Here is a 144179-nt window from a genome sequence, read left to right as displayed (position 1 = left end):
CTTTCATTCACTGTCAAATTTTGTGTGTGTAGGTGGCAAGCTCAAACAGCACCTGCCAAGTACTTACTGGTTATGGGCTTAGGATAGAGCTGTTAGTCTTGTCCTTCATTTACCTTTAGTTCTGAGGTGTCCACTTTGTGTATTATTTTGTATCTGCTTCCAGAATTGTATGAAAAATGATGAAATTTAGGGTTCAACAAAATACACAGTCACAAAGCAGAAGTTCTAATTTAAATTTACTTTGTAATCAACAAAGAAACATTGCATCTGAAATCAGTTACCAATGCACAGCTCAGTAGCAAAACTATATTTAAAAGATGGATTGCATCAGCCATTGAATGTACAGGAGAATCTAAAGAATCATATTAATATTTTTCAGACTGACCTCTAAAACAAGAGTGTCTGGATTGGACCCACAAGATGTTTGTTGAGACCTGCTGTTTGTGTTCTGAACTCTCATCAGAACGTACAGTCCCATATGCTTCAAGCAGGATAAACACACAAGCGTACTATTATTATATGTTGTATGTGATCTTGTTTGAGAGTGTGTAAAAAGGACCCTGCTATCTGGTAAAATACATTGTCCTTGTTCTTGCAACTTCTGGTATCGCATGCAAAGTCAGTTTGTAATTCTATATAGCTTTATTTACACGAGTTCTGACCAATGGGTCCCTCTCTTTAGCCCTTTTTTAGTCATCTGTATTTTGCAGTCACCTATTGCAAAGTCATTGTGGTCCCCAGCTTGGTTTTGAACATTGTCTGTCATCTCCATCAAGTGCCCGCAATGACCTGTCTACTTTCTTCTTACTGATGTGTTTGTATAAAGGATATTTGAGCAATGATATGTCTTGGGAGGTTGGTTTCAATATATGCAAGTAATGCAACTCCTCCTTTCCTGCCTGAGAAGGCATTTACTTTGTGTGAATGGGTTTGTTTACGGTCAAGGTGGTGGCAAGCTTTGCTGAACTTTCCATGTGTGAATCTGCATTTTCAAAACATCTTTACGAATAATGATCAAAACTGTCACAGACAGAGTTTCTACACCAGGGAACATTTTAAGGTGTTCTCCTCTTTAAATCAAGTATCAGATTTGGGAGTTATTGGAAAGATCCATTTAAAGTAAAAATGGAGGATTGCAGGAAATCCTTTATGCCACATTAAAGAACCTTTTCTGGAAAGCCTCTTCCAAAAGAAGAGGCTTGCCACACAAATTGGTTCCCAGCTCTGGGAGCTGCATGAATTGTCCCGAGGCTTAGGTTGATTTGAACTAGCTGAAAATCACCTTGGAGCCAAGCCAGGGTGAGAGGTAGCTGTGAGGCTGGCCCACTATCATTTCATTTCTCTGCATTCATCTCCAAGGGTAATTCATTCCTTATACTTCATGTACTGATATGACAGATTTTCAACTGCCCCCTTCACAAAGGATTGGTGAAATCACCCGGGAGGTGTACTGGTTCACTCGGTGCCAAGTGGCCAATTTGGGATGGAGGGGTTGCCAAGACCCTGCGGTGTGCTCCTGCCCTGAGCTGCATGGGCTTGTCTGCAGGCCGGGGGCAATGGAGGAGAAGAGTCTCCCCAACAGCACGTTGTATCCAGGATCTCCCTGGCACAAGGCAGTGTAGATGGGAAGAGGTTTGAGACGAGAAGTTTGACTGGAACCAGGCAGATGCCATATGCCCTTCTTCATTTCTGTGCTTTCATTAACTGTGCCCAAATAGTTGGTTTGCCAGAGCAAAGGCCCAGGTTCTGCCAGAGCAGCTCTGAATTAGGGAGAGAAGGTTGATAGCCGTATCTCCTTGCTGATGCTCTCTTGCTGCCTGGTAACTCGTCTTCTAGCAGCTCACTTCTACGCTGCCAGATATCTTCCTCTCACAGAAGTCTTTTCATTTTTAATTCTGTATGGGTAACAGCCTTGTCTGTGATGGTTTTGAAGGAGCCTTGTCATGTCACAAGGTGCTGTTCTGGTTTTTGAACCAAAGCCTAATGCTCCAAGTACATACGCACACGTACCATTTTACATGTGTGAACAGCATTGCGCTTGTTAAATGTGAGTATTTCCAGGACTGTTGCCCAGTTATGCAGATACAGTGTTCTAAGATTATCCACTTGCTCTCTTTCCATCAAATGAATTCATTGCAGGAACAGATAGATTTCTTTTTACTATCTGCCAACCATGGAAACTCTGAAAGCCGAACTGTATTCTTTCTGGCTTATGAATCATCACCCCTAACCTTGACTCAGCGATCACAGGGGAGCACTTAGGCCATGGTTAACATATATTCTTCTGATCAAAATGATTTTGTAGCATGGTGTTACGTTACTCATTATTTCTTCAATAATGCCTATATAGAATCCCACTCATGATCTTTCAGTTGTTAGTTTAATGGAGCTAAGGGAATAAAACAGTGGAAAATTATTTTCAGCCCTTTGAGACAGATAGATCTGACATTAAGTATGTTATGAATGCAGAAGAGATATCACTTTTCTGGCTATAGTTAACTGAAATTCAAAATAAAATATTGCTTCAAGGGGGCAGCTTTTAGGTACTCTGAGATATAATGCTTAGGCTAGAGGAGAAAATGTAAACGAGCGTGTGCTGAGTGTGAGAAGAATACTCCAGGAGATGGTATTCTTCATTATTAATATAGCTTTTGGATATACTGGGATTATTTATAACTATAAGAAAAGTGTTCTGCATCAAAGGCAATTATGCCAGTTAACAGCATGTTCAGGCTAAGATAATTGACTGAACAATCTTTTAATACTTTGCCCCTTTCAAACCTGTTGCTTGGATACCACTTTCTCTGAACTATTATGTACCTTGCTGAAAATTAAATAGTAAAGAAAAGGGTGTAGGAGCTCTTTCCTTTGTCTTTTCCATAAACTCTATACTTAAAAAATAATTTCAGAAGTGGAGTCAAATAATTATGGCAGCAAAATACTGACAGGAACAGCTGGAAAATGCATCTCATGCACAATCTGAATTCAAGCCTTTGTTTTCTAGATATATGTTTGTTTTTTTCTTGCTCGTAAGCTTTTCCTTCCTTTTGCAAGGGAATTTGTCTTTGAGATTCAACGAACAGATTCTCAAATTGTAGACATCCTGAAGTAACTGGATAATGCATCCAGGTAAGTCTTTTATTAGTGAGAATGGTTTGTTCCCTGCTCAGTTTTACTTACTCAGTAAAACGTGCAATCTGAAAGTGTGAGGTGGTGTTTGTGATTTGAGGATTTTCTATAATGAAATGCTTTTTGGTGTCCATCTAAATGCCAGGTATTCTATTGAATTATATCATGCCATAAACTGCTGCGGTTTCTTGAAGCTATGAGCTGCTACTTTATCTATACACAAAAGACATTCAGAAACACCGGAGGTGCCTTAATATGAGGGTTCAGATTAGCCTCCAGGACTCATTTCACAAATTTACTGTTGCAGCAGGTTTGGGAAAGCTCTGGGTTTATCTACTTTGCTTCAGTTCACTCTGATATAAGTGAGAGGAAGGGCTGGGGATGAATGGTCTGGGTGGCTCAGCAGGCAATGTCTTTAGGTTCACTTTTTTCTGGGATCATCTTACCAAATAAGCCCAGGGCTTAAGTTATGTGACATTGCTACCTGAAAACTGAAGGCTTTCCAGTGACGGTGCAACCTCTGACCAGGGAAGTCACATGTTTACAGGGAAGATGGTGACTCCAACCCAGGCATAATATTTTGACCTAGATGAGGTAAAGAGATATTTATTAGAGATTTGTCCCAATGACGGTGACTTTTGCTGGTGGAAGGCAAGGAGAATCTCCTGCCTGCTCCCTGTGACACCTGTGCCTGAGGAGGGTTGTCCTGCCCCAGGCCGTAGACACCATGCTCCTGCCCTTGAGGCACAAGGATGACTGCCAAGGGCTTTGCTGAAGGTTATGCTAAGAGAGCAGAGCCAGGCAGAGAAAGAAAGCCTCATTCAAAGCAGACACACATGCTCTTCATGAGGGCAGAGCAGAAGCTCTTGTGCCGTGGCGTGGACGGCATCAGTCCTAGCAGGAATATGCTTGTGGGGTTTGGAGGGGTCAACCAGGGGTTTCCTCAGCACTCTTAACTACCCGGTCATGTGCTAGTGATGCAAATTTCATCTCTTCCCTTCTATGCTTAACTGCACGTAGGGCCTGTGCCATGTAAAGGGACAACTTTGGTTTGGTGAAAATGCAGACAACAGATTTCACAGCATGATACTGACTCAATCAGACTCTTTGTAAACCACAGGCTGTATTTTGGGAAGCAGCACGTACTGCAGTAAGTGAAAAGTCAGGATTTTGGTGTAGCTCATTGCTTCAGTGAGTGATGGGGCAGAGCTGCAAAAATAGTTGTGGTCCACTTGTCTCAGCTTTCAGCTCCTCTCTACTTCCTATCGTCATGAAAATGAGCATGGATATCTGGATACAGAGTTGGACCACAGACATCTTTTAATCTGGATTTGGGGATTTTCCCATGATCTCTAATGCAAAGGGAATGTTTTGTCATTTTATGTTCGTAGCCGCGCCAGTCAGCAGCACTGTCAAAGTGACTCACAGAAGTGCTGAGATTGTGACTCACTGCTGTGTCCTTTCTGGAAAGACACTAATCCTCCTTTCCTGCTGCTTGGGCTGATTTGGGAACCACAACGTTAAGCTCTGAAAGGCACATTTATTAACTGACACATGCCAGGACTGGGTTTTGTTTGTAACAGCGAGGAAGTACTTTGTGGCCTCTCTGCTGTTGACTAGATGCTGACACATCTGGCACCCAGGCACCAGAGGATGGAGAGATTCGGGCATTTGTTTCACTGGTTAGATCTGGGTGTCAAGCCTATTTCAGTCAGTGGGTCTTTGAGCTGGATTCAAGAGTTTTTCTTAACTGCCAGCATCTGTCAGAGGGCAACTCCCTGAACCCACCCTTCCTGGGCATGCTATTTTAAGGCACTTACATTTTAAATAATAATAATAATAACAAAACCCTTCAAGATTTTTCTCTGAGTAATTTGTCCTCAAGGGACTTGGAAGTCCTCAGGTTTCTTCCTGACCAGTGACAGGATGTGGTGTATCCACCAGGAGTCATCCAACCCATTGCCACACAGGCAGTCTGGTCAAAAGCCTTTGGGATTACTTGTGGAGCAGAAGAAGCTGTGCCCTATGAATGTACTAAGTAGTCTGGTAACTCCACCTCAGTTGATTATTGGTGTAGCTCCTGCCTTAAAGCGCGACATTTCTGTTTTAAACCAACAGTTGATTTGCTGTGGTCTCTTGGGGCCTTTAGCTAGGGCGGGAATCATCTTGCATGTTCTTTATGTCTTCAGACATTTGCAGAAGATATCTTTATCTGAGCTAATCTCGCTGGGCTCCAATTACAGTCAGTGGAGAGAAACAGGTATGGCAGGGTGTGATTGATCTGACACGCTTTAGTTCTTTGCGTTAGGAGGAGAGAAGTTGTACCCTAGAGGTGCCTGTTTCTCTCAGTGCATCATAAAGTATTCATGGGCAATAGCATAAATGGAAAATTCTATACTGAGCCAGGTGTGCAACACCCACAGCATTTGTTTAATGAATATACATTCAAGATAAAATTTGTCCATGCAAATGTCAGCTAACTCAGTTTCCGCAACTATGTCTCAAGGCTTGGTCTTTGCATATTTTTTTTTAACTAATTATGGGTATGATTTTTCTTTTTTTTTTTTTTTTAACCATCTGAGTTATGTATGTGTGGTTTCTTCCTTCTTGAGGGAGGTAGGTACGTTTGTACAACTGTCCAGCACTGGGGTGGTTGCATGGATTCACTGTGACTGTGCCAGTGTTTCTAACTCTAACTGTTAAAAAGTCATAAAAGGTTTTCAAGCAACAAACTTTTAATTCATTTTCCCATAGTAATAACATAGGGGGAAGCCTTCAGGCTGTGTGGCAGCTGTGAAGAGGCATTCACTTGCACGCATTCAGAAAAAGGAACCCTTCTCCCTGTCTCTCTGTAGGCAACGTAGTGTTTCCTTCATTATCCTCAGAGCTCCTTTGACTCAGTGCTTTTACTGCCCCGTATGTTTCCCCCCTTGCCTTCCTTTCTAATTTTTTGTCTTCCGCCTTTAATTCTGCATCCTGTCCCTTTTGCCAGCGTTGAAAGTGCCAGCAGGGCTTCTGGAAGCCTCTGTCTCCAACAAGACCCGTATGTGGAAGTATGGCTGCGTATTTCACATCCTTTTACTGTAGGTATCTACACACCCTAACCAGTTCACCCACTTTAGCTGGAGGAATGACCTCTCTCTTAAGCCTCATTAGGGCATCAGAACGTGCAAGTTTCAACAACTTCTGTTCCTAAAATATGAAAGGATGTGAGGCAGAGGCCTTTCTAATGAGGACAATGGGTTTGTAATGTTTTCTTTGTATGTTAAAAAGTGTATCCAGAAAAATTCCAGGTGGAATCACTTGTGGCTTGTAACTGTTATGCTTATACTTGACGTTTCAGAGCTACGTTGTATTCCTGTCACCTTTTCTACCTAAGATTTAGGTTTTTGGAGATAAGTAGGAGTCTTGGAAGAAAAATTGTTGCAAATGTGATATAAATTTTTCAGGGTGAGAGGGATCTTCTGTTTCTGCCTGTTGTTGGAGTTTTTGACTATTGTTAGCACAGCGAACACTGATGAAATTCAAAACAGCTCATTTTTGTCTTAACAAATATCTGTCTTTTATAAAACAGAGATACCCAAGCGGTGGTAAAGCAAAATAAGTCTCAGCAACAGTCTCATTAGCTAAGCTTTCTACTGTTAAAGGAAAAAGTGTAAAATAGGAATCAATATTAATTTTTAAAAAATATGATCACCCTAAAATATTAAATCATGATCTAGTCTAAAAGCAGGAAAAGTACAAAATTCCATTATGTTGTTAGGTTGGTATTTTCATAGAATCATTAGAGTTGGAAGGGACCTTAAAAAACATCTAGTTCCAACCCCCCTGCCATGGGCAGGGACACCTCGCACCAGACCAGGTTACTCAAAACCCCATCCAACCTGACCTTGAACACTTCCAGGGATGGGGCATCCACAGCTTCTCTGGGCAACCTGTTCCAGTGCCTCACCACGTTCACAGTAAAGAATTTCTTCCTAATATCTAATCCAAATCTCCCCTCTTTCTGTTTAAAACCGTTACCCCTCATCCTATCGCTACACTCCCTGATAAGGAGTCCCTCCCCATCTGTCCTGTAGGCCCCCTTCAGGTACTGGAAGGCCGCTATAAGATCTCTCTGGAGCCTTCTCTTCTTCAGGCTGAACAACCCCAACTCTCTCAGCCTGTCTTCAGAGGAGAGGTGCTCCAGCCCTCTGATCATTTTTGTGCCTCTCTTCTGGACTTGCTCCAACAGGTCCATGTCTTTCCTGTGCTGAGGGCCCCAGAGCTGGATGCAGTACTGCAGGTGGGGTCTCACCAGAGCAGAGTAGAGGGGGAAAATCACCTCCCTTGCCCTACTGACCATGCTGCTTTTGATGCACCCCAGGATGCGGTTGGCTTTCTGGGCTGCAAGCGCACATTGACAGGTCATGTTGAGCTTCTCATTCACCAACACCTCCAAGTCCTTCTCCTCAGAGTTGCTCTCAATCTGTTCTCTGCCCAGCCTGTATTTGTGCTTGGGATTGTCCTGACCCATGTGCAGGACCTTGCACTTGGCTTGGTTGAACTTCATGAGGTTCGCATGGGCCCACCTCTCAAGCCTGTCAAGGTCTCTCTGGATGACTTGCCTTCCCTCCAGCGTGTCAACTGCGCCACACACCTTGGTGTCATCAGCAAATGTGCTGAGGGTGCACTCAATCCCACTGTCCATGTCTCCAACAAAGATGTCAGTTGCTCTTCCCTCGTCCACTAGTGCTATCATCTCTTCCCTATCCACCACCATTTTACTGAAGAACAATGCCTCCCTAATTCATTTGATAGGTGAAATGGGACACTGGGCATGGCGCCAGGCAGAGATGGTCAGGGTGTCCAGTCAGCCTGAGTAGAGCTCACGAGGCTGTGCTTCCTACCAGGGTTTCATATGGAGTATGTTTTCACATGAAAGTGCGTAAAGGTGGTGCAACATGTTGGACTTCTAGTCATTAACAATTTTCACCTTTGATGGCATGAGTCTGTTTTATCCCGCAGAAACACATGTGTTCACTTGAATTCCCATGCTGCTCATATGCCTACATTTCAGTTTGTTACCTTGCTAACTGGTGGAGTATACTCACTATAATAGTAGCGATGACCTAGTATTTAACTGCACCTTACGCAGCCAAAGCCCAAGGTCTTAAATCTGCAAAACTCATCTGCCCCTAACTCAGGAACTCCCATAAAATATGAAGGTTCAAAGGATTCTTATGTTAAGTTTTGCAAGTGCGTACTTTTTGCATTGGGGAAATTAGAATTTCACTGGAAATTGCAAGACAAGATGTTCCGCTGTCTACCACCTTTTTTTTTTTGGTGCTCAGTTTGATGGGGCATCATGAGTTCATGGCTAGTGGCTGCTTTTGCTCAAGTTGATCACTCAATACTCAAAGCACTCCTGTAGGTGCTAGAAATTTTAGGTCCAGTTTCTTTCTCTGAAGTTTATTAGTATTGCCTATCTAATCTGCAAGTCCATTTTGTGAGAAAGGTGCCCATATTGAGTCTTAACTTTAAAAGGAAGAATTCAGATCTGTGACTCCCAACAGTGGGAGATGTTTCCTTGCAGATGAAGATAACGTATCGTTCAAAGCCCAGGTCTAAATGATTGGGTTAATTTGCTCTGCCTCAGATATGTGTATCACTACCAATTTAAAAAGTAAGATCTTTTTAGGACTGCGGGGAAACCCTTCCTTCCCTTTTAGAGGCAGCTACAAATTTGGAATTGTCAGTATGTCCTCTAGTGGAAGATGTTTTTCTTCTGAAACAATAACTAATGTCTATAATAAATGTCTAGGGTTGGAAGATGTCTCTGCTGCTGGAGCTGCCACTTTTGTAAGCAGTGTGAACTGTGAGCTTTTAAATATGCTGAGAATTATAAAAAAAATTGCTATGCTGTCATTATAATCCATTACGTTTCCCCCCCTTCAAAAATCTCCCTATTGTCAACAAAGGAGCAACAAAATTCATAACTGTTGAGTTTCTTCTCTGATTTGGTTTTCATATGGGACATTTCTCATGTGCCTGTAAGTGACCCTTCTGTGCAGAAAGGCGCTATGATCTGGTAGCTCCGGTGTTGGTTTGGAACCAAGAAAACCTGGGTTCTCTTCCAGCAGGTTTCCCAGTTACTGCATCGAAGAAATGGCAGTAACAAAACAAAAAAGTGATGACCTTTAATGCAGAAAAAAATCAGGATATAAATGAATTTGCTCATCTTTTATACTAAGTTTTCCTTCAATGCCTACCCTAATGCCTTTGTTACAGGGAGGGGTGCACACGTCGTGCTTGTAGCAAGGCTATGTCAAGGGAGAGCTTTGGTCTTTAAGAGCAGTTTTAATCTGTTTTGGAAGCTTGTTTCTTGCCACACAGAAATCTAATCATGCTGTTCTCTGCATGAGTGGTTTAGCTAATTCCTCTGTATCTTTTCGCGTGGAAATGCTCCTTGTATTTACATTGCCTAGCAGTGGTGTAGGTAGCATGGTGGAAAATGTAGCAGGAGGAGCAGCCTCCTTTTACCTGCCATCCATTCCTGCTAAACTCCATTATTTTCCTCTTCTCCATGTTTAAAACTTGTTTTTCAGTGGTTTGCAGATGCTTCTCTTGCTTCCCACATAAATTCCAACAGTATGACCAGATGTCTAGTTCATTTCTCTCGACACTTTACAGCCCTAATCTGAAATGTTAACACCAGCCACAAAAGAATCATACGCTTGTTGTGTAAATTAGTACAATCAGATAGCCAAAACATTATCTCATGCTGGCCTAGATGTTATAATGCTTGCAGCTAAAATGCTCCCTTAGGATCCAGGGCAGAGGTCTCTGGGCTTTCCGACTGTGCTCTGAGATGGGCAAAGACAAATCTCTGTGAGTAAGAGTGTGCCTGTGTACGCAGTCTAGACAGATGGCATACTCTGAACCAGTTACTAAAGGCCCATGAAAACTTGTTCCCTTAACGGAAAAGGCAAGAAATCAAGTGAATCTTCTGAGTTTCTACCAGTTCAAACCACTGTCGTTTCCCCATGTAGGAAATCTGTGGTTGGAGCACAGGCTAATATAAGACCAAAAGTATATGTATTGATTGCATCCTCACAGAGAGGGATGAAGATGTCAGCCGTACAAGATGTTCCTAAAGAGGAAGAGATCATATAACTGGCTTTTAGGAGGGAGAAGGTGATCATGTTAGTATCTGCCTGGCGGAACAAAGTTGCTGTATTGGAAAATCCTGCTGGCTTCAGTGGCTGTTCTGCCTGTTGGCAGTGTGAGCAGAACAGTCCAGGGGTCACAGGCAGCGACTGACTACGAAGAAGAGCAAAAGGTTTATCCCCTGAGAATCTGTATCTAAAACTCACTTTAATAAATTCTTGAAGGTTGGGTGCTGGGCCGTGGCTAGGAAACCTGGATTATATACCTGTCACTGGCCTGCTAGTCTTCCTTATTTTTTATTTTTTTGTGTCTGCTTCTGTATTTGTAAGAGAGGACCTCCTTTATTAAACTTTCTAAGATTCACAGATGGAAAATGCTGTGTAAAACCGGAGTTGTTCATTTCACTACTTGATTTAACTTTTTCCCAAGGCCTGGTGAGAATAGAAGTTTGAGTTTGTGTGCAGAAGTTGTAGTTTTGTTTTGTTTTGTTTTCCTAACCACTTCCACATGCAATCAAGTTTTACTGCCAGCTGCTCTCCATGGTTGGTCTCCTGGGAACCTAGGCTCCCGTTTGTTGTTAAACTCATAACAGTTGGTTAGTTTAATTTTTTGCAAATGTTAATTTATCAGGTTTGGATTTCCACCAGTTTTCTTTACCCAGCCAGAAGCGGGCAATGGAGTAAGCACTGATGTGTAAGAAGGGCTCGTCAGAACCTCAAATTCCTGTAGTGGGAGAAATGGCCAAGTTTATGTATTGAAATTAAATATCTTGGAATTTTTCACTTCCCACAGAGCAGGAATATGAAATTTCATTTAATTAACGGAAGAAAGATTTTATTTCAAAATTTTAAATAGGAAAGGACAGGGCTCCCCATGATGATCGCAGCAGGGAGCCCACAAGCCCAGACATGCTGCTCACCAGGGAGGCCAGCAAGCTAGCAGGAAACCAGCCAGGTTTCCCTAGGAAGTGTGTCTGGTCGCTGTTAGAAGATTTGATTCAATCAATCTGTTCCTGCAGAATATATATGCATATTTTTCAGGTATTGGCATTTTCCTATGGAAAAACCTTTTACTGAGTTAAAATTGGAGATTAGTGAGCGTGCTTTCCAGTCAATCCTGGCTGCATTGGTGAGAAAGCCACATGTACTTTGTAGATATATGTAAATATATGGCAATCTAGCATACAGTTAGGCAACCACACCAGACCTCTAAAATGGGGCTTATGGATGACCAAGAAGACTTTTGCATGATTATCTGTCAACCTAAAGCTAGCACTGGCATGAGCAGACCATCAGGATACTTCCCTACTTTTCAGGGGAATATTGTGTGGAAACAGGCCCTCAGACGAAGCAGAAGCCGGCTATGGTGAGAACATCTGTACTCTCTTCATCTTTTCATAGTCTCAGCAAACTAGTGTGATAACTGTGAGTCCTGTGTGTTTCCCTGTGGAATTTATTCTTTTAAAACAGCCTTCTGATTGTATGCTTGATACTGTGGTACCTATAGCTGGAAGACTTGAGGAACTGGGTATATGCACTGGAATTAAGAGTCTGTTACTGGTACCAGGTCACAGAGTCCTGAGCACTGACTGCACTTTCTGCAGCCTGTGGGCGATGGTTTTTTGGCGACCACCCAGAGACCTGACAGTTTCAGAGGCTAGTGGACAAGCTGCTGTGGTGCTGGCATGGACAGCCTATGCTGGTGATGGACTGGTGCCCACCACAGGAGGGACAGAGTGGTGGTGAAAAGACGGAGGGTCTGTGGCTGAGGGGGGCAGCGTGGCCCATGGCCATCCCCACCGAATCTCCCACTGGGTATTAGAGGTGAGCACATGGGAGGGTTTAGGTGAAATCAGGGCAGAAACAGAGTGTCTGACCCCAGGCACCAGAAAACAGCTGAAGCAATTTCTTCTGTGGTGTCCTGACACGTATAATGGACAAAGGCCTGTGGGGCTGGTGTACTGTTCAGTGTTTGGGAATCCAAACTCCAACAAAAAAAAAAAGTATTTTTCACATGTGCTATTAAACAGAGATGAACTCTTGCAGGAGTTTGTAGATGGAGACCTTTCTAACCTGTACTTCATCAGGAGACTCTCTGTGAGAACAAAAATGTATGGTAAGGCAGGAAAGTGTTTAACTATTGAATGGGCTGTGGAGACTCTGTAGTATTTCCTAGTGTTACCCTCACACCAGATCATGCACCGGTACAGTGGCCATAGGCTCTCCTAGAAGGAAACTGGGTTTACGTGGTGGTGCCTTCCTCTGCACCTGAATGCCATTAGTTAGAGCCATGCATCCAGTGCTTCACGCTCCATTTTTCAGGAAGGAAAGAGGAGCTGTGGTGGAGTATATGGCCTATATACGTCTCTGCTTAGTCAGGCAAATGTGGGCGGGAGCAGTAAGACTAGAGGTCTAATTCTCTGTGTGCAAATGTGGTGAGGAGACTGATCCCCTAGGAAGACAGAGCAGTGCCACTGCTTTGTTGTGAAGGCTTTATTTTTTGTGATTGGATGAGATAATCTAGTTTCTCTGCAGGCAGGATATAAATGACTCTTTGACTTTCTGAATTTTCACACGCAGAAAGCTGTTGTGCTCACTGTCCCGGCTGGCAAGAACTGTGGTTAGCCCTCAACTGGATCTTAGTATTTTAGTGGAAGCAGGGCTCTTTTTGAAATACCGTGTCCCACAGCGCTGAGTCCCACCAGTGACTCGGTGCTGACTCAGAAGAGAGAGTGCCATTTACTGAATCAGCCACAAAGCTGTGGTACAAGCCAATGTTTCCCTTGGCCGTCTCCGTGAAAATAGTGATCAGACATGTAGATCTGCGCAGCTTGCTAGGTGAGATGAGATCACAGCTAAAGAGGCTAAAGTCACATCAGGGCGTATTTGCAATGAGAAAAAAAGCCCTATTTTCATAGACTCGGTTGTTTGTACAGGATGTAGAAGGAGATATGATGCAGGGCACCCAGATTTGGAGCTCTCTGGATGCTTCTTTTAGATTTTTCCAAAGGGAAATCATCATTCACGCTTCAGAAATGAGAATACACAGGTACAATTTTGGGTCTTTTCATTGAAGTATTATGCTAATATTCTGTCTGACTTTGATTCTGTTGTTTTCCCTGCATGAGTCTCCTTCACAACGGTAGTTTTTTGGGGTTTGTGGATTTGTTTATTTTTTAAAGTTACCATCATGTCAGCAGCAGTGCTTGTCATAGGGAGTAGTGGAAGCTACTAGAAGTTATTTCATGACTATGTAAGAGTCAGTATATTACTCACCTTTCTACTGTAAAAATCATATGCTGAATTACAAGGAACGCACAATATGGAAATATCACGTTGAAAGAAAGGAATGGTACTGAGAAAGGTAATTTTAAGTTGAACTTCAAAGCAATTTTGTCACATCTGTTATTCTGCAAAGTATTTCTCTGGAAAGGTGACTGAGAGAAGATCCTTAACACAGCGTTTGACTGTACCAGCATGGAGTGTGCTCCTTCAGGAACAGTGCAAGTAACCATGTCCCTCTCACTGCTGGTGTCTGTGACCACAGCAAAAAGAGTTGAATATTTGCTCCCTATGTATTTAATGCTGTGATAAATTTACACGGGGACACTGCTGACCCTGTCATCCATCCGTTTTTGGTACTGGGCTGCCACATAGTGGCCTCCTTCATAAGCCTGGAGAATGGGAGGAGGGAAGGAGGATATCAAGTTGATAACAAGAATGAGCAAATACAAACCTCATGACTCAGTTTACGGTATCTGTTAAGTCCTTACTAGATGAGGAAGCAGAATTTAATTTTGTACAATCCAAAACACAAGAAAAAACCATGAGAACACAATAAAAAAAGGCTTTCTTTTCTTTGCTCCCTCCTTTTTTTCTCACTAGATACAGACAGACAACTAAGATTTGAAGTTTCTTCCTTTTAAATGAGCTCAGGTTAGGAGGAAAAGTCACAAATGGGTGTACGTGATGGGAATTAATGTTTCCTCACCTCCGGCTCAAGCTTGATGTTCAGGGTGGTTGTTTGGTTCTGTACCAGCGGCTAATGGGAGAGCAGCCCCTCCGTTGTGCTGCCCCCCATGTGCCCAGCTGCACCCCGTGCTCGTGCATGTCCTGACTCCCCACTCAGCAGCACAGGGCATTGTCCAGACCCACACCGGGATGGCTGCTGAGGCATTTTCCCAATTTACCGGGGCACATGGGCCCTTCTCGTCTAGCTGTCCCATGCTCTACAGCCTGCTGCTTAGAGATGACTTGCCTGAATAGCCTTCCCCTTCTTCCTCTCTGGATCTGCCAGGGAAGATGGGCTTCTCCCTTCATAGTGGTGTTCCTGTAGTGAAAAGAAGTCTGATTTTCCAGCTTGAGGAGCTGTCTTGTGCAGAATCATTTTTGACCTTTTGTGAGGCAGTGGAGAAATCCTGTTTTGATCCAGACCTGGAACCTGTGCAATTCTAAATTTCAGCTAAAACGTTCCTTTGTGCAGGGTCTGCCTTTGTAAAATATCCGGGAGGGAGGTGGGAATGGGGCCTCTTTCATGCCCTAGGATCTTGCCTGGATCAGTACTTTGTAACTACGACAAAACACGTAGTTTTTTGCTGGCCTGTAGGTTGAGATTTTGATGCCCTTCGCTCCTCTATGCCTGCCGCATTCCTGTAAGCGTGTAATCCATTGCAGATGGTCAGCCTCAGGGACTGCAGCTTTGGTTCAGTTTGTACATAGCTGCTCATGACAGACTTCTGTGAGACGTGATCTGTGATGACGGAAGATCTTTTAGGTCTTCAGTCTGACAGTGTGCGGCAGCCTGCTTTTTCTGACACACTAAATATGCACTTTAGACCATCGGGTTCCCTTATGTGAAAGATGGTATTTAGGCAGTCTGGACTTCAGTAAGGGTATGCCAGGCTCCTGCTGGTGGTTATGGTACTTTGGTCATGAATTAATGCCAAGTCAGGAAGCAGAGAGGTAGGAAAATTACCTCTGTCCATAAGAAAAGGGTGTTTTAAATCTTAAAAGTAGTTTAATGTGAATAAATGGTGAGCTTAGATCTATTATTTTATTTAATCATCTGTGATAGAAATTTTCAGTACCTGTTTGTTCTAATGCATCCTGTGCCTTTTGATTTGTCATGGTGTAAAAAGTCTGATGTTGTTTACAGTAGGTGGATGTGAAATATATTTCTGTAGAAGCTCTAGGATCTTCAGTTTAACACATGCACATTAGTGCTGTTAGTGGGGTGGTGAGTGTTTACTTGTGAAATTATGAGTTGTTTTGTTGTTGTGCTTATAAGGCTGGGTTTATTTTGTCATAAATTCAAAAGCAGGCAGAGAATTGTAAGTGACTGAGGCAGTTGTTGCAGTCAAATCGGTCTCTGCTTGGGGAATTTTTACTTAATCTAATTTATTGCCAATTAACACAAACTTCTGATCACTTGGGTGTTTAGAAAAAAGGAGGACAAACCCAGTCAAATAAACACTTCAGTAAACAACTTCCCTCCCCCTTCCCCAGGCTCAGCAGAAACCAAACACCCATCGTCCTTCCTTTCCAGTCTCACCTCCCTGTGTTACACCCGACCCACCCTAGCCCCCACAGCAAGGCGCCGGGCATTGCGGGAGGGCTGGGGCCATGTGTGGGGCCATTTCTTTTGGCTGCTCTTTGCTTCCGCGGGATTTCCTGCTGCTCTCCTTCTTAGTGTCCCCATGGGCTGCAGTTCCTCAGGGGTGACCCCGCTAAAGGTAAGGAGAAAGTAAGGTAAATAGCTCTTACTGATCAGCATTCACGGAAACAAATGCCTGGATATAACGAAGGAGAGACGGAGGAATGAAACTGTCGTAAAGGGACTTGGTGGGGCACCTACTTTCCTGGATGTGTATTTTCAATAAAAGCAACCACTTTCTGCAACCTAATATAGGTCTCTTAATGGTTTATTTATCTGAGAAATGAAAAACAGATTAATTTAAAAAGGAAAAGTCCATACTGGGCAAGTATATATGCTGAAGATCCCTGAAGGAAGTATACAGAGGAAACCAAATTCCATATTCAATTCAGTGAGGTTTTTAGGGGCCCTCCTCATGAAAATCCCAATGCGATTAGCTGGAAAAGAGTTTGTCAGAAAAATCTGATGAAATTTCTATGTGGAAATTTGACTGCATAGCATCTTTTAAAGAAATTTCACAAAGAATTTTAAAAACATATTTCCATTTCAGAAAATGTTTCAAAAAAATAAAAAGGTGCAAAGAGAAATTACACATCTTGCTTGAAATTTGATTTCATCTTTTATATATGTTCTTTTAGTAAAAATGTGATGAAACTTTCAACACAGAGAAAGAAGTTTTAAGTAGAAAGGAGAGTAAAACCTTCGGTGTGCATTGAATTGCTACTGTCATTAATGATTGTCAAAACTGAATATAAAATTAAATGCTTTATGAATTAATGTGAATTATTGTCGGTTCCTGGCATATCAAGAAATAATATAAGAACAGTACATACGATTTAAGCAATGCAGAATTTATAAACAATGCTTGAAAATTCCTGGTTATTCTCTTTTAAAGTAAAAATTTCAGTTTTTATTCCATGGGAAAACTTGGAAATCCTCTTTTTGGAATTAAATTTAATTTAAAAATATGGGATTTCCCATGAAATAAATGCTAAATTTTGAGAAACTTCAGCTCAGAGTTTGAAGGAAAGCCACCAAAGAGTTTAGTTTCCTGCTGGAAAACAGGAGTTGAGTTCTGAAATCTCTGGGCACTAGTAAGAGAATTCTCACCTGGCTGAAAAAGAAAGGAGAAAAGTGCCACCATTGAGAATGGAACATCTCTGAAGGTATCTCTGAATGTCCCTTCTGAAACGCTCATCCCATCGATTGGATGGGATTGGTTTGGAGCCCAGAAATTTTGGTTGTGTGTTTGGGCAAATGGGGGCTGTGATACCCATGTCAACGTCCTACCGGCTTAAGAGAGAGGGTGCTTGCATGGGAACACTGCTATCCCAGCTGGTTTAGGTCCCTCTCAGCTGCTCCTGCTGAGCCATCGCCTTCATGGGAGTCTTAAGAAGGTTTGGCAAACATCTGCCAGATGTGCTCTGAGTGTGTGAGATCCTTCCTTGGTGGAGAGAGGTGACACAAGATGGCCGGTGGATGCCCCCCCAGCATTTCTACGACTTTATTACACGTACGTGGGTGGCATGGCGAGCAGACGATCTGTGGCCTCTCAATGGCATGTTGTTCTGTGGTGCCTGTTACTGCGTCTGAGTTTGACTGGATGACCCTGGGGCCCCCTGCCAGTCCTGTATTGCTGTGTTTTTGTTGGAAACTCGTTCCTTCAGACTGTCTCTTTATCAGGACGCTGGGACGTTGTGTCCAGTCCTGCTCACGTCTTCTCCCCGGGGAGTTTTCCCCCAGGTAAGCCCTCCCCAGATGCAGAGGTTTCTCATGCACGCCCGGTCTCTGGCAGCATCTCCTGTTAGTGGTTTCCGTTCTTTCAACAGCCTGCCGCCTGGAGCTGGGGTATGAGACTGACTAGGAAACAAACCACAAAACAAACAACCTGCGGGTTAAGCGGAACACAAAGCTAAAGTAGCGGTAGCCGTAAGTGTGCTGTTAAATCCATATGGCGGGTTAGAACAACAGCGGGAGCAGTGCCATTTAAAATAGCGTTAGCCTACCTGGCGTGGGGGAAGGTCGGTGGCTACTTGCGTGCTCCTGGGGAAAGAGTGGAGTTACACAGAAGCTCAGATGGTTTCCCTTGTATCTCGTGTAATTTAGGTAAATGCTAACTGAAACTATTTTACTGTCAGATGACCACTGGTATTCCCAGCTGAAAAGGCTGTGAAACAGCCGCTGTCAGCCCCACCGAGATGCGCTGGTTGCAGTGTGGGTACAGTCCTGATCTTCAGCAGATAAAAAGAACCAATTTTATTTGCGTTGTAGCAAAGCAGGAATCGTCATGCAATCGATTGCTGCCTCTCACCTGAGGCACAGCAACTTCTAGCTGAGGAAGAGTGGCATTTGAAACCTCTGCGGCAGTGTCAGGACAGACAGCCTGGCTGTGCCCTGACTTCTGCAGTTCAGCTGTCAGTGAATAACATGGTAAACGAGTACTACAAATTCTGACTCTGCGGTGCTGGCCTTCCTCACAATCTGCCTTTCAGGTACTCCTAGGCAGTAATTTGTGCAAGTTGGAGGAGGTTTCTTGCTTTTCTAAGCAATATATTTTTCTTGCACTTCTTATCATTCCTATAGTGGCTTTTTATGATGCCCAGCTTCTTTGTTCAACTGGAAATGGGGCTATTATTCTAGGTGTAATTTTGAGAAATACAACTTAAAAAATTTTAACTGACACCACAATATTCTATGCATTCAGTGTCAGCAGTATTTGGTATGTCACAAAATGTTCCTTCGGTGAATTTTACTCAGTCTAATTAATGTCCGTGTTGCTGTCCCAACCCCTTTGCCATCAGTCACAGTGATTTAATCAATTTAGAAAGCAGGGGAGTACTGGAGGAGTCAAACCAAGCAAAAGTAAAAGTGGAGCTCCAAACTAGATATAACATCTATAAAGATCTCCTACATCACAGCTAATAGCTTTTCATGATCCTTGTGAATTCAGAGATATCATCAGGCGAGTTTTAGCTTGTTCAAATTTAAGAAACAATGTCACCTAATTTATTTAGTTTGAGACATTTCTGAAAGAAAGAACGTAAGTATTAGCTAATGGTCTTGGATTATTTTGTTTATATGGAGAGCATCCTGTTGCCACACTTTATAATACTACCCTTTGTAATACTGCTTTTCATAATACCAGTATTTTTCACAGAGTGTTGCTGTTATTCCCATGTTCCCCTCTTTTTCACCAAGAAGCCCATGCCTGATTTAATACAGAGGATGGCTCCAGAGAAATGCAATTTAGGGGATCTCAGGAGTGGGCTTTTCGCACTGGAAAAATGTAGCTGACAACAATGTTTTGTCTAGAGATAAATGTGTGAGGGCAAGACCCGTTTCAAATGGCTGGATGTCATTACGGATGCAGACATCCAAAGGGTCCCAACGGAATTAAGTAAATCACCTCACCACATCTCTTGATTTAAAGCCTTAATGATCATCATCCCTAGATTGTTCTTCACCCACCACCTCCTCTAAGGACTGCAGAGCAAAGATGACCCTGCCAGCAATGATGGCAATCCATGGCTCGTTCTGGGACAGGTCTTCTGACCTTGGGGAATTGTATGCAATTGGGAAAATGTTTCCTAGTATCTGTAACTAAAAAGGAAGTTGTCTTTTTTTTTTTTGCTAGAGCATGTATTTGTTTGAATTAGTCAAATCTCTTCTGTTTTGCTGCAAATTATTATTGCTACTTGTTACGTGCTTTGGAGTGTAATCCAGCAATTTGAGTAGTTTAGGGAATAGAAGTGTGATTTATATGCCATAATGAAAGTGAAACTCTCTTTAAAAGCCAGTATAGGGAGTCTTCAAGTGGGACTTCTGCTTGACTCCCTGCAAAGATGATCCTGCCCCAGGGAGAAAACATAGATGAATATGAGTACGCAAGTAAGCGATTTCCACCTTTGGTCACCAGCTTATCATAAAATGCTGAAAAACTTATAAAAAGGAATGGTAAGAGTGCTTTTAGGACTGAAATTTTAGAGTTGGTGAGAACCACATTGCCTTGCCATCCTGGCAAAGCACAATGCAACTTTATTTTTTTTCTTCCTTGACCAAGGAACTCTACCTTGTTCGATAGCCCACAGGCTGAATGAGTTTGCCTTACATGAGGAAAAGGCAACCATGTGTAGGGGTGGGGATGTTTCTGTTCAATTTGTGTAAGGTTAAAAGCAGGTGTTTTGGAACTTATTTGCTGTCATTTAGAAGGTGTTACAGCAAGCTCTTGAACAAGAAAAGGAGAAAAAGAAGGTTGTACTGCTTTGATTTATTCCCATAGGAAAGTAAATTATGCGTGTTAGTATGTATAAAAGAAAAGGAGAAGGAGAAGAGCCATGTGGCAGTGAAAATGTGAGATGTCTCTGTAAAAGGCTATTTTTTAATTTTGTACAAATATGGCACAGTGTTGACAGCTCTCATGGCTTCACATGATATATATGATGTCAGGGACTTGGTGTCATGTGGTTAAGTACTTTAGCTTCCATTTATACAAGGAAAAGATAAACACTCAGGTTTTCTCCAACATATGAAACATAAGGGCTCAGAATAAAATAGCAAATAAAAATCGCCCACGTTCCCCTCCAAATTGTCTTGCTTTGCAGTCCATGCTCCAGTCTAGGGGAAGCTCGTCTCCACCTCCCAGCCTGGGGAAGCAGTTGTAGGTGCCATGGGAGGGATGCTCTTCTGTCTGTTTTGCGCTGAGGCAATTCCTCTGGTTTTAACGATGTTTCTCCTTCTGACCGGTGAGATCAGAACGGGGACCCCAGTATCCAGTTGCAGAAGGGTGACATACTGCGGAAGTTGGAGCCTGATTGCTTGTAGTTAATCAATACAGTAATTCTGTATCTTATACGTTTATCTCTTCTGCAGTACTGACTGGTGTAGGAATGGTGGGGGGGAGAAAAAGCACTCCTCTGGTAAGATAGTGGAGTTTCACATTTCACACTGTGTCTGAAGAGCTTCCTGGTGCTCTGCTGGCAACAGAAAGATAATTTGCTACTCTGCTACTTCTAAATGTAAGGCTAAAAATACCATTAATGGTGAGCTGTTACATTAATTAGTTAATTATTTAATTGTTTGTAATGGCTCCTTCTACTGGTATAAGGTAAAGTGATTTAGATCCAGCTATGCGTATTTATTCATACATCTGGAAGAGAGGAGGGTTTCCACCTGGATGCAAGCTTCTAATTGGATGGATTTTTCTAAAAACCTGATTTACAGAGAAAAGATGATGATGACAGACTTCTTTAAGCTTTTTCTTTTTGGGAACACAAAATCACTAATTACTTTTCAATCCTGCCTGTTGGTTGCTTTATTTCTGTTGACCTTTTTTTGAAGAGAACATAAAATAACTCAAGTACCCGGTGCTTTAGTGTTTCTAACTGATTATGCTTCTGCACTTAAGTCATGAGAAATTAGGGTAAATAGCTCTTACCGATCAGCATTCATTTAAACAAATTCCTGGAAATAATGGAGGCCAGATGAGGGAGAGAGAGAAAATTGAAACTATCTGAAAAGTAGCTTGCTGGGGCAGCTGCTTTCCCAGAAGCACGTATTCAGTAAAAGCAGCCCGATATATGCCTCTTGCAGGTTATTTATTTGGGAAGAAGAAAGTAGGTCAGTTTTAAAAGGAAAAGCCTGTACCAAGGAAGTTAAATTCTGCTCTTACATCCCTATTGTGTGTCACAACCTCACCTTTCGGTCTTCAAAATTTGGCTGATCTTGCAACGTGTTTTGCAAATAGGTGGCTTGAACGTGGGGGGGTGGGGGAATTCCTGCAGAGTTCAGGTGGTGGCAGAGCATGGTGTGAATCCTGCACGAGGGGATACAGGGTAGCTGTATGCTGAAGAAGCACAGAAAAGTATGTGTGTAGCTAAGAAGTTTTACAGATTGCAGGTAGAGGAATAATGTTAGGTTTTTAAAAATATTGAAGGTAGCTCAGGTACCTCAGTTCATTATGTGGTGCTAAACACTTGTATAGCATCACAGCATGTGATGCTATGTATATGGTACAAGAAAAAAATACCAGTACCAAAGCGTACTACTACCTTCCTTTAGAGTTTTAAATTTCACCATTGTTTTTTTTTATAAGGTTCTATTGAACTGAGCTGTGTCTTTGAACAGCACAGCTAATTAAATTATCCCTGAAGTATTCTGGCTCCGGATACATGTTACATTCAATAAGTCCACAGTGCATTCTTGAAATAAATGAGGTAAGATTTCTAGAGTTTCTAGAGTCTACCTGCTGAAAAACTGCATTATGCGTTGCCAGCTAGCTCTACCAGTCGGATTTATGGCACTCATATACTACTTTGTTTGTCTTGCTGTGCTCCTATTGTTTTACAAAGTAAATTGCAGATGTTTGAAGTTTAAAAACCTCCCAAATGCACGTTGATATGCAAGTAAATTTAGGAGAGAAACCAACACCAGTGGGCATTTTAGGAACTCACTGCTGTTATATCATTGAATAAAACCCATTTGATGCCTTTAATGAAATGAGACAGTCTGAAGGCAGAGAATAGCTTGTGTGTTTACACTGCAGGAGCATTGGAGAAGCTGTCTGTTCTAAAATTCAAGGTACAAATTGTTTTGCAGCTAAGAGTCAAGAAGAAAATACCCTCTTTTTCCTCTCTCCATATCCTGCAGGATGCTATAAAACAATTAAGTTCATGGAGGGGTAGGGGGGTATTAATCCTCTTACGGAAACATCTGGAATTGGTAAATATCTGAGGCAGGAGACCCTCTTAGAACAGAGTATGAGGGATTTCCACAGTGGAACAAACCAGCTTTTATTCTTGCCTTTCTCTTTCTCTTTGTTAAGTGAAAGATTTTAAGACCTGAAACACAGAAAAAGTGTGTCTGTGCTTAAGGGGGAGATTTGAAATAAGAACATCAGCCAAAATGAATATTATAGACCAGACAAAGGATTTGTTTGTTCAGAGTGGGATGAAAGAAGAAAATACATATCAAGGGTCATAAGACCATTTGATCTTCAAGATACTTGGGAGTAACATTAGTCATGTCAAAACAGAGTGGAAGTTTCTTCTAGAGAGTAGAAAAGCAGGGGAAGGAGGGAAGGGGTTGGTGTGTCTCAGAAGGATGTTTCCCCAAACACAAGTTAAAAATGATGAATGAAAGAGAGATACTTGCTCTTCACTTGGAATGAGCACTTCTTTTTGTCTTTATTTCTCTGTAATGGATTTCAAAATGCGTGTAACAGATATGTGTTCAAAAGTGTTAATTTTTTATAGAACCTCATATTTCCTGCCTGAGACGTTATTTTAGAGCAGAAAAAAGGAAACTTCTAAAGTCTCAAGCAAATTAGACTCTCATATGAGAAACTCCTCCAGTATGGTAATTTTACATGGATTATTTGGGTTGCGCGTATTATGATTTCTGCATGCTTTTCTGATGAGCCCAAACAGAAGAGGCTGATTCTGTGGTAGCGCTCTCTTCCAGTAGAGAGTAATCAGTCTTTGTAGAGATATACCAATATGATAATTTTCCTGCAGGGAAATGGTTTGTCTTGATGTTTTTTCATCAAGGCTAAGCGGGAGGAAGCAAACTGAGTCCGTCTCAGCTGACTGAAACCTGCATACCAGACTTAAGGAATTTATTAAATGCAACTTGTGTGGTATATACTATACTTTTAAGCTTCCTGCCTATCTCCTGCCAAAAGCAATTTCAGTTGGAATACTTCATTTCAAAGATTTGCCCCCTCCCCCCTTCTCTTTAACGTATCTGTATTTGACAGGGGTATTATTTTGTAAATACATGTATGTGTTTAGCAAAAACTAAGTTAGAACTGGCTGTGCTGGAGAAGCTAGAGTTCTCTTTATACATCTATTAAAATTGGTTTTTTCCCCCAAGAAGTTATGAATGTGTTTTCTGCTGAAACTCACCATATGTGTCTTCAGCGGTAAATTGACTTGATTTGCTTTAGATTTATTAAATAACACTTTATTTCTGTTGAAATTGTAATATTGGATGCAACCTGATTCTTTCTGTGAATACCCTGTTCTCAAACTTCTATCAGCATGTTTATTATAAGTTACTATTATCGAATTAAGCAGTTACGATTTTAAAATGTCAAAAAAGTTTTTTCTTTCATATGTAAAGTAAATACTGTGACAGCTGTCTTACCCCAGCCGTCTTTGTAATCCTTCTTGTGGGTTTTCATGTTAGTGAGATTTTTCTGCCTATAGTCTTGATTTCATGGGTGTAGGCCTGCCTGGGTGTCTGACTGCTGCCGACTGCCCGGGCTTATTACTATTAGCTTAAGCACAACACCAGCCTGTAAATGTGCCACCTCTGTGTGGGAGCTGACTAGGGCCAGGACAAGAAAGTTGGTGCCTGTCTTCAAAAGACCATGAGGACATAAACACAATCTTCTCAAGAACATCTGGACCATTAGAGCGTCTGCTCTGAGACTCTGTATAATGCCATGCCACGCCACACAGCTTCAGCTGCACCCTTTGCTCTGGGTTCAGGGATTTCTGCTTGACTATTGACATGGCTCTTGTGAGCCACTTCGGCCAAATTTCCAGCGAGCACGTTTGTCTGCTTGAGATATGGATGTAAGACTTGAGTGATATCAAGTCACTTAAGACTACGGTCTGTCTCTTTCTCCTAGAAGCTTTACTTAAAGCATTTCAGGAAAGAAAAATAATTCTCTAAAGGGTTATCTGATCCTCCAAAGACCAACTGGTGTGATATCAAGAAAGGACAGTTATCTGTCATTACTCCTTACCAGTTCAGGAGAGGGTGAAGTCAAATCTCTGTTTATTAATCACTTTCAATATTGCAGTGAAGTGTGTTCCTATTTCGATGCCTGTGAGAAGTGCTATAGAAATTGGAGAGGATTTTATGTTCTCAGAGATATTGCAAGTCTCCATACACATGTATAGAAACAATTTGTCTGTTTCCAGGTGTGATCCCATTAGACATGATGGAAATGTATATACACCCTTGTACGAAAACTGGTCATTTCAAAACTACTGGAGAAAGTGGAAAGGAGTTCAGAATAAAGCAAATAAAACAAACAAAAGAATACAGCAGCTATTTCAAAACTGCAGCTGAAAGTAAATTCCTGTTCTGACAGAGGTATCCAACCTAGTTGGTCTCAATCTGTGGGGCAAGGAAGGACGCTGAGAACTGAAACCTACAGCGGGTGAAAACCAGAAATAGCTAATAAAGTGCAGTTATTGACTGTGGTTTGTTATAATGCTTTAACACAAAAAAAAGGCTGACCTGACAAGCTAAAATTCCTTTAGAAACCATCTATAATCTTTTTACATTACCACTAACACTTTGCAGCACTTAGATAATAATTAGGAATTCCTCTGGTTTTCACTGTCACTGTATGAATTATTTGGTTTAAATATGGATACCTTAAGTAGGTCTGAATGATTCTGCTGGAATCAGCAAATTAACTAGACCGTTTAATCTTCTGAGCCACGTTTACATGGCTATAGGAACCGTGGCACAGACATTTTGAACGTTAATTGGAGACTTGTAAAAATGAAAGTTCCTCTTACTTTTGTAAAGGTCAGCAGAATGAATGGTACAATTCATATCAGCTGAAAAAATGAAAATAATTTTACAAAGTGTCAGACGTGGAACAATAGTATTGAAACGAACAAACATGTGAAGGAATTGGGTGAAACGGCTACAGAATTTGTTCTGAGACTAGGGATGAACAACTAGTGGGATCAATTGAAGGAAATCTATTGAAAATGGGGAGATAAACCTGGGCTGGGAAAGCTGATTCTAAATAGGCAATTGCTCTGTAATGTGTCTCCCTTCCACACGTCCACCCCTCCGCACCCCCCCATTTATTGCATTATGTAGTCGTTGGTCAACCAGCATTTTTAATGAGTATATATTACACACTTTAAAGGCACAAATAAAGAAAACCCTATGACTGTACTCTAAAGGTAGAATACATTACACTCATAACTACTAAGTGTTGCAAATCCCACCACTTCTCCATTGGTAATAAAATAGATGGGCTTGGCAACTGCACAAAACAATTAAATGTAGGATATATGGAATTATTATTTAAGTAGCTATTATGAAGTAGTTACTATTCTTCCACCTAATAGGAAGAAGAACTTTCTCTGCTTATTTTCTGACAGGTCCCTTTGAATGTTGCGTTTCCCACCATGTCCCTGTTTTAATGTTTTTTTAAACTTCTTGCTTGAAATGTTAGTTTCTGTTTTCCTCTTTTTAGCTTTCTCTCCGTGCAACTGCTTTGGTGCCACTTTTCCTCCATCCCTGGCCCCCAGACTCAGCAGCATCCGTAGGTCAGCTGTGCTTTGTGCGGACTAGTAAGGAATCACTGTAGGGAGCAGAGTTGGCTGCTATGTGGGGAAGGAAATGCTGCCACCACTTTATGGAAGCGGCTTACATTTCTCACCTGAGGGGCTACCAGTGGTTAAATCAGTTCTGTCGAGCTGCCTGTGGATTCAGAGTCCTGCATTTAGTCAAAGTGCTCTTAACCAGAACCAGCGTTTAACTTTCTGGCTTATTTGATGTCTAAGACTTTGAGGCCATCTGCTCTAAATGAGTTCTCAGCTATCGTTATTAAAATATCAGCAAGGGATATCACTCAAGACTGGAGTGCCCTTGCTCTAGTTTCTGTGAAAACACGGGCAAGGAAATATTCCCTGCCCCAAAGAATGAAATGGGCAAGACAAAGCAAACAGAAGCACCTGGAAGGGAAGGAACTTGGTTGTAGTCACACAGCGAATCAATCCTTGGCAGACCTTGAGGTTTCTTGATTTTTGTGTGGTTGATTTTTTTATTTCTTATTTTTAAACTAAATGCAACAGTGATTTGAAATGGTATCTACAATGTCAGAAATCCCCTTTTTATTTCTGGTTACTGGCCCGTAGCTGGAAATATCCTTTCTGCTGTATCAAGGGATCTCACTGACCTGCTGCAGTCCGTAATCCCTATCACCTGCCCCTCTTCCTTCATCTACCCTGTGATCTAGGCAAGGCGTGAAATAGAGGGTTTGTTACCTTGCATCAATGGCCATTTATCACAGACAAATGAACTCCAAAGTGGGCAAAAAGTGAGATACCTTACAGTGGTCTAATTTGTAGAGACTGTAACTCCTTTGCAGACCAGGAATTTGGTCAATTTTCTTTAATAATGAACAGATCCAACTATAAATCCATTTACCTAGTGTCACAGATAGGTAAGAGGAATAGAAATGGTGGAGACCACAGACATGCTGTGTTTTTATACTGCTTTTTCATCTGGTTTCCAGTTGCCTTTTTTGCATATTTGTTTCCTCACCCATCTTCCTGTCTCGCATGGTGGTATTTTGAAGCGCTACTCTACACCTTTATGTAGGAGGTCTCCACCGAGGCGGGTGAGTGGAGCTGCAGAAGCAGTACTACCCAATCTGCCTCCTGGTGGAACGCGCAGATCCTGCTGCCTTCAGCCCGGCTGCATTCCCTTGTCTTTCATACTTGGCACCTTCTCTCCTATAATTATGTGGAAAAATAATTATTAGCACTGTCAGGAATATTTTATTTTTTTAAGATTTGGGCCAAGATTTGCAAATGTAAACTTAGGATTTAAAAGCAATTTGCTTTATAGTGATTAGGTCCCTGTTTCAAAAGACACTCTGTGGTCTTGCTTATGCAGAAAGTCGTGGGAAAGCCACCACAGCCTGAAGCAACAGCAGCCACTGGCAAAGCTCACGCAGTAGTGCAAGTTCAGGGACCGAATACGTGCCCATACACCATGCCACTAGTCCAGCAGCACAGAGAGGGAGTTGCTCCCTGGATGCAGGATCAGCCAGCCACTGCCCCGGGGCTCTCGGCAGGGCTGATGAGACTAGGGCCAGTGCCACGAGGAGATGGATGTGCTGGTGGCTGGCCCATGGGTTGTGCACAGTCTGCCAGGCTGAGGCCCCATGCGCGCTCCCGCACTGTGTGGCAGAGACACGCTGTCAGCCATATACTGATGGCTTTGTACCAAGTCCAAAAAGGGCTTCCTGGCATCTCCAGAGGTTCCCTTGGCCCAGCAGGAATGTGTCTTTCCTCATCCTCCTTACAGCTCACCCATCACCAGCTAAAATCAACAGTTTTCATTCTGCAGTCAAAACAGACTTTGGGGATTGCTTTATGTAGGTGGAAGTCTTCATGTACCACCTACTATACATAGGTTACGTTATTGCCATGAGCAAGTTAACAATTCTGGAAACAATTGAGTACTCATAACAAAAGAACCCTTAATCAAACACGTTTTGCATTGTCTGGGCTCGTTAGCCTCATGATGGTTGAAGCAGAATAAGGCATCTGCTTCTAGTTTCTTTCCTAAATCTGTAATAACCATTGTAATGTACGTATGTAATCATGATAGACCCCGTATTGTGGTGTTATGTCACATCAGCTGACTAGTTCTGCCTGTTTTACAAATAATCTTTCTCTGGTAAAATGATCTACTTTTTCTACATTAGTATGAGGCTCCATCTGCAGTAGTGGACGCATTCAGACGTTGTAAAATATCTAAGTGACCATTTTTTAATTTAGTAGCACTTAGAGGTCGAAGTTAGGGTCAAAGCCCCATTGTGCTAGGCACTGTAAAAACTCACCGTAGGGGAAAACTTCACTGGAAATTTCTCTTATCTGAGTATGCAAGAATAGCTAAATTTAGGAGGTGAAACAGTGGTGCAGAGAAGAAAAGCATTTGCCAAAGTCATGTCTCAAGACAGTAGAAGAGATAAGAAATTATAGTCCTCATTCATAGTGTCTTATCCAGAAATTATAGTCCTCATTCAGTGTCTTATCCAGAAACGCCGTTGTTTTCCATAATTAAACTATTAAACAGTAAGATTAAATTTTTAAATGAAGACAAGGAATAAAGGAGAACTGGACACCTCAAATCACCTTTCTGCCTTCTGTGGTGCTCTGTGCTTCTCTTTGTGGCTGTTTGCCTGGTATTTGGGCACAGAGTTGCCTTGAGGAACATGGACTTTCGCTCTGCCCCAGTTATGGGCTTTTCGGTCTTCCTGCTCTTTCCAGCATGGAGACTTTTGATTGCCTGTCCTCTTCTTTCTGTCGGGGGAGAACTGACTGTTGTTTCGATTGAGGATACACGCCCTGCAAGGCTTTCATGTTGTTGATGCATCTTGCTTCTTTTGATGGTTCCGAACCGTAAACCAGAGCAGCTGAGGTGCTTTTCCCCAGCCTTGGCGTTTTCCACAGAATGCCTGTCGACGTGCTCAAGCTTGGTGGTTTCCACTTCCCATTTAGCCTCACGTCTAACCCCGTTGCTGTGGCTGCCTGCTGTAACCTGTGTCTTGCTGCAGACTTACCTGGCACTTTTTCCATTGTGCACTTGCTGATCTGACAGATGGACCCAGGTTTCCCATTTTTATGCAGTGTCCTGGGGTTGGGGCTCCTTTGCTGCAGGGGGATGCTTGTGCCTGGGGCTCGGCTGGTGCTGGATCCTGGCCATTGCTTACACCTGGGACTAGTGCTGCTGAGGGACAAAATCCTGGCATTGCAATCCCAGGGCTAGGTAGCCCCAGACACCCCAAAGAAGGGGCCACAGCCCAGAAGCGCTGAGTTAGGAAAGCCTTCCAATAAGTTATAGTTAGTTCAGGATGACTCTCCCTTGCCTTTATGCCTGTCTCTGCTTCTTCTGACCAGAAAAGCTCCTTTAGGCTCCTTGCCCCTGTTGCTCGTAGGCAGTCTATTTTTCACCTTGCTTTTTGTATTGCTTTGTGTCACTTTATGCTCCGTACTGTGACCTCTGTGCCTCTACCCTCAGCCAGTCACAGCTCCTTTACCTAGTTCTGTGCAAGTGTCTGTGCACAGCACGATTTTTTCCTCCAACAGTTCAGCTCCTCTTGCTGTCTGCGTGCCTTTCCCTTGGGTTGAACCTCAGCTGCCTGCTTTACAAACCGGAACCTCTCCTGTTGGCTGGAGTAAGTGAACTACAAATGTGCCTTTCCTTAATTAAGGAACTTCTAACATCTCCAAGTTATATGTTGGTGTGTGAGTCCTTGGGTCAATAACATGAGCATACAGCTCATATTTTGCTGCTTAACTTCTAGTTCAAGGCTTCTCTGCAGCCCTATTCTGTCACAGGGGTCACGGCAGTTCACAGTTGGCTTTGTGGTAACTCCTGGCAAGAGCGCGTGTCTTTTATGTCCTTTCTTCCCAACAAGACAGCAGAGCTCCACCTTTCTTTGCCCTGCTCCCTATTGATAGATTTCTTTATGGGCTTCATTGTTGTTACTCTTGCTTCAGTGCTTGAGCAGATTTGTAGACTCAGAAATGTAAGTGCTGCTTTGTTTGCCTGTTCAGTCATAAATTCTGTCTTGGTGTGTGTTCTGCCCGGCTGACCGTTGGCACTGTGCTTCTCATACATTTATTAGAGAATAATAAAAAAGCCATAGCCTCTGAAACTACATTCACTCCTTGACAGGAAAATTATTTGCCAAGATGCTGCAGGTATCTGCAGCTCTCCACTTCAGCACGCACACGTGCTGGTTTCTCGGCTACTTCCATCAAACTGTTCCATTTAGGGTTTTACAGTTTTACAATATAGCAGGAAAAATTAAAGGGTCCTGAGACTACTGTTTGCTGTAGCTCCTTCCTCTCTAAAGCAGAAGAAGGGCTGAAACTGCACAGGAATGAACTAATGGTGGGGGTGATGGCAAAAGCAGGAGTGGGAATACAAAGCAGGGAATGCCATGCAATGCTGGCCACAGTGTGAAGATTTCCAGTGTAACAGAATCACAGGATTGCAGGGGTTGGAAGGGACCTCTGGAGATCATCTAGTCCAAGCCCCCTGCCAGAGCAGGGTCACCTACAGCAGGTTGCACAGGAACGCGTCCAGGCGGGTTTGGAATGTCTCCAGAGACGGAGACTCCACCACCTCTCTGGGCAGCCTGTTCCAGTGCTCTGCCACCCTCAGGGTAAAGAAGTTCCTCCTCATGTTGAGATGGAACTTCCTATGTTCAAGTTTGTGCCCATTACCTCTTGTCCTGTCACTGGGCACCACTGAGCAGAGCCTGGCCCCATCCTCCTGACACCCACCCTTTCAGTATTTATAAGTGTTGATAAGGGTCCCCCTCAGCCGTCTTTTTTCCAGACTGAAGAGACCCAAATCCCTCAGCCTTTCTTCATAAGAGAGGTGTTCCAGTCCCCTCATCATCTTGGTAGCTCTCTGCTGCACCCTCTCCAGCAGTTCCCTGTCCTTCTTGAACCAGGGAGCCCAGAACTGGACACAGTACTCCAGGTGCGGCCTCACCAAGGCAGAGTAGAGGGGGAGGATGACCTCCCTCCACCTGCTGGCCACACTCTTCTTAATGCACCCCAGGATGCCATTGGCCTTCTTGGCCACGAGGGCACATTGCTGGCTCAAGGTCATCCTGTCGTCCACCAGGACTCCCAGGTCTCTTTCCACTGAGCTGCTCTCCAGCAGGTCAGCCCCCAACCTGTATTGGTGCATGGGGTTATTCCTCCCCAGGTGCAGCACCCTACACCTGCCCTTGTTGAATTTCATAAGGTTCCTCTTTGCCCAAATCTCTAACCTGTCCAGGTCTCTCTGTATGGTGGCACAGCCTTCTGGTGTGTCAGCCATCCCCCCCGGCTTTGTGTCATCGACGAACTTGCTGAGGATGCACTCTATCCCCTCATCCAGGTCATTGATGAATATATTGAAGAGGACTAGACCCAGTACTGACCCCTGGGGAACACCACTCGTCACTGACCTCCAACTAGACTCTGTGCCCCTAATCACGACCCTCTCAGCTCTGTCCTTCAACCAGTTATCTATCCACCTTACTGTCCATTCATCAAGCCCACTCTTCCTAAGCTTCCCTATGAGGATGCTGTGGGAGACCGTGTCGAACGCCTTGCTTAAGTCAAGGTAGACAACATCCACTGCCCTCCCCTCATCTATCCATCCAGTCATGCCATCATAGAAGGCTATCAGATTAGTCAGACATGATTTCCCCTTGGTGAATCCATGTTGAATACTTCTGATAGCTTTCTTTTCCTCCACATGCCTTGAGATAACGCCCAGAACAAGCTGTTCCATCATCTTTCCAGGGATGGAGGTGAGGCTAACAGCATTGCCAGTGCCTGAACTATGAACTGAAGTATTTAGGAAGAAAAAGGTTCCTTGGTAGAGGATCATGATTTCCCTATGTATTCAGTTTCTTGTCCTGGACCGGCAGGTGCTTAACATTGATAACACTAGTAGGAAATCCCTAACTATGCCACCCTTAATCTACAATTAAACATACTACATTTTGCTTACTGGTCAAGTAAATAAAACAAAACAAAACCCTTTGTGATTACTTCTCTTTTTGAACGAAGATTTTTTTGGATCAGATAGTAGAGAGATGCAGACATTTTCATGATCACTGTCCTTACACATTACTAATCCTGAGGGTTTCTTTGCAAGAAAGCATCCCTGCAGATAGAGTGCCTTTTTTCCAACTCAGGAGACTTAACTATGCTGATCTTTCCACTGATGGAGTTTTAGGTTGGGTTCTTTTTCCCATGCATATCTTCTGATACTTGCATGACATCTGCTAGTACAGAAAACCAGGCGTGGTGTGGCGAGGATAAGGACTACGTTACTTGACAAGTTATATAATCTTAAAATCTGTCATAGGAACATAAAGTATTGGAGTTAAAAGATAGACTTCTTGTAAGTCTGATTAGATGTTTATATTTTATTTAGAATAAATGTTTGGGCGTTTTCACAAAATGACTGGAATTATAGGCATTCCATTAAACCTTTTGGCTCTCCTACTTGGCTGCTTCATGAAATGCCCCAAAGTTTGCCCATTGCATAATAAGATGGGCTTTTCTGTTGCAGCCATGTTGTGCTACATTGCTTCTCAAACAAGTGAAATCTTTGGGAAATGACACTCCCAACAACTTCTTCACTGAGCAGACACAAGTGTTGCAAAGAAAGTTCTCTGGTTTTTGTTTTGTTTTTTTGTTTGTTTGGGGTTTTTTTGTTGTTTTTTGGTTTTTTTTTAAGACTGGCTAAGGCCTGAGATGGGCTCTGCTTTGCTACTTTCCCATCTAGGAACCTCAAACGTATTTCTAGTCATTGTGCTCCTTTATCATATCCATTTCTGTTTGATCATCTGCCTGTGCTTGTTGAGTGTGATAATGAAAGTTCTTTTCTGACAACAAGTGGTGACAGGTCAAGGCCCTACAAGACGACTGCATCACAGATCTCCAGCGCGGTCAACCCTGAGGAAAATGGTTCGGGTGTCTGTCCTGGGTGTGCTCTGACAACCCACTGCACTGAGAAGTCCCCGGGGTGGCTGGCCTGAGCTCTGAGATGCCTTCTCTGCAAGTGCTGCTGGATCCAGAAAGGGCACAGGGAGATACGAGGTCTCTGTAGCTTTTCTGCCTGGCATAGACAGAACTCTAGGCTTCATTATTGACCCTTTGGAAGAGCTCTTAAAACCCTGCTGTTGTCCTGCCCAGCATGGATGCCATAGGTAGACTATGTGGTAAGACACAGCTGACCAGAATCGAAGGAAATATTCTATGGGAAATGGACCAGGAATAGGTTTGCCTTGTGTCCTCAGCAGCCCTCAGCTGAGGAGGGTGTCTGCAGAGATGAGTGTGTGTTGCTGTTACTCGCTGTGCTCACGTGCTCACAGGGAGGGGGAACACTCACCTGGGGGTTTTCTGGAACAGAGTTGTGGTGGCCTGAAGAAATGTAAAAGAAGCAGTTGCTAACATTACCAAAAAAACCCAGAGCGCGATTGCTGCGACTCTGACTTTGCCAACTTTGAAGACAAGTGTGTTCTACGACTGGACATGTGTTCTCGCGCGGCTTCAAGAGTAAGTACAAAAGATGGTGTGGTTTCACAAGCTGAAAGGAAAGGGAGCTCTATAAAAAGCAGACAAGCCAAACGTCAGGGTTAAATCTGGGCTTTGAAGGGGGTAAGTCAGGTGAGAGGGCAGCTGAGGCTGAGCTTCTCGGCTTGCGGCACCGGCAGCACAGTTTGCACACTAACAAAATGTTTTGCTCTGCGTATTATGCTGGTTATGTCAGGCTCTGCATCTCATGCTGGCTCCACAGAGCAGCAGAGACACCTCACTGGCATTGTCTTTGGCACCAGCCAGCTTCCCAGCAGCAATGGGAGACAGGAGCAGGGGTTGTCCAGGCAAGGGTCCGGAAGGATGCAGTTATCCTAGTTCAGGGCATGTGTGATCTTAGAAATAACTAGAAAAGACTGCATTGTTTACAGTCCTTTTTCCTTTTCCCTTTTTTAAAAATGTGTAATTTACATCACCTTTGGAGTCAGTCCCAAATGATGGGTGTTTAGTCATTTCATGTCATGCCCACCTGCTATTTTCAGACATTTCAGAAAACGACTGGTTTCACAATAGGATCGCAACATATGTCAGAGAGCGACGGGGACATTAGGATAAAATGGGAAGAGGAGGAAAACACAAATGCATCCAGAGCTGTTATTTCATGATAATATGCCGATGGTTTTTATTACATAAAGATATAGGGAACTGTGTGGGTCTTGCTCTCCTCGCTCGTTTTGTCCTGCTCCTATTCCCCAGTTTTGCTTTTCATCTAATTGTCGCATCTTCTTGACTGCGTATTATCCTTGAGGCACCATCTGTTTACTTTGTATCTGTATGACGTACCACCATGGGACCTGGCACTCACCACCTCGGAATGGTCCAACGACACACATTAATAGCCTGATGCAACAGGGTAGTTCTGCAGTTCCTTAATGCATTTCCTTAATCCTTCCTCCCGGATGCAGAGGGTGAATAAAACGAGCTCCAATGCAGGGAGCTCTTACTTGGTCTGCAGGCCACAGGAATTGGTGCTGGTTTGGAAAAACAGGTGAAGATTGTAAAAAGGCATTTGGATTGCTACAGAAGGTTTCTGTTTGGAGTATATTTAGAAAGATTATATTTTCTCGTGTAATACAGTCTGAAAATGCCATTCCTATTGCTCGTTTCGGACGAGTTAGAATCTATCTTTGAGCTGCAACTGGATTAGCTCCTAAATCAGTTATACCCCACTTCTGAAGCGTGAGAGGAATACCATTTTTCCTGGTGTTTTAGCCCATTGTCAGTAATCCAACATGGTCTTCTATAAAGATATGGCAAACTCAAATTTTCCCCATTACAATTTAGAAATGGCACCTTTAAGCAAGAATATTTTTCTCAGACTGTATTTCTTGATTTGTTTTGCATAGGCCAAAACTCAAAGCCACAAAAGAGTAATCAGCAATATTTAGCTTTTTGGAGCCCGCATTTTGTGCGGTTGTATATGTCAGCATCCTTCTTTTCTACAACACAGTAGACCGAAGATGAAGCATATCCAAAATCAGGCTTATCAAATATCCCTTTAGCATTTAAAGAGAAATATATGTATTTTCAAAAACCTATGTTTTCTGAATGAAAGCTGAATTCTGTTTGCTCCAAGCTTTCCATTTGCTTTCAAAAAAACCCTGAATTTAGGCTATAAAAAGAACGAGGCAGCATTGTGAATGCCCGTAGAAAGAAGAAAATAGGACACCACCTGAGGGCAGCAAATACTCAGCTTCTCTCTTTGACAATCTAACAAAGTATTATAAAGAGATAGGAGACTGTACTTTTATTTTTCATTTATTCATCTTGTACTTTTTAACTTGTCTTGGAAAAAGTATCGTTTCCCAATAATTGCACTGATAGAAGCCGTTTTTGTATAGCTGTAAAAAGAAAAATCCAGGGTTTTGTTCTGGGTTTTTATTTTTGCTCTTGAATTCAGCAAAAATACAAAGATGCATAGATTTATTTTTTTTTTAAGGTGAAGGGGTCCAGCAGCAGAAGCTCATTTTCACAAAATACTTCCTCAGAATGCTATATGACAACATTCATGCAAAATCTTCCCTCTAGAAAAAGCAGAAAAAAACATATGAACTTGAAAAAACATATTTTCAGTCAATATAAATGGTAGTGTGAGATCACATAACTTTCAGATACATAAAGGATGAAGACATTGCCAAAATACACATTTGAAGATGTCAGATTAAATCTGCACAACAACCTTTAATCCTAGCATAGACTAAATTCTTATAGCACTTGATTTCACAACCATATCTTTTTCTAAAAAATGCTCAGTTTTAAAACGCAGCAAAATGATGAAACAAAATCCATCATCTCTGAAACTAAATTTATGCCTTCATGTTCCATTAACAGCTTTAAAATTTACATGTAAAGCAGAGATCATTACCAACTACAGTAACAGAGTGATCAGCCATGCGGTTATTTGGGAACTTGATGGAGAAGACCATGTTTTGTCATTGTGCGTCACAGTCTGATAATGATGATGATGGAGACATATTGGGTTTCAGATTAGGTTTTTACTTTCTTCCTAGTCTCTTCTTGTCTAAGTTGTCCCATTTTGCACCTTTTCTTGTTCCAATTTCTGCCTTCCCTGTAGCCCTTTGGTCCTCATTGGATGCTTCCATTTCTCCATTCTGCAGTTTGGGCTGCTCCCTTTCAGCCCCTCGCTCCCTTCCTGTTGCTAAACCTCTTTCTAGCTCCTCCTTTGTGCTTCTCCTCCTCCATCTTGCTGAAGCACCAGGATGGAGGTGGCCAGAGTGCACTGGGAGGAAGTTTTGGCCTCAGCTCCTCAGCCTTGTTGGAAGGTGTCATGAGCAGGGAGCTCCTGCTGAAGCCCCATCAGCTGTGAATGTGTGTGCGTGTGAGTATCTTGGGACCTCAGAGCCTTGTACAGCGGGACCTGAGCGGATTTTCACATGGGTTGTAAATACCAGCCCTGGTTTCACCCACATCTTTGCTGAACTTTTAATCTCTGGTGAAAAGCACAGAGTTACTGGAGAGGTTTAGTTTTATGGTGGTATTTATTTTAATGTTGAGGTTAGAGAAAAAGTGAAGTCGATTTACCATTTTCAGAAACGAGTGAAATGTATAAGCTAACTAAAAATATATCCGCATACAGAAATAAAATTCAAATTCAGCTTAATGCAATTCAGCACCATAATAGGCAATTCCAGTGCCTGTGAACAAAGTTGGTGAGATTTAATTGAAGGCAGGCTTATGTAATGGAAAATGTAAAAGATGTCTTACCGGTAGGTATTGTTACTGGTGTTACCTCTGTTTCTCTTGTCTGAGGTCGTTTTGTCCTCTGGACATACAGGGTTACTGGAAGGGGATAAATGGAAGAACGTCTCTGTTTCACAGATAGGAAAACTACAGCTCAGAAAGACTGTTGGTCAGAGTTTTCAAGATTTGGCACCACTTTTCAATTTTTGTCTTTTCAGCTTGTGTTATACAATCTGAGAGAAAGAAGCTGTCTTTTCAGAGAGGCTTTACATTTGTCCCTCCTGCTGAAAGTAAACTAGGGCTTTCATCCACTTTTCTAAAAATCAGGTCTTAGGTGTTTCAGATTAAGTCTGCAAAAGCTGGCCATTACTGAAACATTGATTTTTTTATTTTTTTTTTTTTACTCTATCTTGCACAGGAAATCTGTTTCACAGCCAGAAATACAGATTGAATCTCAGGACTTCTACACCTTTAGTTCAGCAACAAGACCATCTGTCACTTCTAATTCCTGCTATGAAAAAGACAATCTAGTTATCTTTGATGGAATAATTCTGAATTTGCAAGCTGCATTCTTCTCCCTTTCCCCAATTAGATTTTCCTCCCCTCATACATACTGGAATCTCTATTTGAAGGTTCAGCCTTGGATAAAGCTAAACCCGAAGAGAACGATGCATTTTTAATCACTGTCTCCCCATTGGATGTGATGTAAACTTGTAAAACATACTAACTCCTCTCACCAAAGCAATCTTGACTCGGTTTCAAAAGGGAGAGAAATCTGAAAACAGGTGAATTCCTTGTCACTTTAGATTTCACTAAGGATGTGCAGAACTTTTGCTCCATTTTAAGCTTGATCTATGTTTTGGAAGGTAGAAGATTTATGATGAGGGGCTGAATACTTTTTTAGTCATGTCTACATCTTAACCAGCATCTGCATATCATTCCAAGACTGCTTTTTAATCTACTGGGTTCTCACTCAGCCTTGTTTAACTCTCTAAGGCAAAGTACTCTTTCTTATAGCACCATTAAAAACATGACTGGATTCTCTTTCATATCGAGGAAACAAATCAAGTTTTTTTCTTGGGAGAGAACCATCCTCATCCTCATCTGGGTAAAGATATATTTCCTGAGATCATAATGTGTTCAGCCTTTCACATACATGTTTTCATGGCGTAAACTACAGATAAAAAGCACATGATATAATTTCATTATTTGAGTGGCCTTGTTTTTCATGACTGTAGGTGAGGAAATGTCTCGGGCCACTCCTTCCATCCAGCTATTGTCTTTCCCACCCATCTATACATAAATACATTCCTGAAGCACGAACTCAGATGTGTTTGTATAGTTCAGGGCATGTCTCTGCTCTTATATTTTAATGAAAATATGATTGAAATTTTGGGGATTAATGATCACTTGGCAAAAGTTCAGCTGCTATCCACTTTATCTGTACCAGTTCTTCCAACCTTCTTTCTACAATGAATAACTAAAAAGGACCGAGGAACTGAAAGCTGTTTCTAGGATACAGTGTGCAGCGCTTCCTACTCTTGGCTCACTCTAACTTCAACCTCTCAGCTCTGTCATTTTTTTCTGCCTATGAATCTAAAATAGATTTTTGCCACCAGATCGTGAAGTGAAAGCAGTGGCATTTGTCCCAGCTGTGGGTGGGATCACCTTGCTACCGTGGTAAAATCGAAGGGGCTGATCTTCATGAGGATTGTGCAGTAGGGTAGTTTCCACACGTTACTTATCCTGCTGTTTGGAAAAAACCCTCCTGCAGTGAGTTCAGCAGCTTTGTGTATGGATGTGAGCACACATATGTCCCTATGCAAAGCGTGGCTTCTCTGCATTGGCATTCCAGCTGGCAGTTCCTGGAAAGCTGTCTGGAAAGTCACCGTGTAGCTCCGAAAGCTACTGCAAAAGGGAAATCATGGATGATATGGCCTCCCTCCTACCGTGCGTACCTGTACCGTCCTTTCTGTGCTCCAGTGCTTGCACACAGGCGGAATGAGCAAGAGATCGTTGCTTTTTCGTAATCTCTCTTGGAGGGGAAAACAAATTCCTTATGGGGCTGCTGTCTTTGGGCAGTCCAGCTGAGGGGAAGAAAAGCTCTTTAAACTGTGTCGCTGCAGGTTGATCTGGGTATAAACACTTTGGGTACATTGATCCATTGTAAACTCCTGGAACAGGAACAGGATGCAGGTATAGCGGACAATTATTATAAAACAATTGCTACTCTATAAACAGCCAGTTTACAGCTTTCTGGTGTCCCCGAGATATAGGTGTTGGTTTCATGTTCTTGGCAGCCCTCCACTCCATAAGTCAAGGTCCCTCTTTTGGACCAGGAGCTGGCTGGAGGCTCGCAGGTCAGTCGTAAAGGGCTGCTGGGGAAAAGCTACCCCCAAACTGGAAAACTGAAGAGAGATTTTTTTTTTTTGTCATTTATGTTTGGGAGACAAATCCCCTCACCAGCATTTTGCACTTGCAGTACATGATTACTTTGAGATTTAGAAAGCAAACAAACAGTAATCATTAAGAGCAGTTTATTAAATGAAATAAATTTCTTGTGCCGTTGACTAAAGAGCAGGCAATTTAGCTGTTCCTAATTATGGGGTTATGCCTAGATTTTTCTAAACTGAAATGACAGTTTATATACATGGGTTTTTTTGAGGTATGCGTGTACTTTTCGAGAGTTTTACACAAACGAGCTCTTCTACCTCTCTTCTGTCCACAAGTACCACCACATGCAAGGGATTGAAAATGGTGGTGTAAATCTCGGTTCTGCTTCTAGGCAATTACAGAGCCTTGAACACACGGCACATAGCCACAGGCAATGATTTGCCCTGGTGTTTAGCAGAGGGTTGTTTTTCTCAGCCAATTCAGGCAGTGCAGATACACACATTCACTCCAGGCCCATGTTTGGGATGGCGAAATAAAATAGTTCCCATAGTTATTCCTAGAAGTTAATTAGCTGTGACAGTGGGAAAGTGACAACCTCATGATTCTTGGATATTTATAACGAGGCTGTCACTTGCTGGGTTAGTCAGGTCATAGGGGAGACAAGTGTGTGAAGTCAGGTTTCTGGCAGGACACAGAGCTGAACCTGCATCGTTGTGCTTCCTTGCCATTGCTTAGATGTTGGCAGAAAGGATCTCGTGGTGCAGCGTTTGTAACACTACACCAGCGTGTGATCCGTATCTTTGGGAAATGCGGCTTCACCACGCTGCAGAGCTCTGTAGGAGCACGTGCGTTGCCTTCATCACATGCCTTTAGAGTTTGATCTGGGATTATTGAAATAGCGGTGTCTTTTCTGCTCCCACTTTCAGGAGTGCAAGGTCAGACTTCCAGGGGCAAAGCACAGCTGTGCATATAGGGAGGTCACGGAAGACATGAAGAAGTGCCGTGGCGCCGTCCCTTGCTGTGCATGGTCTGCTTAGGTGGGTGCTACAGCGCTCACCATGCCAGCACCATAGTGCCTTCTGCACCGTGCTCTGGTTACTCCATGGGTGACACAGACAGCTTGTTTGGGGGCTTTTGCCTCTACTTTTTGTAGTTAGCAAGCGGCACTGGATTTGCTTCATGCTTCAGGACTTTATGGTGTTTCCTCATGCAGGAGGAGATGTTATAGTTTGTTTGACTCTCTATTTTTACCATGTAATCAAGGCTTAATGTGCTAAATGTGTTCGCTGTATATTGGTAACAGCACAGCAGAGCATGACTTTTTATTAATACCTAGAGAGCTGCTCAGGTCCAGAAAGGCTGCTGGGAATATTTCTGAGAGCAATTTTTTTTGTATTCTTGAGAGTTAAAAGAGCAAAAGAGTTACACCAGCAGAAAAACGCTTTCAAATTACACATTTTGTGCAAATCACAGGTATTTTATTGGTAATGATAGGCTAACCTGGGATAGATTATTTCAAAAATCTCTCTCATTCAGAGTAACATTTATTAATGTTGCTACTGCTCAGAAAGAGAGAGATCTCATGCTGAGAAATATGAGAATTACCATTGTGATAAGGACAAAGGACAGAAGTTCCTTCATTTTTGTCTGTCTGTCATTCCAGTCCCTCAGTTTTAGTAGGAAAAACTATCATACAACTTTAGCATGATCTCTAGAGTGTCATTTCTCCATAAAAATTTCCTGCCCATAAATACTGTGCCAGATTTTGTAGTGTGTTTGTCATCTGCCCAATATTCTTCAGAGAAAGCAGCTGACTGTTGGCTTCCCAAATTAATTCTTCTTCTAACATTGTTTCCTCAGAGCTAGCTTGAAGAGGGATCAAACCCCAACTATATGAGTAATCAACTAAAACCAGATATTTCTGTCAAAGAAATGTAAAGATTTGGAACAAACAAAAATAGTTTCATGCTAATTTCTCTCTTTTAAAATTGGCAAGAATTCAACAAGCATTTTCTCAAGAAATATTTTATTTTACAGAAAGGTGGGACACTGCTTTTTTGTGTTGCTACAAACCCCCACTGGTGAGCAAAGCTGGGAAGCTGCCAAGCATCTCATACCTGCTGTGACAATGGGTAGCCGTATCAACACACACAAACCTGTATTTAACTAAATTGCTCAATTGAATTCTAATCTCCAGCTAATCGGTTAGCTTTTTTAAAAAAAATCTCCCTATTCATGTTTTATTTCTAAAAAATACCTTTATGATGTAACACAAGTGAATGAATGGATGAGAGACTCAAGCACAATATGCTATCTACAAAGCTAAATGAGGTATGGGGCTCATATTCTATTAAATATTTGACCCATGAAACTCTCAGTTACAAAGAACCTTTAAATGGAGATTGGGAAGTCACTGAAGGACCCTTTTAGTGCTCCTCAGGATAAAAGGCAATAGAGATGTGTTTTTATTTTGCACTACGACATCCCAGGGAGAAAGCACTTCCAAGCTTTCATAAACCACACAACTCAATGAGAAGATTACAATAAAAGAAGTATCAGCGGTCACCATTTGTGTGTAGTAGGTATATACTTGGTGTTCAAAACAGAACTGCAACCTCCTGAATGAAGCATGTGTGTGTTGTAGGGAATAGGGAGAGCTTTTATCTTTTCTACCGCAAGAACTATATGCAGAAGAAAGCATGCCGTCTCTCAGTCTGTGCATCAGACTTGGCATCTTCTATGTGACTGGCGGTATCCAAAGTCGTTTCTTCTCAGTATTTCTTAATGGGGGATATTACAAAAGTGAAGAGGTGCTCCTCCCTTGAACTTCTTTGGAGGCATAATTTGAAGCTAATAATGGGGGAAATATGGGATTAAAACACACGCTCCCTAAATCAGGACTTGTAACACAGCACCTCATCATCCTTTACAAGCCTGAATGGGTACCCTGCCCTGGTTTTATCAAGGAAGCACTGATGTTCCTGATAAAAACCACATCTGTGGAGAAGATGCCTATTTGTTACAGAACCAAAGCATAATTTCATCTGAGCATGCTGTGGAGCAAGTGTGAAGAACGAGACATTTGTGTGCAGCTGGTTCTCAAGCACAGCTCCTCAGGTCTCTCATAAACTGGAGAAGTATGTGAAAACCAGAAAAGTCTTCCCTGGACCTTCTCATTGAGTTTCAGGTGCTTACCTTCTAACTGGGTCTCAGTTTCCATCTTTTTTGCAGACCTAAACATAAGGGCAGTCTGATCTGTGCTAGTGTTTGGTTGGGACATCCAGCAAAACTCTCTGTAAGGTTGATGGCTCCTCTTTGCTGATTTTAAGAAATTCCTTGCGAGTGGCTCATTCTCATTCTGTTTTTCCACCCTGCACAGCAAGGGTGGGCGTATCCTTAATTTAACCTGGCAGCGAGAAGTACTGACATGTACTTTTAACTGAAGTGACTCTCCCTGACCCAGGTTTTATGCTTGTGTGGAAACCCTGTCAGGGAAAATAATTTTCCAGTGTCTTTCCGTTTGTTCTGTTATGATACCGTGTCTTCAAATCTCCACGTTTTCAGTGTGAATAGGCCAATGTGACCTTCTTACCAAACGATTATTGAAGAATACAGCTAACAAAGTGTTCCAGGGGGCTATCAAATGTCTCCAAGGTAAGGCATGCATAAAACATGAACACATAGTCGTAAATAACCGGGCTCCTCTTCGTTTATTTTAAAATAATGACGGTTGTTTAACTGGCTTGAAAGGGTTACTCTTTCACCCCTAGCTTGTTCTGAGCACCGTGGGAAAATGACATGAGCACTGTTTAGTTTAAGGGATGTAGTCAAGCAAAACCTTTGCTGTACTTGTGGAGGAAGCTAGAGTGTTTCAAGAAATAATGAAGGTGTGAATCATCACAATTCCGAACTGTCTGATAAGAAAATCTTTTAATCTCTTGTAATAATGTAAGGACTCCAATTGCTGCAATTCTCTTTATAAATTGTGCAATAAAATATGGAATCATTGCAAAAGAGTCCAGGATTATCAACAGTCTCTTCCTTTGATATCAGTATTTCTGAACGGTGTTCTTTCAAGGCTTTTGCTTGTTAGTTTAGTTTTAGGAGACAAGTAAACTAATTAGTTGGGGTTTTTTTTTTCACTTTATGGTCTGTTCTTGGCACATTTAGAAAACATTTGAGCTCAAACAGTTAATTTTCAGTTGTGCCCGTTAGCAGGAAGGATTTCCATTTTTCAAAAACAAGTTAAGAAAACAGCCAGGATGAGAGTGCTTTCGTTAAAAGTATACACAAAGGAAGAGGATTTTGGTTGCTTACTTCTTTTATTTTTTTTTAATATATTTTAAATGGCATTTGAAATGTACCAAAAAAATCTTCAGTTTTGTATGTGTGTCAAAAAATCCTCAAGTGTTCCCCTTTGAAAAATATTCTCATTTCTCATTGTTTCTGGAATTTGTCTCCATGTGCTCTATGTGATTTTATAGGATGACATCTATGGTCTTTTACCAAGGTCTTATGTTTTTATTTATACAAAAATCACACAATGCAGTACCATGTCAAGAAAGTGAACAGCTTGGTAAGATTTAGGCTTTAGAGTTCCTTTTATGATCAGGAAAGATATAAAATAATGTAAATCACTCAAATTGGAAACCATAGAACCCAGCTTTGATATATGACTCATCTCATAATATACAATAAGACTTTGATTACAGCTTTATCATTTCATTTATCACTTCCTAGGCAGCACCTGCCCATTCACAGAGAGGAAATCAAACGTTTATCCACTGCTACCTTTGCCTGTGGACTGTAAAAAGGTATCTGTAATATATGACAAAGTCCTGCCATAAAAGATTAGAATAGTGGAGCTAGGCAGGAAGAACGAGCTACAGCCATAAAGAAGAAAGTTTAAAATGTTTGGGTTGGATTCTGTTGTGATTTGTCTGCCAGCTCCTTGCTCAGGCTGTGGTATGTCCCAGCAACCTGTGTAAGAGCTACGGAAAGAGGTGCAGCTCCTTGGTGGGTGTCCATGCGCATCCTCCGGGCACACCGTTTTCAAAAGGCGGTGAGAGCGTGGCAAAGCAGTTTTCGGAAACAGTGTGGGCACTTGCAGTTTGGGTGTTTTGTTGTTTTTTTTTATCACTGGAATACGTTTTATAAATATTTGGTGTATGTCTGAAACAAATGTGAAAAGTCCCATTAATGGTATGATTGCTTATGGTGTGGTGTAGTTGGTCTTTTTATTTTTCCCAGAAAGTTTTTAGGTAAAGCACCTTTGTGTTAAATACGTGACATGCTCTGGCTAATTGTCTAGACATATAGTTCAGAGAAGGGGAAGAAGCTGCCTGGCCCTTTCTTTGTCACCTCCCTCACTTCATACAGCTCTTTGCAGCCATTAATTGGGTTGGGATACAACATATGGTACAGCCACTGTTCATATGTCAATCGTGAGTGATTCCTTTCAACAAATAATTCCTGAACTGGCTTATGGAGGTATGAAAACAAAGCTGCTTGAGTGCTTGTTTAGCCCCCATTGCTTCACCTGCTGAGTTTTGGATGCTGGTGGGAAGAAGCCAAGTGACTGCGAGCTGCTGGGAGGAGTGAGTGGAGAGCAAGTGGGTTGGTAGTGGCATGGGGAGGCCACCTCTGCACGAGATCCTGGGTATGCTCCTGTCTTCTAGGGCTCAAAAGTAGGACCTGTGACAGTCTGATGGTAGAGTATCTCTGGGAGGATGAGAGAGGTCCTGAAGGCAAGCTGAGACTCATTTGTAGCTGAATAGGGGATCTCGGTCAGTGGTGAAGGCACACCTTCAGGAAGAGGCAAGAGGACTGAGGATATGACGAGGAGCAGGTGAAAGACAGCATCTAGCTGTTTGATGTGCAGTCCATAGAGTGAACTGGAGGACTTGACGGGCCTGAACTCTTCTCACAACCTCCTAAAGTGTTGAGATGGGGAGCACAGTGATGGACCTGGGAGGGGAAGGAGTTAGCCTCAGGGTTACCTCCACACAGATCTGCCTTGTTGTGAGGCCAGCTGGCCCTGTCTGGAGCTCTGTGATGCATTAGTGAGGTCATCTTGTTGTTCTCCGGCTCTGGATGCATTCATGACTTCGTGGTCCCCATCATGCGGAGCAGTGAAGGAGCTGTGTTGCTGCAAAAATTATATGGATACCTATGCATGTGTGTGATCATGTTCTAGCTATAATGGGCTTTAAATACTGTCTGATTCAGATATAATCTAATACTGCATTTTGGACTGTGTGAACTGCTTGATTTCCCCTTAGGTTTCTTTAAATAAGAGGCAATCGCACAGCAATCTAGAGATAACCTAGTACAGAAAACTAATAGAGATGCTTCTGTTGTTCCCTTGCCATTTTTACTTCTTTTCTTTTTCTTTGAAGCCACCAGTTATTTCCCTGTAGAGCTATGAAGTAACAGGAAACAAGAACCCCCAGCCAAGCAAAGTCTCTTCTGCAGAACTACAGGAGATCATGTCCTGTAGAAAGGTTAATGAGGAACTGACACTTTTGTGTGTCAGGATGAAGAGAATTTCTCACTTTCTAGTGCACTAGAAGCATCCGTGAAACAGAAGCATTTTAGGAAATGGCATAATGTATTTTTAGGGTAAAATGAAGCTAGAAAAAGCCGCAAAAAGCTGTACCATCAGTCCTGTATTTGATCCATCAGACAGTCAGCGATGGCATGTTTCCTGCTTCCTCATTTCATTGAAAACGGATGCAAACAACTTCAGAAAATATCCTTCTTTTCTCATTTCCTCATCAGGCTCTCCCTAGAAAATGCACGTCAGGCAACGCGTGTGAGCCAAGCTGGTGCCAGACACTGGTCCTGCTGGCCACCAGGCAGAGAGTGCAGCGTGGCCTTCTCTCACCCACCTCTGAGGGGACTTTTATGGCTCAGTGCCCATTGCCATTTCCCTGCCTCCCTCTCCTGGCCCACAGCAGCTGCTTCCAGGGCTGCTACTATGCACGCTCAGAGATTATTTTTTTTTTCTTTTTCAATCTCTGCATTTTAATTACACGTCCTCTATTTCAAAAAGCTGGATGTTTTGAGATAACGAAATGTTTCCACAGGTCATGCTGCTTTCCCTTCCTCTGTATTCCTCTATTAACAGAAAGCTACTGTTTTCCAGAAGGAAATTGTCTTGATTTCTTTATAGCCTCAATCTGTTCCCACTGAAGCCACTGGCAAGCCTTCTGTTTATTTTTCAGGGATACAAAACTAAGCCAAATGCCATCAGGCAGGGATCAGTGCATATATTGAACCATGAGCAAGGCCTGGGGAGCCTAGTTAAGTCATTCATTAGACCTGCTTTGAAATTCCTCACTAAATAGATTTGGGGTTGTTTTTTGCCAGAAGTACTAACTCACTGAAATGGAAACATTTTGTGGCAGTCTATCAATTTCTGTTATCCAGAAGGTTATTTTTGGGTCCCAGGTTAAAATTTATGGGGAGCAAGGAAAGAAAAGGAGGACTTTTTATCTGTGATGCTACGCTGAGCATATATAGCTAAGATGGCTTCCAGGCTAGAGTTGTTTGCAATTGTCTGAACACATCTGTGTAGATAGACTTAGCCCTTAATATCAGCTATCTAAATTGTAAGGCACCTGAAAGGGGGTTGGACTAGGTGATCTTTAAAGGTCCCGCTCAATCCAAACCATTCTATGACTCTGTGAAGTATCTATGTTTGCGATGTCTAATTACTAAATGTTCCTATTTACACCTGGTTATGAAAAATACTGTTGGAGTGGAGAGAGCTGTCAATCTGGGCAAAACAGAAGCATCATGTAAACCCACTCTTTTTGTAAGGAGTTAGATTCCCCATCATGATGAAGTGTGACACTCCGTGTCACAGGGCACAGTGTTAATTCAGTGCTCAGAAAGCAGTTAGAGGCATCACAGAAGAAGATTTGTCAAGAACTATAAGCAAAATCTGCTTTTAGTACAAGAAATTGACGGAAACCGGGAGAGTATGTCAAAGTAATACCATGATATCTTTACCTTTCTCTAGGCACATGGTCACTGCCCAAGCCAGAATGCTGCATATTTAGTTCAGTCTGATGCAGCTGGGGTTTTTTATGCTATTTTAAAGAAAGTTTATGTGAAGGCACCAGAGAAAATAATTCTTGCCCCCCCACCTTCAGGTGTGACTGCTCTCTGCAATTAGTACTGGGTGTTTGTAGCTGCAATGGCTTTTGCAGCTGAGATCTTCCACAAGGCTCTGAAGGTGTCAGTGAAGGAAAAATGATAAATAGAGATGTGAGAAGTGCTGAGGCTGGAACAAGACCAAATACCTATCGGTATTCCACTGTTTTTGATCCATGGGCAGTTTTTGATCCATGTCTGATGGTAAACTCAGGAGTCCACATTATTAAAGGCATTCAAATACCTAAAGCTCACCAAGGTCTCTGGGAGTAAAGTGTCTGAACATTTTCATAATCTCGATCATAATAAAGCCAATGAATAGTGTTTGTGTTAAATGAGAGGGGTGATTTGGTTGACATTCGAGCCTGATGGGAATACAGGAAAGTAATAGTTACTCTCAAAATGTTTAAAAGATCGCGTGGCTATCTTGCATTTGAAACATCACTATCAGCTTACCTCACTGCTGGGTTGCATTGTGTTAATGTCACAGGCAGTACAAAAGCATAAAAATGAAGTAACTAATGATGAATGCTTCCATGATTCTTGTATTCCAACAAAAAAACAGAGCAAGATTTGCCTTTTATTTTGATTACAATTTTCTTTGTAAGTAGGACGTATTCTAAATATTATTAATATTAAATGAGGTAGTCTGTCCAACAGTATAAATATGAAGTTCCAGGTTTTTTGCTGAAATTCTGAGTCCACATCAGTTGTATCCATGGTGATAGTAAGACTCCTGTTCTGATTCCTTTTCAAGTCAGTGTTGTGATTCTTAGTGATTTTGAAACTGCTTTTCAGTAATTCTAAAAATTGATGGTTAGGCAAATAGTCTCAGCTTTGGCTCAGTCTTCAGCATGCCTGCACCCATTATTAAGTAACAGTCTACAGCAGCAAAGCCTTTCATTGTGGCTTGGGTTCTCGTGTTGTGTCTATAGGGATAGGATAATCTATTTGAACAAAATCTGGTGATATTGCACCAAAGCTTCCTGCATGCTTTACTAGGAAACATAAGGGTCAAGCTCTTTCTTTGTAGAAATTGCTGGCTCGGTATAGCTTTAGTAGTAGGAGTGAGCCATAGGAATGAGGGAGCTGGGTGATAAATCAGAGGAACACTTGCTTCAGTAGGTTCTCTCTCTTACGGTAATTTGCTCATGGTAAGATATTTAGGGTTTGTTTATCATTCTGTGTTTTCTGTGGGTGTGCAGTCTGGAAAATTTGGGGAGGAAAAAAAATAAAAGCAAAAAGATGGGACTATAGGGAGAAGGTAGATTCTCCCTATAGTCCCAGATTATATAGGTAGGGATCCCCATGTACTTGTTGCAGAGGGAAGGAGCAAGGAAAGCAGGAGGTACCGCAGGGTGTGCAGAAGCAGTATCATGGAAAGCAAGTGAGGAATATTCTCAGTTTTGACAGCTGTGGAGTTGCAAAACTTTGGTTGGCCACCCTGTGCAAGGGAGGACATGGAATATTATCCCAGTGGGACCAGCAAGAGCCTGGGGTAGCCCAGAGTGTTGGACATGCCAGTGGGAAAATCGGTGCGTGACAGCTACAGCTCTTCCTCCTTCCTGCTGGAAACCTTTCCCAAAGCTTGGACTAAATTAAATTAATACAAGTCTGATAGGAAACTTGAAAATCTTCCTGGTATTCATCAGGAACTGCAGGTTTCCAGAAACCCTGTATTGCTAAGCTCAGCCTGAACAAAATGAGGAAGTGCTCCAGAGATTTGCTGTACTGTGCCCTTGAACAAAAGTGAAGCTTAAAAAAGCTTTAACAAACATTTGCACTTTTTAAATGCTTATCTGGAGCTCTTGCCTCCCCCTCGGTTGTATAGACTGAAGATGAGGAGGGAGTAGCCTGCAGTGTGATTAGTCCCCCTGAGAGGACACCTGGATAAAATGGTTCTTGTCCAGAAGAGCCCAGTGAGGGGTCTGTACTGTCGCTACATGCGTGGTTTGTCATTAATATACATTAACAGTGACTTACAGCTCACCTGAAGTCTTTTTTCTGTGATTGTGTGGGGCTTTTAAGGTTTCAAGTATAAAGCGGAATATTTTCTCTGTTTCCTCTTGAAGTGAACGTGCAAAACATTCGGCTCTGGCCGTTCCTCACACTTACTGTGAGTGAGCTCTCCCCTGAGTCACTGATGACAGAATGTGGTCCGTTTTTTAAACTGGGGGTTTGCAAACTAAAACACACTCACAAATCAAGTTCAGTCGGGAGATTCCCCACATTCCTGCCCTGAATGGTCTCCAGACCCTATGAAATATACAACTGGTCTGCACTCCATATGACCATGTTTTTTTAGTTCGCCCATGGGAATGCCAAATGATAATCACTATCAGCCAGTTTCATAAATGGCTGGAAATTATTCTCCAAGAAGAGAAGAGAGTCAGTGCTATCAAGCTAGAAGGCATCTCATACATCTTATGCTACTTCTGACGTACAATGAGATGCAAAAATCTCTCTCTTTTTTACAAACAATTTGACTGATGGAAGAGATGCTTTTACAATTTGACACTTCAGTTGCTGGTGTTGCAAGGTCTTCTGGAGGATGTGATCAGAGTTCAAAATTAACTTGGTCAGACAGAGAGATGAATAGAGAAATTGGTCAGACAGAGAGATGAATAGGTGAATAAACAAAAGGATGTTCAATGTACCAAGTGTGACGTTTAGGAAGGGGAATACAAATGCCAGGTGGGTCACGTCCGCTAAGCAGCAGTATGGCAGAGGAAGATTTAGGGGTCAGAGTAGAACAACAGTTTGTAGTAGTCAGCAACATGGTATTGCAAAAAATGGAACTGTCACCCCAGGCTGAAGTTGAGCTTTAAATAATTTGGTAGCCTTAGAAGTCCTTTAGCAGTAATTCTGCAATAAATGCCTCATTTAGGTCTGATAACCACTTATTCTTTGCATAGCTGTTCCATTTATTTTTACAAAGTGAAGTCATTCATTATAGCTAGCTCTTGGTAAAGTGAAACATTCAACTAGGTAGGCTGGCTTGTGACAGTCAGCTTAAAGACATCTCCAAGTTTGTTTTCAGTTAGTTGATACAGGCCCAGTGTAAGAGCTCACAAAGCCCATGTGTAGCGTGGAGTTCCTCATCTCCTTGAACTTGCTCTGTGAGAGTAAATTGTTCAGTGGAGAGAGACGCTCTGCTGCAGAGGACATCCCAGGCAGTCTTCCTGGGACTCTCACAGTCTGTGGAGGAGCCCAAGGAAACCCACCCAGGCTAAGGTAATTTTTTGTGGCTGCGTCTATCCAAATGACTGGATTGACATGGTCTGGTGATGAACACATGATTTGTATGTTGAATTCATCTGAATTTTGCACTTTATTAACAGCAGCGTGGACCAGCTAAGAGCGGTCTTGTGCATAGACTCTGTTTTTCTTTTTAACCAAAGCACAAGGAATACAGATATCGTCCTTAGTTTCCCAAGGCTTTCCTTGTCTGTACATAACTCTTTAGGTGACATACACTTAAACAGAAACAGCTTCTTCCCTGTGTACTGTGTATTGCACAAATTTGCCAATAGTTTTCATTTCAGCTTCTCAAAGCTTTGTTTAAGACCTTCCACATTAGCACCACAATCTACAGAAAACGGTGAACTCCAGGACAGTTATGAATGCACAGATGGCTTGACAGCCATGTCACATTTAAGACGTGATGGTGTATCATTGGTCTGAATTGGTGCTACCTGTATACCTACCTGGAGTCATACTGCTGTAAGCAAATAAAAGTGGAGAGGAGAACAAAAAGACTGGTGTCGGGGTTAGCTAACATGACCTGTGAAGAGGGCTGAAGGAACTAGAGTTGTTCAGCCTAGAGAAGAGAAACCAAAGGGGGAGCAGGAGAAGTTTTAAAGTATGAAGACCTTTTTATAAAGCAGGTAGTGATTGGTGATTGTCCACAACTGCTGGAGGAGGGACAGGGCAATAGCATCTTGGTTTATAGCAAAAGGATATTTAAGGTGGATTTCAGCGGAGGCAGAACAGCCTGTATGATGAAAGAGTGAAATGAGTTTAGCTGGGCAGTCTGGGGTCCCCCCTCAATGCTAACCTCTTCCTTTAGGAGTTTCACAAACTTCTTTTAGGTATAGCTTATGAATATTTAAGCCTGACTCATCAAAGGAGTGGTGGACTAGATGACATCCTTGAAGTGCCTCTCCGCCTTTAATTTCGATGATTTTACTTCATTTCTGTTGCTTGCAGTATTGCCGTATGCCTTCAAACTCCTTGTAGCTTTGTGCACACGGGCAGCTGTTCCCTGTGCTAATCTGAACGCACCATCAAAATTAAGCAAAGCATGGAGAAGTGGGCTAGCTAGAGAAACATGCAAAGTCTAGTAGCTACTATATCTTGTCTATCCGTGAACACCCTCTGTGTTGCAGCCTCTGTTCACTGCTTTGCTTGCACAGATAAATCTGTCTTATCTGGAAATATCTATGTACTTGAAGTTTGTAAGCAAAGTAGATGTACATACCTCCTCACACTGTAAAGTAATCTGTAAGGTTGGACTATCTGGTCTCATAAACCAGAAGCTGTCATTAACGATCTGCTTTTTGAAGATGCTGCATGGGTTAACTGTAGAATGGTATCTCCCTCTGAAGGTAAAATCTCTGAGACTGGACCTTCTCTGCAGCTGTAGTTAAACGTGACAGGCAAGGCGTTTTACTTTTTTTCCTCCCCTCTCTCATACAAATGCATACAAAGCTAAGCAACACGCAAGGAAACAAGTGGAAATAATTGGGATACCAATCTAATATAAAATCATTATCAACAGCCTTGGCCTCTGCAAAGCTTTAAAATCATTTCTGACTGACTTAGCTGACAAACTCCCATCACTCCAAATCTTGTTCCTGGTATTTTTACCTTAGTAACCAGGAAGATGTCTCCCGGAGAGACTATTGCACTTGTTTTTCCTACCGGTAGTGCACAAATTACGTAGACCTACAGCACTTCTGTTCCAAACCGTCGCCTGAAGTCAGAAACAGGACTTAATGTGCTGTCCCCAAGGAAAGTCAAAGCCAGGGGTGGGTAACTCTTGAGATGCGTTGGGTTCACAGGCAGTTCCAGTGCAGATATTATGCCTGGCCATGTAACAGCAAACCCCAGGGTTTGCTATGTGGGGATCTGTGGGGCTGAAACCCAAGCCCAGCTGTGGGGGTAAGTGGCCCAAGCAGAGCAGGTGAGGCTGACATCCCTGGTCTGTCCTTGAGCCTCATCTCACAATGGAACAGCACCCCCCCCTCCCCAGGAGCCACTGTCATTTCCTGCCTCCACGCCCGTTCCCAGGGTTTCCCAGGCTCACCAAGGTATAAGAAGTGTGTCTTGTGGCTTTTCCTCCTTACAAGAGAAATGTGAGATTTCTCTGGCCTTTGGAGAAAATTTTGGCTTCTCCACAAAGTGTGGCCTGTTGGGATATTCTTAGGGTCTGTCTTTTGGACTGATCTTCACAAGATAAATCAAATCTCTTCTCTGGAATTCAATCCTTCCAGTCCGCAAAATTCCCAGACAATTAATTCTTGAGCACTTTATTATTACACTCATCTGAGCTCTATAGCTATGGAAAATTCTCTTGATATTTTGGATAAATTGCAAATACTTATTCCTTATACTCTGGAATAAGCATGCATTATCCCTAAAACTGAGTTTTCTTATATTTTCCCCAAATGCAAGTTTAATATTTATTGAAATCTTCTGTTGATTAAATGCTCTGAATAGTGTATCCAGAAGACTAATCGATACTTTAAATGCACTCAGACATATTAGCTGCTTACTGGTTACACAGGGAAATAATGAACTTGCTATATGAGAAGGTAAAATCCATGAATAATTCATAGCTGTTAATTTATTCAGTTTTGCCTTTTGAATTGATTTGGCAATTATTCTTGTACTGCACATCATTTACAAATGCTTAGATATAAATATTTACAGTTGCAAATTTGTGGTCAGATCATTTCTATTCTCTGATTGAATGGCTTCTGTAGCGCACCAAGCAGTGCAAATTGTGAATTTTATTGTTAAATATACAGCTCTTTAGAATGTGGGTGCTTGAATGATGAAATAAAGTGGATACATACTGACTGTAAATATCGTCAAACTAATCTATTTCAAATCTGAATAAATATTTGGAGGCAGGTTTTTCTTCATCACTTATTGCAGTAAGAACAAGGCAAAGATCTTGTGTGTCATGCCGCCACAGACAACACAGACCAATGTCCTTTGGCACTGAGATTTTTATTGTTTATTCAGCTCTTCTTTCTTTTTCCTTTGTTTGCAAGTTTTTTTTCCTGCTGATTGTGTTCTACGTTTTTCAAGGATGATTGCAACATTCAGAAAAATGAGAATTTGCTCTAGACGTGGATGACTGGCAAAATGCCCTCTGTTTCCCTTAACCCCATGGTGAAGCTGTGTAGCTAGAGAATCCACAAGCAGAATATTATGGATCTGTGAAGGAACTGATGGTCTGAGTGAAAGGGCTAATTCACAGTGGCTTACTTCAGCCAAAGAAGACTTGCCTCCTAAACTCCCCTTGTACTTATTGGAGAAAGAGAGACTTCTCTAGAGGATGATTCAGAACTAGAGCCTAATTTTAAGTGCTCTGAATCACTCTGCTAGTCTGCTTATTTTGAACAGTGCGGTTTATCTTCCCTCCATTTCCTACTTTTTGCTCTGATTGATGAGTCAGGATTTATGCAGAATGAATGAATTTCACCTTTTATGAATAAAGTATAGTATAAATATAGTATAGCATTGTATATAATATAAATAAAGTATAGCATTGTAATCATTTAGAGCACTTGATTTGAGACTAAAGAACTGGTGAAAGCATTAAGGTGTATTATGTTATATATTTCTCTCTCTGAACAGGTAGAAGAACCTTGAAAAATTCCACCTTTAAGCATTTAAGTCTTTTAATGCATTGCAATAATTCAAAGTCACATAATGCGATTTTCAGTTTTCTTGAAGCACTCCAGAAAATTATTTTTCCAAAGTTTCTTCACTTTGAAATGCTTCCACAGAAGCACTTGAGGCTGAAAGTAAAGTTAATCCATTTACAGATAGCCCTTTCAGAAAAGAAAAAAACCTAAGGAACTAGAAACAGTTTGTTCTAAAGGAATAAAGATGAACGTATTAGCATCTGAAGAAATCCTAAAGTAAAACTAGGTATTTAGTTGTAAACACATTTGAGAAATGAGAGCGGATGCTCAAGTGGTCTTAAGGCCAGGCCAGTGGTAGCCTTAGGACTCCTGTGTAGGGATGTAAGGGATGCTCAAAGGAAATTTGATCATTGTGTGCAGCCTGTGAATGGGCGTGAAACCACGTCCAAACTTTTTGTGGTTATTCCTATCCTGGGATGAAGTGCTGTTGCTCAGAGCAGACCTTCACGACCACAGCAAAACTGATGAAGCTGCCGCTCTCAACTCTTCGCTGCTGCTCTCGCGGGAGCAGTATCACGGGGCTGTGTGAGCACCTCACACCTGAGTAAGTGCTGGGTCACCCTGCTGAGCTGCAGCTGATGCCCAGGAAGGGAACTCCTGACCAGCAGCCTCCATGTAGACACAGGGTCTTCTGTAAGGGTTGTCCACAGCCTTGCTCTTCTTGGTGGACCCTCTGTGTCTTTTTCTGTGTGGCATTGCGGACGCATGGTGCCACAGATGGCATTCTCCTAGCATATGAGTGTCTTGGGACAACCACTGCTAATGCCTCCAAATTGAAATTAGGTGGCTAACAAATGCTTCTACAGGTGTTGCATAGTGCATCTATGCATGGTGGTCCCCAGCAGGACACGCAGGATGGAAGTCCTCCTCAGGACATCCAGCTGCCAGGGCCTGCTCTACAGGAACCTCCTGCCCCAGGCACCTACAGGTGGTCCCACTTCCTATGCTAGTTGCCTGCTGCCATCTGCCGGCTTTTCCCCAGCGCTTTTGTCACCCCTGTACTCTCTGGGGGCTTAGTAGGACTTCCAAGCACCCTCCTGAATGGGTTATCATAAAATGACTGTTTGAAATATGATTTCCATCATGGGCAAGGTCCATATGGGTATTGCTCCCATTCAGAAATGCCATAGCAGGGGAGCGATGGGTGAGCTCCGTAGGGCTGTGTCAGGTGCTTGTAGTGTGTGTGTCTGCTCCACCTTGGTTCACAAACATGAATTGAGAAGAAGGGAGGCCAAAAGGTTGTTGCAATGAGGTGAGAAACCCTGTGCTGGTGAGTGCTGTGACAGTACAAAGGATGCTTGAACTTGACTTCCTGCTCCTGATGGGGTACATTGTGGGGTACTGTGCGCTGGTCATTAACTCTTCCTCCCCTGGGTAAACAGACAGAAATGATATTTGCTTCTTAGTGTAGTGCTAAAACACTTTTGTAGTCTCTTCACATTTCTATCCAAAAAGTAGGAACAAAATTCTCCTGTCAGTAAAATAAATTGTCGGAACAACCACATCCATGGAGTTTAATTTAATTTAATATTTAATGACTAGCCAGCTTTTCCTGGGATAATGATTTCACAAGAAGGGAAAGATCAGAGAAGACCTCCTGCTAGTGTAGCACAGCTACAGCAGGAACTGCGGAAACGCAGGGTCAATCCAGCAGAATGAGATTCTAGCAGCTGTAGTCACCGTGGATAGTACTTCACTCCTCGAGGGTCTGCTCTTGGGTCAGTAGGACTGCTGTAGAGGAAAGGACACATTTAGTATGCATTGAAGCAGGGTTTGACCTGACTGCAAAATGCTCCCTCCCTTGGAAAGAATAAACTGGGCATGGCTTAAGGCAATCCTCTGTATCTCCTGCTTTTTATGAGAGAGGGGTGGGATATTTCCTTCCAGACCTCACATGTCACAAGGCTGCGCTGTCCAGCCCTTTCCACAGCCACACAAATTCCTCACTCAACCATGTCATGGTGATGTGATTTCATATAAAGAGGACTTTTATACAATAATTTTCATGACATGTTTGGAACAGCAACCTGCCTATATTTCTGTATGGCAAACCATGCTAGAAATGCTTGGCCATCGTATGGTTTTGACATCAATGTCAAAAGTAATGTTTCAACGCTCAGCAGGTTAGCAGATGTAGGTGTTGGTGGTCCACACGGCAGAATAGGCGCTGGTTTGTTTTCTCACAGTTGTATTGGCTCTGCAGCGTTAACAGTCTTGTTAGTTCTTGTCTTTGGCATCCTCAGATGCATTCCTCTGAATTCCGAGAGCTAGAAGAACCATTAGATACAAGGAAGGAACAAGAAGACCCACAGCATATGTTCAGTCTGCAGGCGAACAGTACTGCCTGTGCTAACCCTAACTCATGTGTATAAAGATGGTCTGGGAAGCTAATTATGACAGGCAAAAAAAAAGAAAGGACTGTAGGAATTTGCTCCAAATGACAGCAAATGCAGTTGTCAGAATGACTGAAACTCGGTCCGTGAAGAATCCCTCCAGGATATGTAGCTTTCCTGACACAAAGTGAGTGGGCTTATTTAGGTGGATTCAATGACTTCAGAGTAATTTTCTACCCATAGCCAGACTAACACCTGTAATTCTTCCTCTTTCTATTTTTTTTTCTGCCATTGGATAGGGACCAGCTCCATAGATCAATTTGTTTATTTGTGGGGGTTTTTTGATGATGGATGAATTGACTGACCGTGTCACCACTGTATTGTGAACCCAAGGATAAATTCACAGGCTGTTAGCAGAAGCACTACCTGATGCCTGTCATCTCTACTGAGCAGGCATTGCTCCCTCCTCCTGAAATCCTCAGGATGGCTTGAGGATCCTTTTCCTTTAATGTTTTATTTTTCACTGAACTGCACCCTGTGGTTAATTTTCCTTCTTACTTTACAGCTTCTCCTCACCAGCCTGCACCGTGACACGGGTATATTCCACTTTCAGATCCCACAGTTTGCCAAACACAAGGCACAGTGAGAAGCAGCGGCCCAGTTTTTAGAGGATCTGGCTACTCTCTCCTGGCTGTCATTAAGGAGCAAATAACTGCAGATTTGTACCTGTTCATTTGAAATAAATCCCAAAAGATTTGTGAAGATGTAGGAAAGATGGTTTTCAGGTACTGCCCTTGCTTGCCTACCCGATGCCAACAGGGGGAGTTTCAGCTCTGTCTCAGATTTATGCTTCTGACAGTATCCTCGCCTTTAGTGATATTGATCATGAGGGATAAAAGTTATTTATTTTCCCACATTTCAATAACATTTCTTAACGCCTCTTTCCTTTAAAGAAACACTTCTGTAGCTCTTCTATAGATTGAAAATGAAGGCACAGTTCGTATCTCTTGTTGAAATCCTTTTAAAAAGAGACCGGTGACGGAATGGTTCTACACCTTGCTTTGCTAGAGTGAAAGAAAAGTAATTTGCCTCTGAGACGAATCAAACCCAGATTTTAGAAAACTACCTCCATTTCTCCCTTCCCTCTGAAAACCCTGATGACTCAGGCATAGTTGACTTCTCTTGCTCATTTTGTATAAACTAAGATTTGAATGATAAGATCTTAGAAAACCAAAAATCTGCCTCTGGCCTATCAGTTTAAATCAATTAATTCATAACCAGATATAAAGCAAATGTAGAAAAAAATACCTCCCTTTGATTCGTTTGTTTATTTGTTGAAGGTGGAAGTAAATGGGGAAGAACTTTACTTGTGAGGAGGCGGAACGACATCTTAGGGAAATGAGGCTTTGTCCTTAGAAGGGGGATGTAAGCCATGCTTGTGTAGAAATGAATGGAGGAAGACTTTTTGGAGAGACATTTTGTCTCTTTATAAATAAGACAGAATACGTCTGTGCAGTGCTGCAGTCAATTCTGCCAGGTCCCAGCAAATTGAAGTTTCTTTTCACAAAAATTCTCATTCATTTCTTATATAAAAAATTGTTTTTGAAATTGTCTTCAAAGAACAAGGACTGCATCTTTTCTGTACCATAAGCATGATATTTTCAGTTGCTACTGAAGAAAATACCTTCCGTATATTGAGCCTCTAGGGTTCACTCAAGTTGCATTTCAAGCGTTTTTTGCTGCCATCCAGATGAGACTTCAACTTCTGAATCTGCTTCATTTTGGGGTGTAAAAAAAGCTCTTCAGAAGAAAACTGAAATGTCCTGAGTCATCCAGTGAGAGCTGACACTAGCTCCTCTTTTCAAAGTCTTATTATCTCTGCCTCTGAGCTTCAAAACTATAGCTACTTTCAACTATGATGTCTCAGCTGACAGGGTCCAGAACTGTGATCTTGTCAACAGAGCCCAGAATGGAAGAAATCTTCCTTATGCGGTCTGTCCTCTTTGGGGGAACCCTGCAAAATGGACTTCTTCCTAGTTTGTAGAAGGAGCATTTTTAAGGGATTAAAAATTATTCAGCTTCCACTTGGCATCTGAATTTTGAATTCACAAGCTGGGTCGTTCTCTCCATACCCACACACACAGGAGGGCCATGCTCTGTGTAACGTACAAAAACATGTAAGTAAAGATGTGCGTGTGTGTGTGTGTATATATATATAAACTATGATTGCCTACTTCAGAAATTCAAATTAAAATTCATGTCTATAGCAGTGATGCTCATCATTTCACTCAGTCCAGTTTTGCAGTCAGTTAAAAACCTTTTTAATTAGTAGCTCTCAGCAATTCGGTGAGTGGGTTGCTGGAGTGGAGAAGGTCAATGCTGTATCTGGGGGGGGGGGGCGGGGGAGGGAGTCAACTTACTGCTGTAGGAAGTAGGACATTTTTCTTGATTTGATGAAATTATGTTGGAGAGAGATCCACTGTGTCTTGATATTGACATAATTGCGTGGCATATGCTGAAATGGCCCTCTGTAATGGGCTGATCCTGCGCATGTACCAAAGGGCAAGGATGGCCCGCTGCGGCTTGCCGAGATGCTCTGTCTATTCCCATGCCAGCAGCCCAGCCAGAAGGGGTGAATGGTTCCAGGGGTATTAGGAGGGGTGCCAGTATCTATCAGGGCTGGCAGGTTTTACTGGGACAGTTGCAATATTGTGGTAATACCTCTGTCTGGGCCTGGCTCTTGAGTAAGAAATGGAGAGTAAAAGTAATTCCCAAGGATACTGAAGTAGGTCGTCTCCATCACTGACTGTGACCCAAATATCTCCCCTGAGAATGAAGCCTCATTTCACACCCTAGCTAAACAGGGTGGAGACAGGGATGGAAGCCCTTCCATTTCTCCTGTGTATGAACTTCTGGTTAAAGCCCAGATTGGTTGTTCAGACCACTGGCAGAGAAGGAAAGAGAGGACAGGCATGTGTATGTAAGAAGGGTGTTTAGATCAAGAACTAAGAGAGGCTGTGTCACGGGATTAAGGCAGCTATGCAAGCTTGCATGAGTATTTCCGCCTGTGCTGTCTTCATGCCTTCTCTGAAGGAACACTTTTGTCCCAAGCACAAGGACAGTGTATGTACCTTGCAGGATACGTTGCAGTGCACTGCACAGCCGTGGCTTCTGGCTCCGCATCTGCTCGTGTGGACATGCCGGTTTGCACCATGACCACGTGTGCTCTGCCTTCCTTGAGAGGGAAGCCCGAGTGCACACGGGCAGGGAAGGAGTTGAAATGTGGCAAGGATGCTGGTCGGGTTGCTTATGGGACCAGGGCTGTAAGGTTTGCTGGGAAGCTCACCATCCCACAGGCAGCACGCAGCCAGAGGTCGTGCCAGGGGATCAGGGCTGCGAGCACATCGGTGCCCAGTGAACATGAGTTTGAGGCAGCACTCCTATGGCTGCACAAACGGGGCTTCCAAGGCTAAAATCTGTAATCGTGGTATCTGGGCTGTGTTCAAGAAATGTACAAAATGTTATGGCAGCAGTAGGACGTGGGACATGTTTTCTGTGTCTTGGATGGGTAGGCTGCTAGGTGCATCATATGTACAACTAGCTTTTTATGTAACTAAATCAAAAGCCTTGCGAAAGAGTAAGTAGGAAAACTAAGACTGAGTTAACTTATAGTATGACGGTGAACATTTGAGTTAAGTACATTAGAAACATTTTACTGGTAAGAGAAATACCAATGGGAAATGGCTTATGTCTCTATCTGTGATTTCTGGACAGGCTTACACGGTCATTAAATAAAACAGTGTGCTTTTCTGGAGTAAGGCCAAGATGCTGTCAAGGATCATATATCTTTTAGTCAAAAGTGGTATACTATCTCACTGTTTCTAAAGACCAAAGAGCTGCCTATGGAGGAAAGTGGAAATATCTGTGGAAAAATTGTTGGTTCTGAGAGCTGTGTTTTTAAAACACAAAATCCTATGAAACATTGACAGGAATGGGAGAGGAATGAGAGGCAATGCTTTAGAATAAACCAAAACAACAAAAAAAGAAGCAAGTAAGAGTTGTGTCTACCACGTGCTTAAGAACAATAGCGCTGAGTCAAAACCTGCTGGACTCAGTTGGGAATGCTGTGGTTTAGCTAGCCCAACTGAGCTGAACTGGAATGCTCTTTTTGTCTTTCAACAAGCCTGTAAAAGTTGGCAGAGATCTGATCAGCTGTTTAAGCCCTGCTGAACAGCCCTCGGAGTTCAGCTCTTATATCTGGTTAGGGGCCCAGCAGAAAAATTAAGGGTCAAGCAGGTTATAGGCTTAGCTGGTGGTTGTTTTTGAGAGGAGTGCGGAATAAGATGGTTTTTTCTGCATGGAAGAAAAATGTTTGTTGCCTCAGAAAGATCTATACTCATGCACTCTTCTTTCCTGAGGCAGGGGCTTTCTGTGTAAATAGAAATGTGAGCAGTAGCTTGGGGAATTGTTTCATGTTTGTGATGTTACACGGACTAGCTTAGCTCTTTGTCTAGGGGTGCATGTCCAAGGAGATTTAGGTCTATCTAAGTCAGAGCTATCACAGCTTGGTCCTGCACCTTGCTCCTTCTCTCCTTGCCAGCACTGATATTTGTCTGGTCTTGTCATGAGCCAGTTCAGGGAGCTAAACTGATTGAAGACTACTGCTTTTTCCTGCAGAGTTACTTTTTACCTGGTTTAACTTCCTGAACCAGCCCATGGCAGGGTCATAGCAAGGCCTAATACTGGCACGCAAGAGCTACCTGGAATTTGTGGCTGGGGTGAAAATGAAACGGCGAGACTTGGATTAGTTGAGCTCTTGGGGAACCTCAACCTACAGCAATTTACCCTTCCTGCTGCTCCACTGCACCCACTTGTAGACCTTCAGTCCCTTTATGTATTTTGTATCCAAGTTTATCTGAGTACGGATTCTTTAACTGAAACTATTTTGTGGTGCACAGGCATACTGCTGGACCTGCTTTCTCCTTCACAGTCAGACCGTGCTCAGAAAGGCTGGACTTTGCACTCAGCAGCATTATGTCCACCTGGGTTTGTGAAATGCTGTGGGTCCCAGTTTGGAACAATTAAATCCCACAGCCCCAATGGCTCCCACTCAGGTCAAGGCAACGAAGGCATATAGAGATGTACAAAGGCACCCTACAGTGCAGCTGGGGTGATGCTAACTTAATTTGGGCGTATCTTGGGTAGGCAAATGGGTTGGTGTCAATGTCTCGGCCTCATCCTATGCTGACTGGTCCCCAGGAGAGGAGGTCTCACTGTCCCCAACCCCATGGGCTTTCTCCTGTGACTTTCCCTTGGCTGTTTTGTAGCCTGACATACGCTACGCGTTCGGTGTTGGTGCAGGCAAGGCTGACAGAGGCATGGCGAGTTTGACCGCAGGTGCTTAACAACATCACTCATCCTCTGGGCACAGGTGGGCTGTGCAGTTACTTCCATTTTATGCTAGAAAGATAGCTATGTGAAAAAAGCAATAGAGCTCAGTGTGGTAATGATTTGGTCCTGTCTTCTCCTTTAAGGGGTTCAGAAGTATCAATAATAGTGTGCACTTTGGGATTACTAGTAGGAAACAGTGCTTCAGGGCATGGTCTCAGACAGTGTCCTTGGGGAACTTGCCTTACCAAACAATGCTGACTCCTTCAGTTCAAAGAAAGCCAAAGTATTTTCAAAATTTGGCACGTAAGTAATAGTTGTAGTTGCTGCAGAGATATTGAGCAATTGTAGCTGAGCATGGAAGTGGCCTGTGAAATCATGAATGGTGGGGAGAAGTCACAACAAACAATTTCTCTCCTAAGTGTGGCTTCCACATTTTGTGAAGGCCTTGAGAGCCTGCCTGTAATTTCACCTTTTCTGACAGTTTGACTTGTATTTCCACTTGCTGATCATTGCCATTATTTTAAGCCTCCGTCTCTCGTCTGTTTGCCTTAGCAATTTCTGTTAACTCTAGCCCAGCCTACATGTTTTAGCTACTAATAGTTTCAGATGGAGGGACTTGACCTTCCTTCCTTAATGTTTTCTCAGTGTTCCTTTGTTGCTGGGTATGAGATGCAGGAAATATTTTTTTTTTCCTCCGAATGAGGCTGTAGTTACCTGAGGGTTGAAAAAATGAACATTGTAATTCAAGGCAATAACACATAGCAGTGAAGAATGTAAATGGTGCTTTTCACTTAGCCTGGTTTCTTACAATCCCTTTTTTACTAGGAGCAGACAAATGACTATTCCAATAATTAAAAGGAATATACCTGGAGAATTAGCCGTATAATGAATGCCCCAGAAGTTGAAACTTCAGCTCTCTGATTGTGCATTCAGTTCCCACAGGCCTAAAATGTAGAAGCCAAATTCCAGTTTAGAGCTGCTGCTTTCAGATGGCAGCATGAGCTCTGGTACGAGCACCATTTAAAGAACATACTCTTACATTAATTATCCTTTCCAGTACATACCTTGAAGTGACATTTAATGGGAGCAAGAATAGGGCAGAAATAAATACTGAAATATGATAGCATGCATTTTATGTGGATTATCCATGGTCAGAAGAGGAAGTAATGATCTGATAAGGGTTTCAAGTTCTAATATGTCTGATAAAGGGAGAGAATAATTCCCACAACGGAGTTATCTATGGCTGTTCTTGGTCAGATGGGAAACACGTAGCTTCTGTGCCCATGGGTGATAGTGATGGACAAAACCTAGAGTAGCTGTACTGCTTTATGTACGAGTAAACTGGCTGTATTTCTCTCTTATTCAGAAGATATTAATCTTGCTTTTTAATCTCAGAATATAACCAGTGCTGAATCTCAGAGAAAAGGGTTGAAAACCAGTAAGTTTCTTTTTCATGTTATACAGCTTTGGACACCCTTTTAAGAATAAAATGACACAGCAAAGTGTGAAGTAACAAAGGAATTGTAAGCAGTGGCCAGCGTGTGGAAAGTCAAAACTATCTACAGCTGAATAATGGTCTTATTGGAAATGAAGGGCAAACAGGAGTGTATTTTATTATGGCCTCTCTATGTGGCTTCAGAGATCACATAATCCAAAGTAAAAAATGGCATGCATGTGTTCCCTGAGATATTCTTCAGAATGGAGGGGCTATATATCAAAACCTTATTTCCTGGTAATGAATTTTAAATAAGTGCCCAGGGCATCAGGTCACTGATGTTTCCACTTTGCAAACTGGGTGGGCTATGAAAGCCCCTAGAGCCCTTCAAAGGCGCCTTAAAAAAGATCCCTAGCTTTAACTGACCAAACTTTTCAAGAAAAATACCTGAAACAATTAGGAGAATGAAAACCAGGAGGTCAGATTACTTGGCCCATGGCTGAGGATTTACATAAATAGGCCTAACCTTTGACTTGAAAATAAAAGGTAAGTACAGAGCCCTGACAGAACAGCAGGTCATTGGTATTTACTCTGTAAAGTACTGCCTCTGATGCTATGACAAAAATGCCAGGAATTCCACTGATCACTGTGTGCTGATAGGGCTCAAAGGTATGCAGCCAGCTAACAGAAACCCAGCCTACCTGACTGATCGAAACTGCATTACTCCCACGCATTTATAACCTGCAATCTGTGAGCGTGGGAAAGTGTGCAAGGCCTTAGACTAATTCCTGAGAAAAAAAAATGGAAAAAGTTGCTGTCTTTAACAGTTTTTTAATTTTTTTTTTGTGGTTTGGGCAACATATAATAAAATTAACAAAAAGTATCCGAGTGAGCATTTTAAGAGGCTTTCTTCACTGTGTGTACTGCTGTTCAAGAGACTCCAGAATTGGTGTTGCACATGCAGGCTGAGATTGGTACCACATTCAGCATCGTGGGGCTTTGTCAAAGATAATCTGTGCTTACAAGCAGTCTTCAAGTGTTGAAATGGTAACAAGCTGTAGGAAGCCAATCCCTGGCTCAGTTTTTAGCTGATGAAACTCCAGACAATAAACCTACAGGAGAAATTGTATGCTGTGTGTTTGTGCTACATTTTGTCGAGCAATGGCTCTGCGCTTACAGGTCAGAGAGGGAAAGGTGAACCAAAAAAATTTTTTTTGCATTTTTATGTCTAGCACAATACCAAAGATGTTTTAGATTTTTTTTTCTTTTCTACATGGGTAGCAGAGAAAAGACTAGCCCTGTGAAAGTGGAAACAATAAGTGCAAAGTTTTTATGTTCGTGTTTTATAGAGGGAGATTTGGTTTCCTGTTCCAGTTTGAGACACAAGCACACACCAAGTATCCTGCAGGCTGTTTCAAACTTGTTTCTCTAATTAATCAAAAGTGATCCATTACAGAAAACCTGCAGGAATGTCAGAGATGGATGCTTCTGCTGTACTGTTTTTTACTTGCCTGTTGCAACAGAGGGGGAAGCTGTTAGTGCCTGTCTAGTAAATTATTGAAGGATGGTGTAAGAGGGCCTGCCGCCTTCCTCTTGAAGGGCCAGGAAGCCTGGGGCTAGCCAGCCCCATGCTGATTTCCCTGTCTGCTAGACCGCTGTGGGATTTTGGAGGGAGCTGGAGGAACACCCCACAGCTGAGGACTGATCAGAAGAGAAGATGGGCTGGCTCCATGCCCTGGGTGCTGCCTGGCTGAGTCCCGTGGTTGGGACACTGGGCAGGCAGTGATGAAGCAGGAGGAGGTGGAAGATGGTCAAGCAGGGTGTCCTGGTGAGGAGACAGTTGTCAATCCCCCTGAGCCCAGCGAGTTTGAGCGCTGTGCGAGGAGAAGCCTGGCCCAGCACCCCTCCCTGATCAGCATGGCCTTCAGAGAGTACTGCTGGCCACGTCTCCCTTCCCCCTCTGGCCAACCGGCATGAACCCAGGGTATAATTTTGAAGGGAAATTAAAAGCGTTTGAAGGACATCCAGTCTCTGGAGGGTGTTCATGGTGACCTAGAGCCCCTTTGGGCGCATCCCCTTCCCAGACTCAGCTGTGTCCTCCTAGGGACCCCTCCTGCCCTAGGTCTTCCTGGGCAGAGTGGTGGCCAAGTGTCCCCTCCTCTGAGCCAAGTCTGTGATCCCCCCATGCGAAGTGTAGGCCACCCTGCATTTGCTTCTGCGTGTAGTGGTGCTGTGCGGTGCTGGCACCGTTTCGCTGATGCACTGGACTCGGAGGCGATGGGGCAGAGTCGTTACCTCCCAAGTCCCGTACTGCGCTACAAACTGCTTCAGGTCTTGCGTGCTGAGCCGCGGCTGTCTGCCCCGCTCTATCAGACTGGCTGCATCTGGCAGAAATGGCTTTGCTGTGTACAACTACAAGGTTAGTGGTAGCAAGGCTGTCTCAGGGACAAGGGTTTTATAGACTGTATTTCCAAGAGGCGTGCAGTCCGGGACAGGGAGCTGCCACTGGTGATAACACTACCTTGCAAAATGATAAGCGTGAATCCCCGATTCAGGGGAAATAAGGAGTGCTTCTCTCTTGCTTGGGGATGAGGAAAGGAGAGTTGGAGGCCTAGTCAATTTCCCGTGGCCTTTCTTTCTCATCTCGATCAACTGTTTGGTATCTGCTGTGAACTTTAAAAGTGCCTTCAGTGCTGATCTTCACACGAGCCTGCTCTAAAACACACCTGGACCTTCTTGCTTTTTCAATCCCTAACCACTGTAACTGCCATTTAACCAATTTTTCCCCTAATCACCATCCCATGTCTTCAAACACAGCTCTGCCTAGTACTGAGTGCTTTCGCTTACCTGGGTAGCAGCGCCAGGAGTGTGACATCTCAGCCTCCGTACGAGGGGCCTGGAAGACTTTGTACATGGTCTTGTCCTCAGCTAGCTCTGTGATAAATGTTTTCCGCGTTTCATTCTGAGGCTGAACAACAATTTTCTTTCTTCCCTTTTAAATTTGTATGTATATGGTTTGGGTTGCAAAGTTTGCTTTGCTTTTGGCAAAGCAGTTTCCAGGCATAGTTTGGTTAAAGACTTCCTCCATAGCCAGGGAATGATGCACATCCCATCAGCATGGTGATGCAGATCCAGGTACACTCATATGCAAAAGGGGACCAGTGCCTACAGTCCCTTTGCCTCCAGAGAAATCATATCTGGTCAGATATTTTTGTGTGATTTTGAGACGGTTTCAGAATTGTGCATTTGGGAACTCTGTGCTTTAAAGAAAGCGACCAGGCTTTTCCTGAGCTCATATTCTGTTTCTGGTTCCTACATTGTATCTATAGGAGAACACAATTTAAGAGGATGATGATTTGCAGGGGCCATTTTTGTCAATGGCAACAAGTCGTGTATAGGCAGTCTATAAACTTGGGCCAAAGGTCCCTCTTCTTCTTGACCATGCTGTTTCCTAGGTTTTTTTAGTGTGCATGATGTAGAAGATGTCACCTCCTAACCTGAGCTGTAAAATTTTGGGAGGATAGGATCAATCCTTGGGGGATGTCTGCGGACAACTTCATTTTGTCCATATTGCCATCTCACTCCCAACCTTCAGGTTCTCATTAACTACTTCTGTTTCTCAGGCAGTCTGTTAAGAGCTGCATCCTTTGTGGACTGGCTACCCCTGCATAGTTTGCTCACAGACTACTCTTGAGTACTCTCAGATTAAAATTTTGGGAAGTGAGATAGATTTTGTGGAATGATGAACTTTGTATCCCTGCCTTGACTGGTAGGGCAGCAGCCTTTGGCTGTACTCTTCTTCTGTTTCTCTTTTTATTAAAATATGCTGTATGTAAATCCTCTTACCCATTATACCATCAAAAACATGTTCTGGCTTTCTGTGAAATGCCTAAAGGCAGTACTGAATTCATTCTTACATGATCTCTGATGGCAGGGTGCTTTTTATCAGTGGCACTTGTGCCACTCCATTCTTGCAAAAAACACAGGAAAATGCCTAGTATGAGAGGACTTTCAAAACACTACACTGTCATTTGTTTCCTTCACATAATTATTTGCTTCTTTTTGGACCACTTATAAATGTGGCACTCACCCTGCTGTCCTATCGTGGCTGGGAAGTTCATGCATGAAGTAGCTTTTTCTGCTGGCTTTGTACCTCACAGGGCAATGCACCTCCCCAGCCCCTCTTTTGGCTGCTGCCTTGGAGGCAGAGCTAAACTTCCACTTCCTGCAAGAGCCGAATTGAATGTCTTTGGGGAGACTGTTTTGGGCTTGGACCCTTTCACCTCTATTACCTGCCTATGGGTGCTTCTCTCCCTCCTGGAAAGTCACCTTCAGTCTCTTCAATCTCCTCCAATGTTGTTTTGTCCCCAGCCAATAAGGTCTGTGCCTCTCTCCGCAGATAAAACGCAGCATTTGATACAATTTTAACCCAAAGGAGTTTATTTTCTTCCCCAACTCTTTATTGTTTCAACACGCTATTTATTCCTCCATTCATCCACTTCCTGTAGTGCCTAATTAGGGTAAGATCATCCTTGTAAATCCAAGATCAGTCCAGCTTACTTTCTTTTGCCTACAGATTTTCCCTCAGACCTAGCAAGACCACAACCGAGGCCACAGGTTTGGGTACCTACATTCATCTGGACTTTAAGGTGCCCCTTTTGCTCGGGCTGGTTGCCTGTTCCTCTCCAGGCACAGTGCTGTCCCCGGCTCCAGCAGAGAACTCCCTTGAGTGGTACCGTCCGCCTGGGTTGCTCCTGCACACGGTCTCCCAGCGTTTGTAAAACTCTCCCTCAGCAGCTTCGCGGAACTCAGGCTGGTGAGGTTGCTTCCTACTGCACAGAAGAACTATTTCACATGTTCACTGATAGCTGGAAAACATAAACATTCAGAAGCAAAACATTACTCAAAGTCATAAAGAAGGAAGGCTGCATTTGTAAAATCTTGTGTGGAGAAGCCCATTTTCTCCCGTGAAGAGCTCTCAGGCACCATATCAGGCTTGTGTTTTGCTAGAGGAGGCATCAGCTGAAACAGCGGCAGCCAAAAGGCTTTGATTCATTTCATTTATTTTTAACTTTCCCATTGAAATGCCTGGGTTAAAAAAAAAGAAATTGCTTCCTTGGAGAGCCCTTCAGCTCCGAGAAAGATACCTACTGCAGTCTAGCAACAGGCTTGTTCTGGGAACAGCCCGGCCAAGCACTGCCCAGGGGGCTGTAGTTTGTTCTTTCTTTCTTTCTTTCTTTATTAATTTTGACCCTGAACACAGACACCTCTTTCAAAGGCTGCTGTTGTGGGTTGGGGTTTTTGGGTTTTGGGTTTTTTTGGGTTGTTTGTTTTTTTTTGGTGACGAGCAGAGCAGGCTCCGGCTCACGGGAGCAGAGCGCAGCAAGAGCCGGGAGAGCCCGAGCGATGGCAGCCTGTTCTGCGTCAGTTGGCCGGTCACAAGGATGTCTGTCATGTGCTGCTGCTCAGACAAAGATCCCTTTCTTTCCGTGCCTGGTGGGTTCTCCATCAATGAGAGGACCTTGTCCTACAAACAGAAATCAAACCTCTGTAATTGTGTTGTCACTGATAAAACATGATTTCTTTACCAATTCCTATACGCACTTTGACCTCTTGCCTTGGTGCAACAGACTCTGAAGGTTTTTCATCTCTGGCTCTTTTTATGGTTTTGATGGAAACGCTGTAGGAAAGTTTATTTTGGGAGTATTTTTGATGTATCTCAAGCAAGAAGCTAAGCTTATGCACTTACAGTCAAAACTGCTATGAATTGTCTGGAGTGATTGTTAGCTCTAAATAAAACTGATTTCAGGTTACGGTTTACTTTTCGTTTAAATTTAGAACTACTTTTGCATGAATAATTAATATTATGTGTTTTCAAGAAAGATGAGAACAAAATTTCTGCTCCATACAGTTCCATTCCTAAAAAAAAGTGAAAAATTTAAGTAAGAAGGCTGAAAACCAAAAAAAAAAAAAAGTAGTGCTGAATAGCATGGCTAAGCAGCTGTGTTATTTTTTTCTTCCCCCAATTGAATTATTGCTATAACTGTTCTTGCTAAGTTAAGATCTCACTGGGGGAAGGAAGAAAGTTTCTAGGTTTCACAGCAGGAAAGTCTTTAACAAGAAGTTAATGTAGGATAACGAGGGGGTCAGGAAAACCGTAAGCACAAAGGGATTGCCCAGAAGACTGTGTAGAGATGAGTGCGGATAAATACACTAAACAAGAGAAGAAACACACCGCAACCATTTGAATTTTAACCTAGCTGTTCAGTGACAAATACATACCGTATCCACTATCGCATACTATCCCTGAGCAGAGTAATCAGCAGCATTGTCACTGTCCCAAGTTACCAGAGAGAATTAAAATTTCTTGTTTGTACACGTGTTCTTCTTTAAAGGGAAATATCTTACACGTGACAGGATTTAGAGACTACAAGATACATGGGAAGACAATACTGTTTAAAAACAAAGCCAAACTGAAAATGGAGAGAAGCAAGTATTTGTGGGTTTCTGGGACTGTACTTGACATTTCTAATATTTAACTCTTACAAAAGGGAAGTATATCAGAGAAGTTAACTGGGCTAGAAGACCAGTTAGCTTTGCCGTTGCTTTTCAGTCAATAGGCCACTTCCCTGGGTTAGGGGTTGTGCTCTGCCAAACAGCAGGATTTTTTAGCTGGCCCTATATCGATGAGAAAATAATTCTCTGTTTCTTTGGTGCCATAGGTCATCAATAAAATCAGAAATTATTATATTCTTCAGTACTGCGAAATTGCTGCCTTTAATATTCTTAGAATATTAGATTATTTTTAAAATAAACTGGATCTTTTTCAAATATATTAAAACCCCACCTCAGCAACATATTTTTTGCAAGGAATTTTATAGAAGTTTGCTTCTGAATTATATATGAGATGCTGCATACTAACTGTGCTGCTAGTTAATTCCGAATTGGTAACTAGAATGTGATTTTTCCGGTTAGCTCCCTTTAGGTTCAGGCTGGGACACTCTGAAGTATTATGGCCATGGAGACTATTTCATCATGCAGATGTAGGTACCTCTCTGATCTATGTAGTTGTGTTTGCATTGATATCCCTAACCGTGAAATAACTTGTCAGCTTTAAACACTGCATACAATGGTCAAAAGTCAGCATTAGTAGCATTGAGTTCCATGAATAAATCTGTATTGCTGCCATGAATTAGATGAATGATTAGCAACAGAAAAATGCTATTTCCTCTGCCAGTTTCTGGAGATTTTATTATTCCCTCATACGGTAAGAAGATACTATGTTCCTTATTTCAGAGAGAAAATAGACGTTTTTATGTGTGAAATGTCCTCCCTTCTCAAGAAGTAGGTATCACAGGCTGAAATACCTAAGCACTAGGAAAATGACAGGTCTCCCCTTTCCTTTTGCCCTCATCAGAAATTAAGTTTTGGCTAGCTACTGGTATTTTGTAGGAATTATGCCTGCGCAGTTATTTATTTTTATATTGCTGCAACTTTTTATCCTGATTCTTGCAGAAATGAGGCTTATGCAATCCTACTGCGTACGCTTGTATCTCCGTCACTTCCACACCCCTGAAATCTTTTGAACCTATTGACAAATTTCAACCAATTGATCTCTCAAAGAAAATCAAGTTCCTACAAGCTTTGCGAAAAAGAAACCTGCCAGGTAGTGCTCTCACAGAGGGGTAGGCTGCAGTGCAAACAGGCACCATTTCAGACAGCAGAGAACCCACTTGCGAGAAAGTGTTTATTTATAAACGCCTGTCCATGGGGAGCATTTCAGGGCAAACTTGTTCCTTCTTTGATCTGAAGTCAGTTGAGTCTGAGGCTCAGGTCTTTTGGGAGCCAGGCTTCGTAGTACTGACCTCCACAGCACGTGTGGATACTGCTTTGCAGTAATGATTTACCACCTTAACTGCATTTAAAGCAAATGTTTTTTAAAATCACTTAATTTTCCATTTCTTTTCCTTTTTTATTTTTTTTTTTTTGGTAAAGGATCAACAACTGCCCAATAGCCTATCTCGTAAGACCAAGACTTTATGTTGTCCATCACCCTAGAAGTCAACTCTTGACCTTTATCACTGTCGCTTTTCTCCGTGGATTCTCTGAGTTTAAAGTTACAGAATTGCTGAAACAGATAAGAGAGTGCAGAAGGCTGAAAAGTGGCTAGGACGAACCTCCAGGGACAAAGTTTATCTGTTGGAGCATTTCCTGTGTGTACCTTGAAACCTCTCAATTTAACTTGATCAAAGCATGAGCCGACACGTTTCAGCTCCCTACTGAACAAACAAATTTACAGCTTATCATTGTTGCCACCTCAGTCTTTAATTTACTTTACTTAGTAAGCCAGTACACGTTAAATGAACAACCTGGTTATTACAAATGCTAGGTTCTGCTCTCAAAAATAGGCTACAGTTCGCGTGACATTAAATTGCGCAGCACATCGGCAGACCCTCCCCTTCCCCACAATCCCAATGTAAAAGGAAGCTTAAGCCATACATAGCCAGTGTGGACAACAGTGGCCTCTTTGGGACCACTATATCCATCAGCATCTGTTGGATTGTTTTTTATTATCTTGGGCTTCCTCATTCTTTTTCATTAACTCCCGTAGGACATATGTGGACTGATAAAATAAATGGTGGTGTTTTAAAAATGCGTTAGTTAGCTCACATTAACATTTCAAAGCACAGTTTAGTGCATATGGACTAACAGATCATTTTAAACATCAGGGTTTTTTGTCAACAGCAGTAACTAATACTTTTTAAAATGTTCTGATATCTGGGAATTTATTTTTTTTTCATGACAGAAAGTCTTTACTTAAGTTAATAACAACAATAGTAAAGACAATTCTGAGGTGTTGCATGGCCAGACAGCCTGGCTTATAGAAGATAATGAGGTACATGGATGCCTTTCTGTTTTTAACCCAGAACTATTTGGTGAGTGGTTTTAAACCATGTCTGAAATATTTGAATCATTTTCCACTTAATACTGGCCCATATTTTCCATCTTATATGTCCTTCCTTATTCTCAGGGAAATTGAGTCCCATATTTGGATTTCCTTGGTAACTGTTGTTCATCAATAGTGTGTCCCCCTGGAACGAGAGCAGGTGTGGTACTTGAGGTGATGCTGCTTCTCTTTCAGAAGGCACCTGCAAGGGCAGGGACAAGTGCCACACATTTGGTGACATTTATCCTCAGTTCTTGCATGCTTTTCCTATGTGACTGCAGAACCCCTGAACTAGGAAATTGCTCCTGTCCCTCCAAGGTGTATGTTTCTGGGTCCATAATGCAAACATTGAAAGATCCTGGATTAGAGACAATAATCAGCCAATAAACCAGCCTCCCAAAACAGCCTTCTATCCAGAACAACACTAAAAGGTATCTGTACCTCATATAGGTGGATACAGATATAAACTATAAACTTCAGTTTCTTCTAATGTCGGTTTCTTCCCTTCTTTCAAGCAAAATATAACTTCTTCAAACATTCTGCAAGCTCAGATATCAGTTTTTATTCTACTTCTGTGTCATCACTTATTGAAAATGCAAAATGCTTAGACAATGTAAGTTATGATGGAAATTTTCAAAAAAGTGCAGCGACACATCTCCTCTTAGAATTAATGGGACATGCGTGACGCTCTTCTGCACAGCTTGGTAAATGTCATTCAGAAATTCAGAGCATCTATGCAAGAAATGACAGGAAAGCCAGCCACATATGGCACTGTCTGCTGACACAGATCAACCTCCACACGCAATTCAACTAATAACGGTATCTTGTCTTTTTCCCATAAAAACCACAGACTAGGGATAGTTGAGTTTAGGGTTTTGCGAAGCTTCCAGGTGATACTTTGATTTTGCTGGCTTGCAAAACTATTTCAGATCTGCAAAATTACTTGCATTGATTATTTTCTTCCTCTGATGTTATTAACTTAAACAAGTTAGATGACTTATTTTTCCACCTAAATGAAGCCTGTGCCAGACATAGAAAACTCCTTGCCTGAAAGATGAGTTAACGCAAATTAATGTCCTGCATTTTTGGATTTCCTGTAATGAATTAGCTGTAATTATTGAGGTAATCCAAGATTTATCATTTTGCCACCCTGCTTTTAAATTTGTCAAAGGAAACCTTAGTGTAACTAGTTCTGCCATTTTTGCTAAGAAGAAATTTAGACAACAGAGCTGGGTGGGAAATGTTCCCCTGATGCTCTGGGATGAAGCAGATCTCTGGAAGTATTCTCCAAACAGGGAAAAGAGTGAGTTTGTTCTGGATTAGGTGGTAGCCTGGTGCTTGTGCTTCACACTGGGACTACTGGAGAAAGAGGTTTAAACCTTCCTTTGGCTTGAGCTGGGTTTCTCACGTGCCAAGAGGGATTCCCCTGACACCAGTCCATCAGCTGCTCTGTGACAGGTCTCCTTAAATATCTCTGGCCGTATAAGTTGCTTGTGCTTCTCTAAGGCACATTGTCTGTGTGGGTTTGAGCACTCCTCTGGATGAGGGAGACTCAGATGCATGCTTTTGCTCCAAGCATTTTTTATTTATAAAAAGTGGAAACTACTCCAGTGGGTGAGTTTGGAGAAGATGCCTTCTCCTTTCCATCAAATGATGCTGGTTAGGACCACACCTAGTCCTGAAACTGAAACACCTAATCCAACTCCAGCAGAGTAGACAAGTTGTCTCCTGGAGCAACAGAAGCTGTTATTTTTACTGAAAGTTTGATTTTAACAGCTATATTTCCATATGAACCTCTGTTTTTAACAAGTCAGCATTTTGTAAAAAAACCCTGTTTTGTAGAAGTTTCCATAGCAGCTCTAAAAATAGGAGGCAGAAGAACCGGTTCCTTGGGCTGCTCTGTGGACTTGGACTTTCTCAACCAATCTTCAATAAAGCTTCATCCCTGTGGCTCCTCTTCTTAGCCCAGCTGCTCTTGGCACAAATAATCACAGAAAACCACAGCTGATGCTGTCTGTGGCATGCTGCTAATTGCTGCAAATGTGCTTGCAGGTATCCCTGACTGCCCTGAAGCAGACAAAGGATTCAGGGCCCTTAAATGAGAAGGGTTGCAGGGAGGGCAGCAGTCCAGAGGTGATGTATCCTACGTGGGGAGCCCTTACACTGTTTGCAAGGATTTTTTAAGCAGAGTAGAAATAAAATGTTTTAAATACCCCATAAAGGAGTGGCCATCGGTTGTTCAGCTGTACCGGAAGTCCCATCTCGATGGCAGTCTGGTTAGATGGCTGGGAAGCAGAGAAACCCTGCAGCCCCCTGGCTGCTAAAGGAGTGGGAGCCAGCATCTGGGGACCTTCCATGCTCCTCAGTCCTCCTCTGATGGATGGATATTACTTACATTTTTCTAGAAAGTTTTATGGGTGGGTAGAGACAAAAGAGAAAATAAACAAGAGGAAAATATCTAGCTATTTCTATGATAAGGCCACCTGCTAGTCTCTTCTCAGGATGGTGGCCTCATTGTGTGTACTGCACTTTTCCTCTACAGACAGCAAATGTTTCAGCCAATGTCTGCAATTTTCCAATGATGAGTTATATTAAATTCAGACACCAGTTTTAGTTTTCAAAAATTAATCTTTGCCAAGCATCTATGTCAGGAAAACTGCTGTCCATTAGTAGGAAATTATTCAGAAAAAGGAAGACGCTTTACTTATTTATGTAAGAAACTGCTGTACAATTAAGTACAGATATAGGTCAGTAAAATAAGTTCTTTGATCTATTGCTACAAGGAATCAGCGTAAATACGTTTCCTGATAAGAGTTGCTGCTGCGTAATTGTATTTTACAAACTGCGTAGTGTGCTATTACTCAGGAAATGTGTTTACTGATATGCATGTCTCCACTCAGCCTCATGGCTGAAAGGTTTGCTTTTTCTGATATTTATAGTTCTTGCACATTTTTAAATAAGGCGATTAAACTCGCAAAGGGATGGAAGAGAGTACAAATAGGGAGAATTGATTCTAGAGCATACAAAACCACTATTGAAATAGAGACCAGTTGATTGTTTTTAAACAAATGTAGGTTAGTGGCATTTGAGATTAAACTGCAAGACAAATATTAAGAGGGATTAATTTATACTGTCAACTCTGACTGTTCTGGGCTTCATCCTTTAGTTAGAATAAATGAGACTATGACTCCATCACAGCTGTAAAAAGCCTTGCACTTTGTGGAGTTTTGTCTTGTTTTAGGGAGAACAATACTCACTGTAGAAACCGAGCCCCTCCAGAGCTTGCACAAGAGCTGCTAACTGAATGCGAGTCGTATTGAATGCTCAGTGGTTGCTCACCTAAGGATAGACTTGTCCTGGGCTTTAGTGGGATTGCTGATACAGGAAGATGGGAATCAACATGGTGTTGTTATAGCTCCAACCACGATTCCCTATTTACTAGGGATGCTGAAGTAATAATGAAGGGTATCCAGGTAATTCTTTTCAAGTTTGGGTTTTAGTCACTGTGAACCTACCTAAGCAATGCCTCTTGGGTAGAAGTTGTTCAGTTAGGCGGGACTGAGCTTATTAAACATTGTCTCAGCATGAAAATATGTATACTAGTGTACAGGTTTAAGCAAAGCCATGTCATCATATTTTAATCTGGAGGGTATGAAAAGACCATTGTCTAGTTAAAAACGAGAGGGGTGGAAAAGTGGCTGCAGTTGTATTTCTTTGTTTTGAAGAGCACACTGTCGAACCATCAGAAGCAGAAAACTGCTGCAGGATGGGAAGGGAGCCCTTGCAGAGCAGGAGTACATCTCTGCACTCTGGTTACAGAGTCCGTGATTCGACTAGTTGTGGACTGCTAAAAAATCCCACTTTGCTGAGGCATAGCATTCATAACAGGGTAAACAATCCCTTTCAGGCTGGAGTGGGATGTCCACCATTCTCGTGGTCTGTAGTAGGCAACAGAGGAAAAAACAGTGGGTCATTCCTGAGAGAGAGGATGTGGTTCTGGGTTCATGGCCAGGGTGGGAGGCAATTCCCGCATCCTGCCATATCTTCAGGTTCTGGAGCCAAGCATGTTACTCTGCACATCGTGTTTTTGTTAATAGAAAAATGATTTGTACAGCTTTCTTTTCTGCAACGATTTCAGGATGAGGCCTTGCTGGGAGAGCCCAGGGAAAGCTCTTGCTTTTTCTTACGGGAGGTACAATATGCAATCATGTGCAGGGCAGCCTGAAATCAAAATGAAATTGAAACCCGATTTGTCTTTGCCTGGTTGTTTTGGAGGAGCCATGGGAGCCATTGTCATGTTCTCCATGCTCACCGTATGGGGAAAGAGCTGCTGCGGTGTGGTTGTAGCCCTGCTTCAGGTGTCTGGCAGAGGCCCCAGTGCTGCCCTAGGGAGCAGTCATGGTCTAAAGGTCCTAGGGAGCTGGGCTGAGTCAGAGCTATGGTGCTCAGTGTACAAGTGGCACCATTCCTTTTTAGTAACGTTTGGTGCAAAAGTAGGCTGTGGTTTACATGGAAGTCAACTACAGAGCAGAAAAAAAATGATTAGGAATGAGAATGGACTCCACCTCATTCTTCTTGCTTTCATTGCAATGGAGTGGGGGACTTTAACAGGGTGGTAGGGTGTCCTCTGTTGACAGAAAACTCCCCAGGAGGCAGCATACTCCAGGGGACTGTCATGCTCTGGTTTGGGATTTAGGTGAGCCTTGTACTTTTTCATGACTTTACTGCTCCTGACCTCTCTTCTCAAGATATCTCCCTTCAGTTATCTGGAAACCAGTACCCTTGTGTGAGTGTGAAATGGGGACAGTGATACTTGCCTTTCTTCCTAACTCACTTTGGGGTCTACCGGTGGAAACATTTGGAGGGACAATCAAAGTTCTTGATGGCAGTTCAGGTTGCAGTCAGGTTCTGAAAAGCTAGAAATGGCTGTTCCTGATGTCTTTGGTGTGGTTATAGCTCCCAGACTGTGCAGAAAAAGACCTCCTCTCCTGCCGATGTTTAGAGGTATGTAGGATTGGCACTGCCATAGTTGTTAGGAGAATAGTTTTCTTTTTTTCTCTCTACATCTTTTTTTAACTTTAAAATGCCTTAGAATATTGAATAGGAGAGGGGGGAAGAAACCTATAAAAGAGTGCACTAAGAATGTATTTTAAGCAGATGCCAGGAAACGACAGTGTTCAGGTTGTACACAGAGTCTGAATTTGGCTCCCTTGTGACAGCACAGTCTCTAATTACATGAACAAATATCATTTTCGAAGTCATATGATATAAAAATATGGACTATTTAAAACCCTAGACAAACATGAAAGTCCCACCAATTATGTTACACTTACGCTGCTTTATTGTCTTGTGGGTATGATACTCATTTTCTACAAGAGTTCATTGACAGTACAGGGGGTCTGCAAGTGAGTGCAAATGTTCCTGACTGTACTGCTTTCCTGAATGGGGATAGATGTATTAAAATTTTGAAATGCTTTCCTGACTCAGGCCCACGAAGGTTGCTAACAGGGGACATAGCTGGAGAGCAGAGACCTTGGCTGTGAGAAGGAAGTCCCCTTACCTATTAGACTAGCACGGCTTATCTTTTTCGTATTTCTGAAGGGAAATCAGAAGAAAAGTCTGAAGGAATTTCTGAAGAGAAATCTGAAAAAGGGGAGTAGTCTGGCCCAGATAGAAAATTGTTTCTTGAATCTGTGTGAGGCATCTAACCTGAGCCATCCTATGTAGGGAAGAGGAACTGGAAGAAAGGCTCTCGGATACTACAAGATGAGGCTATTGATAAGGTACCCAAAAAGCACAAAATGGAATTAGGTATCTACTTCAGACAGCTGCATCAGGCTTCTCCTCACTCTCCTCCCCAGCAGTATTACATGGGAGAATTCTTCCTTCTGTACAAGCAGTTTTTCTAGTGGTTAAAGACATTAATGAAGGCTAAGACCTTTAAGTTCTGTTTCTTGCCTGCTCCTAATGGACCGCATGAACTCAATCACATAGTTTTAGTTCCCTGAATTTCACTTTATTTATCTGCAAGACAGCCTTCTATGCTATATACCTTACACAGCTTTGTGAGGACAGGCTTTCTGTAAAGCCAACAAGGATTTGCTGGGAAAAAAATGTGGTGTAATCATGACATATTATAGTTATTATCAGCTACCATTAAAAGAATTGTACTTTTGCGTGTGAGAAAGGGAAGAAGGAAAGATGCTCATTAGCAGCTTCCTTCCTCAGGCTATGAGCTTCCACGGGCTCCTATCCGATAAGCGTGTACACAGCTGCAGTCCCACGGCAGCCTAAGCTGATGTAATGGCTGCTGCTGCAGTGCGGTGCCACCGTCTGCCCCTCTCCCACAGTCCCACTCCATCCCCTACCTTGGCTCAGATGTTCTCTGCTCTTTCGCAGAGCCATTTTGAGGTGTTAACATGGAAGAAAATTATGTTACTTTTTTCTTTTCTGTGTGTGTGGAGGGGGATAGTGTCTGCTGAGAAGTGCGCTGAAGTGTGGCAGGGCATTGTCAGAGGGTCCCTGGAGGGGCTGCAGGAGAGGGGCAGGGCTGTGGGGCAGGAGGCAGGGCAGCAGAGGTGTCTGTTGTGGCCACCAGCCACACTGACTGAGGCTGCCAGGGAGCCACAGCCTTCCCTTCCAAGTGTCATTTTTCTGGTGCGGTGATAGCTGCTGCTGAGACTTACCATACAGCCCCACGAACATTGGTGTTGTCCCAACTGATGGGGAAGTGCAAAGCTGAAGAGGAGTCATGGGGAAAGGAGATGAGTGAGGGTGTTATAAGATGGGACTACAATCAAGAACAAGCTCAAGAGAGAGAAATAGGAGTCATTATGGAGAAAAAGTTGGTTCATGGCTCATGGCTCTCAAAAAGTTGTCCAGACTGGCATTATTAGGGAAAGTTTAGCTAATAGTCTGGAAATACCACTTGCTTATAGTAGAAAGTGCCTGGTTTGCTCACCTCTTAAACTCTGTAGGGAGTTCTGGTCCCTCCTCCCTACCTCAGAAGGGATGAAGTAGAATTTATAAAGGTTCAGAGAAGGGCAGCAAGGATGAGTGAACGTATGGAGCACCTCACCCTCTCCTGTAGGGAGATGCTAAATAGAATAATCCCCTTGAGTCTGGAAAAGAGAGACCTGGCAGTTGGTTTGTGGTTCTTTGCAGAATCATGAATGACATGGTCAATGGGTAAAGTGAAAAGAAAGAAGGGTTTCGCTATTTCTTGCAAAAAAAAGGTGGTGAACACCCTGAGAAGTTATAAAGACAGGATGATTTAGGTTGAAAGGGACCCTTGGAGGTAATCTGGTCCAATCCCCTCTCTAAGCAGGGCCATCTTAGATCAGGGCTTTGTCTTGCCTGGTTTTGAATACCTCCAAGGATGCAGATCCTGCAGCCTCTCCGGGCAATGTGTTCCAGTGTTACTGGACAGAAGATTTGAAGCAATTTAAGAAAGTGTTTTATGCATTGTATGATCATTGGATATGTTTAGCTCATTACTTAGGATGCTATAGGGTGGAAAGTTTAAATTTCTAGGACGAAAATCCTGGAAGATAAACCCTTCCAGGGCTATTAAAACTGCAAGCACAACATCTGGCTTGAGAATTCTGTAAGCATCAGATTGAGGCAAGGTGGGAACATACTGTGGGGGGAAACACCACAGTTTACTTGTCCTCTTCTCTTCTTCTTCCCCAGCAACACCTACTATTGGCCACTGTCAGAGGTGAAGTACTGGCTTTGACAGGTCCACCCAGCATGATGGTCTTTGGGCTGATCGGTGGGTACCTAAGCCTGGCAACACACCAAGTAGGGTGAAAATGCATTGGAGTCCTTAGTGCTGCCTGCAGTTTCACAGAAGGACAGCTGCCCAGGCAGGTTCGGACCTATTTCCATCAAACATTAAAAGTTGGTTTCATAACGCATATTTTTCTGTCAAACTTTGTGAATAAAACAGTGCAGAAAGATGTCGTGACTAACGTGAAGCTTTTTATTCAGGCAGCAGATGAAGTGGGTTAGTTTTAGAAAGGAGTAGGAGTCAGAAGAACATTCAGCTTAAGCAGACAGACCAACCCTGGTTAAGCTGAAGGGAAAAGCAGTGACACTGGGTCTTGCATTTCTGATGTGAAAGACCAGGAATACAATACTGGATTTATTGTTTGGGTTATACATTATCCCAGAATGCTGTGGTTTTATAGTGGTGACATCTGACCACTTGCTATCAAGAGATAACTTGAAAGTGCCGCACGATAGGAAAGCTGTTCCTTTCTTGTTGCAGTTATTTTTATTGACGAGCTTTCAGACACCGTGAAAGAGTCCACTGGTACACAGCGGCAAAATACCATACACAACCAGTCAGAGGAAGATTGAAGGTGTGAACAATAAAGCAAATGAGTACCCTGCTGCCTCTCCGCACACATAGCTGCTTATTCAGCCTTCAAAAATAAGTAAATAAAATGCACAGATGTTTGGATTCAGAGATAAGATGATCCCACAGTGCAGGGACCTCTCCCATTTTTTGGATTCAGTGTGCCCCATCTTGTGGGAGAGGTGGATGTGGGGAAGGCTTCTTTCTGCAGTATGTCCTCTGCAGCATAACGCCCTCGTGCTCACATCAGACCCCCCCTTTCCCACTCGTGAGTTGATAACGTCTTGTGGAGAAACATTAATTGATTGCTTGGGAAAAAAAAATACATTGAGAAGGAATGCAATGCTTTATTTATAGGTTAGTTGTTGTTTTTCTTCCTGTAAAGTGCTTTCCCTTCTGGTGGTTGATTATTAAGGAAAGCAATGGAGTGATCACAGACTCTGGGCAAAGTCTTTCTGGTGCCTTTGTCTTCTTATTTTAGTTTGTGCTGTTCCCCATGCAGAGCTCAGCTGCGAAGGGAAGCTCTGCAGCAGCCGGGGCAGAGGCCCAGGCTCAGGATGGCACAGAGCTGGGGCTCTGCAGGGCAGAAGGTCTCAGCGGGCAGGTCCCGGGCAGGGGATGAGCCCAGGGACCTGTGATGGGTTCAGGGCCTGGATCTGCAGCTCCTACTCGAGAGGCTTAGCCTATGCAGGTATGCCGTGGCTGGGACCTGGTGGATGGCCAGGTGGACGGAGCTCAGCCAGGTGCCGTCACTGCCACAAGCTACACCAGATCATGCAGTGTCTAAGTCTATTTACAAGTAAAAAGATACCCTCATTTCCACTTGCAGGAAGGGAGGAAGCATACTGTGCATCCAGTGGGGCTTTGTCTCAGACAAGTGACTCTGGAGCCAGTGCCTGGCCTGGTGATGGCAAAGGAAGAGCAAGCCCGCTACCCGAGCCGACACATGTCAGGGATCAGGAGACAATAAACGTGTACATTATTTTGTTCTTGTAGCGCATATCTTACCCAAGCCCTTTTTCTTAGTGATCTCAGTAAGAACAAGAGAAATGGCAAAGCTTTTAGTAAGATCGGTTTCTCTAATGACTCACCGAGTGCTACAAAGTCAAAACAGGTTGCTTGTGCTTGAAAGGTATAAAACAACCATGTCATTTTTATGGTTGCTGTACAAAACACTGCATATATGCATGCAAGGGAACATTTTAAAACCTCATATAGCTTTTTTTTTTCAGCTAGAGGCTCCTTTCTCTTGGTTTTTATTCATGTGTCATGCTTTGTATTAAGTGTTATTGCTTTAGCAATTAAGCTAAGTTCCTCACTGCACTCTGCCAGTCAGAGTGTGGCTCTTTTGTATTCCGAAAAGAAAGGAGGAATTAAGTTGAGGTACTGGTGGCCCAAACCAGTTCCCTCTGCAGTCCACTGAGATTCTCCTATTGGAGTTAGCAGGGGCAGCTAGTTCTGTGAGCACTGGGAAATGAGTAATAACTACATCTCACGTCCAAAAAAGACCCACAAGTCCATCAACTTTCTGTTACATAAAATTATTTTCAACAACAACAATACACCTACATTTCTGTAATGTCTTTCATTCCAAATGAAATTTCACCACCATAATGTTTCAGGAAAATATGCTCTTTTTTTTGTAGTTACACAAGATTTGACAAGAAAAATATCCCTTTCAGTGAAATCTGACAGAAAAATGAAATTCCAAGGAAATAAAATATCTTGTAAGGCAATTAGAGATTTTTACAAAAAAACTTTTGAGAGAGAGAAATACTCTCGTTTCTTCAGAACAAGACAGCCATCTTAGGATTTTACAGTAGTTTCTCAATTTCTCCTCCCTTTCTTTTTTTTTTCTTTATTTTTGAAGGAACAGGAAGCATCCAGAAGTCTTCAATCCCCTAGAGGATATAAAAGAATATAAATAGTAGCATGTGATATTTCCTTGGGTGGAGAATAATTCTTATACATCACATTCCTTTTGCAAGTTAGGGTATGCCTCTGCTACAGTGCCTGGGTAGGTCCCGGGGTGGTTAATCCAGGCCAAGCTCCCACTTCCACAGCAGCACCTCTACCCAGGCCCCCACAGCTGGTGTGGAGCTCGCCCAGGCACGCCGGGGTGAGGTGCAGACAGAGGATGCTGTAGGCATTCCCAGATTGGTTCTGGAGCTGTCTGAAATGGACTCTGAAGGGACCTTATCTCATGAATTAAAACAGCAATGCATACTAGAGATAGCTCACATCCTTGGTTTGTCATTGTACAGAGGTACATTACAGAGTCCCCGTTAGGACTCAGTCAGGGGCAGCATACGCTCTGTAGCTGAAATGGTCTTTTTCGTCCTCTTCCTCCTTGCTGGGAACTGTGCCAGCCGTTTACCTGGGGGACTTGTTCTTCTTACCATGCTCGTTACAGTATGAAGATTGCTGACTTGAGGCTGGGGTTGAAGTCCAAGTTGTAGCCATGCTCTTCCCTTGCACCACTGGCTTCACAAGGGCACCTCCTGTCCCTGCGCTGTGACATGGAGAGGTGGTATAAGGACAGGTGGATTTGCATCACTCTTGTATGGATCTGTGGAGAAAGCCAGCTTCTCTGGGTTTTTTTTCTACGCTGTTGCTCTGTGCAACCACATGAGCTGTCAGCAAAATGGAGGGAAAGAGTTAAATGCGATGGCTTATGGGAGTGCCTTCCCAGCTCTATGCAGGTATTTCCTGCCCGACAGCTCAAAAATGGTAATTCATAGAACAGGATGCACATTTATTTCTGCTTTCTGCTCATTAAAAAGTCAGTGATGACAGAAACTATCTGCAGGGTGGCTGCTCTGTGCCTTGCCATGGGTCTAGCCTGCCTCCAAGAGAGAGGGCTTGGTGCTGGTGAGTACCAGGGAACATCTCTGGGGCCCAGCCACAAACACTGCAGAGGAGAGCAGAGGAGGTCTGGATGGCTTCTGACTCTCCAGTCCCTACTCCTGTTCACATCCTCACGTGGTCACAGAAGCAACTAAAGCTGTCTTCGAGATACAGGAGAAATGTGCCGATCTACGTCTCATGCAGTGCCACAGGATGGGGGACATCCCCAGCAGGGAGGAGTTGCACAGGCAGGATGTCGGAAAGATGAGCTCTCTGCCCACGGATGATGGACCCATGCCCAAAACTGTCTCAGGACTGTCCCAGTAACTGCTCTAGGCTCTTGCAAAGATGGCTTGCATGTCCTCCTCCAGGACCACTGAGCCGTTCTACTTCTTCGAGCTCTTTAAATTTGGGTTTCCCCACGGCCAGACCTTTCTCTAGCTGCTTAGCTTTTTTTCCTAGTACACCCACATAATTACTCCAGCACAAAGAGTGGGCTTGTGAAGCAGCAGCATTTTAAAAAACCACAAACTCTGATCTCAAGGCAATCTTTCCCTCCCACTTCCTCCCCCTTCAAGCAGGGGTGTCAGCCGTGCTGTTTCTTTCAAACTTTCTCTGAGTCATCTCATCAGGCAGCTTGTAAATACTTGAATGCATCCATCAATGTCAAGTAAAAGTAAGTAAGTAGCAGCATATGCTGTGCAATGGAGTTTCCCTCACTCTCATTTGTCTCTTTTTTGAAGGTGCAGAGAATTTAAGGATGGCCCTATCTTCCCGTATCATCAACATACATACATACATAGATGTCGTCAAAGATGTTGTCTCATCATGAGAACAAGACACAAGATGTAAGATGAGCTGCTTGCAGTCGAAAAAAATTACACTCTTCTGAAACTCCCACTACTGTACGATCCAGAGTGGAATGTCTTCATGCAAGATGCTCCGTTCTTTTCAGGCCTAAAAACTGGTAATTAGAGACTCTGAGGAGCTGCAGTACCAGCAGCCCTTTGAGAATGTACCGTTGCTAACCATTTTGGACCAGCTGGTCACAGCCTTATGAACAGTTGCTAGAAAAATATTATCCTTTTTTATTCCAAGGGCGTAATTTGCTGTGTCATCATTGCACACCAAAGTCTAAAAAGTAGAATGTGATTCAGAGGGTTTATGGAACACAAGCTGCCTTCTAAGAAGGCAAAAATCTCTGCTGAAGAGCAGTAATGCTCCCAAGTATGACTGATAAGCATGTTTTGTCTTGAACTAAATGGCAAAATATGGACCCTGCACCAAAGCTTTGCTCAGCATGAGGCAAAATTCACTGGTTTGTCTGGTTTATGGTGATGAAATCATTACAGTGGGAAGAAAGGAAAAGACTTGCAAAATTTCTGAGTTATTCTCTCTGGATAGCTTGGAAGGAAGGTCTGGTGTCATCGTGATATTTGCCTAATAAAGACAAAATGGTCAATTCAGATGAATGAGTGTACTCTCAAATATGCACGTGCGCAAATATGCTCCCCCCCTCCAACCCTCCACACCAAATGGGTAGCTTATGTGTGAAAATTACATTGGGAGCCAGGAACTCAAGCTTAGCGCTACCTTATGGAGTAATCTGGGGAAAACCAGCTGAGTGAGAAGAATCCTCTCCTGCAAAATGGGAGAGAAGATACCCTGAAAACGCTTCCTCCGCTCTGCTACAGCCCACAGCAGTGAGAGCCTGGCAGAAGCGGTGCTGCAAGGGGCAGCTCGTTTGTATCTGTTATGCTTTTAAAACATAAGGCATTGGGACCTCTCTCTGGATTCAGTGGCCTGCCAGAGTAAGATACTGGTCAAGGTGAGTACAGATGGTACGGTACAGATGACCCGTAAGCATTTTTTCCCTACCATGACCAAGGGACATTTCAAGCATTGCTCTTCTGTCCTGTTTCTCAGGGAGTGCAAGTTGAGAATCAGGATAATCGCACAGCAAAAATGCTTTCCATCTCGCTCCTTTATTTACTTTTTTTTTGTGATTTCCTTCCACTCCCGGGTGAAGGAATGTAGGCTGTTTGAAGAGCTGATCTGCTGGGGTGGGGCACTAACTTAATTTGAAGCATTGCTGAATATTTAGTCATGTTCCGTAGGAGTATTAGAATCACAAAATTCTTGGATTCCTAACAAACTGTGCACGTGTACGCAATCTCCAGAAAGAGAACAAGTGTTTAAAAACAAGGCTCTATCACAATTCTGAAGTAATTTAAATATAAGATGTATATATAATTCAAGTTAAAAACATCTTGCAATGCTACGTTACTGACAGCTTAAAGTCAGACACCAACTGTGATGGCATAGATCTGTAAGCTGCTTCAGGGAAAAATTGCTAACCGGTATAAATCTGGTTTAAAAATAAAGATAGCACAGAGGGAAGTTTGAGTTAATTTAAATTGGAACATGTCATTTATAAACAGAATTCTCTTCCCAGTGGTCAAATTGGTCAACCAACAGTGGTTTAGGAAGGTACCTCTCTTATTTTTAAATCCATTAGTTTGTGCCGTGGCACGTGGGACCTTGCTTTTTTGACTAATATTTTCAAATTAGGATGCTTCTGTAAGTCTGCTAATGGCTATAGCTGGGTCAGAACCAAGTTTCTCATCTCTCAAAGATTTTGTGATTTCAAAAAAAATTTCCCATTTTGGACAATGATGAACATGAGAGCTTAACTGACAATTTCATCCAATGCTTACAGAAGTGTTCTCAGCATGGCATCACTTCATCTCCCATTTTTAGCTACCATGAAAATATAGTGTCTTTCCACTGTTCAGACGTGGGGTGCATGTCATTGCAGTGCTGATGAGGGACCGATGGACACATCGATGGACACATAGGCACAAAGCTTTGGGGGCTTTGTGAAGGCTCGCGTTAGCTTTCTGTGCCATCCGGTCTGCATGCTCCCAGATGGAGATCACCAAGGAAAAATTCACTTAATTTTTCTCGGAGTAATAGATGTACATGGGTTTTGTTTTTTAGAAAAGCATGACTACCTGATTAGGTGATGGCTTTATAAATAGGCCCATTTCTGATCCTGCAGACTCAGACTAGAAGTCGAAGTCACATGATGTATATTGGAGTGATGTGCAACCAGAACTGGACCCATCATTTTCAAAGCAGGTCCGCTAATGGTTCACAAATACTAGCTTCTAGTTCTTGTGGTACCAGACTTCAGAGGAAGGCATAAATTGCTTGCAAGGCACAGATATTTGTATGGTGAATATACCTTCACTGTGTGAAAAATGAGCTCAAAGCTGATGCTGGATAAGAAATCTGGAATTGACTGATTTATCCAACTTCCATGTATAGTTTTCCGGCTGCAGCTCCAGAGCCATACTCAATGATATTTAGTCATCTAACTACTTCCTTGATAGGCATGATGAAGTAATTAGCTGTCTAAGCACTATCAGATAGACTTGCCTCTATGTGCTAACAAAACTGCTCCTTTTAAAGTCTAAATACAAACCTGGAGGTGACTTCAGGCCTTAACGCTGTGTTCACAATCAAAGTGAAGCAAAGACAGCTGCTGTGTCAAAACTTCCCCTGACTTCCATTGTCAAAGGCAAATTGGCTTGCAGGTCTTAATGATCGTTACCCAATCCCTAGTCATTCACAGTGGTTGAGACGCAGCTCTCCCACAAAGCCACGCAAGCATCATTCACTCTTACATGCCATGTTGGCTTCAACACCAAGGTACGTCTCATGCCCTGACTTATCTTTGTACATGTTGTCTATGAATAATTCAGGACATCTCCAGACAAGTTTACTGTTTCATTCCAAGTGAATAAGCACCAATAACAAATCTGATGTGAAAGTGTAGCAACAGACTGCATAGCTAGTGTAAAGCAAGAAAGGTTTCCATGGACACCCTTTTGCTCTGATAGGCAGTTTTAAGAGAGAAATACAGTATTAGTGTAGCAGGTTAAGGACATAAGAGAAGACAGACTGTTCCAGAAAGTAGCATGCATCAATCGTGTTCAACTGGTAAGTCGGGCAGGAGTGTTTAATGAGTGTCAGAGGCAGCTGGTGGTGTAAAAGATGTGCAGTATGCCAATCCCTACAGTCCTGGGCTGGCCCGAGCTTTGCCAGCGTGCTGTGCCAATTAATCGCTGTCGGTGTGATGGCTCGTAAAAATCCTCCTGTGACATGCACTGCACTCTTGACATTGCAGGTGTGCCAGCTGCTCAGCACTCAGGTGCCAAGTCACGCTGCGCAGGACATGGGCACACACAGATAGACCTATACACACATAAATCCTTTGGGAGTGTAGGTGCTTCGTTATGATTTTACGTTGTTGCTGGGTATTGATAGTTTGCTGATTTTATTTATTTTTTTTTTTTTTTAAGTCAGAAATTGTACCAATCAGTTCAGATGCTTTTGTTAGAAACAAGCAGGATTTTTGTGACAATGTGTTTGGCAAGGATAACGCTCAGCAGATTTCAAGGACATTTTGACAGGAAACTTTAAGATACTTTGTCAGTGCTATAAGGAGAAAGAATATCCTCCTATTAACACGTATCTAGATTTTCTCCTTGATTGTTTGAGTAATGATCCCAGCCATGTTATACTGCTATCAGGGAAGATCCAGCAGCTTGAGATCTGAGATGAAGATGATGGAGAATCATGGATTTCTAAATTAGAAAAGTTCAAAGGTAGAAACAGGTAATCAGGAAATTAAAAGAAAAATCTTTGTGATCATCATCCAAACTCTAGGGGGAAATAAAGAAATCTGCTATGGATAGGAGGTACTCTCCATTCAGCCCTTCAGGTCAAAGGATTTTCTGAAGTTTCCTTCTTTCAAGACAGAAAATAAAATGAGCATGGGTTTAGGAATATGGGGGGAAGTCCTAAATATGGAATGGAAATGGGAAGATTTGGAAGGGTTATGGTATTTGGGTCCTCATTGGCCTTAATCAGTGGGAAGGAAAATGCAGTCCTCTGGGCAGCATGACTTTACCCTGACAAAACTTGTCATACATAAATTGCTTAACTATTCCTGGTATGCTTGTCCTTTGTACTATCTGAGTAGCTGAAAGCTAGGCCAGCTTTATAGGTGGATTTATGAATTTGTTGGTGTTCAGGGTTTGAACTTTTAAAATCCTTTATTCTCGTGTTTTTCAGCACAGCTTGGTTCATCTTTCCACTGTTTTCTGCAAGTTCTCTGAGCAAGGATTGTCTCCTGCTATATTAATATATCCTCCCTGCTATGATGGGTCCTGCTCTAGGGCAGGGGTGCCTCTGTTGCACAGAGCATAGCTAACTTCTTATTTTTACAACCAGCTTCTAAAGGTCTTGGTTGTCTTTTATCTGTTATTTAGGTAAAGAATCTACAGCAAAGAAGCCCATAAGTCTTTCCAGTTATCTGCCAAACTAATTGAAAAAAGACTCATTAATTTCTTTTGGGCAATTATTACATAGTGAATAATGGAGTAAGTCACTACAAGCTCCTGTATAACATTTTCTTGCTTTATGGATTGTTCCCTAGCATGCCTGCAGCAGAGCTGTTTATGTTGTTTTCACTTTGTAATTTTGTGCATGAAGAACTACAATAAACATAATTAAAACCAAATTTCCCTATCTCTTCTCCTATTTTTCTTCTCATGACTCTTCCCCTCTCTTAAACTTCTTCATTCTCCTGTTTCTTTTCTCCCAAATTTCTTTTTCTCTCTTTACTTTTCCTGCTTTGTCTTCTGCCTCCTCTCCCTTCCCAGTTATTTTCTGACTTTTTTGTATTCCATGTGTTTTCAGAGACCTCAAAGGGCCTACACTTAGCATAAGCTGGGGTTTCCAGAGATGACAAGTCTGTGGGCAGAAGCCAATAAGATTTGAAGCTGAAACACAATCATAAAAAGATCTACAAACTGTTGCAAAACTGGCTTGTATAGACTCATACCTATGAATGACATGTGAGCAGACAGTCTACATTGCTTGTATTTTCCATTTCAGGTGATCAAGTGTCATCTTTCCATCATGTTTCCACCATTCATCCACCTGTTTCATTTCGTATCGATCGGTACTTCTCTTTTTGAAGAGATAGTTGTTATGATATGGAAAGTAGAGCTGGAATTTATTCCCTGAAACGTTCTCTCAGCATCTGGGTTTGTGAATGGAGCCCTCTGTTAGGGGCTGGACTTCAGGGCTCTCCAGGCTTTGCTGCTGGGTGACCACAGGTCGATCAGTTCATCTTCTTTCCCATCTGTAAGATGTAGAATACTGACTTCTTTGTACATTTTTTGGAGATGACAAAGATCTTTACCATAAAAATGCTTTCTTCTTTTATTTAGACTGAGAAGGCAATAAAGAGTTCTTGGTGCGTTTTCAGTTCTTGCATGTAGAGCAGGTGAAAGCTGAACACTGTGGTGACAGAGGTGAAGAGTTTTCCGTAAGATTTAGCAGTTCATCTGAACAATGTGCAGCTGATGAACATTACCTGGTGGGGTTTTTTTAATTACTTCTTCCTCTGCGTCTCAGGAAATGCTATCATATCTCATTACGCACTTTCTGCTCACTAAGTAGGAATAATTGGTTGTTGGAATGACCCTGCCTTAGATAGGCACTGTCCATGATGTCATGACAAAAAGCGTATCTCTTTGATAGGAAGAGATGACATCCTGACTGTGCTGAACACCAATATCAGTTTGCATTTTGCTATCTTTCTAAAGTGTCCCTGTAGTACTAGCTCAGAAATTTTGTTTGGCCACTGGTGAAGACTGTAGGATTTGGATTTTAATGAAGATGATAAAAATTTCACCTTGCCATCTTTCAGAAATGTCATATTTGCGGTTTCAGGAGAATGCTCATGCTCAGCAGAGGTTTTATCCTCATGAATCCTGTTCTGACAGACATAATGAAACATAGATTAATGCTGTCAGGTTAAAATGCTCTCTCATGCACCTTTGCTCACTTTGAATTAAAAAAAAAATTATCCCAAGGTGGAGAATCATATTTTGTTCTCACAGCTGCATAGCTTCCAAGTTGCTTTTAATGTTATTTACCGAAGAAAGAAAGAAAGAAAGAAAGGTTAGTGCCATATTCCCCCCCGCCCCCATGCTTGCTACTATTATAAAACATCTCAAATGAAGAAAGAAATCTCACATACAAAAATTCTCAACAGCCATCTAGGCACTTAGTAGCTACAGAAGGGAAAGCGCTAGCCTTTCGTAAGCTAAGAAGAAAAGGCAGCCATTCTTAGGCTGCCTGCAGCAGCAACCAGGAGCAGGATGGACAGGAACAGTCATATGCGAAAGCTTCCATTCCTGGGCCACAGCAGTTCCCAACACTGAGCACCAACTTTTCCTTCTTTGGAGAGGCAAGCAGACCAAAGGGTGTGATATCTGTGATAGAGGAGGGTAATATTTTATGATCAATTGACAGAGTAGGTCACAACGGAAGTTTGTTCTTTCGTCCATGTACTCAGGCTGTGCTGGAGAGGCCTTTGTAAATGTACCCATACCTGAGCTGTCCTGTTTGGAGAAAGAGGCATGGTTTTCCAACAGGCTGTATGTGATCACGTGTAGATGAAGATGGTCAGAGAAAGCAATATGCAACCCAGTGTGACAGATCTCTTCTTCTCTGTGGTGGTTTCTAGTGTAATACAACCTTGGAAGGAACTTTTTGCGTCCAGTGGTCCACCTGAAGAGCATTTTCCTGGATATTTTCCCATATGATTAATTTGGTCAAGAAGAAAGTCAACCCCTCTTCTCCTCATGGATACATTCAGTTTTATGTACCAAATCATCACTAGGTACGGCTTAGCCTGATTGCCTGTCAGAGAGGAAAGATGAAGATGAATTAACAATTGTGCCTCTCATACACAACTATGAAGAGGACTTGGGAAGTACCTAGACAGCTGGGAGAATTAAATCCTATGTTTGCCAACAGCTGAAATGGGCCCACTTACAGGAATTACCATCAAAAGATACCTTGCTTTTCCAAGTCCAGAATATCTGCACTTGTGAATCACATGGTACAGGTGGCTCAGTGTAAATATAGATGCCACTATTTTTTTAATGCTACAGGCCGTTAAAGACTCTCGTAGCACCAAACAGAGCAGCAATCTTCACCTGACAATTTTTTCTACCCACTTAGTTGGAAGGATCCTTGCTGACTAGAAGGGAAGGGATAGGGCTTGATCCAGACTTTGTGGAAATCATCAGAGAGACTTCCCCTTCACTTTGCTGGCTCAGGCCCCTGGAGACCACGTACACGTGAGCTTTAACGTGGACATTTCTTGTATGTCTCCAGTCCAAACCGGGGGTCTTGGCAGTGAGGCAGCCTGCAGGGGTGACCCAGGTTTGATCTCACGCCACACCAAGGGCAAGGCAGCTCTCTGTTTCCATTTTAATTGTGTCACTGTTGAGCCAGGGCTCGTGTCTGCTTCCTCTCTCACCCCACAAAGGGAAAATGTGTGCCAAAACGCTTCCTGTTTTTCACTGCCAGCTGAGTCGCGCGCTTGGGGTGAAGCTCGTTAAGGCAGTGTGTGGCATTAAAAAACGGCAGCCTCCAATAGTGGAAACAATCATGTTTCAGCATCCTATTCCTGAGCGGACTCAAGTGGAAATCAGGCTGCAGAGCACAATCAGTCCATAAACAAAAACTGAAAGAGGGAAGGCAGGCACGTTTAGTGATCTAAACATACCGGGGAAAGTGGGCATGTATTCTACATAGGCAGCGTAATTGTTCTTTGCTTCAGACGAAGTAGGAAAAAGAGCCTGATGGGAACACCTAATAGTACAAAATTGCATATAGTCAGAGGGGTTTGTCTTCTTTCCCACAGCATGAAGGGGTTGTCCATTTTGGCAACCCTTGTCTGGCTGATGGTGCCAACATGTATTATAAAAACACTATCCCGTTAATTAACCTTCTAAGAAAGAAACCATTTCTTGACAAAAGCACACATCTGTGTCCTTACCACCACACTTTCCTGTACTTTATTTTCCTCAGCTGTGGTGTTTCTCCCTCCCTCTTTCTCAGCTACTTTTCCTAAGCCGTTTCAGTCTAAGTTGTTTGAATAATTGCTGGTCATTTTTTCCTATAAGGGCTTATTTTTCTCCCAGAGCAAGTTACAGGGCTGTTATGTCTAACTCCAGTCTCACACGTGGAATACAAGACAAAGAAAAGCTGTCTAGTATTTCAGTCTCTCACCCTTCTTGGTGGCTAAAACAAGATTTTATAATAATGTTTATGTTTAGAATTTCTGCAGTAATAAGCAGATCAGTATCAGTGTGTATGTAGTAAGTTTAAAGAGCTGTTAATAGACAGTTGGATGGCTCAGGAATTTAAAACCTTCATTACTATGTCATCAGTTCAAAGTCAACTCAGTTTACCAGGGATCCCTGATAGCATCAGTCTATCCTTCCCAGATGAAGCAGGTATGCTTGTCCAAACATGGAATTGCAATTCCACAGAAAATTCAGAAATTGCAAATTTTCCACTCCACACACTTCCCTACAAAACATCATTTTTGAAGAAATGGTCTTTGGCCATTTTTTAAATTTTCGGTGCTCATTTTTAAATTTCTTTTGGCTTTCAAAATGTTCATAAACAGACAAAATTAAAAACATTGCAAAAAGTAAAACGATGTAACAATAAAAATATCAAAAATAACAGTTTTCCCCAAGAAATACATTATGAAAATATATTTTATGGTTATGGTCAAGAAAGAGCGTATCCTATCAAAATTTGTCATTTTGGTTATTCTCCCAAAGTGAAATCATGATGAAAGATTCTATTTTGGTTTTTTTTTTCATAGAAAAATATGTCTGTTGAAGCTCCCCAGTAAAACAAGTCAAAACCCTAATGCAGCAGTCAGCATAAAATGCATTGGTAATTTCCATCAAACCTGTTGCTCCCTCACAAACCCCTTCTAGAACAGGGGATTTGAACAGCCTCAGTGGAGCATCTGCCTTACTGGGTGCTGGGGTAGACTCATGTCACTCCTAAAATGACGTGGCAAGGCCAGGACTGGGGCAGTCTTATGGGAGAGGTTATTTTGTTCTTTCCTTTCTCAGTCCCATTTTTAGCTACGCACAACCTTTGGTAAAGATGTCTTATGCTATTAACAGAGTCCCTTCTACAAGCACTGCTCTGTTTTAGAGGCAACATCTAAAAATGCCTATCTATGGAAAAGTTTGAAAAATAATCATGGAGACAATTTTAGTTAATGCATTTTGTTTGTATACAAATTCCTTAGGCTAAGGCTAACTGCTTACTTGGAGTATTCTGTTCAGGACGTCCTAATAATCCTAGTGATCTTGTGGTCATTTTCCACAGCCACCAGTTACAATCTTGCAAAAGGGACTATAACAAAAAAGGAAATGAAGGAGAGAGGGAGAGAGGGAGTGAGGGAGGAAAGAAGAAGGAAGGAAGGAAGGAGAAAAAGAAAGAGAAAAAGAAAGAAGTAAAGAAGAAGAAAGCTACAACACAATGTTTCTTTCATAGTGTAAATACAACATGGTAACTGTCTGTTACAGGCTGCTATCCACCACAAAATGCTCCATGATGAGACAGTGCATCTTTAGAAATACATAGTTGTAGGTTTTAGTTATTTTCCTGATGAGTCTCACCAAGCAGGGCCAGAGGGCTGAAATGTAACTTAGTGTTTCTCTTCCCATCTCCACCATCACTGGGAGAAGACAAAAGTTATCTACGAGTGATGGGTTTCTGCCTTCCAAAGCCAAGCAAGGAGTCCAGTGTCGATTCTTTTTTTGTGTGTGAAAGGTCACTTTGCATTCATCTGTGTTGCTGTCCACAGGGGGAATTTTCTTAATGAATTGGATTCTGAAAATGGGTAAGATAAGGGTGAGGTAAGTCTGGTTTCCAGACGGTGAAATGCTCGGGACAGTGGTTGTATTTACTCCTATATTAAATAAGGAGAAAAATTCATCATCTCTTTGGCTCTGCCAATGTCAGGTGGAAGGTAGGTGCTAATCTAATGTAAATAATAATAAAGGAGGCAATTTTCTTAAACCACAAAACTTGAATATGGAAAATCTCCACTTTCATTCCTAAAAAAATCTCTCTGGCTTTATCACTTTTTTATTGAAGGTTTCCTAAGCTATGACTCTTTCCTCTGTCTATGGTTTTCAGCTCTTTGTCTGTGAACGCTTCATGGTCCAGAAAGTATTTCTAGGGTTCAGAAAAAGGTGAATAAGTAAAGAAAGTTCACATATGCTCTAGAGTGACCTATACACATGAATGATTGTGGAAAATTGAAAAGGCTTGGACATCCATAAAGCAAAAACTTGCACCTGCAGTCACTGAGAAGCAGAGGAATCTTGGACACGGATATCTGGGAACGATCAGTCTAAAAGACTTTCCCATAAGCTACTTTACAAATAAGTGGAGATGATATAGGATTGTTTCATGATGCTTTTTAAGACATGCAATGAAACTTATAAACTGGTATTGTCTTCAAACAGAGTATCTAGGAAAGCCAGACAAGTTTGGGATTTCATACATACAACATGTAGGTCCTGCTTCCCTGATAAGAGAAGTTTGTACTTACAGGCTTTTTGAGTAAGCATGAACAGAAAGATATTTTCCCTTAGGAAAACTCAAGGTTAAAGAAACTATTGAACAAAATCACTTGCTAATATTCTTTCAAAAGAATAATGTAGTGTTGGAACTGTTTCACTCCCATCATTAGGTTGTAGCTTCCTATTTTGCCTTTTATATTTTTCTGAGCTACAATAATTTCATATTTCTCCTGGTATGGTGTCTGACATCAGACTTAGCCACATACTCTGGATGCTGGCGAGATCTGATGGGTTTTGGTCATCTTCTGACATTCTTCTGCATCCTGTGGCTGGAATTGTACCTCGTCTCTTCCCTGGTAATGCACCTTATAGAAACAGGCACCAGCCGACCTGCCTACTTCTGCATGTGAACGGCCCTTTCTTTGGAAAACTTTGTCTCGTTGTTGAGATACACCTTTTGGCAATTATTATTACTGTTAATTTTTTAGAAACAGAAAAACTCTACACACGTTTTCTGCAAGGCTAAAGTTTCATTGTGTCCAATAAAGTATTCACATTTTATATCATCTGAGGGCCCGAATCAAAATATCCTTGTACTTACGGTTATGTAGTTTATACCCACATGTGTGCACGTGCACACACACACACACACACAGACACGTGATCATATTCACATTCAAGGAGGATCATGATATATATAGGTAGAAATGACTCCCTTTCCCAGTATTTTTAACTAAGGGAGACAAGGAAAGAAAGTCATTGTGTCTTTGACTACATCACATCAGCGGTAAATGTAGATGTATAGTAATAAATGCTTTGTGTTAAGCTGCTACATCTCCAATGATATAGCGCATCTGACTGAAGGGAATAATTTAGAGAATGCCTACTTTTCTTCTTTGGCAAAGCTAGCAGTCAGTTGTTGTTACTGAACTCTGAGTTCACTCACAGCAGGAGGCAGCTCCCACGTGAAATTGTGATGAGGTGTGAGATAATTCCCCATCACCAGTTTCTAATTTCTAGTAAACAAAGAGAGGTAGAGAGAGGGGGCATATTAGCTTCCACAGTGCAGAATGCTGCCTTTCCGGGTCAGTGTAGCAGTATATAGGGGTGTAACTTTCATGCAAAATCCCAGCTTCAACTTAAAATTAACTTAACTTTTTGGGTCAAGACTTTCAAATTTTTAGACTGGCACCTGCACAAGTAGCCTGATGGTTAGCAACACTAACAGACAGAGATGTTGACGTCAGTGAGAGTTACATGCATTGAACATATTTGGAAATCAAATTACTTGTGCCTCTCTGTCCTACAAAAGCATGCACACGTGCTTGACACATGAGCAGTCTTGTCGATGTCAGTGCGGCAGCCTCCATACAATTTCATACAATTAATATATAAATATTTGTGGGATTGAGAGAGTTATTTTGTGGTTTGCATGTCTTGATCTTAAGTTGAAACCAGCGAGGCCTGAGAATATTGTCTTTGCTTCTTGTAAGTGATGAAGTAAAAAAAACGCTTATTGAAGTTACTGTTTATACTGGAGAAATGTCTGAGTAATCTCAGGACAAGGTTATACAGTTAAAGCACATGTTATCTTAAAGCAAGCAAATATCGTAGCCGAACTGTAAATTGTCAAATTCAGCATATTAGAACTTACAAATGGCTGCAACTTTATCAGAAAACCAGCTAAAGGTGGAGACGCTGACACCTTGGGGAATCCTTCTGTGACAAGGAGGTGATATTTTCTAGACTGCGGCATCATTTCACTTGCTTGTTATTTGCAGATGCCCGTAGAGGAGGCATTCTGAGCCAGTGAGACACAGGAGTATCGCGGGAAAGCTTGTCTTTTCAAAGGAGCTGAGTAGTGATTGCAAATCATTTTGATTGTGGAGGTATCTCTGAACTTCTCCCAGTTACGAGTGCAAAACGGAACAGGAGATCCCAGGAAGGTCTGAACTGGAAACCAGTTATGATGTCAATTCACACATGCATTTAGAGAACATGACACTATGTCATCAGTTCAAAGTCGATTCAGTTCACCAGAGTTCCCTGATAACATCAGTTTGTCCATCCCAGGTGAAGAAGGTATGCTTTCCGAACTCGGAATTGCAATTCCACAGAAAATTCAGAAATTGCAAATTTTTCACTCCACAGTTTCCTACAAAGCAGTGTTTTTGAAAAAGGGTCTTTTGTCCATTTTTTAAATTTCAGTTCCTATTTTTAAAATTTAATTTGGCTTGCAAAACATAAACAGCCAAGTTTAAAGTTACAGACAAAAGGAAAATGACATAACAACAAAAATACCATTTTTTTCTGAAAGAATGCATTTTGAAAATATATTTTATGATTATGGTAAGGAAAGAATATATCCTATAAAAATTTGTAATTTTGGTTATTCTTCCAAAGTGAAATCATATTGAAAGCTCCTATTTGGATTTTTTTTTTGTAGGAAAATATGTCTGCTGAAGCTCCCCAGTGAAACAAGTCAAAAATCCAATGCAGCAGCCAGTATAAAATTTGTTGGTGTTTTCCATCAAACCTGCTGCTCCCTCACAAACTCCTTCTAGAACAGGGAATTTGAACAGCCTCAGTGGAGCATCTGTCACTGCTAAAATGATGTGGCAAGGCCAGGACTGGGGCAGTCTTATGGGAAAAGTTGTTTTGTTCCTTTATTTTGTTCCTTTATTTTGTTCCTTCCTTTCTCAGTCTGTTTTTCACCTACACACAACCACAAAATTCAGCAACCTCTGTATCTTTTTTATATATGTATATATATACAAATACATATATATAGATACACTCTGCAGTTTGTTTTGGTGGCTGTAGTGCCATGTGCTTGAGAACCTCAGGTGTGAGCATCAGGAGTTTCCTGCATGGCAGACTTGTGCAAAGAGAGTTTTCTTGAGCTTTTGGTGTGAACAAACTGTTCCTTAAATCCCTGTTATGAAGACAGAGAGCATGAGGGAAGAATACACACTATGTTAAAATTATTTGTCCTCACAGAGTGAGAGCTTGGCTTTGGTGGCCAAAGGAATGGTTTGCTCAAAGACAACCCAGTGAAAGATTGAATGATATTCGGAGTTCCCTGGGGCCAAGTCTCTTTGGTCTCAACGACATCCTTAAGTGGTAATTACAAAAAAGAGCTTGAGTGATTGTTTCAATACCTGTGTAACAGCAAGCATATATGACAACCTGTTTCATGAAATGCTCCCTAGGTAATATTTGGAAGTCAACTTTACAATATGAAGGTAAAAGTTCCCCACCTGTTTGGAGGGTTTCATGAAAAAAAAAAAAAAAGGATCTCCCACTGACAATTTCAAAGACCAATTTAAACAATATCACACTTTTGTTTGTTTATAGTAAGGCCCTTGTCTAAACTTGAAGATTCAGGGTTGTTTTGCCCTGGAGTAGTTTTCTTGGCACGGTTCATAATCTTTTAAATTCCAAGCTAGATTTTGGAGGAGAGTCAATGTATTACTTCACATGAAAGCTATTATCCCATATGAATAATTAGCACTCCATCCTGCAGGACAGTGAATGTGAGGCTTAGCGCTGAGCTGCTGCTAGGAATGCTGACTGTGGTTCTCATAATTTGCCGTCTGAAGTGGAATAAACTATGGGCTTGGGCTGGCTGAAACCTTCTGCCCAGGTATATGGGCTGCTTGGTGAATGAGTGCTCTTTGGAAGAAAGCCAATGGAAGCCTTTTTGCATGTATGGATGTGTGTCCTCCCCAGCACCAGGTACAGCTGCGGGAAGAGCAGCTTGCAAAAATGAAAACAGCAGTGGTGTAATTCCTTGCCAGGTGGAGGATTACAGCCTCTAATGCAACTAGACTGCAAGCACTCGCCCAAAGTCCTCTTGTTGGTAGCAGTTTCACTGCAATTTTTATCCATTCCCAAAGATGTCAGATCCCAAAATGGCAAAAGGCTGATGGAGAAGAGCAGGGCAAGGCAGATTCAGTTTATATGCTATCCCTTCCAGATTGCCAATCCCAGGTTCCCAACCCACATGCGAGACAATTTCTGGTCACGCTTACAGCAGCTTCTTGTTATCCCAACTAACACTTTATTACATCTGCTTTCTAAATGAATCCGTCATCATGATGTAGGAATACCAGTTGCTTGCTGTAATCTATATAATACAGCCTAGATATCTTTATAGACGGATAATTCTAGCATAAATCATTTACCCCAACACACATGTAACTCATATGTGAGATAACGTTGGACTCTTTTAGAGCACGGGAGACTATTGTATAAAACATCCAGTACACAAACCTAAAACATTGAAAAGGGTAGTGTGTTGTTTGTTATGGAGGTGCAAGCAGTCATAGCAACCTGGAGAAAAATTAAACCATGTTCTGCACTGCATCTCTGACATTAAGAAAACGTGGCTATTTCTAATGGCATGTGATGAAAATAGTTTTAATTCCAGGGCTTTTCAGAGTGCTCCCAGAAGTTTGAAATATCTCAGGAATGACATTTCTAGACGAATTGTGGAACTCGTTTATGAGAGTCTGAGGTTCACACCACAGGTATTTGCACATGACCTCAAAAGTCAGCGAGCTTACCTGTGAGAGGACAGGTAAAATGAACACTTCGCCATTGACCTGGGCTATTTTTACCCAATATCAGATGTTTTCACAAATGTTGACTAATTAGTCTTTCTAATTATTTTTTTTTTTGCTCTGACTTGGATATTCTCTAAAAGTGTGGAGCCTTAACAACATCTAACTGTTCTGGAGAACAGAAGAATAGGAATTTGCACCTAGTGAACGCTAAGGCTTTGTATGAACACTGTGGCCATATCATGTTTCTTCCTGAATGGGCATGTTTTGAGAAAGAGAGAGTAAAAGAGAGACAATTCATTGAAGAATTTCCAAATTAAATACTCCTCCCTTTATCCCACTGGAATTGAGTGCTCAGCATATAGTTTTAATGCCAGAAAGGACTGGTTTTGATCATCTCACCTGACAAAAGCCATAGATTTTTATCAACTGGTTTCTTCGTTGAGCCTCTCACTTCTGTTAGTAGGGTACATAGGTTCAATTTCAAGGCTTCACCTGAGAAAGAATTCGGCATACCCTTGAGCAAGTAATTTGGTTGGAGATCCTGACTGTCAGGAATGCATGCCTTTGCTCCTGAATGTAGTTAGCATAGTTGCCAGATGTTGGATCTTGCTCTACTCTTTTCCATTAGTTTAAAAAAGCCCTCTGCTATCAGAGGTATTTACAGACCATGTTCAGATCGCTTTTTACCTTTGTGGGGATAAACTAAACAGACTGAAGTCCAGGAGTCATAAAATGCCCCCTCACAAAAAGCTTTAACTGTAGATTGTTGCTCCCTCTGAAAGGTGACTGTAAAAACAGTACCGCGGAGTTTCATGTTTATGACTTTAATGGTTTCTATATAAAGAGCTTTGGTTTACCAGTTAAAATGCTGCGTGACTGGCTGCCAGATCTCTCAGTTTTATCATAGTCTCCAAGGGAAGTTGAGATTTTTGCATCCTGTCCGTCATCGCAAGCATCAAATGCAGATTAAATCAGAGCAGGGCTTGAAGACTGGTGTTGAGGTCCATGGCCTACCTCCCTCTTCCCACAGAGGAAAGGGATCACACGCTTGGTGAGATCACGCTGTCTTGTGTCATGCAATGTGACTCGGAGGTTGCTCATCCCCTCCCTCCCCTGGATCCCTCCTTGTCCCCTGCCAGCAGGAGCCATGCCCACTTCAGCATCTTCTCTGGGTGGTGCTATGCCCTTGGCTACCCCATGTGATGGCAGCACCGTCAATAGCCTTCATTGGGTTAGCGGCAAACGTCACCCTGTGAAGGCGGGCGGGTGGCCCTGCTAATGAGTCACAAGACGGAGCAGAGGTCTGAGCTCACTCCTTCAGCCGCGCTAGCTCTCCCCTGCAAATACCAAGCAAAGCAGTGTGCTGCTCTCCAAAAAAAAAAAAAAAAAAAAAAAAATTCAAACATCCTGTGCACAAAAAGCAGCAGTTATGTTCGGTGAGAGGATTTCATTTTTACACTGTCATTTTTTCGCAGCAATGCTGCTCTTTGAGGCAAAAGAAGCCTTTTTTTTTTTTGTCTTGTTGCATTTGGTAGGTGTAAGTAGAAAGAAAATTCCATACTTTAGAGATAGGAGTTACTAAAATAGTGGATTAGATTGGTGACTATAGGGAGAAAAACCTAAATACAGGAGGGAAAGAAAAAAGGAAGAAGAAATGAAGGAAACCAACAAATTTTTGAGGAAGAAATACAGTGTTTCTTTTTCTCTCTATTACTCTTTCTTCTCACCACTCCTTCCAATTTAAATCTTTCCTTGGGTTGTAGGCACCAATCCAGCAACTATATGAAGCCAGTAATTAATTCTATGTATGGAAATAGTGTTATTAACTTAAATGACCCCAGTCAAGATCAGATTTCTGTTCCTTTTTTCTATAACGTACATGTAGAATTGTATTTCCCATGATGGAATATTTCTTTTGCAATTTGTTAATTGCCCTTTTTATTATGAAGCGAATTTGTACTCTGAGAGCTACAAAAGGGCGTAGGGCTCCAACAGCACTTAGAAACACAGTCAGATCTGCAATGGGAAATAAAGAGATGAATTAAATGTTCCCCACACGCTTTCCGAACCTGGAACACAAGCTATGGATGTGTCTTTTAACAAGTTAACTTCTCCCTTAGCACACCCGCACAGTCAAATAGGTAAACCTCAGACTGCACCCAGAGCTGAGGAAATCCAGGCTCTTGCGTGTTGGAGATGCGCGTGCCAGACTCGGAGGAGCAGCAACAAACACCTCCAGTTGTCTTTTAACAGGTGGGGAGCTGGATGCTGGGGAAACTCTGCGTAATTCCTGCATTTGCCTCAGTTGCAGGGTAACAGGTGCAACACCACTCCTGCTGGTCTCTAAAAAACTAACTAGACAGTAATGCTATTAATCTTCTTTCTAAAACACTGGGATTCAGGCTGCAATGTTCTAAGCTGGGTATCATCACCATCTTTCCTCTGATGTTTTTACCATATGGAAAAGAGATTTCCAAATATATTTCACAAGCTGTGTCCTTTCCATTGCCATTAATGATATTTAATTTCTAAAGATATATGTCTGCTTAAATATTTATTATAAATAAGCCTGCATTATAGAGTTATAGTCCATTTTAAAATGCAGATCATCTCTAAAAAAGAGATTTAATACAGATCTTATGCAATATTAATCAATTAAAACTAGTTCCAGGGATTCATAGTTGCATAATGATTTATAAATAAAAAATAATACTGGAGGATATGTTTCATTTTAACTATTTTATTTTTTTTTAATTCAGTTATATCTAATATTTTGGTAGTTAAATTGAAATCCTGCTACATAATTTACATCTGAGAACATAAGCTAACATCTGATTTGATTTCATCTTCTTTAGGATGGATATAAACTATATTCTGCAGATTCATAGGGACGTTGTATTTGTGGGATTTGTTATAATTAACCTAACGGCACATAAGTAATGCAGGTATAGTAGTCATTAGCAATCTTCCATTGTGGCTAAAGTCTTCTCAGAAAAAGACGAAGAATGATACGGATTCCTTAAGAAGACCAAAGAGACAGGTCTCCAGTAATACATCTGTCAGGGGCCGCTCCCTGCTCTAGCCAGTGCCGTGACACCACTGACATTTATGTACACTATTTTCTGCAGGCAATGGATATTTGTTGCAAGTGTTGTCCAGACTTGGCCCTACCTAGAGTGTGAGATCTAACACAGTTCTGGTGTCAGGCTGCGTTGGTTCAAAGGAAAAAAGCAGTTACTTTTCTTCCGCTGATGTCTGAAATGTTTGGTTGATACAGCCAGTCTAAACTGAAGGAAAGCCTTCATAGGATTTACCAGATTTACCTTCCTGTATGTATTAATTGGAAAGTTACTATTTAATAGCTTTGCATTGTCTCAGTTAACTCTTTTTTTTTTCCAGAAAGGAAATTTCCAAAAACATTAGGAAATTTATATTGATATATTGTATTAATAGAATATTTGAAACTTGCTGAGCCTTCAGAGGATCATGGTGTCTTAAATGCATTTACAGATTCAGAATTATGCCGTGGTATTATTGTGTAGTTCAGTTTGCCCTATTTTCCTGTATCCCTCTGTTGTTTCTTATCTCAGTCTTATACTGAAAAACCCTTCGGATACGGACCAACTTTTGCTTCCGACATTGTGCCCAAGGTAGGGTAGTCTTGACCCATGAAGCCTTGATGATACAAATAATCATAGCAAAAGGCCATTGTGATCATCTGTTTAGGTTTCCTGTAGTAACACAGATCTCAAGACTTCCTTGAATTGATTCTTGTTTGAATTGCAGTGAGTCTTGGAAAAAAAAGTACTCAATTGTGATTTAAGTATTTCCAGTGATGGAGAATCCATCACAATCCTCTGCAACTGATGAATGTTAATTATCAGCACTTCTATCAACCGTTACCAGTTACTTTAAAACAACCACAACAAAAGCTACCTGTATGTTTACTCAGAATTGCAGGTGAAAAAGATCAGTTTAGTAATCTGCAAGGGTGAATGTATCTTCATGCTGTGCCTCCTCCATCCCAAAGGATATCATATTTCTCCTTATTTAACCCCAGGTGCATTGGAGGGTGCTTGGGGAGATGGCTTTACTTCTCTTAACAGCTAGCAAACAATGGGACCGACCAAGCAACTCACAGTGAAATATGTAACACTGTGGATTTCACTTTTTCCTGCTGCAAAATGTCCATGAGCAGCTCATACATTATTTAACATGGCTCTTCAGAATTCCTCTGCGGAACTGTACATTTGTCTGTGTGTGCAAGAAAGAGAGAGATTATTATTCCTTCCCGATGAATTGCTTGGAAAGTTCCCTGTAAACATTTGGGTCTTGAGAAATATTATCTATGATGGATCATATCAGTATCTCGGTATTATTTCTGGACTTGACCAGTTCTGACAGCTGGTGGAATGTATTTGGACTTTGGCTCTGGCATGCAGACACACAGTTAGAAAATTCAAAAAACTGAAACAAAACAAACAAAATCTCCCCTTTTTGGGCCAATCAGGCCTTATCTGAGACATCATTATTACGAATCTTGTGTTTACTGGTGAAACCCGTGGACAAACCATGAAATGGGTGCACCTTACTGGAGTCAGGCTGGCCCTGAGGACCTACAGCATGTCTGTGTGTCCCACCAGAGGTCTGAGACCACCTTGCCAACAACTGCCTTGGTAAGAAGAAGTGAGTGACAGGTTCATGTTTCACCTCTCCTCTCATCCTCCACCTATACGTGCACAACTCATGGCTTTACAGCCTTCAGCAACTGGTAGAACCTCAGGTAGGCAGCATAGGACAGCAACCCCTGGACATAGCCTGGTCCACCCACTGCCTCTGGCTAGCTGGGAAGGGAGTGCTCCTCAGTAACAGGAATGTGGACTGGGTGCCTGCCAGGCACAGCAGCATCTAAGATTTGAGGACATTAAATAAAGATTGCTTTTTACTAACAGTCCTCTGTGAAATTAGAACCTGCTTTTTCTGATTGATTGTTTGTTTGTTTTTAAGTACCTGAGACTGAAATACAGCTAACAGCCATTCTTGGTATGGCTTGTATTATGAAACAAGAAATTATTTTAATTGCTCTGGCAATTCCCTTCCCATTGCTGTAAACAAAATGATTTCCTTCAGCAGCAGTCTGACTCACGTTGTGCTCGACAAAAGAGCTGCTCGATCCACCGGGGCTGGTGCGACGGCTGCGTGGGGGCTGCAGCCTCTCCCCTCCCATGGACTGCAGAGCATGGGATGGATTTACAGCCCAGCCAGGGGATGCTGGTGGAGCAGGGACCGACATCTCGGCCCTTTGCTTCGCCCCATCCTCACCTAGCTCAGTTTATACAGACTCGGCTTCTCTCCCTCGCAAAGGCATTAATTGACAAGCCATTTCAGTGGTTTGTGTTTGGAAACAGTTTTAGCATAGGGAAAGGCAAGAGCGCTGTGCCGAAAAAGCCCTGAGAACCCTGCTCTGTTTGAATGATTTCTAGATTGAAGTACCTTTGTGAGGTTTGGAGTTTTTTTCCTTGAGCATGTTCATCCCCTGTAAAGGAATTAAAGTCAAGACAGAAAAGCAGATTGAATCCAAAGGAGTAGGAAAGGGATATAGTTTCATGGGTAAAGTCCTGTGGATTTTCTCTTCAGATGTGCAGATCTACAGATTGATGGACTCAAGGCAAGACACAACTATTAGGAAAATGCAGCTCTGGCACTGCACAGCCTGCAGAACTTCCTCCGCTGGTGTTGGCTTTGAGCTCACGATGTCAAAATTATTGATTTAGACATTTTACTATTGATTGCACAATTAAAGCGTGAGCGGGGGGAGGAATATGCAGCCGGTTATGGTATTCATTTTCACTTTATATTACTCTGAGACACATTATTTATTTGTGTGTTGCTGTTGGATAAGATTGAAGTGTGTCTTTAGACATGAGTTTGGCCCTTGGCAAGTAAAACACCTTGGATGAATATCCAGTCGTAAGCCAGCAGCACTGTTATATGAAGACTGCATTAACGCTTTCATCTTCTGAGTGCTTATTCATAATGATGTAGTTAACTAAATGCCCGTAACTTTCTCCATAAGCCTAAGAAGTCTGTATTATTAATAAACATGTCCTTTGTTGAGCCTTTGAAAACTCCTCTATATACTCAATGCTCAGGTAAAAAAGGGAGACATGAAGAGAGGTTTTCCAAGACATTTCAGGGTGCAGAAATGATATCATGACTTTTTTTTCTTAAATTCATAATAATTTTCTGTAGGCTACACTCTGACCAATATACAGTTTAAATAGTGTTTAAAGATCTCAGATATTATTTAAGAGGCACAGTTATGTTTCTACGCACCTGGAGAAGTATCTGTTTTTCCTTCATGTATCTCTCAAGGTGTTAGTGGAACCATGGAAGCGTAGAGATGCCCCAGTTAGAATTTGCGCATAGACCTAAGAAATCCTTTGATAGCGATACATACGCATCTTAATTAAGTAAAGAAGAAATGCCTAGGAACTGCTTTGTGTAGTAGATGCTATAGCAAAACTAAGCAAGGTACTTCTCAAAAGTGTGTCCCAAGTATCTTTGAATCTGAAGGCAGCAAGAGTAAAATCTTCCTGATGCAGTGGAAAGCAATAGAGAGAGAATTTGGAAAGAATGGAATGCAGATTCAATGGCAATTATTTTCTATTAAAATGAGATATGAGAATGAATTATAACTTTTTTTTGTATGTCAAGTTTTATTATAAATGCCAAATAAGCTGGAACTGCAAGAGCTAAGAATTCTTTAAAGGGTACCTCAGGTAACTCACAACATTTACCTAGGCATAATCTTAGCATTGTTTTCAGTTGGGATATAATACTGGTTTCCTCTGGTGGCTGCACTTATTCAGCCTGAGATAAAGCAGGAGAGATGCTATTTATAATAACTCCTTCCATTAAACTCTTAGCTTGTGCTCTACACCACAGATAAGCGTCCAGCAGTCTACGTAGTTCAGATTGCTAACCATTCAGACACCAGTCTGGGCTTCATCCCATAATCAATAATCATCCATCCTTCATTTTTATTGCTACCTAAGCATAACTACTAAATAGATATGGTGAGAGATATATACCACTATCACCACTAAAACATCTTTGTTCAACATCCTGCCCGTGACACAGCAACACTCTCTTTTTTCTCCTTTTCAAAAGATTTGCCGTATTGATGAAGTGGGTTTGCCCTTAAATGCCTGCAATCTGGGTTGGGAAACCTCATGCAGCTAGTTTACAGAACATTTTTTCACTTACTTCTTTTCTAATTGCATATAAATCATAGCTGAAAACTTGATCTGTAGGTTTGAACACACACAGCCTCTGGAAGATGTGATCTGAACTCAAGGTTGGATCAGATTGGAGATTTTGCAAACGTTTCTTGTTTTTATATCATAAAATTCTGAAGCCAGAAACACTCACCTTGAGAATACTCCAAATCACGTGGGACAAACCCATCACTAATCAAAGCACAAAATTTACGATCTATTACAAAGAGAGCAGAAGAGTCTCTTGGTATTGTTGGGGTTAAGTATTCAATAATCAATTGCATTTGGTTCAAATTATTAGCTTTTCCTTTCTTTTCTTCATTTGTTTGCATACCTGTGCCAGCTCAGGTTATATAATTGGTCATACAGGTTGCATAGGATTAAGTTTCTTCATTTGGTTTGCCTGATGCTTATAAAGAGGAAAATTATGAGCAAAACAGTTTTGGCTTTGAATTTTCTGATACACAATACTTTGAACTAAAATTTGTTCTGTGAATGCTTAAAAACATTTTGCACTTTTGTATAGTTGGGTTAGTAAATAACACAATTCTTCATTGCCCTTAATCCAAATTAAATATTTTTCCCAAATATACCAATCTTTCATGGAAAACCGAATGGCATTTTGATAGTGTTACTAATTTCTAGTTAGTGACCAATAATTGGAAATCCAAATTATTCAAGGTTGCTTTTTTCTATATTCAGGATGTTATTATGAGTTCACTGCTTAAGAGTTGTGCAGGAATGTTTTCTTGGCTTTAATGTGAGTAGTCTTTCACCCCCTGAATTCTGTTCCAATTTATGAAGACCATTTCCTCCTCCAAGTTGAATCCATGCAGAAGCATGGACTCGTATGCACGTGAACAAGGTTTAGGGCAAAACTTGACCTCAAATTTTTATTTTGTTCAAAACCAAAACCCAGATGAGAGCACTAGATTTTCTAGCTCTCTGACAAAGATGAGCAGTATTGAGAAATCTAAGTTACTCAGGTGCAGTCAAGGAAGACAATGTGGTTTTCAGGTCTGGAGGTTTGAACCCAGGCAATTTAAAGGAATGTTGATTAAACTGATCATCTTCTAAGGAAATATGTTCAGTAGCTTCTCCAAAATGAAGATTCAGCTGGCTTATTGGTTATCTGTCTACAGACCAAGAAGTTCTTTTCTCAGCCTACAGTTCAGGCAAACAGGACACATTGTCAGTAGGGAAGGGTTGAAAGGCTTGTGCTTTGGTTGAAATGGAGATAGTCATCTTTGGGCTGTTCACAACAGGTTACGCACACAATGGGTTACGGCAATTCCCATGTTATTAAAAACTATAATCACAGCTGGTTGCATTGCAGGCGTCCAAAGTATCCAGGAGTTTATGTGACTAAAGCTCATGCCATAACTACTTCTTGGTAGAATTTGCCAATTTAAAATCTTAGACTTTAAATGTAATAGATAAAGTGAAATAATTAAAATGTCCTAGGGAAATCAGAATTCAAAATAACTCAATTCATTAGAATTAACTCTGCCTGGCACGGTACAGATTAGGCAACATGGATTATTGTTCCATATTTATTTTCTGATTATGGTCTAAATATGATCTGCATTTCCACAGCAAACTCCTGAGTTAGGAACGTTATTCTCTGTTTTCGATCAACTTAAAATCACACCTATACGCCTCATTTTGACTGTGTGTATTAAGCATTCAGTTTTCAGATAATCATGCACATCAGAGCACTTATAGATCATCTCAGACGTGATGGGAAAAACATCAGCTCTTGGGTAACCAAAACCTGTCCCAGTCAGGTATCTCTCCCTTCCAGGCCCACTGTATCATGTTTCTAGGTAAAGAACAACACCCTTCCTGGAATGCTCCCCCTTAGGGGGAACACCAAGTTAAAAAACCCAGGGAACTTGCATGAGATAGTGGCATGTCTTTGATTCATTGATCCTAAGGACAGTGCTGAGACATCCTCAAGAATTCAGTGGTTTTGGAATCTGAGTTCCAGTTTGCCAGGGGTTTTGCTATCCCAAAACCATGGAAGTTGAAGAGTTGGGGTTTTTTTGTTGTTTTTGTTTTGTTTTGTTTTTTTAATTTCCTGACAGTGAAAATGCTGGTTTCATGTTTTAAATTTGGTCGGGAAGAGCAAGAATTAGTCTTCCTCTCAATAGCCTTATGTTCACCTACATTATGTCAGCATGAAGTCAGTAAATGATGTTGGTATTAAAAAAATGAATCCTTTTCCTTTCCTGTATTTGGATCACCTGTGGATTATATCTCTGCAGCTGCAACAAGACCCCAAAAGTCCATAAAGCTGCTCTCGGTGTTTCCACATGCAGTCTAATTGCAGGGTCACATTAAATGTAAATACCTTAAAAAGAAGGTTTCAAGAGCATGGCCTGTCACCCATCCCTGTAAGTCTAGAAGACAATCATATTATTCTTCTGTTATTCTAGTTGTACTGATATAACTTAAGATTTATTTTAATTTGAGTATAAAGACTATCTTAAAAACTTCATTTGTTTATGAGTAATGTTTTAAAACAAGTAATAATTTAGCCTGGAATGTCCTTAAGCATGTTGAAACTGTAAAATCCTATTCAAGCTGTCTCTTCTTTACTTCACTCCATTCAAAAAACTGTGTCTAAGGCTTTCAAATACTGACAGAATTGCTTGTTAACTTCATAGAAAACATCCAAACAGTTCATGGAATTTTTGCCTTGGGGAGGCATTTGTTTTTCTTGTTTGGTCAATTAAACACTGCTTTTCCTAAAAGAGGGTGTATTGTAACATCAGGTATGATAATAACCAGAAACACCAACGGGTTGTTGCAAAAAGTTTGGGTTGATGTCCGTGTTCCAGTTATGCATTTGGAAAGCTCAGGCACTCAAGGGAGGGGAAAGGCAAACTGAGGCATCTTCTGCCTAATTTTCATTGAGATTAGAGCTCCAAGCAGATAAAAAGCAGCTTTCTTATGAAGATGATAGTGCTCTAATGGCAAGGAGAAAAAAAAGCAAGCTACGTGATTATTTTTTCAATGTAAGTCAAGGGAATTTTAAATAGAAATGCTACAAAGAAGTTATCATGGCGCCATCAGAAGCATTGAGGAAGCTTTTATGCTGAAAAGGAATAGATGTAAAAAGCATACAAAGTCTTGAGCTGGATGAGCACTTAGAAAGTGCTGATTCAACACAAATATAAATTTCACAGAACACAATGTTTTCACCAACATCTCCCTGAAAAATTTTGTTTTATTTCAACACAATTAAAATGCATGGTGTTCACTTTATGTTTTATTTTTATGCTTACATTTTAGATTTATCTTCTTCATTTTGACAGAAATATCAAAATGGTATGAAGCTGCAGTGAAGCATTGTTTTAAGTCTGATGTGAACCATTGATTTTAAATTAAGTCAACCTCACGCAAAATCAAGGATTACAGATTTTGAAGCCTTGGACTTTCCCATGGGGTGTGTGCGTCTGAGGTGGGAAATCATCTCTGTGCTGGAAAGCTTTTAGACACACATGTAATTCCTTGTCAGGGAGAGGGAGATTTTGAGCACGTACTTAAGTATTGTGGTTATCTGAAGGCTCAAACAAGTGTGCAAAAGGAGTTGTGAAGGAAGCTCAGCTCCCGAGAAAAGTGGGATGGATCCATGTCAAGCTGCTGTGGGCACCTGCAGTGCAGCTGCCTGGGGCTCCTGCACACCTGCTGGGCGAGGAGAGGACGGTTCACCTGATAGAACGAGATGAATTGTGCCTGGGAGATTCCCAGTAGTTTTCTAAATTTCACACAAAAGAGTCCATCCAGGAGGGAAATCTGGCGAGTAGTACATAATCTATTTACAAGAATGAGTCTTACAAAATTTTACAAATGTATCATTTCAGATGGTGTGTTTTCTTTCATCGGTACCATTTACAGATACTGCCTTCATAGTCACAAACAAGTCAAGTCAATCCAGCGCTTGCTCTTTCAAGAGGTCTCATTGAAAAGAAGATCTGTCCTGGTCCTCTTTCCTTACATGAATGGCTTTTTAGTGTGCCACCAATTGTTTAAAATAAATTATAAGGTGTATTCTTCAAAGTTTCAATATAACTGCAGGTGAGCTTCCTCTTGATTTTGTACCTACCTTCTTGTCCTCAATCGATTATATGAAGGATGATACTGGAGTTGGAGATGGCTAGAGGAATAGCCATGTCTATACTCTCCTCTCTCCATCGGGCTGGTGAGCACGTATAGAAACCTTGGACTGCAGTCCCTAGCAAGCTTGTGGCATGCCGTAAGTACAACATGTTAACTGCAGCTCTCTCATAAAGTCCTTATTAGGCTAAACCAACAGATTTTACTCTCCTTCTTTCTCCAGGTTGCTGTGGGAGTGTAACTGATGCGCCTCATTAGAGCTTGAGATTGTGTGAGTAATCCTATTGTTTCTATCGTTCTGTGTAAAGTGTGTATAATCACCCTGCTTCCTCATGATGGTATGAGTAACCTCATTTTATGACAGGCTTTTTCCATATTCCCTATTTTTCGCACTTTAATTTGTGATTCTACTTCTGTAACTTTGGATTGATTCAGGTGAGGGAGGAGGCTGGGAGGTGGGAAGGAGGAGGGATGCAAAGGGAGAACAAAAGCACTTTTCGTTCCCTCACCTGTAACCCTTAAGGTTCGGTTTGACTGTGGGCTAGAGATCAGATGATAAGCTGAAGGAAATCACACAGACAAAATTCACGTGGCTCAGACCATGTTGCTGCAGAGAGCGATTCTCTGTTTTCAGTTTTCACAGTTCAGGTTCGTCTTCTGCTGGGGGCCGGGGCTGCACATGTCCCAGAGGAGCCCAGGAAACAGATTTTGCACCCTTTTTTGTGGGCAAGTCTGACACAACTCTGCTTTGGAGACTAAGAGGGTGCAAGGAGCTTGTGCGTGGGCTTTGCAGACCATGCCCTCTGGCAGGGGACCTGTGGGAGTGCAAGGGGAGAGAAGGGAGAGCCCAACACCTTTCTCCCTTCACTCCTTCTCCCCCAGGGAAGTGAGAAACACCTTTGGCTCCCTGCTGCCCTCAGGCTGCTGCTCCCTAGGCTGGGGGTGGCATGGGAGGCGACCTGAACCACCATCATGCAGCTCGATCCTCCCTTTCCTGCTTTGTGTTAGAGCCGGGGAGAAGGCAGGATGGCAGGGATGTTTCTCAGAGCTCCTCCTGGATGCGCCTGCGGCAGCCTGTGCCGTGCCACCTGGCCCGCAGGCTGCGAGTGCGGAGGGGAATCGCAGGGTGCCTTGTCCTGTTCCTGGCGGGTGGAAGCGGTCGCTTGGTGAAGGTTGTCACCATCCTGGGGGCCTTATCCCTGTTAGCTCCGCCAGTGCTGCTCCCGCTGATGGAGCCAAGCCACTGAGGTGGGAAACCTGGGGCCAAGAAATCAAGTGTAGGCAAGGTCTAGAGTTTGTTTACAAGTTTGCTACCTAGATGAATCATAGTGTAATAAGTTACCCTCTTAAAAAGGTATACAAATCCAGCCGCTGGCTGATCATTATTGCTGTGTCCTGGCTAATTCCGATTTCAGCAGTGATAGTCTGTCTGAGTCCTTTCCTTGTCCTCAGCTTCTAGGCAAAGCTGCTCTGCTCAGTCCAAATCTTCCACCTTCCACCATGCAGATGTTTTCATTTTGAAGTTCTTTTGAGGTCTCAGTGAAGAAGGATCTGAAAAACACAAACTTGGACTGGGTTTAGGCACAAGGATGGCATTGCTTTTTACGAATGCCTAGCAGTTACTTGAAAGCAGTCAACATGTATCTAACTTAGCTTCATTATTTCAGATGATATGTTTGTTTTCCTCTTGCTGCATATGCCCCGTTCCTGCAACTACTCAGTGTTCAGTAATGCCGGCACATCCAGCACATTGCAGTGCTTTTTTCTGTGCGTTCCTGTGTTCAGCTCCCCCAGTCAGAGAAACAGTCATATTGGGTTCTACAGTCGTGTGTATTTTGCAAGATCCCTCTGCCAGTCGTTTCCACCAGTACTGCGTCTGTCTCCGCTGCAATCTTTTGCCGCAGGAGATGGGCAGTGTTGTTCAGAGCATTTCCCAAATGCTCCATAAGGCTTTTTGCTTCTGCAATTTAAGGTTTGTTGTATTTCCTGGGGATGAGACAGTTCACGGTTTCTCGGAAGCACAGGAGAAGCAGACATACGCAAGTCTAAGGGAGAAAGGAGGTTAAACATCAGCCGCTGGATTGATGGATTGGTTTGCTTTACTTCCTTTGTAATATATGGACATAAAACAAAATCTTACATCTCACACACTGACATTTTTGGCAAACATCAAACACAGACCAAGACAAAAACAACAGGAGCACATACCAGGAGTCAGTCCCACAAAATCAACCTTTTTTTACCTTGCCGACACAAAACCCTAATCCCCATATTGTTAAAATATTTGCCTCTCTGCTTTCCTCCGTACGAGCTCAGCCCGTTTGATAGATAGTCCATTTCTTTTTAGTGTCTACCATCCTTGTGGTAAAGTTTTTATTTGCAGGATGAGAGGGGAGGAAGTCCACCGGTGATTTTCCTGTTGCTACTCATTTTATGCAAAATTTCCTCAGATGCTATAGCGATGGGTATCTGGGCGTCTTTTCTTCTGTAGTATCCAGCATGGAAGGGTCTTGATCCTGGTTTCCCATACAGTAGATACTCATCATTAGCAACTTATCAGTGCTTAGTTGATCTTAAATGATTGCTGTTGCCACTGGCTGGATAACAGAATAAATGGCAGGGAAAGCGTACGAAGGGCAAGTATTGATTGCTGTTTCAAGATATTGCCAGAAATGAGATCCACAGTAACTACACTAAAACATTACAGTACAAGTTGGTGAGACACCATGTTCTGAACTGTTTTCAGCTTTGTTGAGAACATTATTGATCATCTATATCCAAGGGGACTTGGTTTCCTAAATGTTCTCATTACAGTTTCTGGCTCGCCTACAAGCACACTAAACTGAATATACTTCGTCTGGGGAACTAAGCGGTCTCTGGTCTGCCTTGCCCTTGAATCGAAACTGCCTTCTAAGAGTCTTCCTCAGCCCTGACGTCAGCAGAGAACAGAGCTGTGTTGGAACATGAGGGGAATATTAGATCATGGAAATTAACTCAGTGGAAGGAATTAATCTAATTCCTTCATTCCTAGGTTGTTTGGGTTTTTTTTAAGTCATAACAAATTAGGAGGACTATCTAGTGCAAGAAAAAACAAACAAACAAACCTTACCCAAAACAAAACCCTAGGAAAAAACAGCAGTTCCAGGCTCAAGATGTCTTTGCTTTATGTTCTGATGTGTCCTTACTGCTGTGATTTTAATATACAGCGTGTATTATTCAGAATATGCTCTCCACTGTCTTGCATAGAGCCATGGGTTATTGATGGCACTGGAAAGTGGTAGAAAACAATTTTCAAATTCCTGGTAAAAAGGATTGTGCTGGGTAAGGTCATAGGCTGATGAGGTGATCCAGAAGTGGTGCTGATGATCTGTGATTTTGCTATTTTGGGAACATATATCCTAGGAGCAGGGCTGATTGAAACAGCTGTAAAAAATAGAGCTCTTATTTTAATTGTTAATGAGAGATGATATAAGGCATTTGTTGCAAACTGAGGCTTGTGAACATGTTGGTCATGTAACATTTCTCATATGTTGGCACTGGCTGCAGCGTTAGAGCATCCCTGAGTCTGAGGACTGATGGGGCAGTTTCCCAGCTGCCCTCAGACAGATGGAGGAATGGATGGATGCCAGACCTCTCTGCGCTTTCTCTACAGGTTTTATGTGACCCAGCAGAGCATTACTGAAACAGCAGGTCCCATACCACTCCTGTAGTAAAGGCTAATGGGTTTGTTGCTGAAATTTTTAGGTTTTCTGTGTGCAGTTGTAAGCATCCCATTTATCTAACAGCTGTGCTATTGTTCTTTATGACCACTGACTTGAATGAGTTACCAGGAGCCGTTTTCAGAAGGGGCTCTTTGCCGCCTGTGGCTTTTTTTGTCTATGCTCTTGTGTCCCTCAAAAAGAGCTGGGCTTTAAAAAGGTGTGACTCAGCACAGTTGTGTCATGTCATTTATTATTATTTCTTGCTGAGAGCCTTGGGCATTACCTCAACACAATTATGAAACAGGGCCCTATTGTGACTAGCCCTGTATGCAAATAAGTTGAAGGGTAGTCCTGTTACAAATTGAACAATACAACGAGAAGTACCAGCTAGAGACAACAAAATGAGTGCAAAAAAAGAAGGTAATATTGTAGCCATCAGCGGTTGGATTAGTCTGCAACTGCCACAGCTGAAAACACATGATTTCTAGTTTGCAAAAAGCTCCTTAAAAAAAAAAAAAAACCAAACAAAAACAACAACATAAAATTTGCGCCGTTTTTATAAGTCAAACAGGAACAAAAGTTTTGAAGTTGTGTACCCATTGAAAAAGTGATTGCAGAATGATTAAAATTGGGTACTAGCAAACCTGGACTTGCATCTCATGATCCTTGCTGCTGAAGAACAGGTCTGTTTCTGTGGCTGGTGGTTGTGTTCTTAGTCCTGTCCTTCTCTTATAGCACACTTCTGCAGAAGGCTTCATGGTGGGACTGAGAGTGTGCTGAGCCTCAGACCAGCTGGCTCCGCCAAGATGTCCACTGCTCCAGAGAGGACTCCCAGAATCCAGCCCTGCTCCCATGGCAAAGCACATGGCCACCCAAAAAGACACCATTAAAACTGGGGTTTCAGAAAGTTCCAAGCTCTCTGCTGCAGAGCTTGAGCTCAGTTAGATTAAGATCTTCAGTACCTTTGGTTCAGTTTCATGGAAGTCTATCTCCAAACAGCACATCTTGAAAGCACTAAAAATGTTCCTTGGATCCTGAGTGCAGGAGTCCCTGGAGATGTGCCAAGGGTCCAGGCAGAGTCCCTGTGAACAGTATCTTCAGTCTCCCAATGTTCACTGAGTACACGCTATCTTGCGGTTCGCTTCATGTCTTGCTGTTGATGAAGTTTTCCTCTAGGAAAACTATGATGATCTCTAATGATAACATGTAAGGGTCTAACCCCTGCCAGGTGTCTGATAGACCTTGTGGCTGCAAAATGCATTTCATTTTTGGGAAGCTTTGAAAGGGCAGCAGTGATTCTGCTTTGTATATTTTCATGAGAGCTCAATTAAGACTTAAGGTCCATCTTCAGAGGCATGGTGGCTGAGGGAAAATTACATTGTTGGGTCAAGAAGATGGGTTGATATGAGCATCAGCAGCTGGGTGCCACAGAGATTGTGAGAACCCTTTTCAAGATCCTGCCATTTACCTAATGATCTATGACCCGCTATACAGATTGTGGAATTTGTTCTTTTTGTCTTGGCTTGGAAGGAAATAATTAAGGGTTTGAGTATTAACGGCAGCTGATAGGTTTCCACTTACTACCATGGTCTTTGAGTCCACTCATATTCGAAATCTTTGGTTATCTCTCTGCAAGAATGTGGTATATGTCCAGGCGTGGTTGTATTGTCCTTATTGTCACTGGTTTCCTTTGCCAAACACCAGCAAGGTAAAAGGTTTTAATGCCCAAGTCAGCACTGAGGGAAAAAAAAAATCATTAAAAAAAGATCCATTTCTGCCCTGCTGCAGAAAGCTATACCTGACCTAAGGGTACTGACTTTCTCTAATTTTATTTTTTGTAGCTATTAGTATTTACATTGTGAGATCACTGGAAATTGAGGAGATGTAGGATCTAGAAAGGAAAGCATAATGATTTTTGAATCTTCAGATTGAGATATATAAGAAACATACTTTGCAAATAAATATCACATAGTACAGAAAATATAGAGGTAGAAGACGATATTTCACTGGGACTGAGAAATTTTGTGTCCTTTCTTAGAGCCAAGGAAAAGAAAAGGAATGGAGATAGTGGAAAAAGCAAAGTAGCAACTCTGCTCCTCTTCTGAATCTCCCCTTTCCCCAAATCCTTGTTGAAAAGGTTGGGTGTGAACAGGAAAGGTGTGACTAGGCAAAGTAGGCATTGAAGTGACATTTAGATAAAACAAGTTCACAATAAGAAATTAACAAGAAAGGGGTTGCTCATACAGGTGGAGTTGAGACATGGGGAGGAGCATAGCAGGGTCCATGAGGAGGTGTGAAACCCTAAGTCAACTCTTTTTACTAGTCCTTTTCCAGTTTAAGTTAGTCTCAGGGGGCATAGGCAAGGCGGGGGTTGACAGCTGAGGGATGAAAGGTCAGGACATGGCAGCAGCGTGGTGGGTCAAAGCCCACAGCCACCCCAGGCACCTGGGTCCCTCTCTGGGAACCAGCGTACACCATAACCAGCAGCCTCTTCTTCACCTGCTTGCTTCCACTGGTTCACTTTCCTGACAGGTTGCTGAGCTGAGCTACCTTTCTCAAGGGGCACACAAGGCTCAAAAGCCTTTGTTTTTTCTCTGATTAACAACCTGGCCAAATTCTCCTTGCCATAGTCCCTTATGTAGTTCCTGGGAAGCTAAGAGACCCGCCTGTGTGTGCAAGCCAGTCAAGTGGAAAGTTGGCCAGGACTGGCCTACTCCAGCGTCTGGTAGATGGCTACCACAGTGGTAGGCTCCACTGGAAACAAATCGTGCTGCTTTGTATAAAATAGAGAGTTAGAAGGTGACAAACCAACCTTGCAAGTCCTTTAGAAAAGCATGAAGCTCTTTTTTGCACCTTTCCCACTCCCGTATAAAATGCGAAACACCTTTCTTGCTCCTCTACTGTTGGGATCTGCACAGCCTGGAAGCAAGGCTAGAAGACTGGGTTTAACCTGGTGCTCACAAGCACACATATTGTCTGCTTACTTTCTGGAGTTGTATTTTTGTTTGTTTCCTCTGTGTTCCAGCTGCAAAAGCTGTAGAAACAGAATATTCCTCCTCATCAGGATGAGTTCACATTTGTTTGGGAATTGATTCAGTGATATGTAGGCGTTAATCCCCCGAAGTCTCATATCAGGTCTATGTACCAGTACACCAGCTCCTCATGAGCAATTTGAAGCGACACAGAACCGCTCTATGGTACATTCAGCTGTGGATGTTGCAAAATGACAATGTAATTTAGCAGCTCTTCCTGAAGTGCCACAGTTCTTTCTTGAAAACAGGAATAAAAGTTTTGCTCTCACTCAACAACGTTTGAGCTGGTGCCTGCCCTGCTGAGGACAGCTTCTGAGCCACAGCAGGTCAGTGGTTTCCAGGACAAGTGAAGGTTGCAGCAGAAAGGCAGCCCCCACTGGTCCACGTAGGAGCTCCACGTAGAACATTACTGCTTATTTTCCAAGTAGCGAGCTGAACCAAGCATGCAACAAATTTTGTATGGTCAGCTGTGCAGCCTCAGAGTGAGCATTTAACCTGGGGAAAAAAGGACGTAAGAAGATAATGTCTGTGTGTTGGGAGGGAAGGTAATTATTTTTATGCCAAGAAATACAGTGTTTGGAAATAACTGTTTGGTTCACATGGTTTTCTAGAGTTAGAGGAAGAATATTCATTGTTTGGGTCAAGGAAAGTCTGTAATTTTGGGGTGCTATTCTGAAAATAAGAAATGACATGATTAGTACAGGGATTCTCTAACTGCCTGCCCATGAGACTTGCGCATACTTTTTTTCCTACTTAGCCATGCACAGGTTTTTATGCTGAACGGCTGTTTTTGGGAGCCTGACAATGCCAAGGATCTAGGCTGACTATCCTTTTCTCTCCAGTTCACACATCTGGAGCAGTCCAGTCAAGGACTATACTGTGAAAACAACAACAGTTTAAAATTAGACTCATCACTAAGAGCATATAATTCATGTTATGACAAAAATGGTTTCAGATAATTTAGCATGTGGCATCTGTATTGTTGCCAGCTGCAACTGGATCTTGTTCATCTCCCAGTTGGGGACTTTCCTTTCAATTGATACTGTCGTTGAAATAGCTGAGACTCAACTCCAGATACCTTGACTTTCTGTTTTCTGTTGATTTTACTTCTGGATGATTCTCCTGGATTCCCCACTCTCCTTATTAATTATACATTGAAAAGATAACAAAATATTATGAAGCACTGCCATGTCTGTGGGATCCAGCATGTTGGATTTGTTGCTTGGAGTGTCAAGCAAGATTAATTATTCTGATAATATCAGGATTAATCCATTCATCACATACAGTAAAAAGACACTGTTAACATTCGGACTGAGTTTTTCTTGGTCTTGAGAGGTGCAAATGGCAGACCTGGCATTTAGAGGGCATTTGTTCCTTTAAAAAGCCCTATGCCCCCATCACCTACTCCTGCTCCTTGGGCCAAATTCTTGCTGCAGGGCTGGCTGTTACCACAGGGACAGGAGGCAGCCCTGTGGAGGGTTGTGTAGGTATGAATGTTTGGCAAAGCCCTCGAAATTTAGGTAGATGGTATAATTATTCTGTCACTCAGCACCAAAAAAAAAAAAGAAAAAAGAAAAAAAGAAGTGATTTTGGTTTTCTCTGATTGCCTTAGTTCCTGCTTTCCTACGGTGAGACTGTCAAGAACTGTTGCATGGCTTTTGAAAGCTAATTTGAGGTCAGACAGTGAGTCAAAATCAGTTCTTGATTTTTGTCAACTGTGAGCTGCAGCCGGAGGGTCTGATTTGGGAAGAGGGTGAGTGGCCGTACTGGCGTTCTGCCCTCGCTGGCAGTTCCAGCTGTCGGCATCTTCTGGACTGGCCTCCATGTTTCTGCACTTCCTCTGAACTGATAAAACTCAGGGGCAGGATCCTTGCAGCTTAAACCCCTTGTGTTCCAAAATTTCTTTGATTTTGGTATAGGGAAAGGAAAAGAAAGTTAGATGTCTGGGGTGCGTCCTCATTAAAAGCAGTCTGGTAACCGGCCAGCTTGCACAACCGGAGCCTGTCTCGGCTCATGCATTTGTAACTGAAACACCTCAACTTTCCGGAAGTCTCTAAATGGATTGCTTTCAGTCGGAGCAGTACACAGACATTATAAAACCTGCAATTACTTTTACTGTAGGGCCATAAAATATAGATCTGTTAAAGTCTGGGTGCAGAAGACACGGGCGTCCTACAGTTCCGACCAGTGCAGATGAGTGTCTATTATGGATGATGAAAACAAGGTACTAGAAAATCCATTAGAGCTATTCGTTGCCACTTGCAATGATAGTCCCTGTAACCACATTAAATCAAAGTGTCTCTGGGACTTCATTACAAGTTTCTTATATCAATACCCTATGCTGATATAAATAATAGCGTAACAAAATCAAGGAGAAGAAATTACATTGCACTGCATGATTTAGGGATTTGTGATCAATTATTTAGCATTTATATCAGAGAAGCACTTAATGTTTTCCATTGAGGTAGGACCCTGTAGTGCTAGGGACCGTGTACATATTGAGTGAACGAGTTGTCCCGGAGTGCTTTGACCATCTAAATTGGGTTAAGGACATATGAGTGTAAAATGAGAGAGTAAAAATGATTAAACTCCTCTCTAGATACCGCCGCTCTGGGATTGAAACTATACTCATATCCAGTAAGAGAACAGAAAGAAGCGTCTGCTTTTGAACTCTAGGAAACAGCAAAAAAGAGACCGACAGAAACCTGCGGTCACTGTGCGTAACACAGCTCTCTCCCCGTGCTCTTCAAAGCCCCCTCCTTTTCTCATCTGCTGTCTACAGGCAGAAACAAGACTGGCTGGTGGCTCTTCTGGAAATAACGAGGCTGGCCAAGAGTGGTATACGACGAGAAGCAAGAACGGCATGTTTTCGTGGTAATAAATGGAACAAGATTGTCGTGCTTTAGACAAGAGTCTGGAGGGAAAACCAGCCTTGTTCTTCCTGATCCATCAGGAGGTTTGTGTTTGAGTTTGCAGGCTTTATGAGCTCAAAACGTAGAAAGAAGATATGAATCAAACATGCCAGTAAAGTTCAGTGAAAGTAATATGAACCCAAAACAATGATTTTTTTTCCCCCCACAGCTCTGTTTGCAGTATGTAATTATTATGAGTTGGTTGGCAGTCCTGCAATAATTAGGCACAACAGCATGAGTTAGGAATGTATCATCAATCTTAGCTTACAATTTTTTGCTTTTGTTGGTTTATGCTAACCTCATCATATTTAAATAGTGGTATGCATCTTTGTAAAAAATGTTTAAAATGAAAAAGCCCACCTCGAAATAAACTATAGTGGATCCCTCAATTGCTAGCATAAATATGTAATTTGCATTTTAGAAATCTGAGATTCATAACAACCCCAGATTATAAGAACTATGACTTGTTGACGCAGACAAGCAGATGTATCTGTGGTATAAGTCATTGGTTTCAAAATAGTTTTAAACAATAAATCTGAAACCCAAACTTGTAAAATGCTACATTTGCAGGGACTTCCTGTGTGGGAACAGTTCAGATAAGGAGGGCACACACTCTAAGTACCTAAAGGATGTGAAAATCGAGTTTTTACTCAAGGTGGCTTTGCAAATCTCAGCCTGTTTATTCAACGAGTTCACCTCCATGCATTTGTCCCTGTGAAACAGATGTGTCAGGGAAACATGTTCCTGTCCTGAAGGGTGATACTGCTGTAATGAAGACAGATTTTCAGGAGTTTTCTTTCAGGATGCATGTGGAGGAGAATGGAGTAATGCTCTGGTCTTCTGTGGACCTCAAATGTCAGAGCACTGTTTGTCTCTGTCTCCCCTCAGGGCAAAAGCCCTGGAGCCCTTTCTCAAGCTCTGGGCAGCTGGAGTTGATGCCATCCCAGCATATCTGCCCGGGCTGCAGCAAAGACTTAGTACAAGTAGCAATGCTTTCTCCTGACCCACGTCCACAGTTTTCCTATCAGCTACGTGTGTAGTTGGCCCCAAGACAACCTGCAGTAACTGATCCTCTACCCTTCCTTGGGGCCAAAAGTCTGGATTTGTTGTGTCATCTTCATTCTTTAAAAGGAAGAGCAGAGGTGAGTATCCTAACCAAAAACAGAGCCTTTGGGGCAGTTGCTATTCCTGTCTTGATCGTTAATCAGTCCAGTCCTGGAGAGGGGCTAAATACAGTCTGTCCACGTTGCTGGCATATAGATGGAAAGTGGGGGACCCTACAAGTGGGTGTTACAGCATTATGTCAGTATTGCCCCTTTTTCTCTTCCACTTCACTGTGGAGTGGCACCAGGAAGGTGGATTTATTAATTTTTTACCAAAAGGCTTCAGATTAAATAAACACACAGCCTCCTTGCTCCCACCAGCCTGTGACTATGGGCTCTCTGAACTGCTTGTCTGCATGCCACATAACAAAGGCAAAAGGCAGGAAAACTTCCTGTCCTCACACTGTTGTCATGATAGAACCAGTGTCCATGCCCCTAGTATCCCTGAGAAGAAAACTTTTGAGGTTTTGCTGAAACTCCTGAAAGCATCCTTGAACATGGCTTCTGAACACATCAAAGTTACTGCTTTTATGTGTATACATGTGTCTGTGTACATATGTACGTATATATATATAAATATATAAAGAAAAAATTAAAAGTCTCCTTCAACTTCCATTCCTGGAAAGTGGAATGTTTCCATCAGGTTTAATAGGAGAGTAGAATCAAGTCCCTGTTCAGGAAAGTGCTTTCATCCGAGCTTTGAGGAGGTCACTTGTCCCAGACACTTCAATTAGGCACGTCAGCAAAAGCTTTGCTGAGTAAGGACTTCCATAGCCCAGCTGATGTGGAGGGCAGCATCCAAGCTGGATGCTATAGGATCTTGACCTCTCTTGAGAATCCCGTGCAGCAGCCAACCATCTGCAAAACATGCAAAGTAATCATAATAATTCCCTTGGCAGCCTCTTTCGAAGAGGAAAGGGAAAAGAAAGAGTAGAAAAAAGAAGGAAATTCATTTTAGTTAGCGTTGAAATACTCCTGTGATTATTGCCTTCACATTTTTTAGTTTGGGGCTATATATTAGAACATTTCTACTCTCAACACCCAATGTTGTAACAAGGTCCTCGGGGCTAATGAGTGGTAAGAGGGGGAAAAGAAAACCCGTCATACTAGTTTTGTATTCTCCCCCATTAACAAAGGTAAATCTTGATCCTTAAGAGGAAGCATGTTTTAGGGGTAGTTAGCACTATTTATCAGTTGCCAGAAATAGCTTTCATATCTTATTGTAGGGATGGTCAACCTCTCTGGCCCCATGAGCAATATACCAAAATCTTCATATGCCTGACAACCTGTTGTCCCAGAATTTATATGAATCTCCTAATTGGGGAAGGTACAAGTATTAGGGTCATATCTGCCTTCTTTCCAGTTAGCTTTACTAAAGCTTTTTTTGATTGGTTTCTACGGGGAAAGAGGAAGGGAAAGGAGGTTGTAGTTTTCTTCTTTCCTTTCTGAAGCACTGGTATATGCGATACACCAATATCGCTATACCTGATACACTGCACTTGTTCAGTTCTCTGGAAGATGGCAGTCATCGTTTTGCTGAACGGCTCCCTCTGGTTAGTGAGCACTGGGTAACGAGCAGCATGATCAGACCAAAGGTGTTTTACATGGAAGGCCTGTTTACACAGGAGGGGCCAGAGGGTGATGGTGTCCCCATACAGAGATGAGCCTGGAGATGAGCCCGTGAGAGTCCATGAAGCTGGCTTTCAAGTAAAGGCACGCTTTAGCAGGTTCAGTTCTGAAATGTGTTGCATATAGAAATGGAGGAACAGAAAGTAAAATGAGAATATTTTTCACATACCACATGTAATAATCCTTTAAGTACTCTGTGAGCCCTCTAGTGGTGCTCTCCATGCCCTGGAACCTTCCAGGAGCCACGTAGCCCTTTTGCCCACCATGTTAGTACCAACACTACTCTTCAGGGTTCAGCGGGCGCATCTCCTTGTTTCAGATTACTATTAAAAACACAGAGATAAGAACCTTATTTCTGCCTATCCATGATAAAATCTCCTTTGGAAGGTAAGGAGGAACTGGCTGAAACCTCTCCCCCTCTTTAATCCTCCCTGTACAACTTCAGTTCCTCTGCAAGAGATGCCTGCTCCTCAGTGCGTGTCCCGCAGCTCCCCAGCTCCCACCTCGCAGCCACCACCACACTCCCATGGCGTTGTTCAGACCCGTAGGTGCACACGTTGTAATTCTGCAGAGATGACGTTATAACGAGCTTCTGGGCTGCTGTATCCATGGGGTGGAAGCTGTGACTGCCTGCCTTGTGTGCGGTGCTGCTGATGGCCGGCTCATGAACCAGGGCCGTGCGAGGGCTCTGCTCTCACAGGAGTGCATGGCGGCTACATCCCAGGCAGCCATCGTGGACAATTACGGCAACGTTATGCCTACCATAGCAGCTACAGGTCTGGCTTTCAGCATGCCATGCTATCTGGGGTTTGCCGAAGCAGGGCGGTAAGGGCTGCAAGCAAGAATTCACCAGAGAATAACTGGGCTGGAAAATCCTAAACTTATTTCTGAAAGAGCTCAGCTATGGGATTTCTATGCAGCAAGAACCATCACTCTGCTTTTATTCTAAACACAGTTCTGAGTGCTCCTTTATTTTTTAGAATTGACTCATAAAGACTACAGGAGGGCACCAATTAGTGAAATAAACCTCTAATCCTCAGTGCAGTGCCTGCTATAGGACTGCTGTTTAACAGCCTTCTTGCTAATCAATTCTCTTCAGTCAGCTAAATGCCATAGATGCTATGTAAATAAATGCAAGTTTAAGAGTGTTCTTCAGTGAGCGGTTAAAGCTATGTTCCTTCTACTCCACCATAAAATCAGCATGCATGGTAACAGATATCTACCCCACCTTGTACAAATGACTTTTCTTGTTCGTTTGATTGCTGCGGCTTGGGAAAAAACAGAAGCAGGGAATAGCAATAAACTGCCTGTTCTTCTTGAGCAACATTTTAAAAATCTGATACCTCAGTGGAAACCCAGGCATAAAGCAAAGATGTATATTTTAGAGTCATAATGAAGCCCACAGTTTAGGTGGTTGTTTTACTTCCATTGTAAATTTTAAGCCAGACTGCCATCCTTCAGCTTTCTTGATGAAAGGGCTCCACCTCGTAGCCTTCCTCATGGGTAACATTCATCCAGAGGAGATTTTTTTTCCTTACAAGTTGATATTTCATTGAAATACATAAGTGTAGTTTGGACTGAGGCAGTGTGCAGAATCCTGTCAAAGACAAATGGAACCCAACTCCATCAAGAATGATGGAAAAAAACACATCGTCTTCAATAAAACTAGAATTTCACCCCTAGTGTTTGGTGTGTCAGAGAGCAACACCTTTTAATTGACAAAACTTTTTTTTTCCTAAGCAGGGTCACAGGAAGCTGGACAACAGTGTGCATTTGTTATTTCTCTTCTGTGCTGTCCTGAGACTAGAGCAATGATGCTCAGGAAGAGATAATCAAACACCTAATAGTTTCAATACTACATCCCAGTATCCTTTAACACAGAGATCAGTGTATTATCGCCAGGAGGAAATGGAGACATGAAAACATGAAGTGACTTGCCCTGAATTGTCCAGCAAAACTTGAAATAAAGCACAGGTCTTGGGTGTTTGTGGCATGGAGCAGACATTTAGAACAAAGTAAATAAGATGATACTGTGTCCTGCAAGTTTCACTGAGTTGCTCACATAATATTCTTGGTCTGTCTTCATACTAGTGTTGGATAATAGATCTTGAATATGTAAAACATTTTGTTTGAGTGTGTAGCATTTAAGAATTTTCAAAAGCTCCAAAGTTCCATCATCTTGCCTGTGTAGGGAAATGTATCCTTTCCTCTTTTTTGGTTTGGGTTTTTTTTTTTCAGTGTGGGTTTAGTTTATCATTTCTTATGATATTGGGTGATATAGATCATGGACTACTTCAAACACTCATTCTTTTTACAGATAAGTGATCTTAATTATACAGATTTCTTCCATATAATGGGAACTTATTAATCTAGCAATGTCTTATACATTAATAGTAACTAATTTCCACATATATTGTTTATCAACATTTTAGCACGTGGCACAGGTGATGAGCTTTTCACTGATTAAAGTGGTGAGTCAACTGAGGTAAACTATACTGACAGACCGTATGCATCTGAGATAGGACTGTTGAAACCTAAGGATTTCATAAAGCAGGAACAAACATACCACATTTCTTACTCTCCAAATGTTACTAATTTAGGAGCCACCGCTCATTTCCTCCTATGCACACACACACACAAAATGTTCATCATTTTATTAAGTACAGAGGATTTAACGTGTTCACATACTGCACATGCAAAGCAATCCTGAAATCTTTAGTATAATTAATAGGAAGTTAAATGATTTCAGAGTATGTGTATAACAGGCAAGATTGCTTAGGGGAATCTTTCTGAATTCAGAAACAGAAAAAGGCGGTAGCAGATCCTGCAAATTCAGCCCAGTGCAAATTAGAGTACAAAAGACTGGTTGTGCGAAAAACTAGAGTTGAACTCCGTGAATCCTGGTGAAATTCCATGACAGCAAAATTTAACAATTTCTTTGGAGAATATTTGAGAAGGTTTTTTTTAAAAAAATGTTTTTTCAATTTTCTGTTTAGTATGAGAGGCTCAGAAATTTGATTTTTGGTTTTCTTACCTTATCAAGACCCTATCAATTTAGGAAAACATTAGAGGCTTTCTCTCTACCTTGGACTGAAAATACGCATGTTTATTATAAAACAGCTTTAAAATATGTAGCATATTTTCCTGCCAAAGGTCTGTGTCTGTTGTTACTGGGGCTAGTGGTTTGGCATAATAAATCATACAAGTTGTCATGGGGAAAGTGCAAGGCAAGCATCACGAGTGTGTGGTAAAAAACATGGATCATTTTATTTAAATACAGATATTCTCTATTTTTAAATACACATATTGAGAAAAAAAACCAATGATTTTGTTAACTATTTATCTTCAATTCAGTGACAGCAATAGTGCAGAAGCACTATTTTTCCCTCTTAATTTCTGCTGCCCTGCTTATGCAGAGGGAGTTGAGTGTGTAGTTTTGTGGGGTTGTGGGTTTCTGCCTGTGGTCCACAGACTCCTGTGCTCACAGATGACTTCTGCAGGGGCTGCCAGGAGGCCAGCTAGCCAGGCAAGGCCCTGCTCAGTGGGGTAAAGCTCATCCTACCAGCCTTCAGCCCTCCGACAGAAAACTGTAGGGACCTGTGATGAGACAAGCTGAAAATCACTGCTATTACAGATTTTCACAAAGACCACCTTGTCCCTAGCAGTAGTGTCTCTGGGCTCCCGCCATGATCACAGATGAGATAAGGGCATCCTCAGTCACTTGCCCAGAGAAGTCCATCTCCCTCCACTGATAAGAAGATCAACCCTAGTGGATGAACCTCCAAGAGCTAAAATTTGCCTCTATGAATTTTGCCCCCAGTTATGCTCCCCTCCATCCAAACCAGAGGTGTCACAGAACTGGAGGGGGTGCCTTCACAGTAAAAGCAGCTCTGCCAAACCAGTGCCCGCCTTCCACTGAAAAAGAAGGTCCTGCTCCCTCTCCCCTTCCCCCTTTCCTCCGTTACAGGTACCCTCCTTATATTGGCTTTGGCAACTGCATGGCCTCAGGGTGAGTCGGCTCAGTTGACAGGTTGACACATCTGGCAGCAAAAGTTCTGTTATTTGCATATTTATTTACATGCATTGTTAGATTTCCACTGGGTCAATTCTCTGAATTGATTTGCCCCAGGGCTATCTGATTGCTGCAGCCACACCAAGGGGAATGGGCTGGGAGCATGTGGCTGGGGGAGGAGTGAGCATGAGGAGCAGGACCTCCTCCCTCTTCCTTGGCAAGACTGAGCAAGACGTGAGATCATAACCAGAAGATGAAGCCTGGTGACAGGTGAAGCCAACGTGAGCTGGTGCTGCTGCTGTCCTGCCCCGTTCCTTGCTCCTGTCCTGCTCTCCTGTCCTTGCACCGGCTCCGGGGCTCAGCTGCCTGGGCTGGCTGCAGGAGTTGACTTTGCAGAAAGGTCAATGCTTCCTTGCAGCCCTTGTTTTCAGCTGCATTGGCAGAAATGCATTTCTCTACTTGCTGCTCATGCAGGCAAGAGCCCACCCACCGTGGTGGAAAGGAGCAGGCAGGGCAGGAGCATGGGACCACAGCAGATAGGGTGCAGATGGGCTTGAGCTACTTTGGAAGTGTCTCTGAGATATCTAGAGCAAATGATGAGCCTGAGCTGTGAGATCGCATCCTTGAGAGCCCCCCTGGAAGTGTTCACGGTGTCTCTCTTCCACATCATTCCCCTCTTAAGAAACAAATGTCTCCTTATGGCAAGAGCTGCGGATTGATTTTAAAACACATGAAGCCAGCCGAAAACAAAATATATGTGACAGCTATCACAAAACTGCAGCTTTAACAGTGATGGCAGCCTAGATGTCGAAACAGTGCCGATAAAGTCAGATGCACTGCGGCGGCAGTCGTCAAAACCTGACATGATGGGAGGTATCCTTCCTGTACCTACACACAGCCATCCCAGAAGCCAGAACTGTCTTTCTGCATCTGGCTTATAAAAGCTTACTTCTTATGCTGCACATATCAATTCAGCTTTGTTGTCTTCTGCGTGATGAACAAATGTGAGCATTTGGGTTTAGTAAGCCACAGCTGCGAGGTACCTCTGACAGGGGATCTGCAAAACCAAATCCCCCAGTCTGATGAATATTCTCAAAACTAAGCGCATTCAGGCTTCTGTACACTGGATATCACACAAGCTTCCATAAGACGTAAGGGACTGGCGAAACAGAACAGTAAGTTTAATTAAAAACCAAAAGGCAACTATGAAAGCAACTACGACAGTAACTAAAGAGTGCCTAAAAAAACAGAGGGTAACTATGCCTTCTTGAGATGTGAAGGATTAGCTGTTACAGGCTTGATTTATCACTGTATTATACCGATTTTATGCTGGTGTAAAAACAGGATGATAGAGCTGTGCTGAATATCACTAAGTATGCATCCCTTCAGTTCTGTCATACACTCTCACAGGCATAAAAACAGCTAATAATTGAGCAAATAAAAGAAAAACCTACTAAAAATGAAATGGTAGAAATGTCAGGTGCAGGGAAAGACGATCATTATATTCCTTGATCAACGCAGTTCTACTGCAATGATCCGGCCTGAGGGGCAACAGAAATTTACTGAAAAGATAATTTTCAGTAAGATAAAGACCCCTTGCAAAGCAGCATTAAAATGTCTTTGATAAGTAACTAAACCAGCCTGAAAGTTTCTTAAATACTCTAGAGTTAAATCTACACCGTGCATATTTGACTGTCTCCATCTTACCTTGTTATTTAATGCTTGCAGCTCTTTAAACCCTGTTCTGTTATTGTTAAGCTTGTTGTACAGTACTTTATTGGTTTAGGAGATCCTTTGATTCACAGTGACTTACTCACAGAATAGTATTATAATCAAGAGAAACAAGCCTGTGACCCTCTGTAACAGTAGCACATGCTGAGTGGATATTATGCCACACGTTGCAAAATTTATATTCTTCACAAAGCATATGTTTCATGTCGTGAGAATTCCTATTTCTTCTCTAAAATTACACGCGAGGCTTTATCAAGTGCAAAAGGCACTAGGAAGTGCACTTGAAAACACTCTGAAGCTCTGGAAATGCCAAGGAACCATGTTTCTACGCCTGTTTATTTGAACAGAAACGTCAATATGCAGAGTGATTGCTAGGCTAGAACAATGCAGGAAAAGAACTTGCAAAAAGGGGGCCAGCGTGGCTGGGATTAGCGTATTGTGAGAAAAGTACACCTTGCCGTGGCAGCAGGACGTTTGAAGAATGCAGTAACAAATGGCTTCGTTTAATTACATCGATGATTGGTTACTTTTAGCTATTTAAAACATTGCAAATGTATTCCGTATGTGATTGTTTCAAGGAAATATTTGGCTTGCTTTCAGTCAGGAATAATCAGTGGCAATGTTACTTTCACAGTAAATGTACACGAAGTTTATGAGCGACTGAGCAGTGGGACATAAAGATATCTATTTGGCATTTCCAAGTTTTATGGGTTTTCTTCAGAAGAAACTTCTGAGAAGTCTGTTTACACATGTAGATATCTATGTACACTCATTTACTGTAAGTGAAAGCAGATTTGTGTCATCTGTTACCTTTATTTTGATCGACTATAGATTGTTTGCCCTTTGATTGCTGTCAATGTTCTGTGAGGCTATTTGTTTTCCTGCAGAGTTAATGGTATTAAAGGAGAAGGCATTGCCTTCTTTTTAGGATGAATTCATTTAAAAAGTGTTTTTGTTTAAAAGGGGAAAAAAACCCAAAACAAACAGATTGCCCATTCTCTCACCTGTCCACTTTGGGAAGAGTGCGCAAACACAGATGCCTGGGACACGGAGTTTATTACTGATTAAGGGAGAATATTTTAGTGAGGAGCCCTCTGTTAAATTATTGGCAACAAATCGCTTGTCCCTCAGGGCACACAGCACTTGCGTTTCTACTGGTAAGAACTGGAGGGAACGTGGTCTAAATTTATCTACTATTTATGCTGAAAAGCTTTAATAAAGGCTTAATTGTGAAGGGGTTTCCAAGTAATGACTTGTGGCTGGTGAACGTATCCCAGTCCAGGGACAATAACTGTTCTGCTGCATATTTCAGAATCTTGGGGATTAGGAACGTGGACGGTGAAATTTATGAAAAGAAGTGTAAATAAATACATCAAGATGTGATCATTTGGAGATTGCTTCTCATAGTTGCTCTTCCCCCTCCTTTTGCCTTATTCTCTCCCGTTGCTCAGCCCCGACTGTCTTCCTTTTGCGACAGTGGGGCGGGCTGGGAGACGGTGCGGAGACCCGGGGGCTGGCTGGTGGCTCACCCACGGTCGGGAGGGGCTGGTCCCACCCTGCTGCCCTCGAAGGGCTCCAGCCTTCCTGGAGAAGCTTCCAAACACGCCTTCTTAGGAGAAAGCAAAAAAAAAAAAATGAAGGCTTGGGGTTTTGTTGTCAGTGTTAACCATAGAGAGACGCCGTACCTGCTGCGGGCGAGGGCTTCGTCACCCGGCAGCGCTGCTCTGGCAACGATCATCCTTCCTTTGCTTTCTGTGGAGGACTTTGTTTCTCCACCTGAAAAATGGAAGCAGCTTTGCTATTCGTCTTTCCCACCGTAGTTTTCCAGCAGCGGGTGTGCTGCAGCAGCACGGGAGAGCTTGAAGAGTCCACTGCTCTCACACCACAGAGAGGGAGAAATGCACGTGGGCTTGGAGAGCCTTTCAAGAGACTCTTGAACCTGAACTTGGTTGCCTCCGCACCTGTTTTGAAAGAAAGCAAAGAGCCGATCGGTCCTAATGAAACCGGTATTGCAGCAAAGGGAATTTAAATCCTAGGCATGTTTTGCTTCAAGACTGTGCAGGCTTTTCTATTTGGTCACTGGTCTGCCTTTTTATTCCAGTGCTGTTGTAGGAAAGTAAATTAGGACTAATGAGAAACAAAATGGCTTCTGTTCCTAAGTAGATACAGTTATGGCCATCAGATGTAAGTTTTAATTATCATTGAGGGAATTGCGTACTAACATTTTTTCTTTTGTTTCAGGCTGTAATTATCTCATTTCACACCTTTATGGTCATTACTTGTTTTCACGGGCAGATTTTGTGTAGTCCCTCATACTGTGTTAAAAAAGAATCTGAAATTACTAGCACCATAATTAGGACTGAAAATAGGAACAGCTCTTCCTAATAATTGCAGATATGATAAGTAATTGTGATTTATGTTGGCTTTTTATGTCAACATGAGTTTTACAAAAAGCAAACAAACAAAAACATGTCGAAAACCCCCTACTTCTTTTTTGCCAATCTGTCCCCTTCTTCCTGGTTTCTGTGAGCTGTGGCCACACTGGGGGAAAGCTGTGGGCTGAGCATATTTGTCTATCAGGTTATCAGGTGTTGCTGCATCTCTCCAGAGCGTAACCTGGGCATGAACCACACTGGAGCTCATCCACCTTATGCTGTCCTCCCTCTGTGCCACATCCTGAAGCAGTGTCCTGATGCAAGAAGAAAGCTGCATGTACACGGAAATGAAGCGGTGCCTCTCCTTCAAGTGGACCTGAGCTCTTCACTTTTATTCCTCATTGCCTCATAGAAGGAGAGAAACCTGAAAAGCAAATGAATGCAGCTTTTAAAATAGCCATTTTAAAGCAAGGCTGTAAACTGCAAACAAGCTGGGCTGAGTTCCACAGAAGAGAAAGGAAAGTGAGTTCTGGAGGTGTTTAAAAGATGTGTAAATGTGGTGCTGAGGGACATGGTTTAGTGGTAACTTGGCAGTGCTATGTTAACCATTGGACTTGATGATCTTAAAGGTCTCCTCCAAAAAAAATTATTCTATGATTCTATGATTTTGCCTTCTCCTGTCCTGCAAAAGTGGCTCTGCCTATTGCTGCCTCCCGCCAGGCACGGCCAGCCTGGCTGCCTGCAGACCCCTGGTTCAAGGGGGCGAGGAGGCCTGTGTTCCTGCTTGGCAGCTCGCAAGGGTGGAATAACTGAACTGGCAAAGTCAGAGAACCCAGTAGCTGGGAACCCACAGTGCTAAGCGTGTTGCGGAGCTACAGGAAGCCAACACAGAAATATCGGTCCCCAAGTCGTCCTCTGAAGCATGTCTGGTGGGCAAGGGTCAGACCTCCCTGATTTCAAGATACTGCAAAAGTGCTTTAAGCAATTAAAAATTTGTGACAGTTTTTCCAAAAACAGGTGTTTATATTTTGTGTGTTTGCAACCTTGATTTTTAGAGATAATTGTGTAACAAACCAGATGTTTTGCATTTCAATCACGTATCATGAACCTTGAGGTCTGGTGGCTACAGTCAGGCAGAACTTAAGGCTTAGAGGTTTGGGACCATCTGGTAGAACATCCACTGTTCTCATTCTGTCCTTTCAGTGATGACTCAGACATAAAAAAATTCTCACTTTTTTGATTTTTCTTAAAATTTGGTTTACATTAATATTGACATACAAATAAAACCCAGAAAGTTATCGGATGCATGAATTTATCATTAATACCAATGTTGAATGACTAAGTAAGATCAGAGTGCTTTTTCTCCTCCCCTGCATTTCCATGGAATAAGAAACTGGTAATATGCCCAAAAAACCTCTTTCAAAACGTTGCTTCACAATCGCTGACTAGAAAGATCAGAACATTTCCTGAAATGTTGTGGTTTGCATAAGGTCACAGTGAAGATCAAATGGAAAAATTGTACTGTGTACCAGTTGAGATACGCAAGTCTTTTGACCACTAATTTTGCTCTTTTGTCATTTTGAATATTTCCTGGGAAATGAACATAATTAAGACACCTCTACATATTTTATTATGCATATATCTGTATTTACATACCTACGCATATATATAGTAAGTACAAAGATTTTTGGGTTTTTCAGATGCAACTGCGAAAGTGAAGTTACTTCAGAAAATTAGCTAGTAATAAAATGTCAGCATTTTTCCTTGAAAGACAGGAAAGCGTGAACAAAGATTAGATTCAGAAAAACAAAAATTCACCTGGAAAAACATGCACTAACTATTGTTCTTTATCACAGTGCAGTTGGGTAGTCACCTACAGCTATGGCGGTGTGGCAGGTATCCTTGAACACTACTGAGGGCTGCATGCTTATGGCTTATACTTTTCTCAAAACTGGTAACTGAAGTATATAGGGAGGTAAATTAAAATAAAGGGAATATCAGAGTATCAGTCCTAATAGCGCACTGGAAGCCGTAAAACTACAATGTGTTGTCTGGCACATGGTGTATCTGAAGTTCATCTGAAAGTTGGAAGGGGCCGCAGGAAGTCATCTAATACACCTCAGAGATAACAATGTAAATCAGCTTTTGTGGCAATTAAGGTATGTGTGGTGAAAACAGAGGCAGATGCATGTTTAGATTAGTGAGTTACGCTAGGTATGATAGGTGCTGAAACTTCAAGAATTGATTGCCAAATTTGTTGTTATTCCCATTCTGGGCAAATGTTTGGGAATACGAGAAGAGTCATTAACATCCCTTCTCTCAGCAAGTACCAGTGTAACGAGTAGCAAAACGTCTGAAAACATGCTATGCAGCCCTCTGTAGAACCGGCTGCTCACGTGATGCGACAATATTGTCTTACATTTTTTCATATTTGGCCTTTTGTCTCCTGGTGTCCTAGAATGATATTTTTCCACTTTTTTTTGTCCTAAGTCTTGATGTTAGAGACTAAAATGAAATATATGATGGAGCCTTCAGTTCTCTGGGTCATGAGGAATATTCACTTGGGGAGAGTCAATCGCACATCAGAGAGGCATTTATAATGGTCATTTTAACCCTGCAATGCTCTGGCCTGTGCCAAAGAAAACTGTATTGGCAAGGATCGATGTTATTCACAATGTTATCTTTCCTGCTTTGCTCATGGCAAGAACCTATGCTTATAATTTATCATAGTTCACTTCCGAAGTCTGGTGTTGTCATGTGAAGCCAAAGAGAGCAGATGTTGTTGTGATGGTGATTATTAGCGTTATTATTGATGTTGTTTATAAATTAAAGCCTGTTTAGGAGAGCAGTTACATGCGTTCTTTAGTCCCATGGAACCGAAAGGGCTGCTGAGCTGCCCATGCTTGTTTAAATGCTATTCTAAATGGGGATGAACCTGAACATACGTTTAAGTGCTTCACTGAACTGGAGCCCACTAGAGATATGGAAAGTCTCGTTTTCTTCATGGGACGAACCTTTGTTCGTTCCAGCTAGACCATGCAGGCATAAATCATGCTGAACAGCCAAAGAAGTATCTCCCTGCATAAATTCCTGGATTGCTTAAACTTAACACCTAATTACAGAGCTGGTGAACCTAGATATACTGAAGGCGGTTTGAAAGGCTGCCTGAAACATCATGGGTTGAGATGCCTTTGTCGGGAGCATTGTGCTGTGATGTGTAACGTGGGTAGATTCCTGTGGGATGTTGACAGTTTGTGGGAAATGCATGTAGGAGGAACTGGGTTACGAAGACCAGGAGTTTAATTTTTTTTTCCTTTCTTTCTCTCTCATTGCACTGTTTATGGGCTTGGGGATTTTGGGGGCGGGCGTGGGGGGGAGGAGGTGTGTTGTTTTGTTTTGTTCTCTTTTTAATGTAGGGGGAAGGAAGAGCTTCTGTTTTTGGAAAAATCTGGCCAATACATGCAGCATGTCATGAGTCACTTGTTCCTGGAGGTTCGAGACTACACCGGTCCTACCCTCCCAAAACAATGCTGGTCGATGCTCCTGAAAGCTCTGATGTTCCATTTTTGCTCATGGCATTTATATGGAGTGATAATCACTTGATAAGCCATGGATTTATGTAATAAATTAATCAGCTCTGCAGCGTTTCCTCCACCCTCTGCCTGCCAGTCTGTCTCTACTGGGACTTTTTCAGTTTTTTCCAGTTACAAATAGCTCTCGGTATTATTATTTTCTTTTAAATCATTTCAGGAAAATGTTTTTTCCTCTTCACAGCAGAAGTGGATTTTTTCCTCTGTGTTATTCTGGCCTGAGGCGCAGGGCAGGCACGATGTGGGTCTGCATCAGCAGTGGGTTCTCCGCATGCAAATATGCAGAGTTTAAAGTTCACTGGCTGACGGCAATGCAAGGATAGGGCCAGCAGCTTTGCCACTGGAAAAGGGTGAATCTTACCTTCATGAGCAACTTGTGACTCTTGCATCTAAAATCAACAGGGCATGAGATATCACATCTGAAGTAGTAATGCCATTAGTTACAGAAAAGCTATTTTCATGGCACTCTCCCTCCCGTACTTCCTTTTTCCTCTCCTGAATGTATGCTGGAATTGGCATATGATATCAGGCCATGATCTCTTTAATCTAAAGATGGTGTATATAACCTCTTGACAAATATTTCTTGGATGTAATGAATTTGCATATTCTAATTTTCTTTATAAGCGTTCAGTCCATTTTAATCCTGCTAGAACAAAGAGTTCCAGAGAATAATTTTGTTTTTGTGTTGCGTGAAAAAAATGCAGTCTTTTATCACTACTTATGGAATTTTATCATGTAATGTTTCCACTTTTTGAATGAGAGAAATGTTGAATAGGAGCACAGGATATTCATTTGAATTAGAGCCATCATATTGCAACCTCTAATATATTCCATCTTATTTTGTCTTTAAATTAAATGGACCTAATCCTTTTTATCTTTTCATATAGAAAATTCTTCGTTCCTCTACTTATTTTAATTATTTTTTATCTGAATCCCCTCTGTTACTGTATTATCTCCTACAAAAGCAGTGACCAAAACTGAACACAGCATCCCAGTTGGCGGTGTATTATTCATTTACCTACCACATTATGCTGTTTATCAGGTATTTTCCACCCCGTGTCTTACGTCTCATAATACATCATTTGCCTTTTTTTTTTTTTTTTTTTGCTTCAGAGATGACATACTCTAGAAAAGCTTTCCTGCAGAGCTGTTGTCAGGAGTGATCCGACCTTTTTCCGGAGTGTCACAGGTTATAAGCCAGTAAAGTGTGCGTGACTTTCCAATCGCTTCTACTAATGGTTGTTGTTTTTTATTTATCAGTATGTACTGGGCTGCCATTCATATGGCCTTTTTAGGGTCCTCACTGTGTTTTTCCTCAATTTGGGCCAATACTGTGTGTATGTGTGTTCTGTAGATGCTCCCACATAAGCACATAGCCCTTTCGTGGGTTCATTCCCATCACCAGCCCTGCTAGAAGACACGAGACACCCCACCTCACTCTCTGCCAGGCCATCTGGGTTGGTTGTTCTTACTTTTCATTTCACGCCTCTGTACTGTGCTCCAGTTGTTAGTGCTGAGCTGTTACCGGGGCTCATGCAGGCACATCTGAGCTGCCTTTGAACTTGTTAGCTCAGGTGAAGCTGGCAGCAGTAGGTAGTGTAGGAGGCTGCGAGCCCTCCTGGTTTGCACAGCCTCCATTAGGTAGCTGTGGTGATTTCTGGGCTGATACACCTACCCTCCTGCGGTACGGGAACTACGCTAGCAAAAAATGACTTACGTAAGCTCCTCAACCTTCAGCCGTGCTTCTGAGGGCAACTTGTTCATGGCCTTCGTATTTCAGCCATGAGGAGGGTTTCTCTGGCATCCCGGTTTGCCACGTGTGTTAAACAGCCTTTCTGGTAAAAAAAACCAGACAACTTTATTAAAGGCTTTTGGGTAGTTCTAGTGCATTATATCCACTGAGGTAACTCCACTGATTCCAGCTTTTTATAGGCCTCCACCTAACAAAGCTCATAATCAGTTGCTTAGTATTAAGCTACTGCTGGTGGGATTTTTTCAATGCCCAAATGCAAATGCCTGCTCCTATGCTTTACTCAGGGACGGCTCTCTGTTTACGCACTTGGCTGAAGAAATAGGCTCTTTTATGGGATGTAAGTCTTTACACTTTAGTGTCTAAAAAATTCCTTTCTGTAGCAAGCAGAGCAGGTACAGGTTCTGTAGTCCTGCACTACGAAGCCTACTTACTGATAGCTGGAAACGCTGGCTGCTTTATAAACTAACTGTCTTTATAAACCTAGGACAAAAGAGCGTTCAGATTAAGCAATAATTTGAGCAAGATTAAGAGGAAGAGAGAGAACACATGGCCAGTTAGTCACCAGAGATACACACGCATGCATAAAGTAAATCCCCAACCTGTTATAGTAATGCACTTGGTTACTGGAAATGCAATACGAGCTTACTTTCATGAGCAAGGATGAAAGAACTCGTTTAACCTTTGTACAGCATTTTCCACCCACACAGAAAAGTGACATCAGATGCTTCGCATAGGTAAAAAACAAGTCAGCATTTGGGAGACTCCCGAACTAGAGACAGAGATACCGAGATACCTCCTTGCCACGACGTTTGTTCACTGAACTTGCTACATGCTTGCGGTGGGTCACTTGAAACCTCTCGTTGCTCGTTTCTGGATCTTAATGACTCCGACGCAGAAAAAGAACTTTTCAGCCCTGTGCGTAAAGCACTGGACATGAAGCACTTGCTAGAAGGTATTTAATGTTTGTATATGCAGTATAAAGTAAGACTTTTGCATTTAAGTTGAGGAATACTTTACTTTCCAACATGCTGCTGATCGAATCGTTGTCACTGAAGAGATTTTTCATAAGGTCAGTCATTAGCTGGCCTTTAAGTAAAAGCATAAAGCCTTGGCAAAGGAGTTTAAATGAGCATCACCTAGACAGCGAAGTAAGACGCAGGCTGGAAGCGTCTACCTCTGTGCAACACCTGGGTGGGTTTCAGTCCACTTCAGTGTCACTTAAGACACACTGCAGGATTTCTGAAGTTCAAGGTTTCTAATCTTTGCAGAGCATCTCTGTGCTAATATTTTGTGTTGCTTTCAAAAAAACAAGTTGGGGCTTAGTTCCTGCGTGTCCCAGCATACAACAAGACAGGATTTGGTTTTAATTGACATTTTTGACCTATGTGAATGCACTTATTCCTCCTTCCTCCCTCCTGCCCCCCAAAAGTGTTTGAGAAATAAACTTTGATGTGCTGGGAGAAGTAGCATGTGCTTGCGAAGGGAGAAGGTGGGGGTGGCGGAGGTGGTGGAAGGAGTTCAGTTTGTCAACACGACAGCCAGGAAGCAAGTTATTTATAACGCTTGTGGTGGAGAGGGGGCCAGCCCACATGTTTTTAAAAAAGAGTTTAACTGATCGCATGGTACAGCTAATTCGGTTATTTGTAAATACGTTCCGCTTGCAGTCTTGGCGGAGACAGAGGGAGAGTGAAAAGAAGATCACGGCACAGGGCACGGCTGGTCTGGCTCAGAGCACCTACGCTGGGGTGCTGCCCCCACGTCACCACCCAGCTCTCTCTGGACTTCAGCCATGCTCCTGAAAAGGACTTTGCTGTCCCTAGAGAAAGTATGAGTGGAGGCACGCAGGAACTGACACTTTCTCAGAACTCAAAAATCCTTTATTGAAAAGACGGCTCTGACAATGCACAGCCTAAATTTTGAACGAGTTCTTAAACCGCAGAATATCTCATTTTCAGCTGGGTTTCTTCACCCTATCAAAGAGGAAGTTAACTGTGAGAGGCATATGACCATGAGACTATACTTGGCTGGACTGACATCAAAAGAAATTAATTTTGGACACATAAAGATTTTTAAAATCACTGCTTCAGTACAGTCACATTTAGATTTTTTTTTTTTTTCAATGATGTACAGCATATAGTGAGCTATTCTCGTGGACTGAACAACACTCTAAGTCCCATGATGTATGCATGACACGGACTTGACACTGCTGCTACATTCCTTCAGTTCAACAGCCGTGTGAAGGCTGTATCATCCTGAGCTAAAAAAGGTCAAAAAAATAGCTTTATCTCAGGAGAGATATCCGGCATTTTAATGCTTGGCCATGCAAACCTCAAATCACATGCGTGTGTATTCGTACGTATATATACATATATATATGATATACATGAGCAGATATATATACACAACAGTACTGTATTATTCAATACAGACATATTTTAATTTCATTTTCTTATAGCAAAAAAAAAATAAAAATAACACAAACAAGTCCATCTCCTTTTTTTTTTTCTTAAGGCAGTAAGAGACCTAAGTATATGACATAGCAGATTAAATTTTGGGGAATATGCAAGTATTTGTACCTTATTTTTATACTTGGAAAAATAGACAGAAGGTACATTTTTAATAATAATATTAAAAAAAAAGACAAAAATCCGTACTGGGGTCTAGCTTGTTAAAGAAAAGGCAAGAAGGGAGAAGTTGCAAGAGGTATTGCTGTAGCAACCTCCGTGAGTTACATCCATTTACTGGTTAGAAAACTAAAATTACTTAAGGGCATGCCCTGCCCTTCTTACTCTGGGAGTCCGCCCATCGGAGTCCTGCACAGCAGTTGGAGGTCCAGCTGGGGACGTGCTACTCACCCCAGTGCAGAAGCTTCACAGGTAGCATGGAGTGAACCTTCTGGGTGAAATTCTGGCCCTATTGAGGTTGGCAGGTGTTTTGCGACTGGCTACAATGGAGCCAGAACGTAATCCTCTTTCTCCAGAAGAGAAGCTAGGAACCAGAATTAATACCTGGGTACAGAACTGCAGGACTTTCATATTTTTTAGTATCAGGGACCTGCTTTTGGCCCGAAAGATCACAGGATGAACCAGGAAAGGAAATGATGGAACAAAGATGAGCAGCTATTTCACTGATTTCCTGATGTTCCAGAGAGGTAGGAAATTAGGATCAGTGGGGATTTATATGTACTTTGCTGGCAAGATTTACCAGAGCTTTCCCACACCTGAGATTGAGAGAATGTATTTGACAAATTTTGCTTTCATTAAAACAAAACAAAGCAAAGCAAAGCAAAACAAAAGACAGCCAAGAACAAACTTGGAAAGGTACATTTTGAAAGCAAAAAGCTTTAAAAGGAACAAACATTTGGAAAAGATCTTTTGGATGACAAAGACTTTGGTATCCTAAAATGCAGGACACCCTGTGCTCTTCCAATACTGCATACAATGATGGAAATTCCTGCACCTTCAGCATCATTGGGAAGCATCTTAGTTCATAGTTGGCAATACATGACACTGGTATGGCATTAAAAGGAGCATTTACTTAAAAGTTGCAATGTGCATCCAGTCTGTGAAGTCTTACAAATAGGGAAAGACTAAATGGAATTCCCATTAGATTAATGCATGTATGAAAATAGATATTTCAGCAAGCAACGCTGTTTCACTTCTCAGGCCAACTACGCAGAACAGAAACCTATTTAGGGATGCACAGAGAGAGAAATTATATTTCCATTTTAGTAATAGTATTGGACTATACAAACTTGCATTTCAGCCTTTAGTTTATTTTTTTAATCTAATATTTATATTCCTGGATAGACACAGCAAAATGTATCAGCAAAAGCTGTTCTGTCCCTACAAAGTATAAAGACTGGCTCTAGCAAATTACAAAGGTGTCCAAGCCCATCATTCCTTACTTGACGGTTTGCTCAGTGTAACATAGTTTAACTCTTCCCGGTGGATCAAAAATAATGTTTTCTCTGGAAAGGACAGGAGACTTCTCAACCTTAATACTCTCCCACATTTCTATCAGGCTAATCTCTGGGCTATGTCCTTGTATTACCTAAAATAACTGATAGCAGCCACATCTTCTGGGTCTCCCAACTATGTTTTCTAGTTGATTTTTCCCAGGAATAAATTCAGGCAGTCAAGTCCCAGCACTCCCCTCCAGTTCAGTTGTAATAATACTATTTTATATTCTCAATGCTGGATTGTAATTTCTTGGGATTTTACCTGTGTTTTGAACCATGATCAACAAATGATAAATTGATACCATCTGCAGATGCTATCGGTCTACATGTTATAATAGCTATGGCTAATTATTTAAATTAATTACAAACAATTTTATAGGACCTTTTTTTGTAAATTTATTTTCAAATAATACTTAATTATCTGGTAAAAGTTTTTAAACTGGCAAGCAAACTAATTGAGACAAATGTCTCAAAACCATGATCTCTTTTCTAGGAGGGGAAATGCTACAGTAAGACTGGGAGCAGATGAAACTTTATAAGATTTGCACAACTTATTTATACTGAAAGTCCATAATACCTTTAACAGCATTAGTCAATCCATTTCAGGCTAATATGACCTTTCTAGACTGAGTATGGATCCAAACCAAAAAAATCTGTGTTTTCTGAGTTTCAAATATATTTGGTTACAAAATTCTTTCTTTGCATTTTCTCTATGCATTTTATGGACTTTGAGTAGAACTGGATTAAACATTCCAGCGGGAGCAGTTTCAGCCCCGGTGATCCATCCCTGAAGCCGCGTGCTAGCATTGATTAGGCTGTGTTGCAAGTATTGTGAAACTGGAATATTTGTTTTGAAAAGGCACAGATCCTCAAATTGGAAAGTCTCAACCACTTCTTTTGGTTAACAAATTATTTCTAGCACTAAAGCACTAACTTTTCTTTCTTTTTTTTTTTTTTTCCTGTACAAAATGCGGGCTTGACTTATTAATGGAAAATTATAATTAACCTCAAATTTGTATTTTCTCATTTATATATTTGTAGGGCAGCGGGAGCATTTAATCAGGAAAGGAAGCAACCAGATTTTTTCATTTTCAACTTACCAAGCCATGGTGCTGCCCAGCTGCCCTGCAGAAATCTCGCATGTCTCCCATGAACCAGGCAGCAGCAAATGAGCCCATTAGGTAGTTCGTCCTGCTCAGATGACCAGCTGGGTAACAGAGAATCCTGACATTTTAAACAGAACTGACAATTCAACAGTAACTTCTACAGCTGTGAGAGAGTTCATTATGTCAAGGGACTGCATCTACAATGCACAATGGAAGTGAATCTGGGCAGGATTTGAATAAAAAGGAGCTAAGCTGTGTGGAGGGACAACATGGAAGATCAAATGAAGAGCTGAGGATGCCTTTGTGTGAATACGAATGCATGAAAAGAGACTGTGGATGGAACTGAATTTCACCCAGGGAAGCGGCATCCCCATGCACAAGCACTGTGGGCTAAGCTTCCCTGTCGGACTTGGGTTTTGCCAAAGTGCAGCACAGCATGAGGAAGTTTCAGGCAGAGCTGTGGTGCAGAGAAGCAACTCCGGAGGCCAAATAAACTCAGATAGTATTAGACACCTAGAAAGAGCACACGTTTATTTTTTTGTTTTTTTTTTTTTTTTTCATTTAATGGATCCTAGAAGACAAACTCTCTGTTCAAGAAAATCTGTCAAAGTAGGTTTCAACCATGCTGTGCTGGCATCCTCAGAAAGTCCTTGCCTAGATGTCAGTTCATTGTTACTATTAAAAAAGGTGGGCACACGGTAGTGGACTGCAGGACGCAAGCTCAAAACAGTAATTCAAAACTATATGATGATGTGGATTAAGCTACTGGGTGACTTGTACAGTACCCTGGTGTTGCATGACCTAACCTAACGAGAGATGTATGCAAGCAAAACCTGCAGTCAGAGTCCTTAGAAGGCAAAGAGCACATTAAACCACATCAAGGCCTCTGTGAGCTACTTCTAAAATGTTAACAAGCAGCTTGCTTAAAGAGCAGTGGCAATGATAAGAGAGACAGAGATAGAGAACGTAATTGGCTAAAAATAATTTTACTGCCAGAATGCTCTTTTGAACTGCTTACTGTAGTTTCACAGCAAGTTTTTTTGCAATTTCAGGCTGTATTTAGCAAAGTTTCATTTGAAACAAAAAATGAAGAGGAGATATTATCCCATATGTCTACTAAATACTAGCTGACAAGAGGAAAATATGACTGGGCCAGCAGCATTACCGGCTTTAGATCTCTTGGAAAAACTTAGAATGGATGAAATGTAAGGGAGGGTGCAAAAGGTGTCTGATGGCGTGTTACTGAATGGAGGGGTGAGTGGGTTGTGGGAGTTGTTGTTTTTAAATCGCATTAATAAAATGGTTGCAAACATGACTCACGTGGCAGCAATCGCCTTCCTGAGCTAAAAGGCAGAAGGAGACCTGGTCCCACCTGCAACCCATCAACTCCCATCACGGCTGTTGGGGTTGCAGCCCCAGCTCAGATGCTGAAGGTGAGACTCTTGGAGGCACCGCAGTAGCCTGGCTTCAACACAGGTGATAAGATACAGCATCTCACTGTGCCAGAGCTGGGCTCGCAACAGGTGTCTCCTAAAGCACGTGGACCTCCCCAAGCTGAAACAGACCCCCAGGTGATGGCAGGGGTGTGCTGCCGGTGTGTGGCCCTTCAGTGCACCACTAGCCCGGCCATCGTTTCACCCCTCTGGACCAGGGTTTGCTCTCCCAAAGCGGGAAGCTCAGGTGGCCATGGTGCCCTGTGGCTCCCGAGAAATAAACTCCCCATTTTGGATCAGCCAGGACTATACTTTAATTAGACACAGTTGTATTGTTTGAAAAACTCTGCAACGCACTGGCCATGGCTGATGTTAAGAGAAACTAGAGAATTACGAGACAGGCTTTTTTTCATTGCTCCCTATGCAACCCGGTGCCTTCAGAGAGTAGCTGTGCTGTTTGTTTATTATTGTTATTAGCTTTTATTAGATTCAGTGCAACCTACCTCAGAGTGCCCCTTGTTTTTCAATTTCTGGTTTGACACCA

General features: G+C 42.1%; 1 long non-coding RNA gene across 1 annotated transcript; it reads left to right on the top strand.

Annotated features, from left to right (window-relative positions):
* Positions 1-58622: 58622 nt before the first annotated feature.
* On the top strand, positions 58623-143444 carry LOC134519842 (uncharacterized). The gene is made up of 4 exons (XR_010072313.1): positions 58623-59024; positions 84573-85657; positions 111521-111568; positions 142138-143444. It is a non-coding gene; the product is annotated as an uncharacterized LOC134519842 (long non-coding RNA).
* The last annotated feature ends 735 nt before the right edge of the window (positions 143445-144179 follow it).

Source organism: Chroicocephalus ridibundus, chromosome 1 (genome assembly GCF_963924245.1).
Source record: "Chroicocephalus ridibundus chromosome 1, bChrRid1.1, whole genome shotgun sequence".
Taxonomy (NCBI): domain Eukaryota; kingdom Metazoa; phylum Chordata; class Aves; order Charadriiformes; family Laridae; genus Chroicocephalus; species Chroicocephalus ridibundus.
The sequence above is the reverse complement of the archived record's forward strand: the minus strand, read 5'-3'. Positions and strand labels throughout refer to the sequence as shown.